Genomic DNA, 144,179 nt, shown 5'->3' with positions numbered 1-144,179 from the left:
TTCAGAGCTTGCTGCGGCCTTAGAAAGCTGACGTTGCAGCAGCCGTTTATTCTTTTGGTATAAAAAAAAAGTGAGTTAGAAGCTGATAAAGAGAGAGGCATTTGATTGCCCTCAATCAGGCTCTGGCTTAGGTTGTCATTAAATCAGAGGTTTGTTTGAAATCCGTTTTCGGTTGTAACCCATTTTTAGCCCCGCTCGTGTGAGTCCACATTTCATATTAATTTCCTGTTTTATTTGTTCTTCAGGGACGGCCTGAGATGGGCTCATTGTTATTCACTGTTTCTGCGGCGTCTCACCTTGGAGTGTGCTTAGGAAGCTGGTAGAGAAAGAGTATTCGGTCTGCGGGTTAGTCATGTGGAAGTGTGCAAATCGTGTGGCATTTACAGGCCGCTTTCCTCGCTCCTCTCTCTCTCTCTAGATAGTAGCTGCGGTTTGAAATGGCATCGTTTGAACACTTCTCTAGTGCTCTATAGGCAAGGAACAGAACCCCAAAAATCATTAAAACTTTCCCAATTTCTATCGAAATTCTCTTTGAGCCCCCCTCCCTCAAAAGGTGACTATCTCAGGCTGAAAGCATACATGCTCCACTGCGGTATGAGCTTTGGCAGATCTTACATGAATGCATGTGTCTGCGCCCATGCGTGTGTATTATTTTCGTATTAAATTATTCTTCGGTGCCTGTTAAATCCCTCTCAGGGAGTCCTAGTCGTGTCACGCATTATTGTAAGTAAATAAATGTGTATGTTAAGATCATTTCTTACCCATATGTCACCTCTAACCTTTGTGTAAAATGTCTTTCACATTAGCATAAATATTAAGAAGATGCCATTTCTGCTATATATAGGGCTGCCTTCAGCTAATCAGTTTTTCATGCATTTAAATAGGAATATTAGAATGATGGTAATTACTTTAGTTTTCCATGAATGATCCATCAAGACACTGCTATTCACTGGATGGTGTGATTCAGGGTAAGTGGGATGGAATTCGATTGTTAGCTGGGTTTGAAATACCTTCCGTGTGTTGTTGATGACTTTTACAAGAGTTCATTCTTAAATCTATTATCTTTTTTCTGAGAGTAAATGCAGGAGGAAGACTAGAGGAATCTGAAGTGCCTGGAGGATGGGGAATTGTAATTAATTGTAAAATCAGGCATGTTTATTTAATGCATGAGAGACAAAAATTTTCAGAATAATGACATGGCGCTCTCTCTCTCTCTCTCTCTCTCTCTCTCTCTCTCTCTCTCTCTCTCTGAACCTGAAATTTTTCATCTACTTTTTTTTTAGGTGGGAAAACGTTCTTTCAAAATATGACTTTTCCTTTCTTCCCTTGCCAAACGTATCTATGGTTATATACACTGCTTTCATACACAAAACGGACCTTCGAAAGAGCTGCATTTTGAGCAATTTGATTATTTGGTGTAATCTATACATCCCCTGAAATACCCCCTGCTCCATTAGAGTCAGATGTCAGTCCTAAACTGACACAGTCAGCCACCACAGAGCAGCACAGCCTGGCGGCTGACAGGTCTCTTTCAGCCCTGCGTCCCCCTTTGTCTGTGCCACCAAGCTTGTTTGGACTAAGATATCAAAATAATTGCAGGCTTTGCTTCTTTGTTTTATAAAAATTAGTAGAAAATTGGAGGAAATGATTGGTTTGGTGCAGCAAAAATATAGTGTTTTAAATCTGCAATCTGGATGGGGGGGGGAATACTGACACCCACTTAAAGTGGCCAATCTTTTGATCCAACAAGATAATTGTCAGCCTTAAGCAAGATAAATGTGTACCCAATAAGAAACAACAAAATTTGAACCATGCTATTTTTATGTTACTAAAGGTTTAACACAAAATTACGTCGGTATGTGTTAGCACATATATGTACATATGTTTATTCTCATGTTTTACTATATATGACATGGTTAACTAAAAGCAATAATCAGCATTTAAAAGAGGTTGTGCTAAATGATGAAATAGCCTGAAAAAGTTTCCACCTAAAACGTGACATTTGATGAAAGATGTGAGAATCTTCTTATATGTAAGAAAATGAAAAGCTGCTTATCCCGCTGTCTCTGTAATATTAGTCTCTTACATTTCAGACAGTCCTGGATTCACATTTTAGCTCTGCCATGCAAAACTGGGGTTCCTTGGTGCAACCTCATTCTGCAAGAACAGCTGTTCTGCATGGCTCTAGCACGTGCTTGAGGGAATTGCTTTGTGAATCAAGGTAGCCTTAACCACCGTTGTAGCTGGCTGCGAAGTATCCTCCAGAAGGCTCGTGGGTTTGGTTGCCAGTGATGGGCTTTGGGAAGTGATCAGTTTCTGAGAACCCTGATGGAATCCACCAATGGATCGATCCATCAATTGGTACACTGATGGATTCCTAAATGAGTGGATGATGAGAAGTCGGTGGAAACTCTGAAGGCATGGCCTAACTGGATGCAGTGGGTCCCTGGGGGCATGCCATTGATGGGTTTCTCTTGTCCCCAGACTCTTTTCTTGTCCCCCTTTCTGCTTCCTCTGCTTTCATGGGATGAGGAACTTCTGCTCCAATACTGCTTCCACTGAGATGTTTCCAGCTCACCACAGGTCTACAGCAAAGGAGTCAGCTGATAGTGAACTGAAACTTCTGACATTCTGAGCCAAAATAATCACCTTGTTCCATGAGGTCTTTCATCGGGTGTTTTATCACAGTAACAACAACCTGACGGAAAGATACGTTAGTCTTCTCTCTGCCCGACACGGGATAGGAGCCTGAGAATGCTGTCAGTCTTCTTTTCCTCGATGTCTTTCCCCATGTGTTTCATTTCTTATCTTGGTTGTTTCTAGTCCTTCCTTTTCTACAAATGTTTGTTTTCATTTTTGCAAGTCACGTGGCGTGATTCAACCCATAGACCCACAGTCACACTTTCACATCTCCACAACAGCTTCGCTTTGACACTGCATTTCCATCAATCCCGTGTTTGCCCATCTAGAAAGGTATCGCTGGCTGTCAGTTCTCACTGGGAGCTTTGCCTGGAATATCCGTTTGTGCCTGTAGCCAAGGAATCTAGAATGTTAACTCGGGGAGTTACAAATCCAGTGTCACCAGACAGCTCCAGAGATTGTGTTTTATGTGTCGCCATGTCTCATGCCATCAGCATATTATAACAACACTTTGAAAAAAGTTTAAGTAGATATTGGCTTTTGTTGCCAATACCAGGATTTATTGGCCCAAGAGTCATCGATTGTGGTCAAATCTTGGCCATTATGATGCCTTCAGGACAAATAAATCTTTATCAGCTGAACATGAATCAATATAATTATGCTTCGCTTATGCACATCTTTTTCCTAACTGTATTGGGTTTTCAAGCAAATCATGAAATATGAGAGAAAGTGCTTGAGGAGGCAGTTGTGAGAAATTATGCCGGGAACAGCCCTGTGCTTTGCAGTGGTGTCCATACTAGCTGAAACCAAGCCTGTCCAGCTCAATGTATAACGTGCATGTGTGTGTGTGTGTGCGCACAGTGTGCATGTGTGCATGTTCCTGTATGCCTGTGTGCTGAGTGTGTGCCTATGTGTGAGTGTGTGTGCATACAATTTGCATGTGTATATGCCTGTTTACTGAGTGTATACATGTGTATGTATATGTGCACATAATGTGCATGTGTTTGTGCATGTGTGTGTATGCCTGTGTGCGCATGTATGTCCTTGTGTGTGTGTGTCCTTGTGTGTGTCCTTTGTGTGTGTGTGTGTGTGTGTGTGTGTGTGTGGTATATTCATGTGTGTGCAAATGTACGTGGAGGATGTTGGTGTCCTGCCCGATCACATTCTGTTTTCTTGAGATAAAATCTCTCAATGAACTTGGAGCTCGCCATTTTTCATCTAGGCGAGATGGCCAGGAAGTCCCAAACAGCAATCCTTTAGTCTTTCCCTCATCCTGTAGCACTGGGAACAAAGCTCAAACAGCATGGGTTTTCCATGGGTTTGGAGCTCAGAGGTCAGGAGAGACAAGCAAGAAGGGCTCTGAGTCATGTCCCCACCTCCTCTTTCCTAGTCTTACTAACAGAACAGAGGGACATCTGCAAAATACAGAAGTTCATTTTTGAAGAAATTCAAACACATCCTAGAGGAGAAAGAGAGGACGAGAAGAAACCATGGCAGTCACATCCTGTGCTAGGACAGGCAGCAGAGAGAGGTCTAAAATGGGAACTCAGAGAAGCTGTGTCCAGTTCAAGAATTCTAGGTTTATCTTTGGCTTGCCTGATGGCTCTGCCATGCAGCCTTTGAAGAATGACCTGCCCCTTGGTTATATGAAAACAAGATCTCTTTTGTCATTTCCTGCTGACTATGGTGGAGTATTAACATTGGTGCTAAAAATCACTGTACCAATTTTGATGAAAGAGAAACTAGCAGTTCTTCATTCATCTCATGTCTTTAGCCCAGCTTCTGACCTCTTACAGCATACACATGCCCCTCCATGCCAGAGCTGTTGCCTGTGAAGTACCAGCTCAATTTTGGTCTGCTGTTTCAAATGCCAAAAACTGTTGACTGCCACACTAGTTCACTGTCCCGCCCAGCTTTGTGTGTCCAGATTCATTGCATCTGCACAACCAATCAGCTTCCTCTTTTCTCCCCCACATCATTTCTCTGTCCATTCTTAAAGAATGGGGCAGAGGTAATCTTGTTACCTCCAAATCTTTTACATAGTTCCTTAGTACTCCATAAGCCTCCATGTAGCTGTTTCCCCTTCTTACATGCATGTTTCATGTTTGACTTTATAAAATGCAATGCTTAACACTTGTTAACACTGATCTTCCTGCCAAGACACGAACACTGTATTAATTGTAAGAGAGTGTGAACAATATCGGTCATGCTATCCTGAATTCCTAGATAGAACAAATCCCTCATTGTTTTCCTGCTGATCCCACAGTCAAATTCAAACTGATCTTTTTGTCAGTGTGCTCTGGTCTCTGATTGACCCACAGATAACTTTAAAACATAAGTTTACTGTGCTGGTATTAGGAAGGGAGACAGGAGAAGACGCATATTTCAGAAGTTGATTCTTTTTATCATGTCTTGCATACAACCTAGGCAAACTTATTAAAGCAATTTGAAGTCAGCCGTGGGTCACACGGTAACTTCATTCAGTGTGACGTCTACTCCCAGGAGTTTAGTTTTAAAAATAACCAAAGGGGCAAAAGAATGATATGCAGCCTTTAAGATTTTAGCCAAAACAAGATGCACCCTGTGGAGCTGGAGAGATGGCTCAGTGGCTGGGGGCACTGACTGCCCTTCCAGAGGAACTATGTTCAAATCCTAGCACCCACACAATATCTAACAACAGTCTGTGACTCCAAGATCTGACATTCTCATATAGACATTCATGCAGCCAAAACATCAATGCACATAAAATACAGGTAAAGAAACAAACCAGAAGCATCCTCTCGTGTTTAGAGACGGAGGCGTAGCACATGGGGCATGGACTGTCGTCCTTACAGAACACAGCTGTTACCTGCAGGTTCCCGTTGGACACTGCAGTGGTCATCTAAAGAGGCAGAAGCTATTTAGAGGCCACAGCCAGCCATAACTGCACAGCTTCACGAACCATTGCCTCTGGTGGAGAACCCTTGGAATCCAAAGGTTTTAAGACCAGTGTTCTGCTGTTAGATTATTAGATCACACCACTAGGACCGAATCCTCACTGGAGTCTCGAAGCCTTTGCACTTAGTCCATCCCTCACTCTCCCGTATCTCGAGCTTGCTTTGCAGCCCCCAGAACACTCTGCACTCAGACGAGCTCCTTCTTTCACTCATTCCTCATTGCTACCCATCAGCCCAGCTTTACCGAGAACCCAGAGTCCCGTCCCCCGTCCCCCCTCCGTAACGCCTAGAAACAGGTTTCACACTTCTTGGCAGAGTGATAGGGGATGATTTAGAGTGGTATTATACCTCCATCTCTACACATCACAGGATGCTTCTTGTTTGCTTGTTTGTTTTATGTGCATTGGTGTTTTGGCTGCATGTATTGGCCAGGCCCATGCCCACCACTGAAGTTTCTAGCTCTCTCATCCCTGAAGTGCATGCTCTACTTCTGTGTGTAAAGGTTTTCTCTATAAATCCTCCAGATACTTTGGAACTATATGAAGTACATGGAGACCTCGGAGGACTTTACTGACATGGGCTGCTGGGGTCTGATCATCCCTCATACGTGTATCCTGGATTCCCACGTCAGTCTGGTCTTCTGGTTGAGACTCTTTGCAAAGCATCCGATGCATACTGGGCATTTGGCCACCTTTCCGTGTTGGCGATAGGAAGTATTTTCATGTGCCATTACTCTACCATGCGGATCCTTTTCTGTAGACATTTGTTCATCTTTATCTGTTGATCCGTTTTAGCTAACTCCCACTTTTAAGGGCTCAAAAGTAAATGGGTTGACGAGGCAACTCAGTGAGCTTAGGCATCTGCCTAGGCCTTAATTCAATCCCTAGGACCCACATTTTGAAAGCCTAAAGTCCCCCAGGTTGTTCTCTGCCCTCCAACAAAGAGGCTGCAATGTGTACAACACCCCTGCCCTCCACATAAAAAGTAAATGAATTTTGAAGTACATACTTACCTATGTTATTGTGAGGAAAAAAAATCCCCAAAGCAGGGGTTAGATTTGTGATGAAAATCAAAATCTCCTTCCTGATGTTCTCTGTGGTCTTTTGTGGACATTCCAGGTGGATGGATCTTACCATGGCCCCTACGTGAGCCTTGCTCTGTCTCCTCTCCAAGCCGTGCTTTCCTGTGATGTGCAGATCCTTCTCTACATAGCATCTGTGTGGCAGTCAGAGAACAGCAAGGGGGAGTTTAGGCTCTTCCTTCCAATATGTGGTTCCTGGGAATTGAACTTAGGCCTGAATCGCCTCATCAGTACAACATTTAGTTTCGAGTCCTAAAAAGTAGGAGTTTGCCAAAATTGACCAACAGATAAACACATGAACAAATGTCCACAGAAAAGCTGGGTGAGAGGGAAAGAGAGACAGAGAAAGAGACAGAGAGACGTCAACCAGGGAGGGAGCTTCGGGGGCTCCAACTAAGCTAATTCTGTCCTAGGGGACTTTGACTCCAGTGCCACAGACATAGACAATAAAATTGTCATCATATATCCTAGAAACTGCAAATGCCACATCTGTGGTCAGAAAAACACCATGAAAACATTTCTTCATGCCGCCACCTTATGTCACCCCATTTGAATGCTTTCATCCTTCTCAAATAGGAAAATAAAGGTGTTTGTTATCGGCCACAACACAACAGGTCCTGGGGAGATGGACTGAAAAGGGATGAGTTTTCCTTGCCTGTTCCCTGTTGATTTCTTTCCTAATTCAACTGTAACCCACGTTTCCTAAGTAATCAGGCTCATACTAAGGAGTTTCTGCAGACAGTCCAGGGTGCAGCCCTCCAGCTAGTTCAAGAGTTGAACTTCCTTCATGCTTACCTGAGTGCGAGCCACTGAGTACATGTTTCCCAGAGAAATTCAGAGGTGGTTGAATAGAAGAGATTACTTAAGGAGATTTTTGAGGCAGAAGATAGAAAAATGTCTTTGTTTTGAAAGCCAGCGAGAATTATCAGCCTACTTTAGCAGAGGGCAGGCACTGTGGCTCTGAGAGAATGTGCACATCACAGGGAAACGTGGCTTGAATGGGAGACAGAGCAAGCCCCGAGTGACGGGCCATGATAAGATCATGTCGCCACTGCTTTATAAACAAAAAGCTCTTCCACCAAAAAAAAAAAAAAAAAACAGTGTCAGCAAAAGGTTCACTTATTCTTGCTTTACTGAGCATGAAATGGGATTGAAAGATGGTATTAAATGGATTATTAAACTGAAGAAATGATGTCTTGTGATCTCTCCCACCAAAGCTCCCACTTGAGACTGGCATTGTCTTTGTAAAAAGGCTTTCCAGAGTCCCAGGTCACTTATGTGGAACCTGAGCCTTTTGGAGGTTGAACTGAGCCTTTCCCTCCTCATTCTCGTGTCAGAATGGGGATCCCTTGGGGGAGATTAGTTTGCTCCTCGGTCATTTTCTTCATGTGTTAACACGTAGGAGAGGAAAGTTCATGACAGTTTATAAACTTCAAACACAGATTTGCTTTTCTTTGCTGGTACTAAGAAAGAAAACGGAGTTTATTTAAAAGTATATCAACTTGAGCAGGTGAGCTGACACAGCAGGTAAAGACGTTGCTGCCAAGACTGATGGCGTGAGTTTGATCCTCAAGTTTCAGAAGGAGAGAACAGACTCCCACACTTTGTCCTCCTACTTACACACACACACACACACACATACACACACACACTAAAGATAAATAAAGTAACGTGTATAACCTATTTTCGAAATTCATAGCATTTTCTTCACTAATCGTTTTTAATGCCTACAGTTCTCTGGTTAGAATCTAAGGGGTACCTTTAAAACTTGAGTTGACTTGCATTCCTAAAAACGAGCTATATAGAGAAGTTTTGCTTGCTAAAAATACAGAGGATTAAGGTCTGAGGAGATAGTTCAGCGATTAAGGACACTTGGAACTCTTCCAGTAGACCAAGGTTCTATTCCCAGCACCCACATAAGGTGGCTCACAACCATCTGTAACTCCTGTTCCAGGGAATCCTATGCCCTCTTTCGGCTTCCATGGGCACACACATGGGGCACAAACATACACACAGGCAAAATACATATACAAATAAAACAAATCTTTCTTATCTCCAATTCTTATAAAATTAGAATTCATATTTGCATATATCCAAAATCTAACTCCACAAAATAAGTTCGAGAGCAAACACATAGTCTGCTATTTCTGAAAGTTGTGATTATTTTAATATGATGACCCACCCAAATAAGCATCAATTCCAAAAATGATTTTATGGGTCTTAAAACAACTGATAGAAAGAAATGTAAGAAGAAAGAACATCTATCTAGTTTTTGTTTTGGCAATATTGCGATGACTAACTATACAATTTAAACAAATATTCTCTCAACAAAGGACAAAACTAATAGGCCTTTTTTAAAGACCTTAAATGCTTAGATAAGATGCAAAGAGTGTTAAATACTTACAAAGTCTGAAAACTACAAAAGTAGGGGCCAGAAAATGTAAACTGATTACTGAGACCGATATTTAACCTGAGGGAATTTGCTCAAGTTAGCCTTGAACTTTATGGTCTTAAAGTAAAACTTGAGTTAATAGATGATGGAAGCCTCTATCTGGGTGGTATGTCCCGTAGGAATTCCTTCTTGGGTGAAATGTAAAGACAAAGTAGAAATAACCCAGCTGTTCAATGGACATCTGTATCCTAGGAAAAGCAGAGAAAATTGACTGACGGCAGGAAAATTGTCACGGGGAGGATAATATTTCCTCTCAAAGTCAGTACCAATATCAGCCACAGATGGGTCTACAAACTCAGTCTGCACCTCCAGTAACCCCTGTCTGCGGGCTGAGAAAGTCTTTTATGAGTCGTCTTGAATTAAAGACCCCAGAAATAACCTCAAAGCAGCAATTGCAAGGCTCTGTAGAAACTCACTTTCATTATAGGTATCAAAGAAATGTGATGGATAAAGGGTTCTGGAACAACGACTTTATGAGGAGGATACTGTGGGGTGTGCTTGTAATGTATAGAAAAGTCTAACATGGACTTGAAAATGTGCTCCATCGTGTAAGCATTTGTTTGCTAATAACCATGGATACTTACAAAAAATTAATAAGTCAAACTAAAACCAACTAATTAAATGGAGCTAAAAACTGAAAATAGATTAAAAGGAAAAGAATCGTATGATAGTTCATCACATGAAGATGTTGCTCCGAGGCCTGAGGGCCTTAGTTTGATACTAGAGACTTGTGTTGTAGAAATACAGAAGCAGAACCGACTTCCAGTTTATCCTCTAACCGAAACACTCAGAGTTACACACATAGACACACTCACACATACGCACACATTCATACACATACATTCACAGACACACACTCTTTCCTTCTCTCTCTCTCTCTCTCTCTCTCTCTCTCTCTCTCTCACTAACAGACACACTAACATACACTAACAGACATACAAAATAAATATAACAAAATATGTATAACCTATTCTTAAAATTCCAAGCATTTTTCTTTCATTGATTATTTTAATGTCTACAGTTCCCAAGTTAAAACCTAAACACGGTTTAAACCTTGAGTTGGCTTATGCTACTAAAAGAGGCTATATAATGATATCTTGTTCATTAAAAATCCAGCAGAGATTGGAGAGATAGCTCTGGGACCAAGGTTTGATTCCTAGCACCACATGGCGGCTCACAACCACCTGTGTCAGCTTGGGAAGGCACAACTGTGAAGAATATCAGGAAGAGTTGAGAGGCCTGTGGAGTGGTGTAAGGAGAATTACCATGGATAATAATCAGAGTGCGGACCAAGAGAGGACGTACAGCCTGGAGAACAAAGCAAGGCTCAGAGCAGGGAAGCTCACAGATAACATTTGCAGAGAATAAATCTACACTAGGAAAGATGGTGGAGACACTGGAACAACAGTGAAAATGGCAAAGGCTAAAAGACTGCATGGCAGTTGTAGTAAAAGAACGAGAGTTCGACAGTGATTCAGAAGGACAAAGTGCAGGAGGGAAGGCCCAATGAGAGGCCTGTCAGTGAGCTCGCAGAGTCATGTGCACCTGCAACCCCAGAACTTCTTGGGCAGAGACTGGAGATCAGGGGTATTCTTGGCCACATAGTGAGTTTGATTCCAGCCTGATCTACATGCGATCCTTTCTGAATAATATTTTAAAAATAAAATCTGTGAATGGGTTAAATGCCCAGTTAGAGGGTTTAGCCAATCATAAGTTACAGCAGATCCATGGATAGGGAAAAAAAAATGAAGGAGAAATGTTCTAACCAAAGGAGGCTGTGTGGGCGTATTCATATAAGATTGATTCAGCCTTCAAGGCCAAGTGTACTTTTAGTTATTTGAAAGTTCACTACAGAATAGAAGATTCAGTTGGCAGGCCTCGATTCACACGTCATAGATCAAACAGAAAGAAATGTGACTGTACACATGGACGTGATATTTTATCCGATTAACAAAGTAGAGTGTTTTTCTCTAAAATTTATGAATATGTATTTCTTTTCCACCCTCACAGCCATTGTGAAGCTTTGGCCACAGACTGAATTATAATGTAGAACTGGAAAGGAAAGGCCATGGGATGTAGGCCATGAAGGCAACATTCTCTGACCATATCACTGAGCCGAAAAAGCAAAAGAGAACACAAACACATGTGCACATACACTCACCCCCCTCCCCCTCCCTCTCCCTCTCTCCCTCCCTCCCTCCTCCTCCCCTTCTCTCTCTCTCTTTCTCTCTCTCTCTCTCTCTCTCTCTCTCTCGCGCGCGCGCTCTCTCTCTCTCCCACACACATGTACACACAAACACACACTCTTACACACACACACACCACATTCCCATGCACACAGTCTCATATGCACACAAACACACACACACACACGCTCCCCTGTGTTTCAAAAGTCATTAACTTCAAAAAATAAACAATAAAAAAAGTCACTAACCTCATTATGTCTCATAGAGGTAAGAACAAATATTAAAATATATAAATCTATAGATGGGTATGGCAACCCTCAGAATGAATTAAAAAAAAAACCACTCTTGCTCTTTGTCAGAACTTGTGAGATACACCAGCTTAGCTTAGCTCTGAGAGGGAAACAACTGAAATTCTAAAACTAGGAAAGAAAGTCTGGGGTGAAAGAATATCCCACTTAGCATATCAGAAAATGAATAACAGAATCTTCCTGGCCGGGATAAGATAGAGGAAATAAATACATGAGATAATATATGACGTAATGAAGATAGTTAAGAGAATCAAACGTTAAACCTTTGAAAATTAATAACAAACCTGCAGCATTATTGATTTTGTAAATGACAGAGAAAGAGCATGTGTAAGGTGGAAATGTAAACGAGATGGTATAAAATTATAACTTGATAAAATTAAAAATCCCCCCCCCCAAAAAAAATAAACCAGAAAAGGAAAGAAAAACAAACAGCACCCAACCACCCCTCCCGTAATAACCCACTACATCTGACCCAGAGAGGTGAGAAATGCGAGCGTTTCTGTGACTGGGAAGGAAAGTCAGCAATCACGCTTTCCAAGAAAGAAAACCCAGTCCAACTAGTTTCAAGAGGGGGCTCTCCCAGACATCCTAGCCATGCCAGCCACTCAGAAATCATCACAAACGGTTGTAGAATGGGGAAGCCAAGGGGGCTGGAGAAGCGATCACACAGGAAAGCACGCGGCCCTCACGTCAGTTTGCACTTCTGGGTTTTAAGAACCTTCGTACAGTGAAGTGTAGAGCAGGATCGAAATCAGCTGAGAAACCCTGGGGCTGAAATGGGACAGCTCTCATAAAGGGAGAGTAAGAAAACAATTTGTGGGACATTCCTCTCTCCCCCCCCCTCTCTCTCTCTTCTTTAATTCATTAGGAATCACGTCTTAGATGTCTAACTAACTGCACAGCCAACCATAGCATCTTTCAAATTCATTCATTACGGTGAGAGTTCTAAAGCTTGGCTTCCCGAATTTTGATTAATTACTTAGTGAAGTACAATAGCAGAACAAACTGGGAGAGAGAGAGAGAGAGAGAGAGACAGACAGACAGACAGACAGACAGACAGACAGACAGACAGACAGACAAACTTCTGAAAGGGAAATTCTAAATTAAAAGGAAGAGTTACTTTCTCCATTTAAAATAACTTCCATCCGTTATGTGTGAGAGAAATTTATTGTATTGTAAATGTGTACTGTATTTATATAGCAAACATGTGACATGATGCTTAGCCGCCTAGAAGTATTGAAGCTGAGTGAAGTCACCAGAGGGTTGGATGAAGATGGGGCAGGAAAGAAGGACAGGAGCATGAATTTGAAGTGAGCCCAATAAATATAGGCTGTGTCTTCCACCTGCTCTTGACTACGTGACGACCTGGAGGTAATGGGACTTGTGGTTCATCTGGCCAATAAATTAAGCAACGGAGGGTGAGTGCTAATAGTTCCATGCATGTGAACTGTTGTGATGGTTGTACATTTTAGTTTAGCTTAACAGGGAAGGAAGGGGGTGGGCAGGAGGACAAGTGAGATCAAGACAAAGGAAAGTGGAGGGGGAAGAGTAATGGATTATAGGGGCTGATGGAGAGGATGGTCTAGATAGGACCCCTAGAGGGACGAACCAGAAACACATGAAGTGGTGGTGACAGAGGCTGACACTGAAGGGCATGTGCCACTGACGGTAATGCTAAGTCTAAGGATGATGGCCATGAGGAGGAATGGCTGATGACACAGGAGGAAGAGGAGAGAGAAAGTCATAAAACGGAACAACCAGGAGCGTTCTACCTAGATGTAAAAAACCAAATGATCATGATGGAAACGATTTTGTAAGTTATTCAACCTAAACTTTTTAAGTTCTAATAAAAAGCCTTGGTATATAGTGGTACTAAGATTGTTAAGAATTTGAAGTTATGAAGTGCAAAGACATTTTTCTATCTTTATCAATTTTTGAGTTTCATACAACATATTTTGATGATATTTACCCCACACACTCACTCCTCCCCATCTTAACACCTCCCAGATCTACTCTCATATCCCACCCCCCCCCAACTTCATGTCCTTTTTTTCTTTGTAATTAAATAATCCATCATCTCAAACCTGTGCTGAATATGCAGCCATCAGCTGGAGCATGAACTACCTGCCAGGAGCCAAATCCTTAATGAAAACCAACTGTCCCTGCCCAAGAAGCCATTAACTATCTAGAGCAGTGGTTCTCAACTGTCCTAATGCTGCACCCCTTTAATACAATTCCTCATGTTGTGGTAACCTCAACCATAAAATTATTTCGTTGCTACTTCATGAATATAATTTCCAATGTCCCAAAGTGAGACCGATGAGACTCAACCCCTAAAGGGATCGTGAACCACAGGTTGAGAGCCACTTGCTGGAGCTCCTCAGTTGGGAATGTAGACTCATGAACCACTTATAACTCCATGCTAGAACGTTGACTGTTGATGAGCAGGCAACCACGGCTGCCTGCCACAAGCTCATGAATAAGAGGAAGCTTCCGGATATAATAGCGGAGGTGAAGAGTAGAATGGGGTTAACTGATGACATTTGTAATTGGATAGAAATGCGTGCGATATCTGTCCTCTTAAGAGTAACATGCCTTGAATCGCTTCTGGTATTCAAATCCAAACCAAGTGAGAGGAAGATTACAGGAGGACACCCATGAAAACAGTTTGTAGGGAGAGCAAAGTTTCAAACAGGACAAGATGTAAAGGGAGAATTCGGAACAGACACAGAAGCTGTGGCTGACTTCTAAAAGGCACAGTGGAGGGCTTCCCACAGACTTCTGGGAATCCGTGTGCAGGAACTTAAGGAAGGTCAGGGCTTCCCTTTGTGTCTGATATATCAGAAGAAGAAGCCATGGTGACATCAGCCCTGGAGCCCCCAAATAGAAAGGTCATCAAACAGATCATTGCCCTGTCTGGGTAGAAGTGAGCGAGTTTCTAGAGTTGCCTTTCGAGCCCTGCTAATGGAGGCTCTGGCGTTCTGGAGATTTCTGGCTCAGTGTTAGCTGCAGCTGAACTGCTGTTGAATTGTGTGGCCCATCCCCTTCCAGGAATACTGTAAGGTCACGTACCACTGTGCCGCTTAAAAATTAACATTTCCTTTGTGGTTTCCCAGTAAGACACGATACAGGCAGAATTGCGTCTACCTCTTTCTTCTCAAGTCTACACTATTAATGCCTAAATCCCTAATGGTCCAATTCAGAGAGAGTTTGCTCTCAAAGCCAGTCTAGTTCAAGCAAGACATACCCTACGCCACTATTACTGCTGTCCTTAGCAGAGTGAGACATCAGGACATAAGTATATTAAACAGAGGCAACGCCAGGAAGACGGGAAGAGAGATGCAGACAAACCTAGAGAGAGGTGTGAAATGAGCCCTTCTACTGCAGCCCTTAAGCCTCTGCCGCATTATCTGATACCAGACTCCTGCTCTCCAGAGTATAAGGTGGTAAACGACTTACTGGTGCCAGGTGACCTGCATGTGTGCCTTTTACAGACACTAAGTCCTCTATCTAAGATTCCCAAGAGTCAAACTGAACTTGGTCTATTATCTGTATTATTATTATATTACTTATTATATATTACATTATTTGCTATTGTTATATATAATATATTATTGTATTATCTGCTATTATACATCATATAATGTCATATATTATATATTAACATATTATATATTATCATACATTACATATCACTTGTATATCACATATCAACATATGATATATGTTATATATTATATACTATATATTATCATATACTGTATAGTATATACTGTATACTATTATATAGTATGAATTGAGTATATAATATATAATATACATTATGCTATAGAGTATAAACCATATATTATATACTATATATTATGTGTTATGTGTTGTGTGTTACATGTGATGAGTTATATGTTATAGATTGTATTTTATATATTATACATTTGCTATCTTTTGTATTATTTGCTATTGTGTGGCTATATTTTTCAGTGTTGCAGGTTAGTTGAAGAAAAATGAAAGGGAGATGGTGAAAATATCCAAGAAGCTAGTTTACAGTATTTAGTGATCCTAGGACTCTGGAAACTTCAGGAATCAGACTTGCCTGTGCTGGGACCTATGAGCTCAAACTCAACTAAGCAGCCTCAGCTGTATGCCAGCATCCCTGTGTCCCCATTTCTCTGTTCCTTGTTCTACCACTTAGCTCGGTTTACAGCACATAGGTCTGTCCTTGGAATCAAATTCCCAGGACTTATATTGAACTCATAAATGACTTTTGCCTGTATCTTTGTATCAGAGAAATTGGAAGAATTTCAGAAAACTTTCTTCTAGGAAGAGGGCATTAGGACCTGGGTCAATGCAAGTATGCCTTTGATATATCACTAATTGTGTTCTGATACTTTATGAGAAGGAGGGAGAATAATTGGGGGAGCTTTGGGGACCTGCATGAATAGAACTGATGATAGGGACAACCCTTGTTATAAGCAGCCTTTGAAGCGGAATATATTTGAATGGATTAGAGATATTTATCAGCAGGAAGGGTGGTAATCCCTGGAGTGATTTGCTTGGCTATTCAGCCACTGAATGTGACGAGACCCCCTCTAATTCAGCTTCCTAGGCTACTTTCAAAATTCATAGCACAAATGCCCATGAGCAGTGAGATTATCATTAAAACCCAAGTTCAGAACAAAAGGAAAGAGAGAAACTTTAAAAACAGGAGAAACAACAATGTCAGCAGAAATGCAGAAGTTCTAAATTATATCTGAGAAGCTATTATGAAAGATTTGGAATTAGTTGGGGTGTACATTGAGAGACAGTCCCCCACCCCCGTCTCTCTCTCTCTCTCTCTCTCTCTCTCTCTCTCTCTCTCTCTCTCTCTCTCTCTCACACACACACACACACACACACACACACACACACCATCATATCCTTAGAGTCTACATCTGTTGATTCAATGAACCACAGAACAGAACTACTCTTTTAAGACGACGCTGTCGCTCATGTGCCCTGTGTAGCTTAACCTGCAGAGGTTGCATCTGCACAGAACATTTGCAGGTATTTTTTTCTTGTCGTTATTTCTTAATCATTGCAGCATCACAACTGTTTATACAGCATTTATATTATACTCAGTATAATAGGTATATAGAGAGGTTTTAAAATATAAGAGTATTTACAGAGGCTAGATGCCATATTATAATATTACTAGATAAGGGATTTAAGCCTATGCAGGCTTTAGTAACCCTAGGTCTATTGAATAAATTGATTCTAGTTCTTGAGTATAGACCACACACACACACACACACACACACACACACACACACACTTGTGTGTGTGCATACACATATGCATATATATACACACACATATATACACACACACTCACACATGCATACACACACATACACACACTCACACACACACATACACACACATACACACACACCCTTGTGTGTGCATACATATATGCATATATACATACATATATATATGTATATATATATATTTGGGTAGACTAGCTGTTTAAGCTCTCTGCTGTAAATTTAATCATCTCAGGCTATGAGACTAATGTTATTATTATCTTTCATGATTCTGGGGTTCATTGGAGTCAGATAGGTAGTTAGTTCTTTACCTGAACTTTGCCATCATGGAGTGGCTGGGTATAGAATCCCTTTGAAAGATTTCTTGCATGTGTATCTGTAGGTAAAACTGGATGGATGCTTATTATCTGAGGCTCTCAGCAGAGCACCCGATTGTGGCTTTATTCCCTCATAGTCTAGGATCTGGGTTTGGAGAACAGGCATCCTAAAAGACCAGAATGAAACTCTGTCTTCTTGTGGAAACGTTAAGTTCCATCATCCTCTGTGGTCACATGACTGGCCAAATTCAAAGGTATCCAGCAACAGTTTTCCAGATGGAAGGCCTTGTTGGCCATTTGGAAAGGTCTGATCAGTCCTTCCTCTGGCCAAACGAACTCAAGTTCTTCTCGTACACAAGCCATACTCATTCACAAACGCAGCAACTAAAGGAACACAGCAGTCACTGTCTCAAAAGTACTTTTAAATCTAACTGAACTCAGATTGCTCTGTCACCCTGCCCCATTCTTCACTGTGACTCTTGGGTCTGCTCTCTGGTCTGCTCTGCTAAGTTGTTCTTCAACCAAGTAACTGGCTTCCCATCCTGCATCCTGTCTTATGAAAGTCTATTCTTTTGGGGAAAAATGGTAGTATTTCTCCCAAGTAATCTTTTTCCAACTGTGTGTGTGTGTGTGTGTGCATGTGCGTGAGTGTGTTGTGTGTGTGAGTGAGTGTGTGTGTGTGCATGTGCGTGAGTGTGTGTGTGTGCGTGTATGTGAGTGTGTGCGTGTGTGTATATGTGTGTGTGCGTGTGTATGTAAGTGTGTGTGAGTGTGTGTGTGTGAGTGCATGTGTGTGCATGTGTGTACGTGTGTGTGAGTGAGTGTGTCTGTGTGTGTGTGTGTGTGTGTGTGTGTGTACATATACTATGCTTATATGTGTATATTCAGTTATCCACTTTAGTTTAGGAGGCCACACCTTTCAAATATCTTGGAAATAATCTTTTTTTAATCTTGGGAACTGGCAAGATATTGTTACTGTTTTGAATGGACTTGACTTTTATCTGTTTGAAAGTCACCACTTTTGATTTTCTTTTCTTTTCGTTTTCTTTCTTCTTTTGGTTTTGGGCTTTTTTCCCCCCCTTTGATTGGCTTTGGTTTTGTTTGCTGGTTTGTTTGTTTGTTTTATGGCCACGCTGTCAGCTTAATTCTTGGGCTATTTTTGTTGTTATTGTTGCTGCTGCTGCTGCTATTGTTGTTCTTGTTGTCATTGTTGTTGTTTTTGTTGTTGTTGAAACTTTTACTACTTCTTGCCATAGATTTGGTATTTTGAAAGTCATTCCTTAGATCTAGAATCACTTTCTGTGTAGAGAAAGCAACAAGAAAAAGGATAATTTGCAATACAAAAAATCCTGGGGCCTTTAAACAATACAGTTTTTTCTTCAGCCTGTTACTTTCTTTCCCATGACATCCTAGACCGTAAGAAGCTAAGTGATAGTTTCAGCCATTCCCCTGGGCTCTTTCTTACTTGGAAGTCTCACACATAATGCTGGCCATCTGCCCAATCCTCAGGAAACCTCTTGCCAGGAACATTCATGAGCCCCGGGCTCCTTATAGCCTAGCAGCCAGATTCAAAGACCAAGGACCACAAGAGTGTTCAGAGAGAAGAACCATCGCCTCTTATAGCCCGTCCTTGGAAGTGATATTGCCACATGTCTTGCTGTGTGGTTACCAGTCTGCCCAGTGTCAAGGGACAGGAACAGACTCCCACCTCTCACGCAGAGGTAACAGATTAACCTTGTAAGAAAATCATGTCTGATGGGAATCCTTATTGCACTCATGGAAAATCTAATCTGTCCATCATGGCAACCGGAAAACCTGACTCTAACAATTCTAGGGTAGAACTCACATTGAAATTCGTCTTTTACTCATACTCAGTCTAGTATCCCAAAGCCTAGATTATGTTGCTTATGTTCAAATATCAGCTGACATGGAGAAAGAGGAACAGATAAAACTGCATGAATTTATTTGCTATTCTGTTCTCAGATCATGTCATAATAACTAAATCCAGGAATACTGTGACAAGGAGGGAAGCAGAGAAGCTTCCTTAACACAGTCCCACCCTCTGTCACTTCCCCACAACACCCCTAAAGAATCCAAGCCATCCTGAAGAAAGCTCCTGACCTGACCCAAGTTCTCAAACTGAAAACGTTGATCCAAAACAACGCTGCCCAAATGTGTGCCTTCCATGGTTCCTACTTGAAAGCACGGGAATGTGTGTAAAGCCCACTCTAGAAGAACCAGATGTAAGATACAAAGACTATAGACCTCAATAGGCACCAGGCTGGGAGCTGGAAACTTCTTACCACACCACAGAGGCCAGGGAGCGGGCTGTGAAATAGTGTCTCTCACTCCCAAGCAAGCTAAAGTGAGCATTTCATAGACATTTCATTCAGATGACTCCTGCCTAGGGTACATGTACAAATGAGAACTCCTTAGAATCTGCACTTAAGGCCTGAACTTGGGGAGACAGTCTCAATGCACATGAGAGAGAACTCTGGCCTTCCCAGATTAACTCTCCCAGATCCGGATACTGTAGCCATCACTCATTTTTAAAGCATAGCCTATGGCTCTTGGTGGCCACTATTATTTTACTCCCATCAATACATTTTAAAGGAGACATTAGCAGGGAAACAAACTCCTGAGTTAAACCATCTCCAGCCAATGGTACCAGTGCTATCTCGTCTATACTTGGTACTTGATATCTGTAGCCTGCTCCTCACTACCATCAAACTGCAGGAGCTGAGAATGGTTGGTAGCCTAGACCATAGAAAATGTATCCTCTAAAGGGTTGACGTAGCTATAAGAAGGGGGAGGATGAAAACCACTCCAAAGACTGGTACTTATGAGTGTTGCACACAGGGCCTGATGACCTTGGTTCTTGCAAGAGCTTTGCCATGGAGTGTATATAATGCAAATTCTGGCAAGTCACTGACTCCACCCCAGCTTAGTCCTTTATAATCAGCAAACACTAATTACTCGATATGCTCTTATTAAAATGCACGAGCTGCTTCATGCACAGTGCTTGGCACAGCTCTTGGTATACAGTAAGAACTCAGCAACTGACAGTTTCATCCAGGAATGTTAGAGGAAGTGTTAAGGAATCCCATATAATAAAAGTCATAGCACAACATTCCCACTCATAAAAGGCAGGATTGGTTACTCCAACTAAGCAGATGTCTATAATTCTCTGCTCACTTCCTCTTCTCCCTACTACCCCTGTGTGCATCCTAGAAGTCTTAGGAAACTTTGTAGACTTCTCTGGTGTATCCATCCATCTTCAGTCAACATTTCAGAACTAGTCCACCCATCACCATCCAAAGCCAGTCAAAGGTCATTTCAGATCTGTCTTTGCCTGGCTCCTTGAGGTATAGTCCTACCTGTATCCCCTTCACCCTTTATGTATACCACTCTACAATAGCTTTTTATAATATTCTTGTTTGTATCTCTGGTACTGTGAGGAGGAGCCAGCACTTGACAGGTGCTGATATACATCTGATGTTAATGAGGAAAAGATCATAAGACCAATTAAAAGTAATAAATGTTCAGTTTGCCTATCTACAAGTAAAGCAGTGACATTGAGCAAGACTTCAGTTTAGTTCTTCTTTTTTCAGACTTCCTGTTTGACTTTGGATGTAAGGTTTTTTGTTTTTGTTCGTCTAAGTTAGTGTGCTGTGTCTACATGTATACATGTGTATATACATACATATATATGTATGTGTGTGAGAGAGAAGTTGTGCACGTATTGGTGTGCATGTGGAGGTGAGAGGTTGACATCAGATACCGTTCTCAATCATTCTCACCTTCTATGTGAGGCAGGATCACTTGAACCCAAAGCTAGCTGATTCCACTAATACAGCTAGCCATCTTGCTTTGGCGGTCTCCTATCTCTGTGCAGCCATACCATGCATTGCGTGCATTTCTGTCAGAACTGGGGATGCAAGTTAAAGTCCTCACATCACACTTAAACCAGCAAGTCCTTTGCCCGCTGAGGCTCTCCTAGACGGAAGCCTATGACTTCTAATGTGCCTTGTTCAGCTTGTGGTTTTCTTATCTGAAAACGTAGCTAATGATAGACTGAAACATTAATTGTAGCACATGCCACCGTCCTTGTAACTCAGAAAGGAAGGGGCAGCAGGTCCCCCCAACACACATTATCATCTTTACTTTCCAATGGTTTCAGTTGCCCACAGTTAACCGCAGTCTGAAAATAGGAAATGGAAAGTTGGAGCAGTGAAGAATCCATGTTTTAAAAAAACTCTTCATAGTATATTGTTATGATTGCCCTTCTTTTGTGAGCTATTGTCATTAATCTCTCAGAGTAGCTAATTTATAACTCACTTTTTCAAAGAGATGTGTACACTGGGGAGAGAAGCAAAGTCTATATAAGGTTCAGTACTACATAAAAGTCCAAACATTCCCTGGAGCCGTGGACTGTATCCTGTATCCCCTGAAAATAAAGAAACTGTCATTCAGAGTGTGTGTGTGTGTGTGTGTGTGTGTGTGTGTGTGTGTGTGTGTGTGTGTGTGTGTGTGAATATTTGTCACATATTGAAACTCTAACCACACACATGGTACTGTTAGGGATGAAAAAAAGTCATGCTTCTACAAAAGATATGAGATCCTCTACTCTCTCCTCATTTCTTCACATATGAAGACAAAACCACCTCTGTAGAAATCAGGAAGCAGGCTGATGGTCAGTGGTTAATATTGATTGGCAACTTGACAATATCTAAAATCACCTAGGAGACAAGACTCTGGGCATGCCTATAATGGATTTTCTATATCCAGTCAATTGAGGTGAGAAGACCTTATCTAAATGTTGGTAATACCATTCCTCAGGCTAAGGTCTCAGACTAAATACAAAGGAGACTGTGAAATGAGCACCAGCATCTATCTCCCCATTTTCCTAACTATGAACACAACATGACAGTCACCTCAAACCCCTACTGCCATGGCTTCCCAACCATGATGGACAGTACCTTCAAACCATATTCCACATAAAAACCCTCCCTTCCTTCAGTTGTCTTTGTCAGTTGCTTTGTCACAGCAAAGAAAAAAAAAAAAACTAATACACTGACCTAGGAACCTTAATCTTGAACTTCCCAGCTTTCTCTTTTTTTTTTTTTTTTTTTGGTTCTTTTTTTTTTTTCCCCTGGAGCTGGGGACCGAACCCAGGGCCTTGCGCTTCCTAGGCAAGGGCTCTACCACTGAGCTAAATCCCCAACCCCTGCTTCCCAGCTTTCAAAGCGGAGAAACAGATGTGCTGTGGAAGCCACACCCAGCCTACAGTACCTCGCTATATTATCCCCCATAACAAGGAAGATGGTTAATTTATAGAATCCAAATTTGTGCTAAAGGAATCTGCAGCTAAATAGGTTAAGAAGAAAGATGGTCATCGGCAAAGATGTGTTTCCTTAAGAAAGCACTGTAGCTCACGTCTCTGGAATACAAGTCAGGGCTTTGTTTTCCGACCATGATACATGAGCATTAAAAAAGCCAAAACAACAAAAACAAGCCTAGGGTTTTGTTGTACCAACGTGTCCCTGAAATCCAAAGCCCCAGATTTATCAAAACGTTTATTCCCCTGCCACCGTGGCCGCCTCATGTCACCTTGGACTGCAAAGAAAGGAGGAGAAATGATTGAGTGGTCGGTTTGGTTTGGTTTTCTATTCCCGTGTTGTACCTGAGTTCTGTCTTAGTCGGCCTCCTAAATAGAATAATCGATGTCATTATCTCTTCCTCCTCATCTAAATCACATCAGGGCCCTCTAGTAGATCAATAGTTACAACAAAGGAGGCCACAGATTTCATTCCAGGGGGACTCATTACTCCACCACCCAGAATCAGGGTGTGGGGTCCGGGGCATTCTCTTCCACCAGAGTTAACCACAGCTATCAGTTATTAATCCCACATGTGTCCCACCCACAAGGCCGTGCCTATGTGCTCGGAGAACATGGCCATAAACCATCGGGCCCACTTTCTTTTCTTCCTTTGCTCCTTATACCCCCTCTTTCTCCTCTTATTTAAGAATTTGTCTTGTCTAGCAATCTAAACAATTTGAGGCTTCATTGAGATTCTTAGCAAGTACAGGTTGCCTGTAATCAGACTCACATCTGCTGCAGTATTACAAAGACTAATTAAAATAAATTCAGATCTTAAATTAGTCCTTTCAGTAACATTTATTGCCTGGGCCACTGGGCAATAAAGTATGTAATTCGGTTAAGCTGAAAAGGAAAGTGATATTTGGATTGTATTTCTCAGCCAGCCCTGGGAAAGACTATAAGGTGGGGAAGGATTATGTCCCACAGTGCCCATTTTTACAGCAGTAGCTATCTCCCAGACGATCGTAACCTTGGGTCCCTTCTCTTAGATACCCTGCCTATCTACACTGCAGGCCAAATGCTGTGGATGGATCAGAGGGAAACCTTTCTTTCAGTTAAGTTTGCAATGTCCAGAGGTCACTTCTGTCCTCCAAAAGTCTACAATGCCCATTGTCCGGGCCAGCACATCCCCATTGCTGGGATCCATTGCAACTGCTGAACCTTTGAAATTATTGTTATTCAATAAACACTGGCATTATGGGAAAACACATAGGAGTTCATCTACATTGCTGTCATAGTATGTTTAGGACAGTTTGCTCAGATGGCTCTCTCTGAGACAGGAGGCATGGAACTGATGTGGACATGTCCCCTAAGTCTTCACATCCCCAGTATGAATTGTTTTCAATGACTCCCAATGCAGTCAGCATTTCATAAATTAACTCTTCATCTGGGAGTTGACATATCTCTACCGTGCTCTCTGTATCTCATTGTGTTAAAATGAACTTCCCACAGTTTTCAAAGGCAGACACGTCCATGTGTTGTTCAAAGAACAGCTTCACTTTCAAATTCAAGGGATGGGGATTGCAAGTCTGTTGCTAGTATCAGTCCTAGGATTCTGACTTGAGTATATTTATATTTGTAGTTCTTTGGACTGGTTTTAAGGAGAAAATGCAACAGGGACAAGAAGTTCCATGAGGCTTTTATACCTTTATATGAGTCTCAAAAGTTTCTTTTCAACACTGGTAGGTCAACTCTCTGTCATGCTCTGAAATACCCTCTGTCCTTGCTCTGGTATAGCTGGATTCCTCCCATCTTTTGGAAGATGCATTGTTGCTCATGACTGCCCTGGGGACCTGAGCTTCCCAGGACTCTCCTTCTCCAAGCACCTTAGGAAAATATGAAGCAGTGTGGTTTGAGTCAAGGATGGCCTGCAGATACATAGAAGGCTGAGTGATGTGTGGATTTGCTTTCACAAGGCTGCCTTCAAGGTCTCCAGAGATGTGGAGATGTGTGAGAAACACATCTTAGACAGAAGCTGACTGATGACCAAACTTCAAGCATTCTTAGCTATATAGAATTAATGTCGTTTAGAGAACAGCTTATGTTATGGATTTCCTTCAACAAATTGAATGAATAGCCTAGTAAGGGCACCAGTGGAAGGGGAAGCCCTTGGTCCTGCCAAGACTGAACCCCCAGTGAAGGTCATTGTTGGGGGGAGGGCGGTAATGGGGGGAGGTTGGGGAGGGGAACACCCATATAGAAGAGGAGGGGGAGGGGTTAGGGGGATGTTGGCCCGGAAACCGGGAAGTAGAATAACAATTGAAATGTAAATAAGAAATACTCAAGTTAATTAAGATAAAAAATTAAAAAATAAAATAAATAAATAAATAAGTAAATAAATAAATAGGAAAATAGTCATGTCTGCGGCAAGGGGTCCACATGTATTTAACTCATAGGCTATAATATTGCTACTAAAACCAGTTGGCATTGTATTTATTGTCTGCTTACCCTTAGCCTTAGTTATCCAATAACAATCAATGCTCATTACACACAAGAGTGTGGATTTTCCCACTGCATTGGTAGTTCTGATATAGTTTGTTTAAACATTGAAGCTACAACTGGGCAGTGGTGACACACATCTTTAATCCCAGCACTTGAGAGGCAGAGGCAGGTGGACCTCTGTGTGTTCAAGGCCAGCCTGGTTTACAAAGCAAGTCCCAGGGCAGCCAGTGCTGTTACATAGAGAAACTGTCTTGAAAAACAAAAATATGATAATAGTAATAGTAGTAGTAGTAGTAGTAATAATAATAATAATAATAATAATAATAATAATAATAATAATAATATAGAAGCTACAACCCAAGCTCCCTTCCTTTATCTGAAAACCCAGGACACAATGACAGTGAACTTTCCCTGTGGCTTATCAGCTATGCCCTGGCATACCTCCATTAGCCTGTCTGTGGACAATGTGCTTTGCCTCTCTCTACAGTGACCTAGTTCTGGGGGTCACGGGATGAACATGCTATCCTACTTCCTTGCTGGTTTTGCACAGATGCTGTCGTTGGATAGTCTTCTACTCATTTCTCTCAGGGTTTGTCTACTTAACCACCACAGAATTAAAAGACGCTGCCTGCCTTCCTTTGGTGAGATGGTAAATTAATGCTCATCTTACTCCTGGGTTTGCACTTTATTTCAAGAATGATTTGTATTCATTTCGAATTGTTCCTATAGTTTTCTCCTTAGGGTTAATTCTTAAATTAAGAAATAATATATACACACATACACACTCACACATGCATGCACACACATTTCTCTCATGCTTTAGGATAATAAGCAATGGGGATCACATAGGCACCCCCTTGTGACCATTGTAGAAGTCCTTAATTAGAATTAGCTTTAAAAATTAAAAGCTGTCACCGTTATTTATCTAGGAAAAATCTCCAAGAAACTGGGGGCTGAGAAAATATTTCATTTCAGAAAAACTAGAACCCGGCTCAGCAGCAAAATGCAGTCCAAATGCCAGCATGCATGTTGGCTCCTTACCCCCTCAAAAGGCTGTCTCAGGTGGAAGAGACTCTCCCAGTCCTCTCCCTTCTCTGAGTTCTCCTCCCCTTCCTTTCTGCTCTGTTTTCCTATGTCCCTTCTCAATACCTCCAGCCCTCCTTTCTTTCCTCTCTCCTTTCCTCCTCCCTCCCTCCATTTCTCTACCCCTCTCTCACACTTCTTCCTCTCTGCTCTCTTCATGTTTCATTTATCTTCCTTTCCTCCCCTTATTCTTTCGTTCCTCTCCTCTCCACTCCCCCCTCCCTTCCCTTCCTCTTCTCTTCCATCCCTTCCCCTCCTCTCCTCTTCTCTCGTCTCCTCCACTCTTTGTTCAGAATTCCCATGTATGCTGTTGACTGGACCATGGCTGTGTGTATTACCCCCAGACTGATTCCTAGTTGGAGACCATTTAATAAATGGGGAAAGAGCAGCCTGCAGCCTTTTGACCTTTGCTCCCAGATGGTTTTTCATGACTTCCCATTGCCCTCCAGTGATGGAAGCCTCTCAACTTCTGGAATTCACTGACTCTGGGTCCATTTGGATCTTCAGAGTTTGCTGGGCCCTTTGGGAGTTCTCCTCGTGCTGATAACCATCTGTCACAGGCCCTGTTTTATTGCAGCAGCACTTGCTGCTGGAGACCCAGCCAGAGCCCTGAGCAAACTGTGTGGATCTTTAAATCAAAGAGCGATTGTTAAGCAGTGTGCCCCCAACATCTCCACCATATAAAACTGTATTAGGTGTAATGCTTCAACCTTTGCCATGTTGCCCAGGTAATGATATCAGGATCTGGTTCTCATCCATCAGGAGCCCATAAACACGTTGTGAGGACACCGGGAGGCAGGAGGGGGGAGGCAGTGGTAGATCACAGACCTACAGTGTTTTCTACAGGTTCCTGTGCCTCTGTCACTTCCTGAACAAGGCAACTGACAAATTGTACTGCATCGTGGATAATCCACGATGTTTACTAGAATATGCTTGACATTTGTTAGAACACAGGTCTGCACCTCTCAGCCAGATCCTACGGCCTAAATAAGACCTTGCCTCACCCTCTCCCTCCTCCTTCTCTGACTGACCCAGGTCCTTCCTTCTTTCTTTCCTTCCATTTTTCCTTCTTTCTTTACTTCAGTCCATCTCCTCTCTTTTTCTCTTCTTCATAATAGCCACTGTTCTTCTTCTGAGGGGGGAAAATATGTACCTTTTTAATGTTGTAGGTTATGGCAGTTATGACAAGGGAACCATGATGGCAGAAGTGTGAGATAGTTGGTCACATGATGTCCACAGTCAAGAAGCAAATACAGAGAACTTCTGATGTTCAGTCTGCTTTCTCCTTTAGTTCACTTGGGACCCTCCTGCCCATGGAGTGGTCCTGCCCACTCTTAGGCAGCCCCCATGTCCCCTAATCTAGAGACTTTCTCAAAGACGTACCTAGAGGTTGGGGTTTTTTGTTTATTAGTTTGGTTGGTTTGGTTTGGTGGGGCTTTTTGGGGGGAAGATGGAGGTTTTTGGGGTTTTTTTAGTTGTTATTTTTGTTGAAGTTTGTTTTCCTCCATGGTGATTTTAAATCCCAACAAGTTGACAAAAAAAAAAGAAAGAAAGAAACAATAATCATCACAGAGACTAAAACTGTTGACGGTCTGGGAAAAAGTCTTCCTAATGGAGTCACCCAGGCTTTTTAAAATTGCTAATGTCATCGGTCACCTCAGAAAAACTAGCCTGGGAAAGAATATGGTTGTTGATCAGGCATGCTTTGACAAGTGATGGACACAATCATTAACCTGGTCCCCACTTGCTTGGCTCCTGCGTGTGGAGACGCTGGGTGCTTCACAGCACATCAGAAAGATGGTTAGAAGGTACTTAGCTATTGTAAAGGATGTCTTTGTTACCATGCTTTTCAGTTTCAGAGGGGTTTTAACTTGGAAGTCCCGATGTTCATGTCATCTCAGAACACACAAGCAAAACTCCTGTGCTAGAGACTTCCGATCACCTTTCTTAGATGTCATTCAAATCTCCAAAGTCAGTAGTATGCATATAGATGGCCTTCTGACTTGAGGAAGCCGTACCATTACTACCTGTTCCCTCCCCTAGTAGCAGATTCATGAGATGGGGCTCGAATTAAATGTAGAAACCTTTTCTCCTAGAAACGAATAGAATGGCATAATAAAACATTGGGTTCAGTGGCTTTTAACCCATGGGTAACATGGGCTTAGAAAAAACTCACATAGCATCTGTAAGCATAGAGTCTCCATTGGTAGTTATGATGTGTCCTGATAGATTAGGATATTCCCATAAAATACCTATTTCCACAGCACTGCAACAATGTGGCTTGGTGTAGCTGTTTAGACAGGAAACTTTAGCAAAGGCAAAGGAATGAATGCAAAAAGATACACCAGGGTCTATGTAAGTAGAAATGCTAGTAAGGTAGTGAGAAGAAATCTATAGCTTCTCGTTATAAAGTCAAGGAAAAATATACTCTGTACCTTTAAAGAACATGTTGCTTCTAGGCTAGGTTCTATTGCAATAGCAGCTGCTCAGTCCTCAAACCTTGTATGTGGCCTAATTCCACAGAATATGGTCACATTACCTTCACCCATGCTCATCTGATTCTCACAATGCCCCTATCCAATTAGGAATAGAATTCTATACAGCTGAGGTTCTGAGAGTCAAATGACCAAGGTTAAATAGCTCAACATGTCAAGTGAACTTGAAACCAGGTCTTCTTAGCCTAGATCCTGAGACCTTTGCAACACACTGTGCTTCATTTGGGTACTTGCAGGAATCCTTTTCTTACAAGGTAACAGTAATTCTGGGTGAGGTGGCCTTAGGGAAGGGCATCTGGAAACACCTGGTGAAGGTCCTCAGTGTCTCACAATAGTCTGTCCCAGGATGTGGAGGTTGACGTGGTGAGATCAACACAGGGGACAGTGTTACAATTTGAGGCTCTGGTTTTGTTTAGACAGGACACAAAAGAAGAGGATATGGGTTCTATTTGTTCACTGAGACATGTGCTTCAGGCTGCTTCTTTTACCCTCTTCTGTGTTCTACCTCAAGATCAAGTCAGCCCTCTCCCTCTGACCTGCGTTGGTCTTTTGGAAATATGAAGCACCAGCAGGTAGTGTGCAGGGGAAGGTGAGTGAGACATGAGGTTGCTATGAGCTAGATGCAGCCCTCTCTCTTCTTCTCTAAAGCAGGACCCCAGTTCTTTATCCTTGCCTGGTCCTTCCACTGTTTCTTATATTTTCTAGTCTGTGTGATGAACTTACATTACTCACTTTGAACATGCTTTCTGTTTCTTGATAGACCCCTTTCCGAACAGATATTACCCCACAGTACTGAACAGGAAGTCATGTCTGAATCTAGGCACTTGATCAGTAAATGGAAATTATAGTGAAGATCTAGAAGCAGGAAATTGATCCAAACAAGGCTTAGTTGACCCATAGAGGGAAATGGAGTAGGTAGGAGCAAATATCAACTGAGGAAGTGGGCCAGGATGCTACTGGGAAGCTCCTATGCTCTTCCAGGGACATGATTTTGTACAGATGCTGTGAGTTGGGAATGAAGGAGACAACAAGATCTAAAAAGGTTCAGGGCTGCTGGAGAGCCATAGACCGCAAGGATATTGGGACAACTGATGTTCCACTGGCTGATACCGACTGACTTGCTGTTTTTTGGACCCATCTTCATTTCCTCCTGGATACTTGGTTCCTGTTCTTCATGTTACTGATTCAAATAGGATGTGAACCAAAGGTGCATGGTTACCTTTAAAAACCTCCAACACCACCCTCTACTTTTTACCTATTATAATTAAGATTTACGCACATCACCATGGTATCTATTAATCGCTCGTTCAATCTCTCATGTCCAATCTCTGAAACAAGATCTGAGGATACTCCTCAAAGAGTTAAACAGATCCCCCCCCTTATTGAGCTGATGACTATCATAACCCTCTTGAGAGAGTAGACAGTGCTACTATAGCTTTTCAGGTATAGCTGCTGTGTTGTCTGCTACGCAGAGCACTGTGCATTAGGATCCATTTTCTGTCTTTTTCTCTTCCACAAAGATCATTTGTACTGAGTGCCCACTTTGCACCCGGCGCTCTGAAACCTTGGGCTGTGATAAGTATAAAAATGGGAGCTTGCATATCACTAATAATGCCATCACTAATGTAACCTCCCTCAACAGTTAGGCAGCTGGGGTCTCCTTAATATACAGGGAGTGGCTGCCGATAATAGACGCATTATCAAGCCTAGAGGTATCTTAGCAGCACCTGCTGAGGCAAGGGAGAAACAGTCAACTCCCAAGGAACTCACCCGCGAATCTTTGCATCCAAATGAATATAGATACTTGAATAGGTACAGTTCACATGCGCACACGTGCACACATGCACACATGCATTTACACATGCACACATGCAGGACCATGCACACTGTTTCTCCCCCCTGTGTTTTTATCCTAAGAAAATCCATAAAAGCAGACAGAGGCAGGCTATGGATTTGTGCATCAGGAGATGTTTCCCAGGGTGCATCCCTCTGTTACATTTTTATTAGTGTCCCGTCTCTCAACACCAGCCATTCTTATGATCTGCAATCCCCTTTAAATACATTTTCTGATGCAGTGCGCTAATTTCTTTTGAAAGGATAAAAAAAAAAAAAAGAACCAAAAGATTATACCTCATGTGTATTCACAGGCACTGATTACAAAACAGCTTTTTAAATTAAGTGCTTGTCTGAGTCAAGGTTACACAGAGGTGAACATTTTGTAAGCTCTCTTGAGACCATAAATGGGTTTAAGTAATTGTGCACACATGGGAGCAAAATAACCCCGGGATTGGAATCCTGATTTGGAAGAACAGTGTGAAGTGCAGATTCCTCCTCTCCCCTTTCTGAAAGCGTTGACAGAGGTCGGGTGGCAAGGGTATGGTCACAGAGGTGTAGTGGTGAGGGTGCCCTGGCAGAGGTGGGCCCTCCTACTTCCCGATTCCCTTGGACTAGAATTTTCATTACAGATACTTTGCCCATCAAATGCATTGTTGGATCAGACCATCACATGTTCCTTCACAGATGTTATTTCAGATTAAGCCTCTGGCAGCAGGGAGTGGACGTGGCTCGAATTTTCCTCCTTTCTCGGTAGCATCCCTACTCGCAGCTGTCATTTGCAGTCACATTGCTTGCATAACAATTGAACTGAACCAATATCTCAGGTAATAATGTCAAGCTATATTGTACTGCAACCCACTCGCTTGCAAAAAGCAGAGCAGGAAAGGGAATGATGAGGGTCAAGCCAGGACTGAGAGGAACCCCCAAGATGTCATCGGTTACAAGAATCTTAAAAGCTTCTAATGACCTGTTATTCCCAAGTGGCGCATGCCACCATGTCTCTAGAACTTATTTATTTATTTATTATTTTACTAATCAGACTTTTCATCTAGTATTACCTTTCAATTACATTCTAAGAACCACAGGCTTGACTTTACTTTCTTATTGAATGAAATCCCTGGTTAGTGATTTATCACACAAACATCTTTTCCTTCCAGTCCTATATCCAGTATTATGATATATCAGGTATATTTATGGTTTTTCCCCCAAGTAAAGATACTCTGCTGTGTAAGAGCCTCTGGCAGGCTGTGACTTAGAGGCCAAGTATCCTGCTTGCTTTTGGAAATGTATCTTATGTACTTAAACTGGAGATGCTACCTCTGAATGTTTTCATGATACAGGATGTACTCTGAGCAAAACTGATAATACTCTGAGCAGTATTAAGCCTTAAAAAAATAACAGCAATAATAATTACCAGCCAATCACAGTGTTGTTGGGCTAATATAGCATACAAATGATCCAGCCTCTATCCTACATAGAAAGGGGTAGTGAGGAGCTTGTCCATTTGCTCCTGGCTATACTTAACAGATATGCAATAAACACTTGGATGGATGGATAGGTGGATGGATGGATGGATGGATGAATGGATGGATGGATGGATGGATGGATAGATGGATGGATGGCATATATGATTTGTGATTGGAACCCAAGGCTTTTACTGTGAGCCCAGGCTTTGGAGAGGCTGTTTTGCATCAGTGAGCTTTGCAAACACTTTCTGGAAGTCAGTGTCCTGCTGTTCATGTGAAGAAACCAAAGGGCAGAAGGCTAATGACCTCTCAGGAGGAGGATGGAGCTTTCTGGTAAGTGAAAGCACTTTATTCAGGGCTTGGAAAATGAGTTCAAAATTGAAATTGCTTTCCCCAAAATGGTTGTGGTCTTTCAATTTAAAGTGATTGGAGAATAAATAAAAACACAGAGAAGTCCATGAATCTGATTCCCCACATTGAAAAGGATCCTTGTGAACTGGCAGTTCTCAGACACAGAGACAACAATGGCAGTCACTCCCCGAGGTATCTCTGGGTGACAGCTTTTGAGAGAACGTGTCTCCTCCACATCCATTGAAACACTCAGTGAGCCCAGTCCAAGGCAGGCTGTGAATAAAGCTGAAAGCCGAAATACTGTGTTATGCTATAGGCTTTGTCACTATTTGGGCAGAACGGGATGAATACCTTCTCCTGTTAGGTATCATTTTAATATTCCCAATGTACATGGTGGCTTTTTTTTTAAAGAACAGAAATAAATCTAGCTATCTCCTAACAGAAACAATTTCCCTCCATATTTCTTGCAGCTCTTGTCCTGTGAGGCGACAGATGAGGATGGGTTAGCAATGCTGATTTCGGAGCTGAGATACCATCTGATCCACTGGGAGAGAGCTGGTGGATCAAATCAGAATGAGCCCCTGCCTCCTGGGCAGCTACCTCTCAGCGTGGGCTTTGCTCTGTAGATCAGAAAAACAGCTGGTAGCTCGCAATATGTTATACAAACGGCCTTTGCAGCGTATTGTTGTTTCTAGCTATGATGCAGTACCAGTCGCATCAAATACTGGTCTTTATTTGTGTGCCTTTTCCGGTGGAACAAAATCCCATTAAGCAACTGGTTTAGGGGAGAAAAACGAGAGTGCTATTTCTGCCTTAATGTACATTTTAAATGTGAAAATACTAGCCACAGGAGTCATTGATTGGGAAAACGGGCCCCAAATTACCCGCAACACATAAACCTCTACAGAAACAAACCATCCTTGTGGCTTGGTCAGAGTCGTTCAGGTCAGGAACTTTCAACCAGTTATTTCCCCAAGTTAAAGTGTGGCTTTCTTTCCAGGCATATCGCTTGTATTTGAGAAATGTTCTGATGTTCTTTTCTGAGTTAAGTTTTTTTTCCCTTAAAATGTGTATACTAATTTCTATAAACACCGAAACACTGATGCTTGGGGAAGAAACTGGACACTTTTAGCCCAGAGTCAACTTTCCCTTCTCTGAGTTGTGTTTGGCTCTTATGTCTTAGTTTCCCAGGAGTTGTTTTTTTCATTCAGTTTTATTTCTTGCTTGGCTATTTTCCATTTCCTGCCCCTGTAGTCCGTGTTTCTGGTAATAATTAGTGTCTGTGGGGCCAAAAACACTGTTTGTCAAGAAAATAAGGCAAAAAAGAAAGTAATCAAGTTGTGTGGGTGTTTTTGCGTTGCCTGAAGGAGAAGGAGTCTAAGGTGGTCCGAGTGTTACATGTGTGGGTATCTGCTTGTGTCAGGAAGTGTTCTAACCCAGCATGTGTTAGGTAAACTTTACTCCCATCATTCTCTGCCAGGAATAATGGCCTTTGGTGCATCACTTCTGTGGTTCTTCAAATTTCCCAATCGCTTCCATTGCCCTCTGTTAAATTCCTTAATGGAATGATTAAAGGATGTCAACCAACCATGACTCAATGAAAAACAAAATGACTTGAAAGACACACTACTGTATCCTTCCAGTGTGACTGTGGACACTGTGGTCCTGCCAAGGAGTCTTGGTACTTCAACTATAAACATAATTATGGTAGTTGGTGTTCGGTGTGAAGTTCGTTGGATTGGCCGTGATTTATACTCTGTCAACCTAAGCAAAGGATATTACCAAGTTGATTCACCTTGCAAGGCTATTGTTGTGTGTATTTGGAAACTGTAGCTATATCCTAACATCTACTACATTCAGTGACTGACTAGTTAAGGAAACAGTTTCTAAAGGAGGGATGATATTTAGAGAAGAAAAAGGAATGCAAACCACACGATCATTTCCCAAAGTGCATCGAGGGATGCCAAGTCTTAGGTAAATTAATGGGATTTGAAAGGGAAAGTAGACAGCAGAAGGAAAAATGGGGGGAAATTTTGAGGAAAAAAATCAGGAGAAATTTTAACAGTGTTAAAATGTGGCGTTTTGAGTAAGAACGTCCCCCAATAGGCTCACAGATTTGAATGCTTGGCCTTAGGGAGTGGCACTACTTAAGAAAGATTGGAAGGTATGGCTAGGTCAAGGTAACTGTGGCCTTGTTAGAGGGAGTGTATCACTGGGGGAGTAGGTTTTAGGGTTTCAAATACTCAAGCCAGGTGCAGTTTCTCTCATTCCAATGCCTTCTTATCTGAATATGGAACTCTTGGCTACCTCTCCAACACCATGTCTTGCTTTGTACCACCTGTGTGATGATAATAGAATAAGCCAATGAACTGTAAGCCAGCCCCCAATTAGATTGTTCTTTTATAAGGGTTTCCATGGTCATGGCATCTCTTTACAGTAATAGAACAGTGACCAAGACTCAGAAGTTTGAGAAAGACTGAGATAAACCATGTCAGAATAGAATCTTATTTTAGGACCCATTTAAACTTTTATCATGCTATGAATACCATCAGTCTTGAAGAATGGCATCTAGCAACCAGACATTCCCCAACATATTCAACACGAAATTTCCAACATCTGACCCCTCATTTTCTCCCCCAGAAGAAAAAATTTAAACAACCTTTAATTGTTCGCTTGCCAAACATGAGCATGAAGTCAAACACTGGTATAGGTCATTGTGTTAAATATGGTGCTTTTGTAGTTCCATTAATTTTTTTTCAGTCTGTTGTTTACTGAAGGGCTGATAAGTACTGGATACTAAATTAAGTCTATTTACATAAATTAAAATTGTCAATGGCTCTAGAAAGTAGGTTATCCCCCACTTCCATCCCTTAATAGGTAAAGAATTAGAGCTTAGAAAAACTTAGTAACTCTCTCGAGCTTGTGGAAGTAGGAAACAGAGAAAGGCAGAGGCCAGGCTAAAGCCAGAACTGGCTCCGTTAACTATGGTGCTACAATGCCTGCATTATATAACATAGAATTTTGTCAATATAATTCTTGGAAGGATGCATGGCTTGAAAAGCTTCAAAGATCCTAGCATGAGCTCAAAATATCTAGAAACCAAGAGAAGTGTTATCACTTTCCACAGCACAGTACTGATTGGTGACCAGGTAGGAGACAAAGACATAGATAGCCTCACTGGCTGCCCTTCAACATTAAGATATCATACCACTGTTGGTAGCTTCCAAACTAATCCATTTTTGGAAAATAAAGGATATTGCTTTGTAAAAGCTGAGAGCTGTTTTATTACCAGAATGTGGGGATTTTCTATTAAGTGTATATATTGCTTTGTGAAGAAACACTGGGAATCTCTCATATCAAAAACTTGTACTGTAAATACTGAAGATGTATAATTTTTTATATTATCTGAACATTGATATGAATGATAAAACAGACTAACAAAAACATCAAATGATGCCATTTGGATAATTAATGGTTCGACCTATTTACAACACGAGCTTTTACTTTTGAAGATCGAAGCTTAATCTCATCAGGCAAAGGGTTAATGGTCTTCCCTGTAATGTAGCCTGAGATGAAGTCATGCGGTCGCCACACACTGCCTAAATTCCTGTTTCTACATGCACTGTAGTACATCAAGACGATCTGTCTCTGTAGCTGTCTGCTTAAATGAAAAGAATTCAGAAATCGGTGTACGTAAAGCAGGTTCTCCAATATTAAACCCAGTATGCACTTGGACATGAAATCTCTCTTTTTATTGGTGTCTGGAAATATAAAAGATAAATTTTAATGGGATGAGACCCATAGAAACTGCAAGAAAATGAAAGAACGCCCGAGGCCAGCAGACAGAGTCAAGGCAGCAATAACTAACAATAACGTGGAGATGTGGGAGGTGGGAACACCAGAGAGAAGATGGCTGGAGGAAGAGGTGCTGGACGGTGCTAAAGAGTATTCAGTATTTCGCCACCCATGATACACTTTGCTCTTACAAACTGCCTCCTCATCCTAGAGCAACCAGGATTTATAAATCTTGATAAAAAAGCGGTTCAGCCTTTTTTTTTTTTAAATGTTTGGAAAAGGAGCATCTGCAGGTTTCTAACTCCATCCCTGCCTTTGGCTGGCTCCCATCACATATGGCAATTACTGTGGGTTGCGAGATGCAGGGGATTGACTGTGAAATAAAATAAGGAAGCTCTTCCAGTGAGATCTCTTGAACTATAGAGAAGCTTTGCAATTTCACACCGGGAGCCACAGCCTGGCCTTGTTTTCCGGTTGCAAATCTGAAATAGCAGTCGTCTGTCTGTCTGACTGACATCTTTTTATGCTGCCTTTCGATCACTCTCAGAAAAAAAAATTAGATTGATTCCTGTCTGGTGGCTTTCTTGTGTTCGGTCGCTTTAAAGATATTAAAACAGAATGGCAAATTTTGTTTTTTCTGATTTTGAAAGTTTTAAAAGTTGGAATTCTCCTGCATTCTATTTGAGTCCCCAGAACAATAATGTGACTTGAGGGTAACCATCTAATAAAATGCCCTAGAGGACAAGTAGTCTGTCTGCCTTCACATGAACTCTAAAAGGTGATCAAATAAGTTTACACAGTTGTTAAGCAAACATGAGCCCATGGCATAAGGGAAAGTTGAAAAGCAAGATTCCTAAGATGTCATTCTGGACCAAGCAAGGTTCTGCAAGAAATGACAGAGCCCAGGACCCAAGTTGAGAATAAAGGTGATGACAGGCTCTCTATATGGAGACAGCTATAGAGGAACTGTCTGCTGCCTCTAGAGAGATCAACAGAAATCCCTGATGACGAGTGAGGGAAAACAGCTGAAGAGCAAAGACAGGGTAGTGGGTAATTTCTGTTGGGGCATGTGGACATCAGAGTCCGGGTGTGAGTCACTAGTAGCCACCCAAAGTCAGGGTTCACAGCCTCCAGTCCTGAAAATTAAACGTTTCCCTCTTCATTTCACTTCAATTTGCTGGTTGGTACTGGACAAATCTGAGTGGTGTCACCAAACGTTCAGTAACTGACACAGCCCTCCTTCAGGAGAGAGGGACAAATTGATGTAACGACAGCACACACCTTGAATAGGCAATAGTGTTAGTGACAGCACAGCCTGGAGTGCAAACAGCACACCTCAGAGCCCAGCTTGCTCACCCACTCTGAGTATCATATAGGGTTTTCATCTGGAAAAATAGGAACCTTGTAGCCACATGCAAAGACCATGCTGTAAGAAGCCCCAGCATTCTTAGGAAGTGGAGTGTTCTGCTTGGTTTGAATTTTATTTGACCTATTTGGGAGTTTTTGACTTTGTTCTTTTTACACATTATATGGGGCTGCTGTTTGTTTTCCTATGAAAAAGATTCCCAGCTGGAAAGATGGTTCAGTGGGTGGAGCACTTGCTAGTAAATCACGAAGGCCAGAGTTCGATCCCCACATAAAACCCAAGCTCCTTGGTTTGCACCTGGAACCCCAGTGCTTAGAGGTGATGACGGGCAGATCCTCACAGCTTGTAAAGCTGATGGCCTACTTGGCTCAGGAAGAGATCCTTGCCTAAAAAATAAGGTGGAACCTAATTGAAAATGACATTCCATACCGACCTCGTCCACGCATGCACACACGGGCGTATGAACCCAGGAACGCACACATGGACATGTGCACACAGAGTTCTATTTTGTGATTTTAGAAATGCAGAGTCCTAGACCTGACATAGTTGAAGATGCTTGTAATTCAGGCACTCAAAAGCCCGAGGCAGGAGGATTACAGCTTTGCAACCAACTTAGGATATAAAGAGTTTTGAGGCCAGCCTACTGTGTCTTAAAACCAAAATGAGAAAAAGAAACAGGAAGTGATGAATCTTTAAAGCTACCTTCACTTTTTAGGGTCCTTGCACTCTGGTTCCTTTCACAAAAATTTCCACTTGCAGCACATTTCTATTCAAATTTTCATGGCTTAACAGTAGTGTCCCTTATGAAAGCAGGTTAACTAACTGTAAGATCCCGTGCTTGGCTCTTTAACTTTGGAATTCGATTCATGATGCCTTAGAAATTTTTGAAGCCAATTGACAATATGGATTTGGACACCACCTAACTCTTCTGACTAAAATTAGTTATACCTCCTGGTACCTGTTCCATTCTTTGGCAGTGAGCTGGTCCCATGAAAGTCTACCGATCTATCTATCACTTTGCATTGAATGAAAGCTTCTTCTTGATAAAAATTAGGTCATTGATCTCTGGCCCCTCAGTGCTAACCACAGTCTAGTGTATAATTAATATGCAGTGTGCCTTCAATGAGTCGAGGGCAGAGAGGATACGTCATATTAATAAGCTAGACTAATGTTTTCTTTTTTAATTTTTTATCGATTATTTTATTTATTTATATTTCAAATGTTATCCCCTTCCTGGTTTTTCTCTTTGCAAACCCCATATTCTACCCTGCTTCTATGAAGGTGCTCCCCCACCCATCCACTCCCACCTCACTACCCTAGCTTTCTCCTATACTGGGGCATCAAGCCTTCAGAGAATCAATGGCCTCCTCTCCCATTGATGTCAGATAAGGCCATTCTCTGCTACATATGCAGTTGAGCCATGGGTCCCTCCATGTGTACTCTTTGGTTGGTGATTTAGTCCCTGGGAGCTCTGGGGGGTCTGGTTGGTTGATACATTTTAATACTTGATAAGTGTATGTTCTACTGAAAGGGTGGAGAGAGAAAGACATAGGTAAGAGAAAGAAGAAAAGGAAGAAAGTTCTAGAATGCCCAGTAATTATGTGGCTGGAAGAATGTAATAGTGACAGGAAAGGCAACTATCCTGAGGCAGTCTCTGGGGCTGTGCCTCTCCAGGCTGCACCTATGGCAGTCATGCAGAACAGTGGGCTATCTCCCTCCAGTTCCCTCATGGGTCACGAAGATAACAGAGTTTTGGAAAGAGCAGGTGAAGCTTCTCTAGTGTGATGAGGAAGGAACCCAGTGTTTAGCACTGTTCCCATCTGGTGGTGGTCATGCCTTCATTGCAGCCTTGGATCCTGAAGTATAAGCAGGAGTCGCTCACCACTCTAAGATTCCTTGGGAGTAACACTGTAGTGACTGCACATGCCTGGGAGACGGGAACACACTGCATGACAAGGGAAATCTGCTGCTGCTCCATTTCCTACTAGTATTGTTCAGAGACAGCTGTCATAACCTCACCTGCCTACGGTCTATAAGTTAATGTTTTTAGTATATTTGACAGATGTACAACCATCACCATAATCTAATTTTAGAACAACTTCAAAACACCCAGGGGAAGACTATGCCTATTCCCTGCCTAACGCTACAGCTGCTAGGTAATCAGTAACTGGCTTTTCTCTCAGGATTTGCTTGTTGTGGACGTGTCCTGTGAGTGAGATCATAATCCATGTAATTTTTATAATGGGCTTCTTTCATTCAAAATGTCTTCCAAGTGCATCCACATTGTAGCATAGGTCTTCCTTCTTTTCCATTATCAAATAATATTCCATTGCAGGGCCAAGCCATATGTTCTTTATCCACCCATAAGTTGATACATACTTGTATTATTTCTGCTTTTAGCTACCATAGTCCTTCCATTAAAATAAATAGACCATGTTTACATAAGTGACAGAAGCCATCTAGGAAAGACTATGGCAAGCAAGTAAGTTTCCTGGAGATATCCCACTGTTTTGTGTGGCTGCCATAGTTGCAGCTTGGAGAACCACAGCCCCAGAGACTGTGCCCCAGAATTGCTTCTTGATGTTAATATGCCTTTCCTACCACTACTACAGGTGGGGTTCTGCTCCATCCACCAAATGTATAGATGTCTGTCTACTTTCATATGTAGGTATGTGTATATGTATAGAAGAATGCATGCACACTTTTGAAATGGATGAAACAGGTAGTTGGACCCAACAAGTGTGTGTGTGTGTGTGTTTGTGTGTGTCTAACTTTCTATCTTTCTTTCTTTGTTCCTTTCTAACCCTTTGTTAGTGAAATTGTCAAAAGTCATCAGCTTCTGGGCCCCAGAGCAGTTAGAGTTAAAGGCCAGAGATCATCAATCTTTGGTTTTCCATTGATGTGTCCCACCTCAGTACCTGACCTTTCTGGGGCAGCCCCTGACACATAAGCTTATTTTTGAATTTGCACCTGTATTTCACCATCTTACCTGATATCAGTATAGTTTTAGATGAAAGAAAGAAATAAAAGTTATCAGTATTGAAAAAGATATAAAATGTATCCATTTGTGGAAGGCATGAATCTATTAAATACAAAGCCCTAAGTATTCCACTCAAACAAAACTGTAAGAAATAATAAGTGAGTTCAATAAAGTTGGTGATCCAAATTTACCTTACAAAAATCTGTTGTTTATTCATACTAACAGCAACCTACCCAGAAGGAATTAATAAAGTGATATTAGTAATTATAGATTCAAAAGGGACTGGAGAGATGGCTCAGTAGTTAAGAGCACTGACTGCTCTTCCAGAGGTCCTAAGGTCAATTCCCAGCAACCACATGGTGGCTCACAACTTTCTATAATGGGATCTGATTCCCTCTTCTGCTGTGTCTGAAGACAATGACACTATTCTCACATATATAAAATAAATAAACCCTTAAAAAATAATAGAATCAAAAGAATAAAATGCTAACAAATAAACTTGACGAAAGAAATTAATGATATGCTGTATCATTAACTATATACTCAAAGCTTCAAAATACTAATGAAAGAAATTAAATACACAATAGAAAAATACCCTGTACTGGTGGTCTTAGAGAACTGACATTGATAGGATGTTTGGATTCACCCAAAATTATGCACATATTCATTGTATCCTTTATCTAAACAACAATGGCATATTTCAGAGAAACAAACAAACAAAATAACCATAAAACTCAGATGGAGCCATAGAAGATCTAAATTTCTCACAGCAATCTTAGCAAAGAATAACAATATTAGAAGCATCATACTTCTTTATTTCAAATTGCATTGCAGAGGTAAGACATCAAAATATTTTGGCAATGGCATGAAAATAGACAGAGAGACCAATGGGAAATAATAGTGAGACCAGAAGTAAGTCTTACATGTACGGCTGATCAATTTTCCAGTCATCAAGACTACACAACACAATATGGTCAACTCTTTAATGAATAGTGTTGACAAGATCTCCATATGGGAAGGGATGAAATTACATCTTCATCTTAAGCCATAAACAAAAATTAACTTGAAATTAAAGACTTAAACACAAGGCTGAGTGGGAATAGTATTGCACTTTGAAAATGAGGTTACTATTACCACTCACAATGTGACATTGGACTGGGTGGCTCTTATGACAGAAGACAGGAACCAAACTTTAAGATAGACTCTGGAGGATCAGATTTACAGAGAATAGGATTTGGTTACCAGAGATGGGATATAAGAGAGATGAGATGTCTGTCAATGACAATGAACATTTAACTATAGAATGAATATGTTCTGAAGATCTAATGTGCAGCCTGGTAACTTTAGATACAAGAAAATAGTACATACTCAGGGTTGTGAAGAGACTAGAGAAGTTGTATTCTCACCAAAAAAGGGAGGATAATGATATAAGATGATGGATACATTCCCTATCTTTGTTTTAACTATCATTTCACTATGATCACTTATATCAACTCATCCTATTGTATACCTTAGACATACATAAACTTTATTAATCATGGTTCAGTAAGGCTGGGGAGTAAAACTGTTTTCATGAGGGTTTATAAGGTCAAGCAGCACACAAACATATCTCAGTGTTAATTCACTCTTTAAAGTGTTCTCTATGGGGGAACAAGGAGGGTGAATCTATGAAGAAAAATTAAGAAGATGAATGAGGATGAATATAATCAAAATATAGTAAATGCCTCCATGAAACTATCTGCAAATTAACAAACATGTTGTATTTATTTTTTTTTAAATGTCATCCATTAGCTACCCATTTAATGCTGAAAAATGGTTGAATGAAAAATATTTTACAGTGAAAGGTATCACTTCTGTTTGCTTCATTGGAAGGACCTCTAGAACGTCACGGTATTTTTCTTATCTCTAGTCGCCTAGACAGAAACTTGAGTCCTAAAATACTCTACACTGAACTTCCAAGGGGACAAATCACTCTATGTTCCTATGAATCTTGAAACTTATGATGGGAAATCCCACTCAGAGGTTAGATGTAAAAAATTTGATTAGATATATTTAGGGAAACCATTAGATCGTTGGTCTTAGGAATCACCTAGGAAACCAGCTTTACTCTTTGTATCCATCTTGTTTAACCTCTCAGTCTGGCACCAAATCCAGTAACTTCCTAGGACAGTCTAAATGCAGAGCTCCATCTAATGACACTTTTGTCTTGCCTGTTCTACATTTGTGTGTGCTTTGTCAATGTTCACGGTACCATTACATATTTCAAAGGGGCTTCCCAACTTGAAGATTTTGTCATTATAAGGCGTCACTGTCCATCTCTGTCCTCGTGTGTTTTGTTTCTTCAATTCATCTTTGGGCTCAGAAAAGGCCAATCAAATTGCAGGGATAAGACACATAATAACACATTTAGTGAAGATTCTTTTAACCTTTATATTGAAGGCTATAATCTTTTAATGGAAATAATGAAGTTTCTCCAGTGTAGAGTGAATGTAAACTGAACTACTTGATATTTTGAGTTATCGGTTCTCCCAAAATGGGTGAATATATTCAAAACCCTAATAGGCTGTTGGTAAGTGATAAGCCGGTGCAGGGCTATGGGGCTTAAGTGTATGCTAGTGAAATATGTTGCTTAAACAACTCTGATTCTGCATCTCAACTATTGATGCACTCTCTGCTGTCTGTGTGACCTCTGGCCAATGCCCAGTTCACTGCTTTACTGGTCACTGATATTGGCTCTTTGTGCAATTTTATCTGTTGTGGGTTTATAAATATGCTGATTTTCTGCAAACAAGCATGTTGTGGTTGCTCAAATGTGCTTCCAAGCCATAATCTACTAACCAAAAGGCAACATCAAAACTTGGCTATCAGACCTACCTCTTGCAGCTAAGGACTCCCCCTCTCTCAGTGACAGAGGCTCTGGGTTCTGCATTTTGGGCCCAGGCAGGTAAATTTAACACAGTGGATTTCTCTGAGCTACCCACAATCCGTGATAAAGATAAGGAAAGCATGTTTGGTTATGTGCATGGAGTCTCTGTTCCTGTGGTTACAGACTGTGATATGGTAGGTGTTGCTATGTATGAGCTGGTGAGAGTGGGGCACAGTGAGCTGGTTGGAGACTATTCGATTGGAAAGTGACATGGCCAACATTCAGGTGTATGAAGAAACTTCCGGTGTCTCTGTTGGAGACCCTGTACTCCGCACGGGTGAACCTCTCTCAGTAGAGCTCAGTCCTGGCATTATGTGAGCCATTTTCAGAGACCTCTGTTGGATATCAGCAGTCAGACCCAAAGTATCTACATTCCCAGAGGAGTAAATGTGTCTGCTCTTAGCAGAGACATCAAATGGGAGTTTACACCCAGCAAAAACCTATGGGTTGGTAGTCATATCACTGGTGGAGATATTTATGGGGCTATCAATGAGAATTCAATCATCAAACACAAAATCATGTTACCCCTATGTAACAGAAGAAGTTGGACTTACATCGCACCATCTGGGAATTATGATGCCTCTCATGTCATCCTGGAGCTTGAATTTGAAGGTGTGAAGAAGTTCAGCATGGTTCAAGAGTGGCCTGTCACTGAAAAGGTACCAGTCAATCATCCCTTGCTTACTGGCCAGAGAGCCAGCGGTGCCCTTTTCCCCTGTGCTCAGGGAGGAACTATTGCTATTCCGGGTGCTTTTGGCTGTGGACAGACTGTGATTTCCCATTCTCTATCCAAATAGTCCAACAGTGATGTAGTCATTCATGTTGGATGTGGTGAAAGAGGAAATGAGATGTCAGAAGTTCTCCGGGACTTCCCTGAGCTCACTACGGAAGTTGATGGTAGAGTCAATCACGAAGAGGACAGCACTGGTAGCCAATACCTCCAATATGCCTGTGGCTGCAAGAGAAGCCTCCATTTACACTGGAATTATACTATCAGAATATTTCCGTAGCATGGGCTACTATGTCAGTATGGTGGCTGACTGAGGCCCTCAGAGAAATCTCTGGTCACTTAGCCTAAATGCCTGCAGTTAGTGGATACCCAGCATACCTTGATGCCCAGCTGGCTTCTTTCTATGAGCAAGGAGGCAGAGTGAGATGTCTCAGAAACCCTGAGAGAGAAGGGAGTTTCGGCATTGTAGGAGCAGGTTGTCTACCTTGTGGTGATTTTTCTGATCCAGTCACATCTGCTATTCCGGGTATTGTTCTGGGGCTTGGATAAAAAGTTAGCTCAAGGCAAGTACTTCCCATCTGTCAATTGGCTCATCAGCTACAGCAAGTCCATGCGTGCCTTGGACGAGTACTATGACAAACACTTCACAGAGTGTGTTCCTCTGAGGACCAAAGCTAAGGAGATTCGGCAGGAAGAAGAGGATCTGGCAGAAATTGTGCAGCTCGTGGGAAATGTGTCTTTAGCAGAGACAGATAAAATCACTCTGGAGGTAGCAAAACTTATTAAAGTTGACTTCCTACAACGAAGTGGGTACACTCCTTATGCCAGGTTCTGTCCATTCTGTAAGACAGTGGGGAGGCTGTCGAACATGATTTCTTTCTGTGATGTGGCCCGCTGTGCTGTGCAGACCACCACCCAGAGTGACAATAAGATCACATGGTCCATTATCCGTGAGCACATGAGAGACATTCTCTATAAACTTCCCTCCATGAAATTCAAGGATCCAGTGGAAGACGGCAAGGCAAAGATCAAGGCCGACTACGCACGACTTCTTGAAGACATTCAGAATGCATTCCGTAGCCTTGAAGATTAGAACTGTGACTTCTTTCCTCTTCCTCGGCCAGCTCATACATGAATATTTTCCTGAATTTCTCATCTCCAACCCTTTGCTTCCATATTGTGCAGCTTTGAGACTAGGGCCTACGTGCGTTCTCGTTCATTTTGCTGTTTCTATGGTAGGTCTTATAAAACACACATCCCTTTGTTCAACTGTCTGAAGGAGCTCCCTGACCTTTATCTAAAGTAGTGAATATAGTGCGTATGATACACAATGCTAACAGATACATTATAACATGATACATACTGCAAACTTGTATGTAAGGTGTAAACTCATCTCCAGTAAACTATAAACAAGAAAAAAAAACTTGGCCATCTTTGAAATATTCTGTTTTTATTTCTGTAGCATTCAGCAAAAGTAGCCTACTTTCTACAATTTCTAATGATATCAAATGTAATACAACCTACCCTATGTAGTCCTTGGCACAAAATGATCATACGATGAGCTTGAGTTACCTAAAGGGGGAGAATGAGAAGCATAGACATGAATGGAAGTCGGACAGACACATTGCCTTTGTGGCTCATACATCATTGGCCATGATTTTACCAAATAAGGTTAGTTCCTGGGCTGCCGAGGTAGAAAATGTCATCTATGTATATATATATATATAATGATGGGGGGCTGGGGATTTAGCTCAGTGGTAGAGCGCTTACCTAGGAAGCGCAAGGCCCTGGGTTCGGTCCCCAGCTCCGAAAAAAAGAACCCAAAAAAAAAAAATGATGGGCTTAGAGAAATGTAAGCTTAGCCTATGGCATATGACTGAGATTCTAACAGGTGAGAGTTTCTATAGTCAGCAACAACAAGACATTGATTGTTGAGTTAACTGGTCAGACTGGTAACAACACATGTGGAAAACTGTTGTCTCCCTGCCTGGTGGTACCTGATTGTGTGGAAGGTAGACTGGCTCCCATTTGAGATGAAAAACTAGACTAGATAGAAGATGGGTAGGACAAGGCAAAGAGAAATGTGCAAAGATAAACATGGATTGGGAGACAAACTAGAAAATGCCCCTAGTTGTTCCTCCCAACCCTAACTTAATCCCCTGGGTAAACTGAATTTAAAGCTGGCAAACTTCACTTCAAGGTACAACATGTGCCAGGCATAGGGTCGAAGATGCCACCAGGGTAAGGTAAGATCAAGACAGAATAGCTGAGCTGCAGGCTGCAGGGTTCTGCCCTGTATTTGCATGGACCTTTGCTGATATTCCCCTGTATCTGTCAAATCTCACATATGCTTTTCCCAGTGGCCAAACCTAACTTAGAATCATACAAGGAAAAGAACAATAAAGACTACATTTCAGCCTGGCAGGACTGTCATGATCAGAATCATCGCAGACGCAAAGAGAATCCTTTTCAATATTTTTTAATAAGACCATTTCTCAACCCCTGTGTACAATTTTATGTCTCATTTTTATCATTGATCACTAGATCTTGTGACAAACATGTAAGCGTAAATGCCCTGCAAAAGTTTGAGATATTAAAAACTGTCACATATTGATAAATAAATGCATAAAAGAGAAATTCAAAATATAGATGTCTTTCGTCTTTCAATCTATGAGTGTGACGTATGTTCTCATTTATTTAGATCTTTAATTTCTTTCAACAGCATCTTGTAGCTTGGAGGATTTGCTGTGCCCTTTCTTTATTAAGTTCATTCCAGGTAATTCTTTCTATGCTATTGGAGATAAAAATAGCCTTCTTAATTCCACATCCCTATTGTTTATACTACACATAGAAGTATAATTCATTTTCATATATTGAGCTTACACCTTACAATGTTACTGAACTCATGTATGAGTTCTAATAGTTTTTCAAGTGAATTCTTGGGGATGTTTTTCCCACAAGATGTCAATTTCTGCTAAAGAATTTATTGAAATATACAAGAAGCTAAAAAGCAGAAGAACTTTTAAAATAATAAATTAAATCTTTGGCTCTCTACAAGAAACAAACGCTGTGCTATTCTCTTCTACAACAAACCACAGAGAAAAATGAAAAGAAAACAGCAATTGAGAGCTCATGTTGGAGACAAATCCAGGAACAAATTTTCACAAGCTAAAGTAGTGTAGTTCTTGGTGAGCCACTAATGCTGGGCCCTGATATGCTATTGACAATAAAAACATTGCCAATCACAGAACTGTGCTTTGCTCTTAGGAGAGCAAATTTTTCTGTTCCTGTTGCTCCATAGCTATAACATGGGAAAGGTTTCATCACCTCAAAGATCTGCGTTCAAACACAAACCACCATGGTAGAGAGAGGAAGAAGTGAAGAAGAAAAGGAAAGAAATGGAGAGACCTCATGTAAAATCACCCAGAGGAAGATGACTAAAGAAAAACAGAGAAGTGACTGCAAGAGATTCATCTAGAAAGTCTCCGTCCCTCCAGAAGCCAGTGTTGGTTCCACTCAGAACAACTCTGTTAATACAGAGGGGAGGCTAACCTGGTGGCTTGGGTGAGCTGAGTGAACGGCATGTTCAATTTCAGGTACCTCTAGAAGATACAAGTAAAAGTACTGAACAACAGGCGAATTGTAATGTTTAAGGATTTAAGAGCCAACTATGGACTACGAGAGAAGGGAAGTTTGTGGAGAGGATGGCGATGATGATGTGCATTATAAATTCATTATCATTGAATTTATTGGGGCTTAGGGGAATATACAAGTCACGGTGCATAAGGAGATCAAAGAGCATCTTTATAGGAGTCACTTTTCTCCTGCCACCCCTATGGATCCCAGGGATTGAGCCTGGGTCCTCTGACTCAGCAGAGAGCAACCTTACCTACTAAGCCAAGTTGCTAACCAAGAAGTTATAAACATCTTTTGTTTTGGATGGTTTTCTTATAGTTTCAGGATTAAATGTGGGGCCTCAAACATGCCAGCAAAAGGCTCTATCACTGACTTACAACCCCCGCATGAGAGGGAAAGTTTTAAGCCTAGATTCTTGATTCAATGGGACAGTTGATTCTGAAAGGAAGATGATGAGATTTATTTCAGATTGCAATGTTTCCATACCACTATTGATCCTGGTTAGTACTTTGTAATTTTTTCTAAGTTCTTATCAATTTTGTGTCATTGATCTATAAATTTTCTTTGAGACAAGATCTCACTGTATAACCCAGGCTAGTCTCTTCCATACTCTTTCTGCCTTGGTCTCCTAGTGCTGGGATAGATCTCCTAGTGCTGGCCCATCTTCATTACATTACTGGATTTAAAATCACCATGTAAACACACTACTGGCCAAGTCTATGAGGTTTCAGAAATATTTGACTAAAATAGGAAGACCTATCCTGAGAGTGAATAATCTCTTCCCTTGGGCTAGGGTCCCAGACTGAATAAAAAGGATAAAATAGTCATAGCACCAGCATTACCCCCTCTCTGCATCATTACTGTGGATGTAGTGTGACCATTACTTTTCTGTCACCATGCCTTTCCCCCTCCCTGGAGAGACTGTATCCCCTGGAACCATGAGCCAAAACAAATCCTTCCTTTCTTCCTTAAGTTACTTCCTATTAGATATATCAGCCACAGCAATGTCAACTCTGATTGACAACTCTCCTTTGGGGAAATGAATGGACAATAGTTCTTTGAACTACTCATAGTTTTCCTGTACATTAATAATAACTGCAGTATCGGAAACTACCTGAACATCCAACTGTAAAGAAATGGTTAAGCAAACACTGGTCTATTCCCTTAACACACATTCTCCATTGATATTACAAGCATGGTGACTGGATAGCAACATGGAAACATCTTTTGTTTATAGCTAAGTAGGAAAATAAATATAATCCAAGGTAATATAATCGTCACCTTAAACGGTGACTTCAAAACACACAAAAATAATGTGGAAATTTGAAAAGGGCAAAAGATCTGGTAACAGTTACCCTTTCCATGTGTTTAATCTATCATGTTTGTACTGAAATATGTATGTGTGTGTGTGTGTGTGTGTGTGTGTGTGTGTGTGTGTGTCAGAGAGAGAGAGAGAGAGAGAGAGAGAGAGAGAGAGAGATATTTTGAATGCAGTTTTTCTCTTTTTGTTTCTGTTTTGTTTGAGACAGGGTTTCTGTGTAGCCTAGGCTATCCTAGAATTCCCTTTATAAACCAGACTGGCCTTGGGCGGAGGTCCACCTGCCTCTGCTTCCTGAGTGTTGGGACTAAAGGCATGGGCCACCACAGCTAGCTGTATTTTTCAATTAAAGAACAAAAAAGTATTCAAAATTTCATCAATTTTGATGAAAATTTGAATTTCAAATTTGAATTTCAAAATTACTCAAGGCTAGTAATTTGTTCGTATTTTGGGTTATCCATTATAGGTTTGTGAGCATGTTAGCCAGCGCTTTGAGCAGTTGAGTAAGTGGAATGAGGTGATGCATGGACTTCATCAGTATAGAGCTGTGGGGTGTTCCTACAATGGACACAGGAGTGTGGTAAGCTGAATTGGTGGGAGACTGACTAGGAAAAATGTTGAAGAGTGTGTGTTTGCTGTTGGCAATGAAATAGGCAAGGAGTGGGGACTGGAAAAAAAGACCCGCCCATTTGTTAAGCATTTCTCACCTAGGGACCTTGAATAAGGACATATTGGGTTTTGTGATTCAAACGAAGGACAAATTATTCTTTAATTCTTTCCTGTGGCCCATGTTGTGGTGAAGCTGAGAAAATGCAACAATGGTGTTTGAAAGCAGGAGAGATGGCACCATTGGTAAAGCATTTCCTGTGAGCATTGGAGAGATGGCACCATTGGTAAAGCATTTCCTGTGGGCATCGGATAGGCAGTGTGTACTGATAATCCCAGAGGTGAGGTGGTAGAGACACGTGGATCCTTGGAGCTTACTGGTCAACCAGCACAGCTTTCAGCATGAGCTCCAGGTCAAAAAAAAAAAAAAAAAAACCAACCACCAAAAACACTGTTTCAACGTTTTCAACCTTTTGGCACCTGAGAAAGAACTAGAGCTAAAGTTGTCTTCTGACCTACACACACATGTGCACATACAATGTATGGGTACACACATGCACCTGCACTTGAATATATGCATGCACACACACATACCCAAAGAGTTTTAAGGCATTTAAATCACAATAAATTATTGTGGAAGTCTTCTGTTGACCTTGGAAGTGGAAACACTGCCATCCTGCATCCGAGAAGGTTTTGGGTGGCTCTTCGAGCAGCATTTTATCCCCCGAAAATGGCTCACTTCATAAGGTTTATAACCTTCCATAAAACTGCAGAACATTTTATTCTTTTTTCATTAAGCCACCTTTGCAATCATTTTGGTCCCTTTATGGTCTCTTATTTAATCTGTTTTTTCATAGACTAGAGGCAGAAAAAAAAAATCCATCAGTGGTCAAGATAGTAATTAGTGTAAGTTACAGCGTAATTGCTTAAAGCCCCTTCTCCTGACTCGTTATTGCCTCAATCTGCCTCCATCGGTGACTTTTTTAAAACTTCTTCAACAATGACAAAAAAGGAAACGACCAACCTGCACATTTTCCCAATTGCAACAGCCACAGAAGTCTGTATTCTTTCTGACCAAAGCCTTGTGCCCATGGTGTGAAAACTCACTCACCAAACTCTAGGGAAAGCAGGAATTAATAAAACATCAAAAGAGTTTTATTTCCTATATTGGAAATTCCCATTTGCATAAGATCTACCCCCAAATCTCTTGGATAGGAATTTACTCACAAGAAAAGGATCTTCTGGAAGAAAACCCCATGCAAATTCAAGCTCCAAACCACACACAGGTTTTGGGTTTTGGTTTTTTTTTTGGGGGGGGGATGGGGTTGGGGTTTTTTTGTTTTGGTTTTTGGTTTTTGGTTTGTTTTTGTTTTTGCTTTTTTTTTTTTAAAGAAGAAAACACCAGCCCTACTTATTCCTGGAGGATTTTTTAAAATCTTTTAATTAATGACAGCCCTTGGGGCATTGAGCAATTGTTAATTAAAACAAGAAGGAAAGTAGAGGAAGCAGGCACAAACGCTCAGATGAACACATTTCCTTTTCTCTGCAGGAGAATAGCATTACCAAGCCGGCATTAATAAATATGAATACCTCTTTTTGAAGGAAAGTATATGAAAATGTTAAAAGAGATTCTAACTTGGCTTGGCACACACTGGCAGGTGCATAAATTAGTCGGGGCTCCTCTAGAATTATAAACCCCAGGGTGTCACCTTTTGTCTAATTGAGTGGTGGTAAGGCTCTCTCCACCATGTGGGACTGAGCGCTTCTGTCTCTGCACACAGGCTGACTCTGTCAGGGGTTGGTGGCTGATCAAAGGTCTTCTAGGGATAGATTTTACTTTCATTCTAGTACTGGGCTAGCCCTCCTTTAAACCAGCAGTCGCCATCATTATGAGATGTTTCTGAAATGCTTCCAGTTAGAAGCTACGCCTGCTATTCTTCAGCCCTTCCCTTTTCAATCAGTTACTTAAAACAACTAATTTACTGGGTATTGGTTCATCCCCTGTGCTTACCTAATCCAAGCAAGTTAGGAGGGGTGGGATCATCCTGCTCTTTCCTCCCGTTTTCCCCTGCACCCCTTATGAAGAAAGCTTTTATCATTTTCCTCTACTCCAAAATCTACCGAACAACAAGAACTAAAGCAAAAGGGGAAAAATAAAAAAGAACTAATAAAATCTATCTAGCATTTTATTTGGAAAGTAACCAAAGCCAGAGTCCTATTGGGTGTGTGTGTGTGTGTGTGTGTGTGTGTGTGTGTGTGTGTGTGTGGTTTGTTTATGAGTGTATGTTTTATATCTGTGTGTCTGTGTGTCTTATTGTGTCTGTGTATATGTGTTGTATCTGTGTGTCTGTGCTATGTCTGTATGTCTGTTTATGTGTATGTATTGTGTGTTTGTATATGTGTGTGCATGTGTTGTGTCTGTGTGTGTCTGAGTGTCTGTGTATGTGTTGTGTATGCATGTGTCTGTGTATCTCTGTGTTGTCTGTGTATGTTTGTGTGTCTGTGTGTGTTTCTCTGTGTGTATGTTTGTGTGTTTCTGAGTAGGGGTGTATGTCTATGTGTCTATGTGTTGTGTCTGTGTGTGCATGTTTCTGTTCCTCTGTATGTGTGTGTCTCGTGTGTGTGTGTGTGTGTGTGTGTGTGTGTGTGTGTGTGTGTGTGTTAGCAACAAATAAAGTCATTTCTAGGGTAGCTTTTCCCAGTTTTTCTATATCCTTCATTTTATATAATTTTATTAGCTTTTTAATCAAAAATCTTTTTTAAAACTAGAACTGCAGCTTAGGGTTGGGCCTTCCCCTTCTCCCCTGTGTACTCAAAGCCTTTGATGTTCTGTGTAAGAGGACAGGACATGGGGTCAGCTCAGGAGGATCAGTGTCATTTACCGAATTTCTCAGACGCCAACTAAGATCAGTAGCTAGGAGACAACTTTGGATTCCATTTGGCTGTTTGGAGTCAGAATTTATTCTTTGCCACAGATAAGATCTGGCTCCCCTATTGCTCTGTCTCTAAAATAGCAAGCATTTGGGTTAGGTAATCAGGAAGCTACAGTCTGTGAGGAAAAAACAGCCCTCCTCTCTTTAGTCAATACCTAGGCATGCGCAGCTGCAGAGTAGAAAAATAATAATAGTGATAATGTATTTTTCTCTCTCCCTTGCTATAATGATGTCTGCTGGAAACTCCTCCATCCTCCATCTCTCTCAAAAGCAGCTCCCTTTGCCCGTGGCGATTCAGAAGGGAAAGGAGGCCTATTGCAGAGCACAGAGGGGGAGTGAGGGGAAGTCTTCCTGACCTCAAGGTTCCCCCTCTTTTGTTCTCTTTTCCTCAAGCCTAACTGGGGCAGTCATTTACCTATTACTTAAAGTGGAAAAATTAAAGAAAACCTTTGCTGTGTTTTTCAATGTAGACCTACCTAAAGACTGCTGTGAGAGCCATTCATTAATAAATGCTTCTAAGGAGCTGATTGGACACATCTCCTGGGCCCGGCTCCTCCCCACCCCTTTCCTCTCTGATTGCAAGAGCAATCCTTCTATGCTTTTTGGGTCCACCATTCATTAAACCTGGTGCCCATGCCTCTAATTGGACCCGTGCAAGCTGTAATCCACAAAATTTCTGTATTTAGGGTTAATTCTAAAGTCTGAACATCTGAACACTTACCATATTCACTGACTCCTGACTGTTTACAGGTTAAAAACTGAAGCTCCTCCCTAGCCCTTTGTGATCTGGCCACCAAGCGCTCTTTCGTTCTCGGCCGAAGCTTTTCTGGATTCTACCTACAATCATGTGCAACCGCTTTTCGCTTCCTCAATATCTGCTCTCCAGATTCTTCTCTGTACTTCAGCCATGTTTCCACATCCTCGTCCTCCCAGCTTACGATGACCCTTCTACTCTCGGGAAAACCCTACTCATCTCTCAAAACCTGCTTTACTCTGTCCACCGCGGTTGAAATGTGAAAACTCTGATGTCCAGGGGTTGCCCTGGGACAGTACTGAGAGACAGGGCCAGAGACTGGGGATGTAGCATAGTTGGAAGAGTGCTTGCCTATCGTGTACCAAGTCCTGAGTTCCTGGGTTTGGCCTACAGCACTGTATAACCTAGACCGGTGGCAGGATCAAAACTTCACAGTCATCCTTGGTTACAAAGCGAGTTTGAAGCTCGCACTATGTGAAAACCTTCTCAAAAGAGAGAGAGAGAGAGAGAGAGAGAGAGAGAGAGAGAGAGAGAGAGAGAGAGAGAGAGAGAGAGAGAGAGAGGATAGAATAATAAAATTTAGTCCTTCTAAAGGACTTTTACAGGGGACATCAGCCTCTCCTGTCCTGCCTTCTAACATACTGGTGCCTGAACTGTGTGGAATGGATGGCGGCCCTTCAATCCACCTCCTCTGAGGTCTTCTGTTAGAGCAGCCCACAGCAAGTGCAACTCATCCCTTCTCTCTACCTGTGTCTCCACCAGACTGCTGTGCACTCCTTTCTACGCCCACAGACGTGCGTAGAGCCTCACACAAAACTGCAGTTGTGCACAGTTGTGGCTCGTCTCTCTGTGGCAGGCAAGCTAGCGCGCCAACGGCCAGACAGGAAACCGAGTGTTGGTCCTGAGATGCACAGCAGAAAACAGCTTTAGTCCCAGAAGTAAGAGTTCCTGAAGGAAGAAAGGAAAAAGTTGGACCCAAGTAAATAAACAAATACGAGTTTTTCACTTAAGGAAGGAATTTTACAAAGTTAGTCATCGTGCCCCCATGAGATCAAAGACAGGTTTAAGCTACGGCAAGACATATTCCAGTTGTCTGAAGAAAATCTATCTCCAGAGGCTGACGTAGAATATTAAGGGAGTCGTGTGGGCAGTGTTGAAAATGGGACAGGTACACGCATATCTGTCTGTGAGCTTGGGGAAGGCTTCACACTCTCAAGCATTTGCACATGTTGTGAGCATGCTGACTAATTGTTACATGTGTCCCCATTTCTGAGAATCTTTGGGATGGTCTCCTAGAAATGAATGAGCCGATAAGAAGCGATGAACGTGTTGATATTCCTGAATGAGTTGCTGAACTGATTCTCTAAAAACCACGCCAACATTTCCCCTCTTAGTAGATTAAAAGCGGTGCTAACTACTACTATGTTTTTCAGTGTCTGGCTTTATTAAGGTGTTTTCCTGCTCCTCAGCCATTCATAATTCTTAAGTATGAAATGACTGGTCGTCTTGGTTTTGTTTTTAACTGATCATCTTCTGTAATCCTAGCATTACTCTCCTGAGAAGACCATTAAACCTTTGCTTCTTCTCTGGTACATTCCTTTTGACCATTACTGGATTGTTAATGTTCTTAATATATGGAGATGTCTTGGCATTATGAATTCACACCCCACAACACTTCCATGTGTACATATAAGGTGGTGTGTCCACCTGTAATTTCACTGTCCCACCCTATAGCCTCTTGCCTGTTGGATAGGAAGATAGGGAGAGTCTTAGGCCTTGTTTTTGTTTTTTTTTTTTTTTTGTTTTTATTAATTTAGTCAATTGGCTTAGACGGTTCTTTTAAATAATGCTTGGCATTTTGATATAAGACTTTTGTCTCTCTTGTTCCCAAAGCTGACTTTGACATCATTCCAGTTGGAGCTGTATAGGTCAAACAGCAAAGAGCTCCAGAAACGTGGTGGGCATATGGAAAGAGTGATATAGATCCCTATAACCACTGGGCTCTGTAGCAAACTCCCCATCTACTCTCCTCCACTCCAAACCCAAGTTATCTTTGAAGTGTGGTTTGGCCACTCTCTGTCTTACTCTCCTGGGAATGAGGTTTCCATCTTCTGTCAGCCTCTTCTGAGACATAACCACACACACACACACACACACACACACACACACACACACACACACACACACACACACCAGCAGGCTCTTCATTCAGTTTCAAAACATAACGTACAAGTCCCAGACATACAACATAGGGACCTATGCCTGGCCAATGGTACCACTAGTTTTAACTTGATGGGGCCACCCTTGGAGCAATGAAATATTAGCCTGAGCAGCCTCGTCCTTCCAAGTTTGGGGAACTAGAACTTGCCAGGGCTCTTTCTTCCTGCTATCTCAGGGGCAATTCACCAAAAGACACTTCTGTTTCTCACATCTGCCTGAGTCTTCCAGACACACCTCCAACTTTGTACTTGGAGCTCACAGGCAAATCATCTTACCTGAAGATCATCACTTTAACAAATCCAGATCCATGGATAGCGATGCTTTTCCTCCATAGTCTGGGAAGCCATAAGCCTCATGGTTTCTACTCATCTGATGTCTTCAATTATGTGCGTATGACTTGGGCATTAAACGAGTGTCTCTCTCCTGACATTTGTTGGCTTGTATGGTTTTGTTTGTTTGGTTGTTTTTGTTTGTTTGTTTGTTTTGATTTGTTTTTCTGAACCAGGGTCTCATATGTAGCCCAGGCTGACCTGAAGACTTATAGTAATCCTCCTGCCTTAGGCTCTACGTGCTGGGATTACAGATATGTACCACTTTGGTGATGGTTTCAGGTTTGCTGCAGTGATTGGTTAGGTGACTATAGCCTGAGGATCAGGCTTGTGGCTTAGCCCTCGGAAGACCAGGGTAGAAATGGGACATGAACTGTGGAAACTCAGATTTGTCTGTCTGATCTTGGCAAAATACTGTCTAGATACATGCATTTTCAATTTATATATGTCTACTTACATTATGTAAGGGTTATGTATAAGCTTGACTGTGCCATAGTGGGGCTGGGATTTTTGTTCCTTCTCTAATGAAGGGACAAATGGGTGAGATTAAGACATTAGTACACTGAATAAAGGAGATTGCTTTTCTAATGTGAATAGGCTGTATCCAATCAGTTGAAGGATGACACGAAACAAAATGTCAGCTCTCCCCAGAAAAATCCTTCTTGCTAAACTACACTTGGATCCAAAGGGCGGGTCTCCAGTTGCAAGCTCAGCCTGTAGATATCAGGGCTTGCTTGTCTCTGTGGTCGTGTGCACCAATTCCATACACATGTATCTTCTATCAGTTAAGTATACAGTTATGGCCATGTGTATGTGTATGAGTGCTTGTACATGTGCTAGGCCTATGTTGAGCAGTATGCATATCATTGTATGGACTATCCTTAGGATGTTTATAGTCTTGGTATCAGTGCTATTTCTCTAGCAAATTCTGACAAGATGCATGCGTTTATTCTTGGAAAGTTCTCTTTCTGTCAAATGTCAGTCAAATATTCATCTGTAGCTTCTTTTAGTATTTAAAGTCTCTAGTTCATATGGGATGCATCTGAACAACTGGTGTGAATTAGAAGTTTGAGTCACTTTATTTTTTTTAAACAAACAATCTTCTCGCCACTTTTAATGTATCCTCTTCCTTGGCTTGCACCCACTCCAATTCTCCATACTCTTTTTTTTCCCTTCTTCTTCCTTTCTGCTCCTAAATGTGGACATCCCATATGTCCCCTGTTCTCACTTTTCTTCTTGATCTCCTTCCTACAGCGTCATGTGCACACTTTCCATGGCAGCTGTCTCAAGTAGTAAGGACTAAATATACTGAAAGGGCTGGAGAGCTACTGGCTAGACTTTTTCCTCCAGGCTCTAGCCCCAACCTTATGACCTAACACACCTAAGACAAATCATTTCTATTTCCCCTTATGATGGTAAACCTTAGTCTGCCTCTGCCTCTGTTGCCTAGTGATATCCTCCTGAAGCAAGCTTAGAAAGAATTGGGGTATAAGCAGGACTTACAAGATTCTGGAAAGTTCTAAAACTGACAGATGGCCTCTCCTTACATAAGCAGTAACTTGCTACTGAAGGGAGACTATCCTGCCAGACACACTGTGCATAAGTTATGTAGAGATCCAAACATGCAGCTTATCTGAGTCCTTATCCGAGCAAGGGCTGTGGGGGAGCTCCAATGACATCTTTGTGTTACCTATGCTCTTATAAATAATCCATCGGCTATGCTCCTATAAGCAAGTCTACTGAATATATTGGCTAGACTTGAATAGAGCCAAGTCTTGGGACTATAGGCAGTGATCTATCTTGGATAAACACGACTTCACTTACAGTAAACAGTTACACAACATCTCTGTCTTACCCACCCCACTGGACACAGAAATGATGTCTTCAGCCTGTAACTTCTCACTTTCCTGCTGAATGGAGCTTGACATCAGCTTTGGTTTTTAAACAAGTAACATCTGCATTCATTCCTTTGAGCTCTTATATGCTCTTGTCCCTTGAAATCCAACATGATCTGTAAAACCCTTTGAAAAAAACTCCTCTCTAGACACTTGACTTTCTGATGCTCCTCAAATCAAAGCAGTCTCTTGTCTCTCTGTCCAAATTCTCAGAGTGCTTCATAGCTTCCCAATAGGACTTAGGTCACCTGACCTTGTGTGTTAGAAATTTATAAATAACTTCTCACACTACATTTTATGCATCTCATTAGAAAAACTTCCATGCTACTCAGAATGATAAAAGATGGGCTGATGGTTTCTAAAAAAAAAAGCTGATATTCAGAAGTAAGATATCTGATTGATTGAATGAAAATTGCTGAATGAACTTCATAGGCTCATTTGAGTGTTTGGCTCCCAGTTAGTGGGCTGTTTAGGAAATATTAGGAGGCATGGCTTTGTTGAAGGAGATGTGTTTCTGGGATTGAGCTTTAAGGTTTCAAAAGCCCAAGCAACCAGGTCTCTCTCCTCTCTCTCTCTCTCTCTCTCTCTCTCTCTCTCTCTCTCTCTCTCTCTCTCTGTTTCCCTTTCCTCCCTCTCTGAGTTCTGCCTTCTGATGAGGATCTATCTAGCTCTTAGCTACTTTTCTACACAATGCCTGCTCACCCACCTGCCTGCCTGCTGCCATGTTCCCTGCCATGATGGTCTTAGACTCATCTTCTGAAACTATAAGCAAGCTCCCAAGTAAATGCTTTCTTTTATAAGTTGCCTTGGTCATGGCAATAGAACAGTAACTAAAACTAGATAGATAGATAGATAGATAGATAGATAGATAGATAGATAGATAGACTAGTTATATAGATTCATAGATACATAAATTCATAGATAGATACAGATATACAGGCAATTAAGTAAACTATCCTTCAAAATCAAAACTACTACTTATGAACTAGGTGAATGAATTCATCATGGGCCTTTCAGTGATGCTATAACTCATCTCCACTGCTCCTTCCTACCCTGTATCTTCTTTCTATGAATCCAGTGAATGGCAAAATCCATACTGAGTCCCTTTTTCTAATCTGCATTAACAAGTATCTGAGACATTAATAATTTTCAACACATTTATTTTAAATGGGTGGGTGACTGGATGGACAGATGGAAATAATGGTGGATATATTGATATAAGACACATTGTTGAAGTATTCTCCCCTCTCAGAAGATTCTTCTTTACTGACTTTGTACAGTCACCTCCAGCCTGTTCTATAACCATGCATGTGAGACTAGAGATCTGGTCAACCTCCTAGGTACAGTCATGTGCATTTGTAATCAAGAGTCAGTACTACTTACCCTAGGCTACAAAGCATCACTTATAAGAAGTGATTACGTCTATTAAACAATAAGGATTCTAGGTATTTATTGGCTGTATGGATAGCAAAACATATACAATAGATCAAGTAAGGAATGACCCTACTATGTGATAGATAGGGAGTTATACTGTCCAGTGAGTCAGTCATTGCTTATTATAACCATTAAGGACATTAACATTTCCAATCAACTTCAATATTAATTATGTGTAACCCAGGAATGCAAAAATGACACAGGGAACACTAATGTACATATGAACACCCAATCTTTAGTTAAGGAGCCGAATTCCTGCACAAAGATTGCACTCTGCCACAGCTATAAATGGACTGCCAATCAGAAAGGCCCCAGGACAAGGGTAAGTGGGATAAATTCCTATTTACCGAATTAATATTACTGGATCCCAGGGTACGCTTCTCTTAGGAAGCTCTTCTGGCACTCTGCTTTGGGATTTTTATCTGGCTCTGTTCTGAGACTGGGGATTTGGGGCCTATATTAATTTTAGATGCAATCTGTGGAGATTAGTCAGTTCTAGGGACTCTAATGTAGTAGTTGAAACCATTTTCAGGAGCAGAAGTGAGCTCTTATCTGATGCATGCTCTTCAGTATGAATTCCACCTTCACATTCTATGCTAAGGACGAGCATGATTAATTCATTACCCAAGATCACAGCAGTATGCAGAAAGCTACCTGGAGGCACTTCTTTTGGTGTGAAATATTAAAGATTCAACATTTATATCAGCACGCCTAATTCATATTCCTGAGCCTGTAGGCTGAGAGAGGAACTTAGAAATATGCAATCTCTCTCCTTTTTTCTAACCACAAGTTTGTTAAAATGTTTAAGAGGATTACTGCTGATTATCGCTTTAACTACCTCTCTGAGAAGAACAAGGAAGAGTCCGTCCAGGAAAAGCCAAGGCACAAGATATAAAAGCCAGTGTGCCTCATTTCTTAGAAAAAGAATGGTTAAGAGTGGGTTTTGACAATAGTCTACATCAGGTTACCAGAGTGATAGTGATTAAGGGCTTTCCTGGAAAAGAGAATGGCTAATCCTATATGATTCTAATAACTAAAATATAAATCTCAAAATGAGTAGATATAAGAATACTCTCTCTTGTCAGTCATTTGCTAATCAAGGTTGTAAAGTTTGATCATGTGGCCAGTATATCTTTATCTTTTACATGTATATTTATCATTTACGTGTGTGTGTGTGTGTGTGTGTGTGTGTGTGTAGTATACATGCATGTTTTATGCATGGGCACAGATATTTGGCTAGATTGATACTGGGAGCCTTTCTCAACCATTCTCCACCTGAGGTATTCATTGAAGCAGGGTCTCTCAATTCATTCCAGAGCTCAGCAACAGGGCTAGTCTGGCCAGCCAGCTTTCTCCAAGATCTCCTGTCTCTCCTTCTAAGCACTAAAGTGACAGGTACCCTGCCATGCCCACCTGACATTTACAGTGCCTTTGGGTTTCACTGCTGTGAAAAGACATCATGACCATGACAACTCTGATAAAGAACAACATTTCAAAGGGGTTAATCCATTATCATCATAGCGGGAAACATGGCAGTGTCTGGGCAGACATGGTGCTGAGGAAGGAATTGAGAGTTCTCTTCTTGATCCAAAGGTAGCCAGAAGGGACTGTATTCCACAAGCAGCCAGAAGGGCCTCTTATGCTCTGGGTGGAGCTTGAGTCTAAAAGACATCAAAGCCCAATCACACAGTGACACACTTCCTCCAACAAAGCCATGCCTATTCCAAGAAAACCATATCTACTAATAACGCCACTTCCCATGGGCTAAGCATATTGAAACTACCACACACAGATTCTTGGAACCTAGACTCTAGGCCTCATGGTTACACAGCATAAGGGAGGATTTATCTGTGCATATGTTCTCTGATGAGGCTAGCCATGAACTCATCAACCCAGCCCTAGAATGTATTTTGGAATCTAGCTTTATGTAAGAATGCAATTGACTTCCTCCTCTCTATATTCTCTCTCTCTCTCTCTCTCTCTCTCTCTCTCTCTCTCTCTCTCTCTGTGTGTGTGTGTGTGTGTGTGTGTGTGTGTGTGTGTGTGTGTGTGTGTTTCTCTTCCCCCTTCCCTCTGCCTTCCTTCTCATGGAGACTTCCCTGGTATCCTTCCTTGGGACCAGTGAACTTACCCAAGAGTGTCTTCCCAATAAACCTACCTTTATATACTTTAAAGAAAAAAGAATGCAATTGAAATTTAGCACCACTCCAAGTAAAATAATGATGATATAATATGAAAACTTAATTTAGCTATGAAAAGTTTCCAAATTCTTTCCTTTATACCAATGTGCACTAAAGAGAGCCTGGGTTACTGAGCTGACTTTTTGAAAGGCCAGTGTGATCAAAATGGTTGTTTGCTTTCTGTCGCTGTGATAAAGCAACTTGGTGAAGAGAGTTACTATCTGTTGATGAGGGATGTCAGTACAGGAACTCCAGCAGGTAAGAAGCTGAAGCAGAAAGGCTAGAGGAATCCCTACTGGCTAGTTCACTTGACTTGCTCAATTAGCTTTCCTACAGGCCAATCTAATTGAGGATGCACCCCAGTTGAGACTTTTTCAGAAAGTTCTTGGCTGTGTCAGATTGACAACTAAAGTTAGCGACAGGCATATTCTTCTTGTCACCTGTCTGTGAGCATAAAGGAATATAACTGAGTATGTAATTTTGTTCTCTCCTTCTTAAAAACTATGAAATATACATAGGGAGGAATTTATAAAATATATTTACCAGTATTGAGAGTAGCTTTAACAAACATTTGTTTCTATATCCATTCAAGAAAGAGAACCATACCAGTCTCTACCAGTAAACACATGCTCCAAGAGTGTCCCTCTAAAAGTTCATGTCCTGCAATTTTCACCCTCAGTGTGATGATATTGAGAGGGGTGGAACTGCAAAGAGCTGGGATCTACCTGAAGGTAGTTTGGTTGCAGAGTTAGGGCCCTTAGAAGGGGTTGATGCTCTCTCTTAGAGTAGATGAGTTGCTTAACTTAGCATTGGGGCACATATCTGTCATCCCAGCACTTGACAGATAGAAATTAGAGACTCAAAAGTTCAAGGCTATCCTAGGCTACATGAGACCTAGTTTCAAACATAACTATTAATGGTTTATAAATGTCTTAACGTGGGTATAAATCAAGTTGAATAATCTCACTTCAGTCTTTCTTACTTCTTGTCTTGATGTCCACAGAGCAAGAGAAAATGAATGATCAATTCCAACAGAGACCAAATTCACCTGTCCTCTGCCATTTGATCCTGTCTTGACTCCCAGTAGATCAGACAGTGCCAAGCCATATGTGTGATTGATCCTGCTTTTCTTAGCCCAACAATTCAAATATTTGTCTCTTTTAGACGCATACTCAGAGGCACACCCACTATTGAGTATAATCCCCAGTCATCTTATATATCAGCCATCATAAATACCATGTGAATGCTAGACAGCACCTATCCGGTAATGTGGGAAGAGTTATTAAAAATAACTACACACACAAAATGTTTATGTGAGGAAATTCAATGAAAATACTTTTCCCTAAAGGGAAATTTTCTTCTCTAAATAAGAGAGATGGGGCATAAAATATTCTTCTAACTTTTCTTAATAAAAGTGGCTTTTTAAAAATAAATTCTCAGAAAGGTTGATGTTTTATAAATACAAGTGAACCCAAGGATTTCAGCATATAACATCAGTCAAAAGCTTATAGATCTCACATGTACTTAATCTAGACACGAACTCTATAAATCAGCGTGGGGGGGTGTTATTTAGTTGTTTTCTAATAGAAAGCTCTACAGTGTGTTTGGGTCACTGCTAGCCCCCATCAAAAACCTCCACTTCTATGAGCTGCAAGCTACTTGGAACATGATTGGGTAAAAAGTATCTCAGCCCAGTGGTTCTCAACCTTCCTAATGCCGTGACCCTTTTATACAGTTCCTCATGTTATGCTGAACCATAAAATTATTTTCATTGCTACTTCATAGCTATAATTTTGCTACTGTTATGAATTGTAGTATAAATATCCGTGTTTTCTGATGGTCTTAGGCAACCCTGTGAAAGGGTCTTTGATTCCCTCACAAAGGGGTCACAATACATAGATTGAGAACTATTGTCCTGGCCTGTAAACCTGAGGTCAAAGAGATGACTCCTGTCACCTTACACAAGTCAGCTAAAATTCCAGAACCTCAGCTTTCTCCTGGATAAAAGAGAATGTTCAGATGGAATTGTTTTAAATTACCTAAATCAATGTCTTATCCTTCTTTGAAAGCTGAAGTATCTTAGGTAAGTTGACTTTGCTATGAAAATGAGAGATCCCAACCTACAGGAAATTATGCAGCAGACCAATGCTACATTAATGTCCTTTGCTTTCTTTTTTAAAAATTACATTGATTATTTAATCAAATGTTAGTCTTATTGGTCATTCCTAGAAAGTGGGTGATGAGTTGGTACCAAATCCAGCCTTGTTCAGCAGGCCTTGGTATGTGTTTACCAACTGCTCTTCACTGTATATAAATAATTAGTTAAGCTTTATCAGATCCTCAGGGTAATTTGTCAAAATAATGTGTGTTTTCTATTTCAGTGTTAACTTCCCTTACATATTATTCATAGATTATTAACTTTGTATAAACAGCTCAGGGAAAACAGTTCAGTGAGATTTGTTTGTTTTTTAACATTTTAATGGGGCAAGAAAAAGTGATCTTAAATTACTGAGCAATTATACAGTACACAAAGTTAAGAACATAATTTTTTTAAATTTCTTTTGCTCCCTAGCCATTAGGTAAGTGGTTTTGGCAGATTCAGATTTGTCACGTTTATACTGTGATGTAACTCCCTCATCACATGTCCAAATTAACAGCTCCAACTTACTATGGACTAGAACCCACCCACCCCCCACCAAAGTATGAGCCAAAATAAACATTTTTCTTTCTTTCTTTCTTTCTTTCTTTCTTTCTTTCTTTCTTTCTCTCTTTCTTTCTCTCTGTTGTTGTTGTTGTTGTTGTTGTTGTTGTTGTTGTTGTTGTTGTTGTTAAAACACTTTATTCAGAGGCTGGGGAAGTCCACACTGTCTTCTGTCCTCTGCAGGGCAGACCTTAGAGATCTCTCTGTCGCTAAGAGCTCTTTTCCCTTTCTTAAAAGAAGTATTTAAAAAATGACAAGAGAAAGTATTGTTTAATCAATTACAAATTATGAATTTTAGGAAAAATATTGTAAGCCCAAGACAAGAATATAGAAATGTATAACATTTATTTAAAGAGTCTCCTCCAATTAGAAGAGGAAGAAGAGGAGGAACAGGAGGAACAGGAGGAACAGGAGGAGGAGTAGGAGAAGGAAGAGGAAGAGGAAGGGGAGGAAGGAGGAGGAGGAGGAGGAAGAGGAGGAGGAGAAACCAAAAAACCAAAACCCCATGCCATGTCTACTCTAAATCATTACAGTAATGGTTTCTAGGTCTCTAGCCCTTCAGATATGTTAGGACCAACTTAATTGGGAGAACCTTGGAAGATGTGATTTTAATCTAACTGAAATATTCAATTACCCTTTTTCCTCCTTGAGAATTTCGGTGTAGGCATCACATGCTTTGGGGACAGGAAAATGGCAGCTCAAATAGTGATGAAGATCTGCTTTTATGCTACGATTTTGTGCTACACTTGTAGCTTTGTGGGGGACAGGGGAGATCAAGATGTGTTTTCTCAGTTGAATGTGGGCAAGCGAGCCCCGGACATGGTTGAAACCTCAGCAAACACCGAGTAAAAAATAAGGGAGAGATATGACATGGTATGAAAAGGAATGGTGTGGCATAATGTAACATGACATGGCATTATTATATGATATGATATGATATTTCAGGCATGTGTATTTATTTGGATAGAGATCTCTAGAATTTACAAAAATATAATCCAGAGAGTATATGAAATTTGTGATCAAAGACGAGCTGTGAAATTACATTGTATTTGTAATGATTTGGATAGGCACATTCAGTACTTCAACAGTGGAATTGCCCATAGGTTTAAACAGAAGAAACCAATGCCAAGAAGTGTCCACACTCCAGTGACAGTACAAACCACACAAAATAGTCGGTGGCATTTTGGCTTTCCTCACAGCCCTCAGATGCTCTACGGATTTCCTCTTTTGTGGTGACTTAAAGAGGAAAGCAAGTATCTGGCTTCAGATCTAGAAGTTTAAGCTGTGTGTTCCCCAGACATATTTTCCTATGGAAAGGGATGCCATCTATTTTATAAATTGAGGTTTCGTGTCACATAAATAATTCATAAGGCTGCCTAAGATGCGCCCATGTGAGATGGGGTTTACAGGTAAGGCCAGCGATAACGCTGTGCGCCCTGCGAGCACACCACCCCTGCTACGCAAACAGATTGATCACTGGATTATTCTGCTCCACCATTTCTTCAGAGGACTATAACGGGCACTTCTTTTTTTTTTTTTTAATTATTTGGACAAGTGGGTTCTGCAAAAAGGTATAATACAAAAGGAAAAAAGCAACAAGTCAAAGAGCCTTTAGGAAAATGATCAGTAATTTCTTGGGGGTAGTTCTTACAGGTAAAACCAGGTTACCACTTTTAGGAGCAGAGGACACCTCTCTCTTCTTCAACTAACACATAGGTTTGAGTGATAGCAGTAAGTTCCGTCCTTGGCCACCAGTTTGTGAAGATGCTGCAGACCTTTGTAGAGTAGTAATCTTGAGATCAGTATAATGGGTAATTCTAGCATGAACCGCCAAAGAAAAATGTCCCTCTTACTATCTGGGAACAAGTTTGTTATAACTACAATTGAAGAAAAAGGGATACTCTCTGAGAAATCTTTTCCGCACGTGGCTTGCAAGAATTTGATCGCCAATCTTCACCCTGAAAAATTTAAGCAACCAGAAATGTGGTATAGAATGAGTGATTGTATCACATTCTCTTCAAAGGTAGGGAAGAGCAAGCCACTTTAACCCAGATACCTTGATTATAAAGGAACTCATTTGCCATGACTCAGAATGAAGGGCACTTTATCTTTTCCATTATGTCCAAACAAGAGAACATAACTTTCCTGGAAATTTGACCTAATTTTTTAAAAAAATTATATGCTGTTAACCTAGTTCTTGAGAATTTTGTGAGTACATTTTGATTTCTACCTCTCTCTCCTCCCCTCCACCCACCCATGCCCCCCACCCATATTTGTCTCTCAATTTCATGCCTCCTTTCTGGCCTGTGTGCACGCACATGTACATGTGCATGTGCATGTGTGTATATGTGTTTGTACATATCCTACTGAGTCCAATCAATGTGCCCTGCATGCCAATGAGCATGAAGCTCCGCACTAGGACATGGGCAGTGTCCCAGGAACCGGTCCCTAAAGAAAACTGATCCTTGTTCCTTCCTTAGCTACTAACTACCTGTAGCTCCTCAAATAGGATGAATCAATTTTTTTTAATATGTCGAATAATGCAAGTTTTAAAAAAATGTTCCTCAATAGCAAACACACACACACACACACACACACACACACACACACACACACACAAGAATGAAGGTAGGCAGACCACTAAACATATATAAACTTTGACCAAAGTAAGTTTTGAAAAAAAAACAGGAAAGCATATATCTTGAAAATAACCACTGTTCAGGCTCTAGTCTGTTTATTTTTATAGTTTTTGGTTGTGTATAATTTTATAGTTTTTTATTGAATATTAAGTATTTCTGTGTTCGTCTACATATTTTTCACTTCATACTAAAACCTAAGGCTTCATGTGTTGCAAGAGTATTTTAGCTACTTAGCAGTAACACGGAGTGTATTAATATATTAGTTCAAGCGTGTCTCTGTTGTCGGATACATACCATCACACCTCTCAAAGTATTGCTTAGGTGAGAGGCTATTAGAACTGGAAACTAGAGCCGTTTACTGAGTAATACAGGGAAGAGATGGATACCTGTAGCTAGGAGACTATGTCAAGTTCTGGCCTCCATCAGGTGGTTCAACACAAGCTCCGCCCCGATGCACCTGTTCCTCACGTGACTCTGCATTTTCTTCTGCCAGTCTCTTTGTGTTGAAGGAAGAAAGAGCTTCCTTTGCTATCCTCAAATGTCCCCTTACCTCTCCTCCGCCCCGCCCCCCGCCCCCCCAGCCCCTTGAGCTATTATAGCGCCCTTATCATCTTAGAGCTTTCCTTACGGGACCTCTCTAAGATAAAAGTGTCCTAAATGTATATGGTCTGAAAGATAGATCTTTAAGTGGAAAAATGAAGAGTTAACAATTGGCAGTTCTGTGTGTGTCACAGGCACACGGCTTTTGTGGAGCGACTAATCCTCAGGCGGGGCTTTCTCTCCTAGAGCTGTATTGCTAGTCTGGCCCCACCGGCTTATGTGGGAAGATCTGAGAAGCCTTTTACTAATTGGTTTAAGGCAATCAAGAGTAATGATTTCTGTGATTCAAAAGCTATTAGTGCAACCTTTCTCAGTTACCTGACAAACAAAACAAGTTCTGCCTATAAGCAAGTTTAAGGAAGACCGAGTACTGGAACCATCTCAAAGAACTCTGTCTCAAGCTTAAGAAGCCTCATCTTCTAGTGAGATGGCTTAGCGTGTAAAGTGCTTGCATGAGATCCTGAGTTCAGATTCTCTAGCACCCGTGCAAAAAGTAAGATGGTGCAGTGCATGTCCGTAATCCCAGTGCTGGGAAGGGAGATCCCCAGGTTACTTGGCCATCCAGTCAAGCTAAGTCAACAAACTCCAGATAGACAACAAGCAAATACTCACAAACATGTGCACTCACACACGCGTGCGTGCACACACAATTAACTAACGTTTCGTTACTTGGCTTAACCCAAACCCACTACTTTCTGAATTTATTTCACCCTAGAATCCTATTTTCAAATTAAAACTATCCGTTGATAGCAGTACGTCGTGTGTGTGAAGCCTACACAGTATGAAAACTCCCCACGGTGATGCTACATTTTGAGTTGACACATTTAAAAAATGGCACCTTCCTCTTCGTCCCTTCGTTTGTATCCCATAATATACAACTGCCATTCGCCAGGCCCTGGGTTTCATTTGGCCTTCCATAACCTCAACCTTGATGCCCTCTGCTGTCAGAGATGAACCGATAGGAAGAAAAATGGTGTGACAGCCTCCACGGCACCTTGGGTCAGGTGATTTATCATCCGAAAAGAGAGGTGAGAGTCCTATATGAACAAATCGGTGTGCTGGGGAAGGAATTCAGTAAAGTGTGTCCCTACTCACCTCTGAGGACCCTTGTCTGGCAATGCCCAGAGCTCGTCTATGCTTGGGACACTTAGATTGTTAAGTGTGGGCGGGGTGTCGAATAGAACGACACCCCGCCCACTCTAGGCGGGGAAAGCCCCTGTTGGCTACTCCGCCTAGCGTCCTTTTCAACACAGGATCCTAAACAGCATGTAGTGAGAGCAGACAGAAGATGATCAATGCTGTAGGAAATGAGAGTGGAAAACGGACCACCAATGCCTTGAAATGTTCCCCAGAGCTCTGACCCCACAAGGGTTTTAACTAAATGGCTACTTAGTTTATTGGATTTACTCACATAGCACATATTTAAATGAAATGGATGGGGGAAAGAACCTCCAAGCCACATGACAGAAAATAAAAAAATGACAAAAAGCTCTTGAAGGTCAGGGAACGCAGCACAATCACTTTAGACCAGTGAGAAAATGAAATTCTTCTCGAGACCTTGTAGACCTGATGGTGCTATCAATTTTCAAATGGACCTGGGGCTGCAAGAAGCGTGTATTTCATGGTAAATGACTGGGTACTGAATTATAATAGCTTTGAGTCCCGCCCGAGGACTTAACGAATGGGTCACATGGAAAGTTAGCGTCATCAAATCCGGAGGGATCATTCATTTATTACGATCACCACAGATTATTTTTAAAGTTTCCAAAATTTTTGACATGAGAATTTGTTTTTCGGTGATTATCTTAAGTGTAGGAACAATCCACCCTGGACTGACCTAGAAGAAAAGGATAACTGATTACAGAATTAGCTCCCTAATTCTTTCAATATGTCAGCCGAGCTCACCAAGCCTACATAAAGTGATGAGCTTGCTTCAAGCGGATTGGATGGACAGAATGTTATCTCCCAGTACAATTTAAAAACAAATGGAATACTTTTCCTGCTCAACTTCTACAGGCTGCCGCGTGATAAAGGCGTGTTCTTACACTACGACGTTGTTCTGAGTTCCAATATAATTTGGTAAGCTCTCATTTTTTGGTGTTTGTCAAAAACATGTTGAGTTTCCAAGTGAAGAAACCAATCATTCCTCCTGTGCGTGCAGACAGACAGACAAACATCTCTTCTCTGCAGCGGTATTATACCCGTGCATTAGTACACAGAGGATACCCACTTCTAGAGCTGCATTGACTGCATTTCACACACTGAGTGACGAAAGCAACAGAACCCTATTTTCCCACCACTCTGGACCATGGAAGACCAATATCAAGATGCACTCAGGGTTGAGTTTTTCTTCTTCCTTGGCTTGTAGGTGGCCATGTTCTTGCTGTGACTCCATGGTCTTTCCTCTAGATGTGCAGCCTGCTGTGTCTTTTTCTGTCTAAATTTCCCTTTCTTGTGAAGGGAACCACTGGGGTTGGATAACTGTCCAACTGACTGAATGTCTTCACTACCTCCCTAGGACACTCCCCCCCTGCCCCCAAATATAGTCACCATCTGAGACACTGGGAGAGGGGACTTCAACATAGGAATTTTGAAGATAGGGAGAATACAAACTAGCCTATAGCACATATGCTCCTTAGAATGCAGAGTGGCATATGTGGTCACCATTGTGTGTATTTTCCTCTCTGTGTGCGCTCAGATGACACACTGATAGAAGACACAATTCACCCATTTGGTCTCTAGAATCCCATGGCTACTGCTAACCCACAAGAAAAATGTTCTGACGTAAGCAGGAGGTTAAAGGATAACTTCAGAAAGCCTTCACCATTCAAATATAGTTGGGTAGCAAGTGGGAAGAAACATGAACGTGATTTCAAAGAAAATGTTAGAGAAGAGGCAGGAGAAAAAAATCTAATTATTATGCTAATTTAGCTTTTGGGCTGAATTTAACATTTCCTTTAACAAGGAATTTTGCATGTTTACTGTATAACAGAAGAGCTACAGTATTTCTTTTTTATTTATCTATGGTAGTTCAAGACATTTCTCTTATTTAAAATATTTTTTTGAGAAATTCGTACTTGAGTACTGTGGTTACATCATTTCCCTCCTTTTCCCTTCCTTCCCTTGTTAAATACACAGCCCCAACTCTCTGTTGAATTATTTCTAAGTAATGGGGATTGAGCCTAGATCCTCAGTCCTGGATAGATCCTTTCTAAGACACAAATTCCTGGGGAGGTAGCTCAAAGGGCAAAAACACTTGCTGTTCAAGGAGATGACAGAAGTTCAGATCTTAGAACCCATGTAAAAGCCTGATTCAGCAGTCCAAGTATCTGTGGTCCCAGCACACACCTACAGGGAGATCATAGGCAGAGGCAGGAGAATTTCCAGAAGTGCTCTGGCCACTTAGTCCTATGCGGTCACAAAGATGTCTTGTTCTGAACAAGGTCCTGATTTTCATATGTGTGGTTACATACACCCATGGGCAAGCACACGAGTACAAAGAAAGACAGAGAGAGAGAAAGAGGTGGACAGAGAGACAGAGAGAGAAACAGAAAAACTAACATAGCACAGAAATATCTGTATACCAAAAACAGTTACATTATTCATCTTAGTGGTTCTATAAACAATCAATCTTAGGTTTATTAAATCATGATTCATTGTAAGACTCGAAGGTCGGCAGATCTTGGGGAACTGTAAACCTCATTGTTTCATTAAGAAAAAGCTCAGAGGCCTGGGGAAGTCATTGAGCAGCCAGAGCACCGAGCGTCTCCACAGCCCTCCAGATTACAGACTGAAGAATATGTAAGACAGCTGTGGAACCGGTTTCTGCTGCTTCACACTACTGAGACCTGGCTTGGTCATGGGTTCCCACTGTCAGAAAACTAAGACTCGAACAGGTTAAGAGACTCAGTCAGGGCCATCTTTAGATTTATCACCTGAGTACTCTCTGGTTAACGTGACCAATGCAAACAGGGTTTTGATGTACCCTTGAGTGACAGGTGAAGTTTCAGATTACAAATTAATGATGATTCATGAAACTGACATCAAACCAAAGTAGGTTTAGGCTTCCTGAGTTGCCCCAGATGATACCATTTTTTTTTTCCCTTCACTTACGGCATTGAGTGCTTTTGCTTGTTCTAGGTTACACTCAGATGAGACTTTGTTCCTCTCCATGGGCAGTCTTTTGAGTAGTTTCAGATTAAACCCAGAGTTAGTAACAGTTCCTGGACAGCTCGCTAAAGCACATCTGTTTCATAAACCCTTAGAGATGCTGTATGCATGCCGGACACATGCTGTGCAGGGGGCACACAATGGCATCTGGTCAAAGAGTCAACTACGCTTGAGTAAATATACTTCCAGAAAAAAAATGATCCCTCTTGTGACCTTGCAAAGTAACTGTAGATTTTAGAATAACATTTGTTTTAATTAATGTTTCCAGGGAGCTGGGAAAGATGAACTGGAGTTTTGGTTCTGCAGCTGTACTCTGCCTCTCGTTTGAATACCATTTTTGCCTGGGCTTTTGGGTGGGAACTGGGACATGGTCCCCTCGGGCTCACTTTCAATCAGTGAATTCAACCTGTTTCCCTTTTTACCTGTCCCCACGGAGCTGGAAATCCCCTCCTGCTATAAAGGCAGGAGAAAAATTTTAAGGTAGTTACTCTTTTAGCAAATATTTTTGAGATCAGCTCTTTGCCAGGCACCAGCCCTGTGACTGAAAGGTCTGTCGTGTTTGTCAGTAAGAATCAGAAGTGGAAACAGCCCAAGATTGAAAATGGTGTTCACTTTATGCAAAGGAGTTCTGAGTAAATGATGCAAGACAGGGAAAATGTCAACCGTTGCTGAAGCTCAGGGATGACTAAATGGAAATTCGCTGCTTAATGAATTGTTCATTGCATAATGATTCTTCCAATTTTGCGCATATTAGAAAATTCCCTAAAGAAAACAAGAAATATGCAGATGGTTGGCAAAGTCTGGGTAGGCAAGACCTCTATGTCCAAGCCATAGTTTCTGACACCCAAAGTGAGGAAAGAAAGACAAAAGTGAGGCCCAAGAAAATAATCAGATCAAGGCAGCCTGGAATTTCTGCTATTTAGGAGACAGAGGCCGAAGTATCATAAGTTGGAAGCTAGGCTGAGCTACAGTGTTGACGTCCAGTCTACCCTGAGCTATAGAGTGACTTCAAGTCTACCCTGAATTACAGAGTGAATTCCAGGCCAGCCTGGACTACAGAATGAATTTGAGACCAGAAGAAGCAATTTGACGAGGCCTTGTCTCAAAATTTAAAAAAAAAAATTAAAAAGAGGGCTGGGTCTGTACCCAGTTGTATTGCACTGGCCTACAATGCCAGAAATCCTAGTTTTAACTACTGTTACCAAACATGTGCTAAAGAAGAATCACATTAGATCGAGAGAGAACAGAAGAAAAGGCCTAAAGTCCCAAGAAAATAGGGTCCTCTAGCTTCCATGTGTCTGAGTGGAAACGGTACTGTAAAGTATAATCAGGCAAGGTGGTGTGTGTGTGTGTGTGTGTGTGTGTGTGTGTGTGTGTGTGTATGTGTGTATGTGTGGTGTGCGTGTGTGTGTATGTGTGGTGTGCGTGTGTGTGTATGTGTCTGTATGTATGTGTGTATGTGTGTATGTGTGTGTATGTGTGTATGTATGTGTGTATGTGTGTATGTATGTGTGTATGTGTGTATGTGTGGTGTGCGTGTGTGTGTATGTGTGTGTGTGTATGTGTGTAGGTGTGGTGTGTGTGCGTGTGTGTGTGTGTGTGTGTGTGAGCACGTGTGCATGCCCCCAACCCCACTCGGGTACACCTTGTCCAGAGCTAAGTACTTATTCATGATTATGGTAACTGCTTCTTAATTTATAGGTAATTCTCTTCAAAGTATGCAATCCTCCTTTTCCTCGGGCTTTTCTAATCTCCTGAAGATCAGAGGCTCCATTCTGCTCAACATTTGGGCCCCAATAATTAAATCAATAAGGAGAGCACACCAGATACTTAAAAGTAATTGTTTAATAAGTGTTTCCAATGTCCTATTTTAAAACTCCAAGTTCACCTGTCTTTCCCAAACAGTCTGAGCTGAGTCAATGATCCCATTCAAAATCTCTGTGTGATCCTAAGGTATACACACACACACACACACACACACACACACACACACAAACACAAACACACACACATGTACACACATACACACGTACACACGTACACACTCACACACAGTGGAATTCCCTCACCCACAAGGAATATGGTCTAGAAACACCAATGGATGCCCAAAACTTCAGAAATTAGCCAACCTTACTGTTACTGTTTTTCTTTGTGTATAGAGACCTATAATAAAGCATACTTTATAAATTAAATACAATAAGTGATAACAGTAATAAAAGATAGAAAAATTATATTATAATGCATCATATGAATTTTGTCTCTGTCTATCTCTCTGTCTCTCTGTCTCTCTGACTGTGTGTGTGTGTGTGTGTGTGTGTGTGTGTGTGTGTGTGTGCCCATGCACCTGAAGCACTTGTGTATCTTCCCTCTGACACATCCCAATCAGCGGCATCACTACTTGTATTTTGTCCCTTTATTCATTGCTAAGAAAAATACCTGGCAAGAAGCACCTTAAGGAAGGATGGCTTTCCTGTAATTCACAGTCATTCTCTGTCATAGCGGAGAAGATTCCATGGTTACAGTGGCCCTAGTTGTGGTAGCATTAACCTCAGTGCACAGTCAGGAAACAGAGAGAGATTAACAGTGGCTCTCTAATGGCTTTTCTTTCTCTTTTCCTTCCTTTCTCCTTTTTATTCTGTTTCGAACCACACCCCTTGGAATGGAAAGCCCACATTCAGGTTGACTTTTCCTTCCTACATTAACCTCTCTGGAAACATCCTCACAGGCTTACCGATAGGTTTAGCTCCTTAAGTGATTCTGAATCTAGTCAAGGTGAGAACGAAGTTTACCCCTCCTACCATTCATGCACTACAGAGTCATCATTCAATAAAATGAGAGTCACTTGAACAAAAAGCACTGTTTAATACCGTGTCAGTCTGTCAGATAACCAGGACAGAGACACTGCACGGAGACACTGGGCACGGAGACTCTGGGCAAGGAGATGGTCCACCACCTAGGAAAAACAGTGAGATTTCATCCTGCTACACAAAATAGAGTGAAATTTAAAATGTGTTCCTTCTTTACTTCTGGAATTTTCTACTGGGGATATGTCTGACCTTGACTGAGTCTGCAGAAAGTAAAGCCTCAAATGAAGGAGTGTCTGCTGCACATCTCAGTGGTTCTCACTGGCTGACGCATTCTCTGATCTAGCCTGCAACCTGTATCCCTTGACATTTTATCTTCTTTCCTTATACTGGAGCCCAAGCTGAGTTACAGTGGCCACACTTGGTTTTGGGCGGCAAGCCAGATCCCCTCCGTGCAAATCACTTTATACTATGCTTGTGAGTCTGTCCAATCACCTGCTTCATTATTTGATGTGTGCATTTTTTACTGGCCAGGGAGGCTTGTAGAACGTTCTAACCTGGAACTTGAGTTAAACGAAAATTTTTTTTTTATTATTTTCTAAGAGACTCGTAGAAGCCAGTCTGTAGGATTTATGGGATACTCCCTTTGCAGAACTGTATTCAACGTCCAGAGTACATACAAAGAAACAAGAGAAACAGCCCCTGTCTAGGCTCCACCTGCCATCCAGTCTGGAATGTTAAGCCTGCCCTCTCCTTGAATGCTATTTTTCTCCTGTTAATTTAAACTGTGGTTAAAATCGGTTGATAACTGGTTGATAGCGTCCTTTATAGAACTTTCATTGTAGCTCCAGGCCTGGAAATAGCATTTAATTAGAGACTTAGAGTCACGCATTTCATAGTGATAAATGCCCTGTGAATATTTAGACTATTAACAAAGGTAAAATACTTTCCATCTCCCTTAATGTATTTAATGTTCTGCTTTCTTGTAACCTAATTCACAATCAGGTCTCAAACTGGTCTTCCATTGCCAACGAGGCTTTGTTCTGACAATGGTCTTAACATGCTCACCCCCCATCCCAATAATGTCAAAGTTCACTGACCGCTCTTCCACAGAAGCCATTAATAATAGAAGTCTACAAAGACATTTGATTAAGGATTTCATCAATATAAAGCATGCTACACAGATGTATGTATGTATGTATGTATGTATGTATGTATGTATGCATGCATGCAAATCGGTACATACACATGCATATGGAAATACTCATGTCTTATATGTCTTATTTGAAAAAGGAATATTTTTAATATAGTGTTGCCATTAATTCTTTGAGAATTTCATATAAAGTCTATTGGTCATCCTTCTCCTGCTAACTCCTCCCAGACATACCCAACCACCCCTCAACTCACTTATATGCACACACACACACATACATACACACACACACACACACACACAACTAGACACTTAAATAATATCTAGCCATTATATGACTAGTTTAAAAATACTTCTATAGCCCAAATTTATGGCATTTTAGTGACTGTTTTTAACATGTTAACCACCCATTTAATTAGGAGCATTAATCACTCATTCTAACCATTTAGTATTTCAGTAAACACTGCTCTGGCCACAGCAGCCACTCCTCTAGTTTCCAATAGAGTAAAAAATGACAGCACATTTAATTAGCAAGGGCTATGTGCCTCTGGCTTTGGATGTGATAGAAGTGGTAGTTCTTGCAGGTCTCCAGGTCTCCAGGTCTCCTGAGTTTATACACACACTAGTGTACATTCACACACACACACACACACACACACACACTTGCACACCGTGTGTGCAATATCCAGGATCCCCACATACTGCCCACATGTGCTCACACAAAAAGGCTTTGTGGATAGCAGCTTGCCCTCTGCTTTCTCACTCTCTGTCAGCTGCTGAGCCTCCTTGTGCCCTGAAGGTGTGTCAGAGCCAATCCCAGATCTGAGCAGCCACCTCAGTCTAAACCCAGTGAGAAACAATACCTCCCTGATTATGTATGACAGTCCCTTCTTGCCAGCATACAGTTTGTCCCCAACTTAATCAGGATACCTGGCATTCTTCCCACTGATCCACAGGCTATCAGCCCCGCCCCCAAAGCACCCTTTACCTCTGCGCATGCCCATCTAAAACACAGGACCACACTGTGTGACCATAAAGAGCTCCCAGAACCTCACCCAGCCTTCTGTAAAACAGCCATTTCATTTCTACTTGCTATTTCCTTTTAGCTCCGTTACTCTGGGACTCGAGCATATGTCCTGGAGGAGTAAAGCTTGTGGTTTCCTGACATATGCTTTGAGCTGCACAGCTCTACTATTCTGTCTTAGAAATGTAAATGTAGAACTTGTCCGTCTTAGAAGCCTATCCCTTGCTCCCTTCTTTCCTATTTTGCAGGATGGTGGCATACCGAGCTGGCTCATCTAAGAAAGACACACTGCCACTGAGCTGGGCCGGCAGTCACCTTTGCTTTCATTGTTACACAAATCTATATGTTGTACATGAGTGTTATATTCTACATCAGTAGTTCTCAACCCTCCTAATGCTGCAATCCGTTAGTACAGTCCTTCATGTTGTGGCGACTCCCAACCATAAAATTACTTTTATTGCTACTTCATAACTGTAATTTTGCTACTGTTATAAATTATACTATAAATAAATTATAATATAAATATATCTGTTTTCTGATGGTCTTAGGCAACCCTGGGAAAGGGTCATTAACACACAAAGGGGCCGTGACCCACAGATTGAGAACCACTATTTTGACCCTCAGGGTGATTGCCACATGGACAAAGAGCATGGCCTCTCTGGCTAGTCAGAGAAGACTTGGGTCTGTGTAGCCCAGCACTGCCTGAAAACAGGATGATAATTCCCTGTTTCTTATAGGAGGAGTGGCCATTTAGTCCATTTGTGTTGTTATAACAAGATGTTCCGGAAGGGATATGGTAGTCCGCTTCGTCTGCTTCAACTATACCCATGGTCAGACATGGTATGACTCATACCTTGAATCCCAGAACTTAACGGAGGCAGAGGCAGGAGGATCTCTGTGAGTTTAAGGACAACCTGGCTTGCAGAGTGAGTTCCAGGCCAACTGGGGATACATAGTGAGACCTTACCTAAAAAAAATAAGATATTCACAATAATAACTCCATAATTAGAGAAATAATAACTCCTGTGTTTGAGTCAGGGTTTTAGAGATGATAGCTCACAATCAGGGGAACCTGTTTCTTTTGGGCCAGTGATTAAGATCAGGTGCTGACGCTGATGGGCATGCAGTGAAGCTAACATCTTATCTTACATCTAAGAAGCAGGATGAGAAGAGGCCCGGGTCCCACAACCTCCTTCAGGGGCAAACCCCCAATGATTTGAAGACTTCCCACTAGGCCCAACCTCCTAAAGTTTCTACCACCTCCCAATATCACCACGCTGGGGATCTAGCCTTTAACCTATGAGCCTTTGGGAAAGTCTCAAAGTGTGATTTATAAAGAACAGGTTTATTCGCGCAGTTCTGCCTGTGCAAAGTCTGAGATCTGGTGAGGAGATGGCCTCTGCTTCTTGCTGGAGCCATATTACAGCATCTTCTGGAGAGAAGGGACCCTGTGTTGTCTCATGGATGGTAGAGCAGGGTCCGAGTAACACATCTTTTCTAAGGGCCTTCATCCCATACATGCAGCAAGAATATTCGCCCTCTGCTTATCTCTTTCTGAAAAGGCCCCGTTCCTTACTAGTCATCCATTAGCCGTTAAGTTTCAATCTCTAAATTTTGGAAGGACTATAAACCACAGGAAACAGAACTTTTTAATTTCATGTATGTACAATCCAAGTAACATTAACCATTGTCCCATTTCAACCTTTCTCAAATCTCCCAGAAGGACATTTAAGGACAGAATTCAGTAGTCCAAACTTCATTCAGATGAATGAATGTTCTGACCATGTTAAGAATAAAAACGTTTACTTTATAAAATAAATATTTGTTTATTCAGTCATGTGGCCAACATATAAATGATGAATGTAACATTTGAGAAACTTAATATCCTGTCCCATGTCTTTTTGAAAACCTGGCTATCTTTACCGTGAAACGCAGCTCGCTCTCTCTGTGTTTCTGAGGAAGATGCTAAGTCTGGACATACTCAGGTCCCTTACATTTCAGAAGTGGGAAGACTTTAGAGAGAGAAAAAATCTGGCACTCGGACTTGTGGTTTTCATAATGCCTCAACTTTATTATGGAATGTATAGACCAAAGAAAATTTCATTCAATGGTAGCCTCTGGATTTATGGCTAAGGTGAGCTTCTAAGATAAACTTCATTGGCTTTTTGTGTACCTTTCACTGGTATTAAGGGAAAGAAATTTTAAATTAATAATGTTTATCAATTCTTTGAGAGTTTCATACAATGTGGTTCAATTAGATTCACCCCCTTCCCTGGCTCTTCCAAGATTCACAGCCCTTCCCCATTCACCATTTGGTCTTCCACTGTGGCTTGGTAGACTTCCCAGAGGCCACACCTTAGAGAAAACTGACTCTTCTCCCCACAGCTAACAATTGCAATAGTTCCACAACTGGAGGGGGGCTTCCCTCCCAACTTTAAATATTATATTTATTTATGCACTGATGTGTGTGTGTGTGTGTGTGTGTGTGTGTGTGTGTGTGTGTAGATACCCATGCGGTCAGAAGTGGGCATCAGAGCCCCTGGACCTGACAGGTATTGTGAGACTCCCACTACAGAGGTTGAGAACTGAACTCTGGTGCTCTATAAGAGTAATGGGCAGTCTTAACCCCTGAGCCACCTCTCCAGTCCCAAGGCAAAGGAATTCCTAAATATTTTGTACAGCCCACAATTTTATGTGAAACATGAACAGCAGTGTGAAAATCGTCGTAGCTGTGGTGATTGACAGATCATATTAGGTGTGACTTGTAGGTTTGTTAAGTCCAAGTGACAGGCACCTGCTGTTGACGGAAGCCACTCTACCTCTGAAGACACTGTCCTTCTGGATCTCCTCCTTCTCTAATGTTAGTCATTGCCCAGAGAGCTTTCGCAGTCTCTGGAAAGGGTACTTTGCTGGCCATCATGGGCACACCTGATTTATAGTCTGAGGACAACTGGTGCCCAAAGAAAAACCCCGTATCTAGTCCCCTAGGGATAACGTTGCAGACAACAGGCACACTGGCCATTAGGTGGCTTACAGGTGACAGTTATTTATTTCCCACGGGTATGGAAGCTGGGAAATCAGTATCAGAGCAGACAGGTTCAGTGTCTTGGAAAGACTCTCTGTTTCATAAACAGAGGTCTTCTCCCTTTAACCTCACACTGTGGAAGGGACAAAGAAGCACTTTGGGGCCTCTTATGACAGTAATCCCTTTGTAAAGGATGCATCCTTGTGTCCTCTCATAGGTTCCACATCCAAGTACCATCACCTGAAGGGCTGGGTCTCAACTTGTAAGTTTTAGAAGGAACAACATTTAATATACATGTACATGTGTGGTTGTGCGTGTATGTATGTACACATACACAGAGAGAGAGAGAGAGAGAGAGAGAGAGAGAGAGAGAGTGCTATGGACATAGATGCACTAGATTATATTATACAGATCACTTCACTTCATCACCATAAAACATTGCACTGTTTTCCAGGTTATACATGGGTGATCTGTGCTTCTAAAGAACGTCAGTGTAAGCAGGTTGCTGGCTCTGCAGTTTCTCAGGAAATAGCAATGTCTATAGCTGCCCTCCCTGGTTATCTTTGTCCAGAGAAATGGGAAATCCTCCTGACCCTCCTTGGAAGATTGGTTTTGCATCACTGACTATTTATAAAAGTAATGAGGCACTTAGTACCTGCTCCCCCAGTACCAAGACTTTAAGCTGCTCCCTGGGTAAATATGAGTCATTATTCTCCTGGTGTGATTAGAAGGACTCTAATTCACTTCCTATTCAGCTAGGCTTATTTGTTACCTTTTAGTAATTATATCCTAATGCTCTTTGAAAGAGACTCATTTCCTTTTCGAAGATGTGCGTCGAATTTTCATAATGGGCTTCACTTTAATTTAAAAAAAAATGATTTGCCCCACAGAATGATGGGCTTGGGTTACCCATGTCCAGCAGCAAAGCCAACCCACTCTCCAGGATCACGCTACTAAATGTGGAGGCGGGTCTCTTTTTGATTTGTAAAAGCAGAGGTTAAACAAAAACCTTGTTTCCAGGCATGCAAATTGCTATTCCTCCCATGGTTCATAATTCTTCGAGGAAAGTCTACAGAAAGCTTGTCCTCCTGCTCCAATGTCAAGGGTTTGAGGGCTTCTCTTCCTCTCCCATGTGCTTCAGAGAGGTCTCACTAACAAGGCTGCAGGCCCCCAGGAGGAAGAACAGAAAGAAAAAAATGGGTTCTGCAAGATGCAGCACTCCTGCAGGGAATTCAGATTTAAAGCACAGCTCCTATTTTCCTAAGAGTTGTTCTAACAAAATAGCGGCAAACGGTTTGTGCGAGCTACCTCCAAGAATATTATCACTGCCCCTGAACAAGAGGCCTCCTCTCCAACCCAGACAGCAGCTCCAGAGCCAAACTGCTCCTGTAAGCGTCTGTCTGCGATAAGGATGCCTGGGAACCAGTTCTTGGCCGCTAGTCCAAGTGGCTGCCCAGGCCCAGGGCATGGGCAAGAAGGTTTCTAAGAAAGACAGAGGAAAGGGGAGAGAGAAACTGAGTACACACCGTTTCTCTCCTTGTCTAGACTCTGGGTTTACTAAATTAAATGTTCCTCTCTGGTCCATAATCATCATATTATTTACATGTGAGGGAAAATACACAACTCAGTTGACCTTCATGAGCAGGACAAGGACACAGAGGAAGCCTGTGCTGAATTTAATTTAATGTTCTATAACAAACAAGGGGGAAAGATATAGAGATACTGATTTTGAGGGAAATGTTAATTACCCAAAGCTTAATTACAGATAACATCATGAGAAGAATACATAAATGGCTTGAAATGCAGCCAAGGCATTTTCCTAAGAACATTAAAAAATGATTGTTGTTTACAATTCACAAATCGCACAGACATAATGCTGAGGTGGGAGAAAAAAAAAAGCCGGGCCCGGCTAGAAGGAAGAATAAGATTTGAGACTTTAAAGCCAGCTTGGGAATTCAGAAGTCAGCCTGTGTCTCTGGAGTAAACGAGACTCGCACACCTTTAAAACTAAAATTAACAGATCACTGGCAAGCGTGTCGAGATAACATTCCAGGAGATGACAGGACCCAAATAAAAATAAATAATGTATAAGTTCTTAGAGTGAGAATTACAAGAACAAGAGATCTCACAGACACGTACCTCCTTGTAAGTACAATAGACGTGAAGGGAAGACAGGCGCCCCAGTTGACATCGGCTCCATTACTGAATGTACCTTTTCAGTCAATGCTGTCTTCCCTTGGTGGATGAATGGCTCACACTTATCTAGTCTACTCTTTTGATACGCTCTTTTGTCTTTTAATGACCCATTACCTCAGGAGGTGAGCTTTGAAAGAATAGGCTGTAGCATTTGGGGAAGAAGTTTGCTCCCCCTACGCCAACAGCACCCCAACCCCCAAGACTGACTTGAGGGTGTTTGCTCTGAAGGACAAAGGAAGTGCTTTGTAGTCCTTTATTTCCCGAAGCCCAGCTGACACTTGTGCTTGGGAAAGATAGAAGTTCCCTGGGTCCCAGACCTGGCCTCCCTCAACTGATTGTTGGAAACTGGGCTCTCATGGTATTGCAAGTAGGATCTCACCAGACAGGTGCAGGGGGCAAGGACACAGGGGGTTAAGAAAATGCTGTGACCTTGTAAGTTTTCAGTGCTTGCTGCCCTTTCAGAAGAATGGGAACACACGTGAGTTTTTGGTATGGCGGGGGAAACCATGCAGCTATGCTTGCATAACTTGCAGAAGACAACAGTACCCTCAAAGGAGAAGGGCGGAGACTCCTGGGCAGGCTGATGCACCTGCTCACCTAGTCGACAAGTGAAGAGGCCCTACTGATGATTTGTTGAGTTTGATCTGCATAAACTCGAAAGGAAGGGAGAGAGGGAAGAAGGGAAGGGAAGGGAAGGGAAGGGGGTGGAAGAGGTTGGAGGACTCTAGCTGATACAGGTTATTATCGTTTGTTCTGTAGCTTCATAGAACTTTTCTCCCCTCTTTCTTTTAAATGAAGTAAATGCATGATACACATTTAACCATGTTAAGGCAAAAATTAAGGGGACTGGAGAGATGGCTCAGCACTTAAGAGCATGCCTACTCTTCCAGGGGATCTGGGTTCAATTCCCAGCACCCACACAGTGGCTCACAATCTGCTGTAACTCCAGTTCCAGGGGATCCAATACTTTTTTCTGGCCTCCGTGGGCATTGCAAGCCCACGACGCCCAGATATACAGGCAAGCAAAGTTCTCAAACATTTAAAAAATAATTAAAATAAGTAAAGTTAATTCAATGACATGTGTTATGTAACCGCCATCTATATGTAGTTCTAAAACATTTTTGTGTTTCCAAAGCAAAACCCGGTTCACATTAGGTGTTGCTAAACACACACACACACACACACACACACACACACACACACACACACACACACACACATACACCATTACCTCATCTTCCAGCCCCCAGAAATTACCAGGCTACTTCTTGATTCTATGAGTTTGCCTATTCTGAATATTGCACATAAACTGCACAATGCAATATATAAAATCGCATGTCCTCCTTTTCAGCATAGTTTGAAACTATATCCACCTTGTATTGCATATCAGTACTTATACGAGGAAATGATATTCCATATTTAGGGTAGGTCTCTCTGGATGAGCCACCCGTTTCCTGATGGGCAGTCTGCTCCCACCATTTGCCTTTTGTAAAAAGCAACAAAAGGCCTTTAGGGGATGTTTTCTAAGAAGTCATTGGAGAAAAATGAAACTATAGAGTCAATTGACGGCAGAAATAAAAAGACATCGAAACGTGGTACATAAACAAAGCCTTCGATTCAGAAAACCCTCAGCTTTTTGGAGCCTGGGTGGAGAGATGTCTCGGCACTGAAGGAAGAGCCTTGTCCTGCTCTTGGAGAAGACACAAGTTCTATTGCAAGGACCCACACCATCCAGCTCATGCCACCTCTAACTCCATTCCAGATGGTTTGACACCCTCTTCTGGCCTCCAGAGGCACTGGCTGTACACATGTGCACACGACTACAACCTTCCCCCTACACACACACACACACACACACACACACACACACACACACACACTTCAAAATAAGATAAATGCTTCTAAGTCTTTAATTTGAAAGTTTAAAAATAGCCTCTATTGTGCTAGGCAGACTACTAGGGTTGGGTGTCAGGGGTGGGAATAGCAAACTAGGTGTCAATTACCATCGGAAGGAGGCCACATTCGGAGGGTTTGGGGACTCCTCGTGATCCCCTCACATCTGTTAGTTTTCACAGGACAGTTTCACCTTTGTTGCTGTCACCCAAGTGATACAGGACCGCAAATCCCACCAACACCACAGCCACCATCAGTGCCCTACAAACTCACTTTGAAGACCCAGGGGTCCCTGACGCATGCTCATCAGAACGCCCCCAGCCTCTTATTCTCACCGGCCTCTTCCCAGGAGCCAGCAGGACCCAGAGAGATCTCAGACAAGCCTTCCGAGAGGAGACATTCTGGTACCCTGGGAATCCCCTGCAAGCTGTGAACAGCCATCCATCTCTCTTATTTAGAAACTGCTTTCTATTTTCGGGAAACTTAAGCTGCACACGTATGTGTGGGGTGTTGTGTAATGTTAGGATGCATACATTGTGGATGACTGAATCAGGGCGATAAGATCGCCATCCTGGAGTGTACTTTTCTCTTTGCAGAAAAATCATCCAAGTTTCCCATCTTTTCTGACCTCACCTGGGCAGCCTGCCTTGACTTTGGGTTCTCCCAGACACCCACCGAATAACATAAGTTAGTCCCCCAGACATTCCCCAACTTCACCTAGAGTATCTCCTACAGCTTCAGAATTCTTCTATCCAGTAAAGCATGGGTAAAATAACCTAATTTCAAATACATTCAGATTCCTATGATGGTTACGTACTGGAGTAAGGCTTAATGATAGCGGGCCAGCATCTCCTGTATCTTAACATATCAAAACGTTAAATTTTAATGAGAATTTCTAATCCAAATTCTTAATTGGAAATTAAGAATTTATTTGAAGTTATTAAAAATAAATCTGAAATGGATTAGAGATTTAAATCTTAAAGGCTTTGGAGCAAGGCATTTCACAACAGGATGGCAGAAGGGGTGAGCAGGCTCTCAGTGCCCTGGGTGCTTTCATCCTTGAGTTTCGTTTCCTCCTACGGGATCTTCAAACTAGGGAGTCACAGAGAACCTTTCCTTGGAGCTTGGCTGCAGGCATGGAGTTGTGAGGACAGTGAGAATAAAAGTACAGAGTGGCCACATGGCTTGGGCAGGGTCCTGTAAGCCCAGGTACCAGGATCCTGTCTCTTTCGGGGCTCTGTTCTCATTTTTCATCCCCTCCGGAAGTGCCTCCCGCATGACTTATTCTCTCCGTCTTCCCTGATTGGCTGATCAGCTACTGAGCTCCTTTGCCCCGCCCCCAGACCCTTGCACCCCTCCCCCCTCAGTTGTAAATCCTTGAGTAGCTGGGTTTGTTCTGCTGCAAGGTTTTCTGGCTTATAGCAAAGAAGGCTGGGGCACTGCTCATTGGGAAGAAGCTACAAGAGCTAGTGTGTCGGCTAACTAGGTGCCTTTTATCGGGGAGATGATTTGCAAACATTGAAAAGTAGAAGCATGAACTGAAAACTCAAACTGCTTTTGTCAAGAAAACTGCCCTTTACTGCTGAGGTAGAACCATTGGAGGAATGAGTTAGGTGCCTTCCTACTTTCCGATTCAGACATGTAAAAGAGTCAGTGGCTGACCCCTCGGATCCGGCCATCGGGAGATCACACAATGGAGACACATGGTATTACTCGTCTTCGGAAAATTACAGCCTTGTCTCCTCTAGAAAAAATGGAATGGCCCACGTGGATAGATTTAGAGAGTTGCGCACTGAAGGCTGCTCCTGTCTACAGCCAGGAACCTCGCTGAGATAAACTCTCAGTGACAGCGTAACACCGCTTTCAATAAACCCAATGAAGAAATAAAAGAAGAGAAGACGAAACGAGCAGCAAGCCGAGGTGGTTTATCCTGATCTGCCTATGGCAAAGAGCGCCCAACCATTCCTTGTACCTGACAGGGAGGAGGGAGGCTCCAGGAATGAGAACTCGGTTGAAGGATTTGGCTCTGGGGATGCTGGATAATGAGGGCTAGAGCTGTAGCTGTTCTGACCCCAAAGGCCATAGGTTAAACCGGTGGAGGTGAAGCACATTGCTGCTGGTGGGCTCTTCAGGAGTTGGAGCCTAAGAGATGAAGTCTAGTCACTAGAGAAATGCCCTTGAAGGGGACATTGAGACCTTAGTCTGTTCCTCTTACGTTTCCTAGCTGCTCTGCACCTCCCCCACAAGATTACCCCATAAACATGGGGGCAGTCAACCACAGACTAAGGGAACTGCCGATTTAAAAAAAAAAAAAAAAAAACGACGTGTATACCCTATGTTTACAGAAGAAAAATAATAAAAGATTGAAATATGTCCCCGATTTCAACCCAGGCAAAGAGGAGGAAGAAAGACGCTGTGACAGCCTGCCCACAGTCCCCTTCAATGGAGAACTTGCTAGTTCAGCTGTAGTAGGGCTGCTCGCTCCCCGCCTTCAGTTATCAGGTCCTGTGTGTCACTGCCTCGCTGAGGAGACACTAGTACAGGGGAGGGCGCCACCTCCAGGCAGCCCTCAATATTCTCCAGGCAGAATATTCAAGTTCCAAGCCACTGACTCAACCGATGACATCCCACCATGAAAAGTCCCTAGAGTATGGCTGGGGGTCCTACGGAAGCTCAGTCATACCCTGTAGATCCTGCTTCCCTGGGCTCTTCCGGGAGTGTGGATCACAGGGACACCCTCAGAAACATTGTCATGCTGAGTTTCATCTTCAAGGGCACGTCCTTGGAAGCCTGACCCTTGACCCCAGAGGAATGGGTACACTGTAGGCCAGAGAGTTGGAATTGTATGACTTTGGGGTTGGAGAACATGCTAGTAAGTCCCTTCCTAAAGAGGGGCAGCTAATAATGGTAGAGACTTTTCCAGGACAGCCACTGTGTGTGTGGGGGTCATGATCTGTTTGACCATAAAGGTACCGTTTTCTTGTTTTAATGAAAAGAAAAAAAAAATAAAAAAAAACTAAGTTTTCAAGTCAGGTTGGGAATGTTGAAGCCCGCATGCTTTTTGAAGTTTTATGTATTCCTAAGTCAACCGTTTCCTTGAAAGCCGCATGCCACGTAGACTTACTGGTGTCTATGCAGTGAGCCAAGATGCTTAGGAAAACTCAGAACCTTCTTCAAAATGTTAGATAAAATTAGCACCTTGTTGTTAAAAATCAGTAACACAGGCAAAAAGTCTACCGGCCTAGCAACCAAAGAGAAGTTAAGTAGGTCTGTGATTCTGGTTTAGGAACAAACTGTTTTTACCTGTACTCGGTTAGAAAGGGCTGAGTCGTCATATCGTCACTGTGTCCGTGGTGATTGCCACCAAGGACAAATAATGAGTGATCTCTAGATCTTTTTCTGTACGTTGGCTAAACATTCAAACCCAGCGTGTGTGGTTCTCTTATCAGTGATAAAGCAGAACCCCTGAGGTTAATGTCTAGACAGACACATGGATATAGGATGTGGGTGACTGATAGGGAGTTTCTTGGGCAATATTTCAAACTCGCATGTGTATATTTTAACACAGTTTCTGCGGCCATTGTTTGGAGACTCTAGCTTTAGAAGTTTCTAGCTTCCTAAAAATTTCTCAAGATTTTTATGTCTTCTTATTTTTTTTTCCTGATCCAAAATAAACTCTTCAGCTCTCATGAGAATTGTTTTTCCAGATGGGGGAAGCGTATTTCTGCTTCACTCTCAGAGAATCGGGCTTTCTGTCAAACCGGACGGAAGCAGCTGAAGCTTCTAAGTCTGTCAAAAGCTGCAGCCAGGGCTGTGTGAACACAGACATCAATTCTTTCTCCGATAGTTTGTAGGTTAGCAGTGTTCTGCTCTCAGGAAGCAACTGTGGGGTTTCAGTCCCTCCTTACCTGTAGCCCATGACTGTCAGGTCTCCTGAGCCTCCTTTGTCTCAGTCAGTGGGTCTCTAATGGAAAGGGGATGGATCTATGTGTTAAAGGGTGTTTGTTAGAATGGCTAGCATGATAAGGTACCAGAGAGGCTGAGAGCCTTGTAATCGTTCTACCCCTCAAGCAATTCCAGCCAGGCACTAAAGTTCTGCATAGTCCTGGAGAGCTGGTTGTTCACAGTCAATATTGGAAGCCGAAGAAGCTATTTCTAATATCAGCGAAGGGATGCGGCAGCAGCAGAAGAGAGGAACTTGCCAGCAAGAGTGGAAGCAAGCAGGCAAAAAGCAAAGCATCCTTCCTCTACATCCTTATATCTGCACTGCAACCACAAGGCACCATCTAGGTTCAGAGTAGGTCTTCCTGTTTCAAATGACATGGTCAAGAAAGTCCCTCACAGGCATGCCCGATGACTTGCATTTTAGTTGATTCCAGATCTAGTCCAGTTGACAAGCAAAATCAACCATCACATTTTTTTTTTATTTTGATTCTCTATCATGAAAAGATCTGGGCTGGGGTTGCAGCATAGGGGTAGAACACTTACCCAGCATGCACTAAGTGCTGGTTTCAGTCTTCAGACTGCAGAAAGTAAAATAAAGTGGAAAGTCCTAGAAATTTTGAGCAGACAGAGTACCAAGTGTAGATACTCACATTCTGTGGGTTCTCAGCAAAACACAGAAAAATAAGGAGTCTGTTTTCATACATTTTAATGATTTTAATGTTTTTCTTCTTAAGTGTTACACTTTATAACACGGCATAATGTGGTAGGAAGGAACATCTTGGCGGGCCCCTGCCAAAATGTCCCCTTGAGGAACCACATCATGCGGACAGGCCTAGTATAAAGAAGATTTTTTTGGGGGGTGGGGGGAGAAGGGGGTATGGAAAAGTGGAAGAGTCAGAGAAGGAGGGCAGAGAAAGACAGAAAGAGAGAGGAGAGAGAGGAAGATAGGCCAGTTGGGAACACATGGAAAGAGAGAAAAGGTAGGGAGAGAAAGAATAGGAGATGGAGAGAGACAGAGAGGAGAGAGAGAGAGAGACAGAGAGACAGAGAGAGACAGAGAGAGAGAGAAACAGAGACAGAGACAAAGAGAGAGAGATGGGGGAGGGAAGGAGGAAGAGAAGAAGGGGGAGAAAAGGAAAGGGAGAGGAAGAGGGAGAAGGAGAGGGAGAGGAAGAGAGAATTTAGGTGTGAGCAATCCTCATATACCTGGTTCACACCTAGTGGCAGATGATGATGTAAGCTGTTGCTAGGTTGCTGTTGCTAGGCTCCTGGGAGGAGCCTACTGGAATTGTCTGTAAGCCAATAATAAAATCATAACTTATCATGTTTGCTTCAGAACCTTCAGAATGTTTTTCTACTTTGATAAAAACTGACGGCGAGACAGACTCTTCTGTCCAAATGCTTTAAATTCTAAGATGAAGCTTCCAGACTCTGAGCTAATAGGTGAAATGCAAACACCATCTCATTCTCTTCATTTGATGGAGAGCACCATGGCTCTTAACCTGCCCGTGGCTTCAGGGCAGCAGCCCCTTACTAAAGACACCAAACTGTCCACTTTACAGGCCGCTGTACTTAGTTTAAAACACACCGTTTTTGTGTTCCTGCGTTCGTTAGCTTAGCATTACAAAAGTTCACGGTGATTTCGCTGCCTTCACTTTGAGTCATTCAGTTTCCCCCTTGCCAGCGTGGTGCTCTGCATTTAGTTCTCACATTTGACGAGGCAGTGTGTGTAGAGTCCTTTAAAGACTGTATGGTAAACCTGATTCAAACAAGTATTTACCTCCCTCATCCTACCTCACTACTGCTTTCAACTCTCTAGGTCATTTGTTCCCGTGTCACACACTTGACTGGATACAACTCCATTTGTTAATTACAGACATTTAGGAACATTCTACTTACCAGGTCTTAGCTTCTATGTGCGCACGCGCGTGCACGCGCACACACACACACACACACACACACACATATACATACACATATACACACATAAACACACATATATACACACACATACACATCCACGTATACACACATACACACACATATATACACACACATACACATACACGTATACACACATGCACACACATATACACACATATACACACATATACGTATACACACATACACACATACATACACATATATACACACATACACACACCACATACATACACACATACACACATACACATACATACACACACTTACACATACACACACATACACACACATATACACACATACACACACATACACACATACATACACATATATACACACATACACACACTACATACACACACATACATACACACACTTACACACACACACACATACAAATACACATACACATACACACACACACACACACAGAGGCTTTTCCTTCCTTTTGATAATGTGTAGTAACAGTTTTTTAATTCATAGCAATGTTATATTGTTACATGTTTATAATTAAGTAAATGCTGTTTACAAGTAAGTGTGTGGAGGACTAATAACCCCATGTCTTTTCTCGGCTGGTCCTTTTTCTCCTGGTTAAATGACTGCTGTGTCTCTCTGTATGTTTCCTTAATTTCCTTTATACTCATCACGAATTCATCCTAAATTTCTCAAAAGAACAATAAAAAACCTTCCTGATACTGTCAACTCATCCATAAGTAATTTCTCCTCAGTCTTTATAAACATTTCCCTTGAATTCTGTGCTCTCGTGCTCAAGTCTACAGGGTTTGGTCTGGAAACTTCCATCACTATCATTCTGGAATCTCTCCCCTTCTCATCACCTCTGTGTCAGATTTGCTTCCCGGGGCTCTTACCTTTCTCTTACTTGAATTATCCCCTTGTTTTGGTAGAACACATGCGCTGGTGCAGTGGTTCTCAACCTGTGGGTGGTGACCCCATTCGGGGGAAAGGGGCATCAAATGACCTTATCCAAAGGGTGGAATATCCAATATCTTGATATCAGATATTTACATTACAATTCATAACAGTATCAAAATTACAGCTATGAAATAGCAATGAAATAATTTTATGGTTGGCGATCAGCACAACATGAGGAACTGTATTAAAGGATCGTAGCATTAGGAAGGTTGAGAGCCACTGCCCTAGTAGCTTTCTGAGAAGAATGAGAAGAGGCCAAATTTTTTATAACCTTTTTTCTGAGTGTGACTTTTTGGTGATGAATATTTTATCCTCAATCAGTTTTCTCCAAGAATCATCGAGAGTCTAGGTTTCTATCTTTCACGGGATATCTGGTACCCAGTTGTGGTGGGGCTCCCTCTGCTCCCAAAAGTTTTAGAACATACTCTGTGAGTTCTAAGAGTGCCATGTTGTGGAGTTCTTCTGTTAATTCGCACTCCTTGTAAATTCTTAGATTTCTTTCTTATACATAATTAAGTCATCACTTACTAGGTAAATTCCCTCTATTTAGTTTTTTGAAAGTTATGTTAGATGTAAGAACAGATTTGATGTTTAGCCCTGTAATGTTCTTATTTCTTCTGTATTTTTCCACCTCCTAATGGTTGGTTGGTGATTGGTTGGTGTTTGGTTGGTGGTTGGTTGGTTGGTTAGTTGGTTGGTTGGTTGGTTGGTTGTTGGTTGGTGGTTGGTTGGTTGGTTGGTTGGTTGGTGGTTGGTGGTTGGTGGTTGGTTAGTGGTTGGTTGGTTGGTTAGTTGGTTGGTTGTTGGTTGGCTGATTGTTGGTTGTTGGTTGGTTGGTTGATTGTTGGTTGGTTGGTTAGTTGGTTGTTGGTTGGTTGATTGTTGGTTGGTGGTTTGTTGGTTAGTTGGTTGGTTGGTTGGTTGGTGGTTGGTTGGTGGTTGGTTGGTTAGTTGGTGGTTGGTTGGTTGGTTGGTGGTTGGTTGGTTGGTGGTTGGTTGGTTGGTGGTTGGTTGGTTGGTTGGTGGTTGGTTGATTGTTGGTTGGTGGTTTGTTGGTTAGTTGGTTGGTTGGTTGGTGGTTGGTTGATTGTTGGTTGGTGGTTGGTTGGTTAGTTGGTGGTTGGTTGGTTGGTTGGTGGTTGGTTGGTTGGTTGGTGGTTGGTTGGTTGGTTGGTGGTTGGTTGGTTGGTTGGTGGTTGGTTGGTGGTTGGTTGGTTGGTTGGTGGTTGGTTGGTTGGTTGGTGGTTGGTTGGTTGGTTGGTGGTTGGTTGGTTGGTTGGTTGGTGGTTGGTGGTTGGTTGGTGGTTGGTTGGTTGGTGGTTGGTTGGTGGTTGGTTGGTGGTTGGTTGGTGGTTGGTTGGTGGTTGGTTGGTTGGTGGTTGGTTGGTGGTTGGTTGATTGTTGGTTGGTGGTTGGTTGGTTAGTTGGTGGTTGGTTGGTTGGTGGTTGGTTGGTTGGTGGTTGGTGGTTGGTTGGTGGTTGGTTGGTTGGTGGTTGGTTGGTGGTTGGTTGGTTGGTTGGTTGGTGGTTGGTTGGTGGTTGGTTGGTTGGTTGGTGGTTGGTTGGTTGGTTGGTTGGTTGGTGGTTGGTTGGGGTTTGGTGGTTGGTTGGGTTTTGTTTTTTAAGACAGGCTTTCTCTGGGTAGCTCTGGGTGTCCTGGAACTCTCTTTGTAGACCAGTCTGGCATCTAACTCACAGAGATCTGTTCACCTCTGGTTCCCAAATGCTGGTTTAAAGGGCATATCCCACTACACCTATCTGTTTTTAAATTTTATCATTATTAATACTGTCTCTGTCTTTCGTTCTCCATTCTTAAAGGCTTGTACTAGCTATTTCTTGTCCATGTGACAGAATGTCCTACAGAAGCAAGGGAGGAAGGATTGGTTTCTGTTCATGGTTTTGGAGGACTCTAGTGATGGTCTCTTGGCCATGTGTTTGGGCAGAATACCATAGCAGCAGTGGTTGTGGAAGACACATATCTCATTTAATGGCTGACATGACACCAAAAGGAAGGAAATAACTGGACCAGGTGTAACCTTCAAAAGCATCCCCCTGGAGACTAACTTCCTCCTGTTGGCCTCCCGATCACCTCCTAAAATGTGGAGAATCACCCAAAGCATGGTATCCCAGGACCAAGCCCTGGGCACACGAGCTTCTGGGTACATTTCATAGCCAAACCAAACAGCCCTCTTTCATATTATCAAAGGGTTTAATTTGCCCACCCCCCAAGTCCAGCCATCCTATGGATGCTTTTGTAAGTTGTAAGGACATCCATACTGAGCCTTTAAAAACTCTGAAAAAACTGCAGGCGTTTAGGAGCTGGAGAGATGGCTCCTCAGGTGGGCGCACTAGCTGCTCTTGCAGAGGCCTCCAGTTCTGGTTCCAGCACCAGCATAGAGGCTTTAGGTCCATAATTCCAGTTCCGTGTTATCTGGCACCTTCTTCTGGCCTCCCAATGGGCACCAGGTATGTATGTTATAGACTTAACCTGCTGGCCAAACATTGAGATACTAAAATAAAAATAAGTAGATTTTCTATTAAAAAAGAACCAATCTTGACCTTCTGTCTTGTTTGTCGTTTCCTCACAAGGCCCATAACCCTTGCCATGTCCCTTACACCTAAGATGAATGTGTTAAAATTCTGGCCAGAAGGTCTTGTTGTACAAATGACAGATGCTTTCGTGGGGCCAGAGGACCTGAGCATTAGAACCCCTTTAATCAGACTCTGTGCTTCAGAGAGAGAGAGAGAGAGAGAGAGAGAGAGAGAGAGAGAGAGAGAGAGAGAATACCTGATGTCTGTTGCCTGGAAGCCATAACCCTGACAGCAGCATTCTGAGAAGCAAGCAGGACACCAAGCAAAGGCCCTCCTCCCTCCAGCTGCCATGATGCCAGACTCCAGGGAGAGCCACTCTTCCTGACTCTGCTAAGACTGTCTGTCCTTTACTGCCATTGTTCGCCTTGTAGAGAGCTTTGGACAGCAAGCAGGACTTAATTAAAACTCTATCCCTGTCTTGAATGGATATATTTTTCCACAGCAGAATGCATTCCAATTGCCTTCTGTGTTACAGTCGTGTTATGAAAGAGGTGAGGGCAGACTCCATGCAAAAACAAGAGGTCAGGGAATGAAAAAAAATACAATTTGACTCTTGCTTCTGCTTTCTTTTGTGGCATATTAAGTGTGTCCTTCATTCTGACTTAACTTCTGATTGTGTTTATTACCTAATTTTACATACATTTTAAGCCCTCTCTTGAAGTTGCTTTGTGCCACCTACTCTTTGGAATAGCTCATATTAACCTATTAACATAGTTGTGTTACTTATAGTTACTTAGAGAAAGTAAGTCTTATGAACAGGGGCTATTTCTTACCCATCTTCATGTCTTCTACATCCCTTAAAGCTACAGAATAGCTGTACCAACACCAGAACTAATAACTGTCCAGTGATGAGGGGAGGGGGGAAGGGAAACAAGGAGAGGGGGAGGGGAAAAGGAGAAAGAAAGGAAGAAATGGAAAGAGAGGAGAGAAATGGAGACAGAAAGAGGAGAGAGAAAAGAAGAGGAGAGGGGAGAGAGAGGGGGGAGGGAGGAAAAAGGAGAGGGACAGAGGAAGGGAGAGAGAGAGAGAACAAAAGACCATTCTTTCTTCCATAGTCCCTTGTGACCCCATAATTAGAGGAATCCCTGAAGGCATGTTGCATGCCATAGCATCTTTCAACAAAAGCAGTTGTGTGCTTCTAAATGAAAGCCATCTAATGCCGAGGAAGCTGCACAGGGATGCGTGTGAGTAGTGATTAGGAGAGAGGTCACAATTTCTCTCTCTACCTCTGGTTTATCTCTGAGAAGTGCTCACCTGGTCACTAAATCCACTTGCAGCCTACCATTCATAGCTAGGTGCCCCCTTAGACTGTGCAGAAGTGGGGAAGGCTTGCTTCTAGATGTCCTAAGAGTAAATAGTCATTTGGCCAAACAAAAAGTTTGGTAAATGATGGACAAATATAATAGAAATGGTACTCCTGGTAGAATTTCCAATATGGGTTAAACAGATTTGAGAGAGTATCCTTGGAAACTAATTATAATTTCTCAGGTGAGGCATTTTCAATTGCAAATGACTAAGTTCTATGTAAACTTTTGTAACTTGTTCAGTCATACGCCAAAGACTGGTCGAGTTGTGTTTGCGGTCCATCTGGGGCCGAGAGAACAGAAGAAAAATCAAATCATCAACTGGATAATTCCACCACTGGGAACAACAAACCCAAAGCAACAAAATCGTCTATAATACGGGATATCACGTCAGAATGCAGATAAGCATGTTTCACACAGTTTGTGGCATTTATAGGCTGGCTTGGAGTCTACAAGAAAAGCTGTTTAGACACAGAACTGGGAAGAAGGTAGGGTCAGAAGTACCAGGAAAGGTGAATCCAGGTCATGGTAAGTGGAGAGGAGCAAAACATAGAAGAGTATAAAATTCTCAAAGTTTAAATTTAAATTATTTAAAATATAATCTCAAGCCTGCGGGGAATTGGAAGGCGTAATTAGTAAAAAGTTCTCACGTGTTAAAAAAAAAAAGTCTTGATATTGTATGCATGAGTCGACTAGACTACATTTTCTTATTCCCAGGGAATGAGATACTATGACTTATGAACTCAGACAAAAAGGAGAATGACGCCGTGCTGCATGCCACTTCCTTTACGGCGGGTTTGCGATCACTCCAGGCCTTTAAAAACCCTACAGAGCCTCACTAATGGACTGAGAGTGGATTGGTGGTGCGCTTTCCTAGATCATGGGTTCATGCGTCCTTGGAATTTTCTATTCTTCTTCTTCTTCTTTTGAATATACTATAATACTCAACTCAGTCCTTCAAAGTGAAACGAAGACAGAAATTGGACTTTCAGAATTGTGAAACAAACACTGAACACAAGGGGGCGCAACGGAGCCATCGTTATTGGCTTCCAAAATTAGCGCCTGGGAACACAGGAAAACAAAACAAGCATTTTCCTCAAAAAATAATCCAGATAAAGACGAAATTCCCTAAAACTAAAATCATGTGATCAAAGGCTCTGTGCCCAATTATATATCTTTGAGTGGCTGAGTACTTTTGATTTCACATCTGTAAACACACACACACACAAACACACATACACACACATACACAATGACTTTGCTAATGTCTTTCATAACACCTTTTAGGTTACTGTGAACTTATTAGTGATTTTCAGTTAAGACAACACAGGTAATTACTATGTAGCAGAATAAACACATAGACACCGTTAACACATGGTTGCCAAATGAAAATTATATGTATGTGTGTTGTGTGCTATGATTTTTCTATAGGTGTACATCATGAAATGGTTAAATCAAGCTAAACAGGACATACTGACCAGTGAACCAGATGCTTTATTTGGGGTTGCAAGAATTACTAACATTCTTTCACAATTCATTGCCGCAGAGGTACAAAAGTAATTAAACGACCCTTCAAATTAGGTATCTGTAACTGTCAATACTTATTTTACTGAGGATATCGTTTGCCTGCTAAATAATTCTATTATATGAATTATTTCCCCCTGTTTTCTTTATTTTGATGAGGGGGGAACTGAAGTGGTTGCTTGGCTTTTGGTTTTTCAGAATTTAATACATGAATATTGTGTTTACATCACTCGCCCTTCCTCCCCGCTCCGTTTGTTCCCATGATCCTCTTCATACTCATGACTTACTCCTCTTTGTTACTGTTACATATATGCACACATTTTACACACACACACACACACACACACACACACACACACACACACACACGGTCTACTAAATCCTTTCAGTGTTACTTATATGTATTTATGTTTAGGACTTGCCACTTGGGATTAGGTAACCTATCAGAAAGCGCGTCTCTCGCGAAGCCCGTTTCTACCTCTCTTCAGCCACTGATTGCTGTAGCTCTTCATCTAAGGGTAGGTCTCTGTGAGACGAGTTCTTTCATTTTATAGAGCATATGTACTTTCATGGAAGGAGTTCTTTCATTTTATAGAGCATATGTACTTTCAAGGAAGGGACCGTCACAGTCTTTCACTTTATAAAGCAAAACTGAAGCATAGGTTACTAGCTTTTCATCATATTTGTACTTAAGTAAACTTGATTTATGTTTCTTAATAAGAGAAAGGTAAAAATCACGATGCCTAATTGTTAAGCAAACACTTCCTTTAAAAATGCAAAAAGTCTTTGATGCTGCCGCTAGCTGCTCCCCCTTCCCCCGCCCCCCCCCCATCCCGAACCCTGTTGAAGCTCAAACCTCTCAAAGTGCTTTACAGATACGTTTTCCTCTTGGTGCTCTTAAGAATTTATTACCTACCATAGCGGTTGTGGGCTGTCAGTAAATGAAAACAATAAAATTAAGGGATATGTTTAAAATCCTATTTCCTAAGAGTCTAATGTTTTCAGGGATTGAACACAAATTCTCAACTGGGGATGTTCCCCTGTTCAGAGGAGGTGTGAAGATCCTAGCTCGACCCTCACCCTACCTCATCCTTCATCTCAGCCTCCCAGAAAATCTGTTTATTTCTAAAGCCGCCTTGCCCCCGAGGTAAGGGTAGATTGAAGATATTACCTGCCCGGTGTATTTTGTGCAGTAGCACAGCTCCTCTGTTAGCCTTATCTCCTGACTTTGACTCGCAGGCTGGGGACCTGCGGGATGGGCTAGCTCTGTGCCTGTGCTAAGGATCTTTGCCCGCATCCTGCTGAGAAAACGGATGTGGATCTAGTGGGGCCCTGGGCTTGGGATCCTGAAAGTCTGCAGGTGTTTTTCATCTGCTACCACCGCCTCCCTTTCTTAGCAACAAGAAGTCTCAGGCCTTTCATACAAGCACCAGAAGACCCAGGTCACCTAAACATACAGAGCTGCATGACAGACGAGATCTTCAGACTCCCATATCCCCGATTTAGGAGGAAGAGACCATAGGACACAGGGACACAGGGTCATGCGAGGGGAGCAGGCTATTTCCATCAATCACGGACGACCCACTCTGCTGGGCTATAGCCCACTGTCCTCCACAGAAATGAGCTCTGAAGAAGGTGTTTGCCCTGAAGCGTGTCCCTTAAACGTGGTAATTATTTTTCTTCAAAGGGAAAAGGCAGTAAGTAGCGTGCGCTGGCTCACCAGCTTTTGCTCCTTGATGACAACAGTGGGTTCAGCCTGATTTCCTATTCTCCGCAATCACTGAGGAGAGAAGAAGCAGCCATTAGCAGGGGGTCCCGGTTGACCTCCAGCTAAATTGATGTTCCTTTCCCTTCTTGCCTTTCTTTCAGACTAAGGCGGGGAGGAGAGAGTAACTCTAGCTAAAACGGAAAGGGGAAGGGGAACCAAGCAGGTGTGGGCTGTCTGACAAAGGATGCAAGAATCTTGAGGGGATGACGTCACCAATCTGACCGCTCTTCTAGCTGTCCTGGCTTTTGGGTCTACGGATAGAAAAATGAATTATTACAGCTGTTCATCCCAGGGAATGTAGTCAATAAGCAATGAGCTATAAGTCCGTTTGTTCTACGGTTCTTTGAATTTTTTGAGACTGTATTATTTAATACTTTTTAAAAATCTCAAAAAATATTCCAGACAGAACGCTGGGGGATTTAGCTCTGGTACACTGGCACAGTCCCTGTTGGTAGTTTTTCTCGGGGAAATCTCGCATCCTATACCACCCCCACCCCCCAGAATGTATTCAGAAAGAGCCGAAGCTCGGTTTGATGTCACCTCGAAAGGACCTCCTCTCAGGCCGTAAGTACGGTTTGAAACTTAGATGAGAGTGCGTTACTTTCCAGCGATCGGTATAGAAAATAAAGCAACAGACAATGAGGGCCGTTGGAGGAGATTGGATGGGCTCTTCTTATAACTTTTGGAGCATTTTATGTCACCGGAGGAAACCGTAGAGGTGTTTTTCAGTGGTGCTGGGTAAGATGAATTTCTCTTAATCGTCTACCTCATTGCCGTTACACATGAGTTCAGCGTGAGGAGGCAACAGAAGGCTAATAGCACGTGCTGCTAATGGCAGCTGAGTAGCTTAGGTTAACATAAACACCGTGGGGTTGGAGGTTCGGGGCTGGCTACAATTACTCTCAAGTAGAATCCAAATAAACGCAAAAAATCATCAACGCCAATATAGCTCCCTCCATTCATACCACAGAAAGACGAGTCGAGAATTGTCTTTGTTAAATACAGTGCTTTTCATTGCAACTGGGAATAATGCCTCATGCAGTGAAAATTGTGATGTCCCTTGACTAGGTGTCCCTAGTGATGAATGTTGCCTATACTAAACACCCTGTAAGTTTTCTAAATTTACTACTGAAAGCTGGTATAGCTAAAAAGGGCACTCAAGATTCCATGCATGTTCAAAAATGCACTATGTAAAGACATTGTTTCCTTCTCACTCAATTTTTCGACACATTATATCCTCATGTCTGAGCCAGTGGCGTCCCTCTTGCATAATTCCAGCACTCCATACAATGAAGCAGGGAGATCACAAGTTCAAGGCCAGCCCAGAATATATAAATAAGAAGTTTGAGCTACATAGTAAGATCCTTTCTTAAAGAAAACAAATAAGACATATATGTATAAGTGTGCGTATGTTCCCAAGATCTTGATTTCTGCCAGGTCTGAAGGTCTTCAGCTGCCTACTAATGTTTGAAAATAGTGTCCTGAGGCTGCAGACTAGCTCAGTCTAGCATGCACAAAACCCTAGGTTTGATTCCAGCACTATATAAAAATCAGATTGTACAAACCTAAAGTGCCAGCACCTGGGAGGAAGAGGCAAAAGGATCAGAAAATCAATGTCATCCTCACTAAATTCCCGGCTAGCCCGAGATACCAGAGACCTTGAAGGGGAGGGAAGAGTAATAGAACGAGTGATAAACGGAAGCGAGAGAGAGCCTGTGTCCTAAATAGCAGATTAGAATTCTCATCGTGACTTTTTTTTTTTTATCTTCCCCAAGTTTATCATTTGTCAACTGCTTTCTTTCTGCTATCATTTCCAGAACAGACTTTCTGACTTTTAACATGTCATTTGTCAAGCCCTTCCCCCCCACCACCTTTGGGACGTCGTGCCTTTCTCTCTTGGGTGATAGATTGTTTTTGATCTTGCGATCATAAAAGTAGTGTCCCATGGTTTCTTAGAGTTTCATGCTAATAAAGATTGCTTATGCATTTAAATATTGAATCCACTTGGAATTGAACATTGTATGGTAAGAGGCATTCAGTTTCATCTGTCCCACCTTAATGACAAACAACCCCTGTACCGTTTATTATAAAGCGAATCCTCTCCCTGTGGACTAAAAAGGAAGAAATCCCATTACTCAGGATTGTGGTTGCCTCTTGCTAGGACCCTGTTCCATTACTCTAACCGGTCTCTTTCTGTGCCAACAGTGTGTCGATTTACAAGACAGATATATGGGAGGCTTTTCTAATTTACTCAGGAATCTGCAGAGAGGGGGTCCAAGGAGGATAGCCACTAATGTTAAAGAAATGGTAGACAGAACTCCACTCTCTCATTCATTCATTCATTCATTCATTCAATATGATACTTACCACATTTCCAAGAAATCTTGAGAATAGCTGAATAATTCACAATCACTACCCCCAAAGAAAAACCCCTAGAAAAGGAGGCAAGGAAAGAACTCCATTTCATTCCATTCTGAGCCAAAGCAAAGGCTGCACACCATGCTGTGTACACCTAGGGGAAGGAAACAATCATGCCAGGAACACTTAGACAAATCTTTGCTGTGTTAGCCAATAAATGGTAGTTTCAGGATCGCCTAAAGACACAAACTGGTGGGGGGTTTTTTTCCAGGAGAGAGAAATGGAACTACAGCCAAGAAAACCTCATACAGGTTTTAAAGCAGTCAGCTTACTTCTTAAGGAAACATCAAACATAGGAGACCAGGCTAGAAAGGAGGGAGGCAAAGGCCACAAGGGGAAAGGCTCTGTCTACCCACCTGAACTTGCGCTCTATGCTGTACACAGAGAAAGACTCAGGATTGCAAGCCAAAAGATAATGCCACTTTGGTGATGTGTTTGGCCATGCTAAAGCCAAGATCAGTGGACTGTCATGTCAAGGCCACCTCTGGCAAGGCTGGGGAGGCTGCTAAGGTCTGCCATTGGCAGAAGTGAGCGAAGTGAGCCAGATCAGAGACAGTCACCGTCTGAAAACATTCAAAGAGAACAGGGCACAATGGCAATGGCTGCCACTGGTCATGGGAAGGGTGGAGTAAATGTCAGCAAAGTTTCAGCCTTAAGCGGGATATCACTTACATTTGGAAGCAGCTGACAGTGCTGGAGTAGTACTTATGGGATGACTGCCTGAAACAAAGGACAGTCCAAGACTTTCAGTTGGATTAGGTGAAGCTGAAGGAGCAAAGGATAACTGGGGCTGAGAGATAATGAGGTGGAAGAATGGTCAGATAACAATCAGTAGTCGGACTCCTCAGATAGCCTAAATCCTTCGTCTCTTGTCTACAGTGGTTACGCTGGCCTTTTTCCAGGTCCCTCCAGGCACTCTTTCCAGCCCTAAGGCATAGGTAGGATTCTGTAGTTCCTCTGTTTTTCATGGGAGGAGGATGTACTCCCTGAATGACTCTCTAGGAACCCAGTAAGTCTCCCCCAACAGGAGCATTAAACAACTCAGCTAGAAGTCTCCATCACAGTTACAGAAAATGATGGCTCATTTAAGATGTATACCTCACTGCAGTTTGGTCTTCATGGGAGTTCCACAACAACCAGAAAGGGGGTGATGTCCCTGAATCTGTCACCTGCCTGGGAATCCTGTTCCCCTAACTGAGCTGCCTCGGTGGGAGATGATGCGACTAGTCCTGCAGTGACGTGATGTGACAGGGGAGAGTGATATGAGGGGGTTCCCTTCTCAGTGGAGAAGGGGATGAGGGTGTGGGGGAGAATCTGTGTGAAGGGAGTACTGAGAGGAGAGTACGGTTGATATTGGGATGTAAAGTGAATAAATAAATTTTAAATATATATATATATATATATATATATATATATATATATATATACCTAGCACTTCTCCTTCTAGAACATTCTATTAGCAGCTAGAAAGGGACTAAGAGCCTAGAGTTCGTCATAGGGAGAACAGCACTGGGGCAAGAAGAAGGACTCAGAGAGTCAAAAGTCAAAGCATCATGCTGGTGAGGGGACTTTGTGGATGAAGTATTTGCCAGGCAAGCATGAAGACTTAAGTTTGGAACCTAGCGCCCACATAAAAGCCAGCCAGATTTGGAGATCACCTATAATCCCAGTACTCTAGAGACAAAGGCAGAATCCTGAAGCAAGTTGGCAAACGAGACCAAACAGGATCACCAAGTTCCAGGCTCATTGAGAGACCTTGCCCCAAGGACTGAAGGAGCTGAAGGGGTTTGCAACCCCATGGGAAGAACAATATCAACAAGCCAGAACCCCAAATTCCCAGGGACTAAACATCCAAAGAGTACATATGGGAGGACCCATGGCTCCAGCTGGATATATAGCAGAGGATGGCCTTATCATCACTGGGAGGGGAGCCCCTTGGTCCAGTGGAGCCTTGATGACCCAGGATAGGGGAATGCTAGGGTGCTGAGGCAAGAGGGGGTGGGCAGGTGGGGGAGCACCTTCATAAGAGGCAGGGGAGGGAGGATAGGGAGATTGTGGAGGGGAAACTGGGAAGGGGGATAACATTTGAAATGTCAATAAATAAAATAACCAATAAAAATGAAGAGAGAGACAGAGACAGAAACAGAGAGAGACAGAGAGACAGAGAGAGACAGAAAGAGAGACAGAGAGAGACCTTGCTTCAATAAATAAAAGGAGAGAGTGCTTAGGAAGGCAACTGAAGTCAACCACCTCAGGACTCTACATGCATGGACACCTGTACACAAACATGTCCACATATGCACACACACCATACACACGAAAACAACCAAAGACAAACGGAGAGACCATTAACAAAGAGTGGTGTCATAGGCCGAAGTTAGAATAAGATGTGAAAATTACATTTCCAGCATAAAGCAGAATTGAGACATTGATCCCTATCTACTCGAGTACACAACGCCTGAATCTGTTTTCTTTAGATCATGAACTACATGTGGTATGCTCTCAATGGCTGCCATCATCTAGTTAAAAAAAAAAAAAAAACTTGTTAAAGGCAATGGGAAACTTAAGGGATTAATTACTAATGAATAACTGAGTTTGAGACCTTATGCCTATAATCACAGCACTTAGAGGTGTCTAAGGCAGGAAAAATACCATGAGTTTAAAGCCAGCCTGGGCTAAAGAATGAGTTTCAGGCTAGCTTGGGCTGCAGAGTGATGACCTGTCTGAGAGAGAGAGAGAGAGAGAGAGAGAGAGAGAGAGAGAGAGAGAGAGAGAGAGAGAAACTCGATATTGCTTTTGCTTAGGTACTCCATGCCTTTCAGGATTCCTCATGTTAAGCTAGAAGCTCATAATCAATACCATGAAGATAAAGCATAGCGTAACTACCGTAATGCACGGTGGTTATTGCCAATTTAGGCCACCAAACACCAAGGGTCTGTTGACTTATGATAGAGGAAGTTAAACATATCTGAACTGTTTGGTATAAAGAGGCCATTAGCTGAGCGTTAGAATCCCCTTTGCTCTGCTACTGTATATCAATGCCTCTGAGACTGAACTTAAATTACAGAGACATAAAACCAATATACATGAAGATGTCGTTTTTCACTGAATACATTCATATCTGCCCCACTGTACTTCATGCTTATCCTAAATAAGAATCACAAAGCCCTGAAATTGTTATAGAAATAGGTCTGGAAAGCTGCTTGCTCAAACTCTTGAATGACACCCTCTTCTGAAGCAGCCTTTCCCCGCCAATTAACCTAAGAAGTACTAGAACCCCTCACATTAAAAAACACGGGAGCAGACTGCGACATAGTTCTTCAGAGAGCAGCAGGTTTCTTACTAAATGGCTCAAGAGGTCCCGGTACTCAGCCCCAGACTGTGCTTCTCTGAAACAACTCTCCCTGCCTTTCGTGGCAGGATACATGTCCACACATGTGTCTAACACAGCCTGACCACTGGCTTCATCACACAGAACCTAGGTTGCTGAAGTGACTGAGTTGCTGCCTCCCTGATCTAGAATATAAATGATGGAGAGCGTGTACTCACTCGGTGCTGGTCTCTCCCCATCACCCGCTCATTGGCTATCCACCAAGCCTAATAGAGTTTGAGTCCCAACTCTCCCAAAACATCTGGGTTGAATTCTCACCCCCTCCAAGCCAGTACTTTCTAATATAACTTTATTAAGAAATGGGGTTATCGTGGTTATGGTTAACGAGAATGAGCTCATATTCATCGGATATATCTGGGAGAAATGAGGCCCCATAGTAGCAGAGCTGAATGTAATCTCAACACGTTGGTACAGAGGGACCATCACACACACACACACACACACACACACACACACACACACACACACACAATTTTTCAAAGAAGATACTGTTGAAGTTCCCATCACAATGGAGGGTGGATCTGATGCCTCCCTAAAAGGGGTTACTTTGGACACAATCATTCCCACAGGGGAATTTCCCTTTGAAAACAAAGGCAGAGTCTGTGTAGTCAGCAAGGAGAGGCCTGGAATTCTAGCTACTCAGGAGGCTGAGGCAGAATTGAGGTGAGAGCCAGGATAAACCCACTGAGAATGACTCAAAAGAGATAGGAAAAAAAATGGAGCTCACTGGCAAAACATTGCTAGCATGTTCAATTCCCAAGAGCCGGTAAAAATAAATAAAACTCTAGGAAAGATGGCCAGCAAACCGCCAAAACAACGGTGTTGAACGACTCTCCTTCACACCCCTCTGAAGGAATCACCTTTTCCTCCTCTCCATCTTGGAATCGCAGCCTGCAGGACTATGAAACATAGACTATTAGTTATCTGAAGCATCGTTTTATGGTGCTTTGTTACAGTAGCCCAAGCAACTGCGTCCTTAGCCTATATCCTAGGGACTATGGAGAGCGATGATATTACTGCCCCCATTCGGTTCTTAAGAGCAGAATTGACAACTGTCTAAAAGTTAATCATTTCTCAGCTATTCGTTTTATAGCCTTCTGGTTCCTAACATTGTAATTGCCATCTGTGGAGTGAGGAAAGGTCTGATGGAAATGTGTTCTTTACGTGAGTGATGTTCCTTGCACTGATGGATGGCTGATGGATATATCTGTGAGAATGAGGCCCTGTTGTAAGGAGAACGGGCGCCGAGCTGTATATAATCTCAACATATTAGTACCAAGGGCCCAATACATAAAGACTCTGCTTTGACATTAATCTGATGCTTGTGTTAAAAAGACACTAATGACAAATGCTCAAAAATGATCACGGGCGAGTTTTCTGTTCATATAAAGCAGGTGCTCATATGTTTTGCCTCTGTATAGAAAACAGTCAGAACGAGGTATGAAATGGCAGGACATCAGTAAGGGTGGAAAGTAATATGACAGCAGAGAGATACTCTATTCTAGAGGCTCATGAGAGAGGAGGAGAAAGAAAGAACAGGCTGTGAGATCAAATAGTGCTACATCCTGTCCCCTACCTGCTAACAGCTAACTACATAGTCTTCTAGAAGTTGTTTAACCCTTATAGATTCTATCTGACTGCCTGGGAGGTAGGGAAACAATGTCTGTCTTCATTGTATACTTGAATTTAGGATTAACAGATGATGTTGGAGGCTGGAAGGATGGCTGAGTGGTTCAAAGCAGTTGGTGCTCTTGCAAGGGAACCAGATTTCAGTTCCCAGCTCACGTGTCAGTCAGCTCACAACAGTCTGTGTCTGTAGCTCCGGGAGAGCCTAACTCCTCTTCCTTTGCATTCACCTAAACACACACACATACACACACACACACACACACACACACACACACACACTCACACACACACACATTCTTTAACGTCACAATGCCTGGTAGCACGCTCAATAAAACTGTTCAATAAACGGTAGCTACAAATTTCGTATTAGACCTTGTTATTGCTAGAGGTAACCATTTTCCACTCCAACACTGGGGAATCTGGATGAAAAATCTGTTTAGCGGAGCCTAAATTAGTGACCGTAAAAAATGCCAAGAAAAAAATTGTTAATATAGCTGCCGAAATTTCTTCTCTACATGTGCACTCACTGTGAACTGAAGCTCTGGGATTCGCCGACTTATCTTGCTCTGGAGTTGGGATGAGTCCTAGACGGTCAACCCAAATGCAACTTCAGTCTAAAATGCTTACTGTTCTGAAGGACAAATTTAAAAAAAAAAAAGTCAGGCTCTGCCCACAGAGAAGTGGCCAGAAAGTGAAGTTTTATATAAAATAAATAAGCAAACACAAGAGTTCACAGCAGGCGCCCCTTAACTTCCAGGCAGGCTTCCTTTGTGGAGCTGGGATACTGGCCATGCTTTTGAGCTTGATCCAACCAGCAGTCTTTGTGTGCATTCTGTGAGAGAGGCATCCCATCCTATGCGGAACCATAGACACAAAGCACAGAAGAGGCTCCAGTGTCATCCTGGGCGTTCCTTTCTGGAAGGAAAATAACCATATTCCAATGTGACTCTGAGCTGGCTGCATGGAAAGTGTACAAGGTAGCTTGGGGTATAAAAGAACCCTTTATGGAAAAGGACTTAGCCAGCCACCTCTTTCAATGTTACAGCAACTTGAAGGCTACACCATGCAAGCACCCTCTTGCTACCAGACAGCTTCGAACCTCAGTTACCTTTAGCCTGAACTCCTTGGGTCCAACATGGAGCATGTGTTTCCCTAAAGGTTAATTTGTTCTGGTTCTGATGTAGTGAATTACTCCAGGTAATATCCATCCGTCCCCTCCTGCCACACCTTTCTCCTTCCACGTTCCCTGTTGAAATTGCTCATTAATCAGCCTTGAACTCGCCAATGGGAAACCTCATCCCTGGGGCTCTAAACTTGACAGGATTAGAACAAATTAGACTGAGACGTGGGGGTAACAGGCTCGGGTTAGTGCGACAAGCCTGGAATACACGATGTGGTGGACGGGATCACTCTTGATTGGCAGCGCTGAGGCGCAGCTGTGAATGGGAAACATCCATTTGTCTTTCGGAAACAAAAGTGAACCTGAGTAGAAATAAAACACAGCGAGGATGGCTCCTATATTTGGAATGCTAAACCCAGAGATCTAGGGCATCTTGAGAGCTGCACGGGCTCTCACTCCTGTACTACTGAAGCCACTCAGCTCAGTGGTGAGCAAACTGGACACTCACTGATTTAGGGAATCCATCCGAGCTTGTGGTGTTAGGTATTTGAAGATCAGCTCATCCAAGGGCTAAAGTTGCCTTGGAAATAGATTATTCATCCATTCATTGAGTGGCAGAGGCCACCTTTACCACTGGAAGAAAGTACAGACTTAATGGGACAGTCAGGGCTCGGTTTAGCCTTTCCATTCCTGTCCTCCAATAGGCCACTTGCTCAGAAGCACACATCCATAGGTTTCGTTCTTCTGCCAAAGAGGTACTCTCTACTCTGCCCTTAGCTCTGAAAATATGAACTGTGACTCAGCCCCACCAACCAGCATACCTCAAAGAGAGACATTTCAAACTCCCAGGAAACCAGTCCATAGTCATTCCTTTTGTGTAATGGCTAGAGGTAGCTGGGTTGGAATGGGCAAAGAGTTTCAAAGGACAAGGGAGGGAAAAGATACGGTTCACCGAGAAGCAACGCTGGGAGCCTTTATACCCACAGGATTCGATATAGAACTGCCAATCTATATTTATCTTGAGTAGAAAAGTTCCACCTTATGTGAGAGTTTTGGACAGAAGACATACTTCAATTCCTACCAAGCTTGAAGTTGAATTTCCTTCATATTAAAAAGGAATGAAGTGTGAGGGGAAAGTTCTGATACTAAGGTCTTATTCCCTAATTGGTTCTTGATTTGTCAATAAAATTAAAAAAAAAAAATTCTCAAAAAAGCAGTTGCTGGGTGGAAGGTACAGGTGGGATTTCCGGGTCCCAAGAGGAAAAGGAGCTGCAGGGAAGGAGAGAAGGTGTTTTTTTCTCCTACCATGCTTTGGAGGAAGAAGGGTGCTGCAAACTTGTAAGGCCTGGGGGAGCAATAGGGCCTGCAGCCTCCACAATGGGCAGGGGACAAAGATGATTGGCAGGGACTAGGTGTAACAAGCCACTAAGATTAGGGCAGGAGGAGAAACGGAGATAATGAATTGGAAGGGGCACACATTTCCAGCCAGGAGATATTTGTGCCCAACAATTGTGTCTAGCAGGCAAGTTCCAAAGAAATAAAGCTGTCAGAGTGTCTTTGGTCCGCAGGAGTGGGCTGGTTGTACTCGGCCACTTCCTGGAGCTTAAAGGTGGGTAGAAAAGGAAGCTGGGTTACGGCTGGTGGCATCTGATCCTGGAGCTACACTGGGTGGAACCTTAGGGAGCCAGGAGGGGGCTGGTAGCGCAGCAGCTCCCTGGCAAAGGCGGTAGCATGATTTTAAAACTACACGCAACAATGGGGTTAGGGGAAACGTGGCCCCCGGAAGCCAGCAGCAGCCAGGGGAAGGACAAGGTCAGGTCCCTGGGTCTTAGGAACACCCGTGCTAGCTCTTTAACTTTGATCCATCCCCCTGTATCAGAACTTCCACTTGCCAAACCTTCCAAGTGCTCAGACATGGAGTGATCATTCTGAAATCAGTTCACTGGAAGCACAAAGACAATCCTGACTCCTGTAGTCTTTATTACCAACACAAACCATTGACACCTTTCTCTCCAGACCAGTGGTTCTCATCCTGGGGCTCACAATCCCTCTGGGGTAGAAGGACCCTCTCACAGGGATTTCCTGAACCCCTCAGGACATAATGATTCATAACAACAGCAAAGTTAGAGTTAGGAAGTAGCAACAGAAATAGATCTTGGTTGGGCTCAGCACAGCATGAGGAAGTACGTTAATGGGCATCAGCCTTAGGAAGGGTGAGAGCCGCTGTTCTAGACCTTTCCTCATCTTTTGCTGTATTGTAACATCATTTGTTTCCAGGACGTCTCCTAGGAGACAGGCACGTTTAGAAGCTAGAGGTCATAGGGAAACAGTCCATGCATCACAGCCCTGGTTTATTATAACCTACCATCCCATGGGCGATTTCATTCCCTCCTGGAAACAAGTCAATTTGATTATTTAAAGATCTGGATGGGGATTTTAGATCTACTGGGGTGCGTTCATACTTCAAACACTTGTTGGAAAGCAGCCCTGCTCTAACGTGGCTGCTGTGTCTTTGTTGTTGCCTCCAAACTCTTCACTGGTGACCATGCTCCTTGTCTGTATCTGTCCACCTACTGTAGAGACACTAAGCCATAGTCATAGGACGTTTTGAGGTAACGAATCTTAGATGTCGATTGGTGTGTCATACTTGTACATCCTGTTGATGTGTACAGTGTGTGAAAAGTGTGATGTTTTCATTGGTATACATATTGGACAGTGATCAATTCAGAGTAGCGAACCCATCCATCACCTTAAACTTCCAATGCGTCTTTACTGTGAATGTACTCAAATCGTCTCTTCTAGATATTTTGAGATTATTTTCATTATCAGTAATGATAGTCACCCCGCTGTGTATAGAAGAGCAGAACTTATTCCTCGTGTCTAACTCCAATATCGACCTGTTGATATGTTGACCAGCTCCTCTTGGGCCCTCCCTGTACTTTCCTCAGACTCCCATAAGCAACAGTCTATGTTCAACTTCTCTATGCTTGACTACTTTAGACTCCACACATGCGTGAGATCATCTTGCTGTGCCTGACTTATTTTACAACATCATGTCTTCTAACTCCATCTACAGTGTCATAAATAACAGGATTTCAGAGATGAACAGTGTTCCATTGGGTATCATATTTGGAAGAGAAACCTCACTGTAGCTATTCAACTCTTTTATACCAGTAGAAAGAAATCTTGTCAGCCACCAGGATGACAAATCCATTAGGAACCCTCTTAGACACGCATAGTAGATTTTGAGTCTTTGAGAGTCAACCATTTGACTTCCATGGAAGCCGCACTGTGGCATGAAGAATATTCCAGCCTTCAGCTTGCTGGGTGCAGCTGACTCATTTGTATGACCCTGCGCCTACGTGGTCCTAAGGATGATGGTCCTGTTATTAATCCTTGGTAGGCCCTCTATACTAATCCTAACACTGAACTTAATATTCACCTTGAAACTGTTACTTCTCTGAGGCTATCTCAGCCCACAACGGTTGTTCCTCAAGTGTAGACCCTGGACTGGCAGTGCAATGTCACCTAGGGAATTGTTATAAATAGTCCCAAGTCTCAATCCCGACCTACAGCATCAGAAAACAAGGGCAGAGCACAGACATCTGCGGTCTCCACTGGGTGATTCCGATATGAGCTTAAAGGTGGGAGCTGCAGGGCTAGAGATGAGGGAGGTGGGAATTGACCATGTGGTTCTCATGTGCAATGGTGGATGAATGGTAGCCATTGTTTTCACGACCTAGAATTATTTTAGGGCTGTAGATGTAATTTAGTGGCACAGTGCTTGTCTGGGCTATGCAAGACCTTGAGTTTCAACCCCAGCACCATGTGCGATGACAGAGATTACGAGTTAAATCCCAGCCTAGGCTATTTAGCAGAACACTGTCTCTGAAAATAAAAGTGATTATTCTTTGTAAGTTAGAACCAGTAGACAAAAATACAAGGATCCAGATTTATACCAAATGATAAAGAACGATCTGGTGACAACAGACACATTAAGATAGGCAAGTGGAGGTGTCCCTCTCAGTGTTCATAGTCAGACAAGGGCTATAACAATCTTGTCCAGGACATGGGAGAAACAAGAGTTATGCTAAACAATCCGTAACTTTATGCCTTGGAGTTAATAGACACTTAAAGCACAGGAAAAAAAGAAGAGGGTAAGAAAAGAAGAAAAGCTGGGAAACGAAAATTATTCACACCGTGACTCTTATTTAGACTGACTATGTGACATCGAATGCGCCATCCTACTATGTGTTGTGTTAGTATGATGTTATTTTGTTATACTGAGTATGAATCTGTGAACACATGGAAACTATGATGGAGATACAACGGCTGATTCTCTGACTTGCAAAACCTATGCCAATATGCCCCATGAGCATCTGGCAAAATAGGTGCTGGGGTAAAATCATGAAGACATGGTTTCTGTGTGGTGATACTCAGGCAGGATAGAGACAAAGCAAAGAAGGCAACCTCCTAAGGCATATGGTGGCCTCAGTGGGTTGAGAACTAAAGGAAAACTGGACTCAGGACATTTGATCCAAAGGCAGAATATCAAAGCAAGCCAAGTTTTTTCTTTTCTGGCTTTCTAAAATTATTATTTAGCCCTTGATTCTGCCCTCTCAGAGTCCCTTCTGTGCCTTCTTCCTCACGTACATTTGTACTGTCTTTTCTGATGCCACCACATTTGACACAGCACTGCTTTTAACTGACACTTGCCTTTCATGAGTAGTTAAATAAGAAGAAACAGATTTCGAAATAAAGGAGAAAGAGAAGTTAGACAATACCTTTATATTGTTGCTACTAAAGAAATACTTCAAATTATTATTATTATTATTATTATTATTATTATTATTATATTAAGGGGGTCAACAAGAGGTTTCAATGAGTAAAGTTGTTTACCCACAAACCTTACAGCATGAGTTTGATCCCCAGAACTAATGTAAACTGGAAGGAGAGAACCAACTCCTCAAGGCTGTCTCCTCTGCCTTCTACATGTACATTACAAACACATGCACACATGCACACACTGATTTATGAATGCTCACACATTGATTTATGCACGCAACATACATGCATGCATGCACGCAAACACTAAATACTATTTTTTTAATGAAGGGAATGTGTGGTGATCATCCCAAGTTTTAATGACACCTTTTATATTTGTCTTCAAGCTGATGTTGGTCTCAGACGCTCAGAGAAGGTTCAGAAATTTCTGAAAGGTTTGGAGATCAAGTGCAGATCCTTCCAGTTCCGAATGTAGCCCTGTGGAGCTGAAAATGGCCAGACTGCCAGCAATGTACTATACATTATGGTTACATACAAAAGAATTTAACCCAGTTAGGAGGGCTTCAGCTTTATTTGGTCGGGAGTGGAGACTCCTGCCTTTACAATATATACACTTGTTTATTATTTGTTAAATGGCTGTTCATGAAGAAAGGTCAAAGGTGTACAAAGCTGACAGTTGAACATTCAGCACACTGAACGGAAGTACGCACCTCACAGTCCGTGCTCAGCACCGAACGGCATCAAACGGACTTCAATCTGATCACTTGGCAGAGTGTCAGGGTCCCTTCCCCCCCATCACTTACCCTTTGGGCATCAGTTGTCACTGTGCAATGTTATGAGCCAGGAGATTAGCCTGAGACTGTCCAAGCTTGCTCTGTGACAGTTCTGGAAATTGCATTTTTTTTGGAGTCATTTTCTGATTACTATTTGATAACTTCACGTTTGTCCCTTGCACTCAGCCGTCTCCTCACCTCGGCATTGCTTCTGCTGTGAGGATAGGTCAGAGCACTTTGAGGCAGCAGACTGATCCTTGACAATGATTTCTGTCATGGGTTTCTTCCATGTTTTCATCTGCATGCCTGTAACTGGGGGGCACACAAGATGGCTTGAGCCTCCTGCTTGACCACTAGATGACAGTAACTTACTGCCCAGCCCAGGAGAGGGGTCCACCGTGCCAGCTTTCCGTACAAGGAATATCTTCTATCGCTTCCATTTTAACCTTGTGTTTGTTGAAGAGTCCCTTTCCTTCTCTGACAATGACTAGGTTCAGGTAGGACAGAGGAATGGACATAAACCCATAAAAGTCATTTGGATATCTGCGGATAATTTATGGAAACCTCGGAACACTGTTATTATGCTTCGAACATGTTTAATGCTACAAGTAATGCCGACTAATACATAATACAGTAGACCGAATAATGTAGCGTTGCAGTGGAGTCTAGACTGCAAATACAGTCTTCCATGGCTGGCATGACTCTCCCTACTGAGGGCCAATTGTCTTTCTAGGCAACCAGCTGGGCGAAATGAACTTCTTTTCCATCATCCCTCTCCCCTCCTTGCCAAGGGCTCTCCATTCATTTCTCAGTCCAAGGCCAGGTGCCACCTGCCTGGCTTCTGTCTGCATCCATTGCCCTTTCTCTCCCCCTAGTGGGACTCCTGGCCATCCCTGTGGGGTTTGGAAATGGGAAGAAACCACCTATTCCAACTCTTTTATGTTATTGTTCTTATTGAGGAGAGCGACCCAAAGAGATGAAGTCAATGATCCTAGTGTTAGGACTTCATGTTGGTCATGACCATTCCAGGCTGTTCTTTCTAGTCCACTGCCTGGAGACTACTTAGTGCAAAACTCTTCAGGGGTCCTTCATCGCTTTCCAAATAAAACCAAACTTCTAAGCCTAGCATTCAGCAGGCAGGTTCACTCTCTTCCACAGACTACTTTTACAATCAAGCACACTGATTGTATATCCTGGCTGCTCTTCTCCCCCCGTCCCCCGCACCGAGATGTATTCCCACACCTACACAAACGGGGCAGACAGAACTGGAGCCCACTTGTTCTCCAGGGCGAATGTTACAAGTCCGGCTTTCCAAAACACCCTGTGTGCTTCCCCTCCGCTAAAAATAACCTACACATCAGTGGCTCAGCTCCTTGTCCATCACTCGGTTATGTCCCCCATCGGCTGGGTAATGACTGGGTGAGTTTACATTGATATTCTCTGATGACCTAAACCTTCATAGAGAGAAGGTTCTAGCATATCTCATATGCTATATTCAAAACTTTTATATATGGCATTCACCCACCTAAAGATTTGACATGAACCTCTGCAAATGCAAGTTCCTAGCCAATAAAGTCAGAACTTTGTCATTTCTTAAAACCAAACACTAACCTTTTTTCTTCATTTTTTTTTTCTATTCATAGTTGAGGCAGAACCCGGTTATACCGTTCTGCGATGGTGCTCAACTTAATTGTTGTGATCAACAATGTAACTGTCTCCTCGAAAGCATTTAAAACTAATTATATGCTACTGGGTTTATTTGACATGAACATATAAAACATCAGAAAAATATTTTTTTTTTACTTCTAGAGCAAAAATTTTTACCCCCTCACATTCACACACCCACATTCACACACCCACATTCACACACCCACATTCACACACAAAAGACCCAAATCATCTCAGAAACACTTACTGCCATCTTGTGGACAGAGAATGTGCAACAAAAAAAAACCCTAACTCGGGCTAAGTAGCTGTTTCCATGCACAGTCTATGCTTAATTCTGAATGGTTAAGCCAAAGGAAGAATTTTGTTTTTTAATTAAAACATTTTCTCAGAAATTGTTTTTTTTAAGATGCATGTGTTAATTACTCTCTACCATTAGAGCAGCCTAAACCGGCTGTCGGAAATGTGCGTGCAAATAATCCTAACAGTCTGGTCCTTAATATCTGGGAGTGGTTGAACAAAGATGAACTTTTATTAGTATGGCTTCTTGAATCAAGAATGCACAGAATTTAATTAATATATTAGCGATTAGCAGCTCTCACCCATTACTCAACCAATAGAGGGTGATTCCAAAGTATCCTGGCTGTGTTGCTAGCAAACAAGTAGAGGTCTAGACCAGAGAAACAGACATCCCTTCGTGTTACTGTGGAACCAGTATTCCATAGAAGGCGCCACTACAAGGCCACAATATGGCATTCCACCTTCTGGAAATCAAATTAGCTCCTAAGAAATCATTCCCTAAAAATGATAGGAAAAACACACTAAATATTAAACAGAAGTCATTTCCTTTTGTTCCTGGGAGATACCTCTCCCTACAACTCTTTTATCCTTTAGGCTTCTCCTGGTAAATCATCAACCTCCTAATTCAGAGAATGTGGGTGCTTAAACCATTTCCCTTCTGGATTAAATACAGTCCTTAATCAAATGCCGAGCTGGACCATATCTAAGAACATCTTCCTGTTATTATTTTGTCTCTGGGGAGCTTTATCGCCTACTGTTTGTCTGTAATGAAACTTGTATACGGCACTGAACTTGTCTAAAAGAAATGATTTCTTATAAGGCACAAAATTACACCTGAAGGAGAACACTGGGTGCTTAGAGCAAAGCCTGCTTATGAGGGTAGTTATAGCACCCACCTGCACCCACCCCTAGCCCCTCACCTCCCCACTCTTGATCCCAGACCCCATACTCTGACTCTAGGGTGTGAGGATCACTGTGCTCTAGATTTTCCTCTCATCCTTGACTGCCTTTGTCAATTCCTCTAGAAAAGTTGTTTGGAAATTAGCTGTCCGATATGGCCGTGCTGCCTGGAAGGAGTTGACTATTAGCTCAGTTATTCACCAGGCCAATTTGTCGGGACCACTCGGTATTGGGGTCTATTGCATTAGCTCAGGCTGAAGACAATGAGATAATGACTGGTTAGACACATGGTGAGGGCAGTGCCAGAGAGCTGGGCCAGAATTACACAGAAGCATGCTGCTGCCAGACGTGAAGTACGGCAGGAGGTACGGTAAGCCTGAAAAAGCAGCAGAAGCCCTATGATGATAGCTACATGGCTCCCTTTTGGGAGCCTGACATTTTTTTTTTAATCAATGACAAGAGAATAGAACTCCATGGTGAGCTTAAAGCAGGCAAGCGCCATGGTCCATTTTACTTTAAAGCAAGAAAGAAGATAAATGTAAAAGGGTCAATCTGGAGGTCATGAAGGCTAACTATGAAAACCTCTCCCATGAGCCTTAGCTACAGGGTCAAACGTTGAGTCAGACCATCTAATTTTTGTATTCTGAACAGGCTTACTGGGAGGTAGACAATGCAAGTCGCTAAGACGATAGTTCTCAACCTTCCTAACACTATGATCCCCAACCATCAAATTATTTTCATTGCTACTTTGTAACTGAGACATAAATAACTGTGTTTTCTAATGGTCTTAGGTGACCCATAAAAGAGATTGAAAGGGTTGTTTGATACCCAAAGGGATGATGACTCACAGGTTGGAAACCTCTGCTGTAGCACAATGGTGATCGTGGCACCCTCTGTTATGACTTGGATGTCTGTCCAATGGAGTCCTTTACTGAGGAAATCACCATCCGTTCCTCACCCATGGCAGGGCTTAAGTCAAAGCCCATCTAACAGGCATGTTAACAAGGAAGGAGCATATAGTTGGCCAAAGTTTCACATGACATGGAGCCTTCCAAAATGAACACCAAATAAATAGCAAAATCTGTGGGCGCTCATGGAGAGGCTCATGGATTGGAGGACAGAAGGGAATGCTCTCATGCTGATAAACTGAGCAACATACATTTGCTCAAATTCTTGGCAGCTCTGAGTGATATTCCTTCCCTTGAGGGTAGAAAGGACTGCGTTGTTAGAGGCTCCTTAGGGTAGAAGGGAGGAAAATGTCAGAGAGGGTTCTTCTGGATTTGATGGGAGAAGGATGGGGGAAGGGAAGAGTGACCCTCTTGGTTCTCTTTACTTCCCAAATGACGGACAGGGAGTGTGTCCTGAACATGACAGTCCCATTGTAACGTGGGAGGAAATTGAACTGCTGGGTAGTTAGTGTTAAGGTCAGGGCAATGGAACCCACATCCAGAAGTCAGTGGTAAGACCATTTCCAAACGATCACTAAAGCAAACTGAAAAATAGTTGGGGAATTCTGTGCATATACCATGGATGAGTTAAGTCAGAGAAATCCTTGAGAATTAAAGCAATCGCAAGCCAAAGATCAAATGGCTTTAAAAAGCAAATAGACCTTGGCTACACATTACAGTCACCCCGGGATCTTCAAAACCTACCAGAAGTCCATCCGTCTGCATCTCGGGCCCACCAAACTTTCCGAGTAGCTCCCGTGTGCAGCTAAGGGCATGGCGGCAAAACGCCCAGCGATCAAGGAGCTGGAATGGAAAAGTAATGTGAGGGAGCTGAGTATTTAGTAGGTGTTTGGGTTTCCCATTTGTGTTCTGAGAAACAGTCTCTCGGCTGACTCTCGACCCTCCTGCCTCAGCACCACTCGGGCTCGTCGAGTGCTGGAATGGGAAGACTATCGTTAAGATAACAATTATTCGAGAAATAGGCAGTAAAGGAGAAAGTACTGGTGGAGACTGACAAAGGGAAACAGGAAAGAAATATCGTTGGGAAAACCTCCGGAGGAGGTGGGAGCAACAGAAAAGCCTTTAAACTAGGCTTCGTGTGAAAGGAAAGATAACTGAAGATGAGATTAGCCAGGAAAATGGGTGTGCGTGTAATTAAGTCAGCTGGTGGGAGGGTGAGAAGACTCCCCATTACCATCATTAAAGCATCTGCGAGCAGATCCCTTGGTCTTGGCTCCCACTGCATGGAAACAGACTTGTTAGGATACCAGGATCCTCGGGGGATTAGATAGAAGTAAGTCTTTCCAGCTGCCATTACCGTGGTCTGCCCTCAGCTTAGCGAGGTTCTTGCAGAAGGAGCTAGCCTTCTCCCCCTACATCTAACCATTCCTGGCTATCTCATCACCTTTCTGGGTACAAATGTGCACTCACATGTCACCGTATCAGGTATTCTGCAAGCTGGACCTGGGATCCCACAGGGATCATGCCCAACATGGGGAAGACACATTAAACAGTTGTCAATGGTGCAGAGGGCAATATATACATACTGTGGTGTGCTGTGTCTCTGTGGCTGTGTGTGTATGTGAAAATATGTGCATATCTGTTTCTCTGTGTACATGTGTATACGTGCCTCCATGTTTATGTGTAAATGGTGTCTGTGTCTGTGTGTGCATGTGTGCATCTGTCTGTGTGTGTATGAATAAGTGTGTATCTGTCTTGTGTGTGACTGCGTGTGTGGGGTTATGTGTATGTATGGTGCCTCTGTGTGTGTACACTGGTTTATGGTGTCTGCGTGTGTATGGTGTCTTTGTGTGTCTCTGTATATGCCTCAGTGTTTATGTATGTCTATGGTGGCTGTGTGTGTGTGTGTGTGTGTGTGTATTTCTGTGTGTGTACACATGTGTGTCTGTGTGGGAGTGCACATGTATGTGAATGATGTGTGTGTATTTCTGTGTTTGTATACATATGTGTCTGTGTGGGAGTGCACATGTATATGACTGATGTGTGTGTGTGTGTGTGTGTGTGTGTGTCTGTGTTCCTTACTGTATAGTTACAGAGCTCAATACTATATTCATCTCTACCTTTTTAAGTTGTGGCACTTTTTCCCAGACAGACCACTCACAACTCGTTTTGGTGTATTGGTGTACCTCAAAACCAGTAGCTCTGTTGTCAGTTTTTAGACGACTCCAGTTTTCCTGCAGCTCCCAGTTTCCCTTTGTAAAACAAACCTGAAACTCTACCGGTTCACTCTGCCATAATTACAGGACATTGGCTGTGCTGCTGCCTCGGTCACTTTCCTCTCTCTGAGTAAAGCTAAGCATGCAGTACCAGTTCTACAGGCACACCTAGTCTATGTGGTGAATGGTCAGCCAGGCTCCGTCATGGCCTGGGCCTTTGTGTGCTGAGATAAACATGATGTACAACTCCACACATGATCTCTTAACAAGATTAACAGAATCATCAAAAACACCCCAATGCTTTCCAGAGGTATCCGAAACTAGAGACACTTCCTTAGTTCTCGTTCAGCATTCTCTTTGAAAGCTGCAGATTGACACAGGTAAGAACAGATGGGGGTTAGGGGTCTGATTCACCTTCTCCCAAGCTGTATCATCCCTACTTCATCTGACTTCATCTGAAAAGGGCAATAATATTGGCTATCCCCTTACACCCACAGAGACACACATGTGTTCCCGTGAGTCCACTTGAGTACAACCAAGTACACAGACAGACACACAAGAGCATGTGAGTACATACAAGTACACACAAAGGCGCACATGTACCCCATGCATGTGCACACAAACACACTTGCACACAGGCACACATACACACACAGGCACATAAGTGCAATGCATACACACACGCACACACATACACACACAGGCACACACAGGCACACCGGTATGCTGTGGTGGGCTGGAGAAGGCAGGTAAAGCAACCGAAAGAGAGCAGGCTCACAGTGAGGGCTGGGGGAAATGTGTTGCTTCTATAATATTAGAAAAGAAACTGTGCTGAGAGTGGACAAGATGGAGATGTGGGATGGAGACCCTGCCAAGGAGCAGAGCCGTGATCTTTGTCTTTAGATCCTCCTAGCACTAGAGGCAGAGCACAGGAAAGTCCTGTCTGTCCCCATCTCAGGCAGCTTTCCTGTCCCGGAGTTAATGGGGATTTTGTGAGTTCCTTCATCTCCTATGTGATGGCACAGGATACAGGAGATATACAGATACAGGAGATGAGTCCTGTCGCTGACCAGGTTCTCCCTTTCATTGTATGGAAAGCTAGCTACAAGCAGAACTCTGGGACTGCAGGGCATGCTGTTGTTCTGTAGTGCTGGACACGGAACCCAGGACCTGATCATGCCTGGACACGGAACCCAGGACCTGATCATGCAGTAGGCAAGAACTCTACCTCCGAGTCACCATCCCTACTGCTGTAATGCTGCACACTAAGCTCGCTACCGTCTGATTTTTGGTTTTGCAATTTTCCCTCTTTCTTTTATTTTTGTTTTTATTTTCAAATAAAATGTAGAAGATCGATGTGACTGTCCAAGGTGCTTTATGTCACTTTTCGATAAAGCATATCCTCGATCAAAAATAATTAATGAGGAGACAATATATGTGTGTATAATATATGTGTATATATTAAATTGTATCTATATGTATGTGTATATACTATATTAAGAACAGAATGAAGATAGATAGATAGATAGATAGATAGATAGATAGATAGACAGACAGACAGACAGATATCTCACAGAATGCAGCAAGTTTAATTCTTACTCCAAATCAGGCAAAGTCTCTAAGAGATTGCCCCACAATAATCACAGAGGTCACCTTTAGGCGTGAATGGACAATGTGCTTTAAATGGCCCATTCATTCTCTCCTTGGCACAGATGCCATTGTGGTTAATTATTCTGATGCTAATATATGTGCATAGCCTCTTTAATGTGGAGTCCAGCCAAAGAATTGGATGGAGACCAATAATCAACAGATGGTAGTCACTCGGGGTCATGACTATCCTGGGCCAGGTTTTCACTGGTGATCCTCAATTATATGGAGACTTATAGCCCCAATCTGGCCTTTCAGGAACTCCTCCAATGCCTGCCCACCTCTACAGAATCACCCCACTGCCAGCATCAATGAACTCTTCCTCTCAAAGGGGAGTAGGGGCTTCCTCAGTATAGTTATGCAATGGTCCACAGTAGAAACTATAGAAATAATCTGCTATTCATGAACTCAAAGTGAAACACCCTGAAGTTTTTATTTCTTAGTGTTAAGTGACATTTATAAAGGCATCTTTTAAAGAAGTATCTGTCTCCTAGGGCACCATTTGAGAATAACATGAAGAGAATGTCAGCATTCAATGCAAAAATAGATTTGACTCATGACAGTGATATTTGAATGATTCTATTTAATATCACACCTTGATATTGAACAGATATTCTTCTCATGTCACTGTGCGTGTCTGTGATGACTGCTCTGAAGGAGTTTCCGGTCCGTGTCGGTAAAACACTTTGTAGTTATAATCAAGAATTCATAGAGCAAAACTACTTCCTTTCACTGTTGGCTGCCATAATCATTCCGTAATAGGAACCAGCTGGGGTTCACACAGTCAATCTTCTGATCAGTTCCCAAGTTAATTAAGAACTTTCTGCAGGGGACCTTTTGAGCACTCATAGGGTCTCTTAGCTTGAAGGAAGCGAAAACAGAGACTTGACTGTCCAATATAATGAAACGCTCGAAATCTGGGAGCTACTTGAAAATGCTTTAAACTTGTGGCCCCAACATGTCGCTAAGACCCCAGCTTGGTCAGTCAGCCTCAGTCTCTGTCTCCCCGTACTGTCTCAGTAACAACAGGTTTGGTTTAGGTAGAAGCCCTGGCAGTTACATTCTTATTTCCCCACAGCTAGAAGGGAAAGTAGATCTTGATTTTCCACTTGCTTCATTCAAAGTCCCAGCCTGAGTTCGCAATGGCTCCTTTCGAGTTCCTTGATCATCTCTACATTAGTTTGCTAGACTGTATACAGCCAAGGACCACATGCTGAGTGCCTTGAACACAGAGATTCCCGGTCTCATGCTGCTAGAGGTCAGAGGTTCAAGATCAAGATATCAAAACTCTTGCTACCTTCTGAGGACTATGAGGGAGGTCCCACACACCTTTTTCCTAGTCCCATGTTGCCTTAGGTTGGAGGTGACAGTCTGCCTAAGTTGACATATGATCTTTCCCCTTTGGGTGCCTGAGTATTGTCTTCTTATAAGCATTCTGGTTGCTTTGGAAAAATTCTAATTGGCTTTTAAAAACGTGCTGACTTCTGTAAAGCTCCTATGTCTATGCTGTGGGTATGACTCAGAGGTAGTGCCCAGCTCTGTAAGGAAACATAATCTGTTCCCAATAAAACACATCCTACAGTCCCAGAGATACCACCCCCACACAGCTCAACCCATAACAACTCCTAAAGCAAGCAGGACCTCTGAGAAAGACACAAAATGTGGGTCGGCCAGTTTGGAATGACTTGTGCGGTCCCTGCTACTGAGTGAGTGTAAGGGGTCAAACTGAGAAGGGGCCGGCTATCCAAGAAAAGGTCAAGCTGCTCTACGAAATGAAAGGGGATGTATTGTGGGCAGGTAAAATCAATATCCATTATATTAAGTATCTATTCAATGAAAATAAAGCCTATGCCTACTTCTCATGCATATGACTACCTGTGAATCACCAAATAAAGTGCTAATTAGTGTAAATTAGTCCATCATTCAAATGGATCATAGCATTCAAATTTCCCTCCAATTCTCTTTTCTAAAGTCCATCTATCTATCTATCCATCTATCTATCATCTGTGTGTGTGTGTGTGTGTGTGTGTGTGTGTGTGTGTGTGTGTGTGTACACCTTTGGTTTTGAGCTTTACCTTTGACTTTGCTTGAAACAGAACCTATTTTTGCCACTGGGTATGCCAATGTACCCAACCCATGGTTTCTCAGGGAGACCTCCCCTCTCATCATAGGAATACCAGTAGAGCAAACACATGCTACTTGGCCTGGCTTTACATGGCTTCTAGGGATTGTAACTCAAGTCTTCAAACTCCTGCAGCAAGTGCTTCGCCCTCTGAACCCACTCTCTACTTCTCTACTGGTAAAGGGAAACTGTGCATTTTTCTCCCGGTTTTAATAAGCTAAGAGCTCAACTCGGCTGTTTTGATGCCAGTGACAGGGAAAGTAAATCTAACAAAAAAGGGTGTTGAGAGCCAACTCCCATCAGTGACCAAACAACAAAGACTGACAATTGAAGAGCTGAGGGATAGTCACAGCGCCATTCATGGCTGGAGCCTGGCCAAGGATGAACTCAGGAAGATACAGAAGCAGAACCTACAGCAGGGGTCCTCCACCGCCTTCTCGAATCGTGGAAAATATCATGCCTGCATCAAAGCACTCCTCTCACCAGGCTCAGAATCTCGTAAGTGTATCATCGGTCCTGTGATTGGCACACCCCACTATTAAGCTATGCCCAGCCTTCCACAGCATCGCTCAGCCTGTCCAAATTCCTCCTAAGCCAGACTCTTATTAGCCTTTAGAACCCAGTCAGAACTGGCTCGAGAAATCCCAGCCATCTGCCCCCCTGCCCTTCTGGGCCTTCTGAGATACAGGCCCTCAGAGGGCCCCACCTGAGTTTTCTGACACCATTTTTGTCCCCAAGAGTTCATTCTATGTGCATTCAAAGATGCATAAGGGGCACACTCTCAGTGATAATATGTTAGTAATAGTTCATGCTTTCCTCGGTTTTGTGCATTTCTTATCTGAATTCAAACTAATCCTCTTTATATCAATGACACAACTTCGGATTACTGGTTTCTAGATGCTCACGGATACTTTTTTTTTTTTTAATGATAGTTCAGGATCCGGGCTGGTGTTCTGCAGCTCCCTCATCATTAGTTCATTTCCTCAGTAGCATCTCGGTGAGGGTCTTCAGAGCCTGGATCCCCAGGTCTCAAACCCCTTCTATTATAAAAATGCCCAACTAACCCTCCATAGGGTGCCACCACGGCATTTAATAAATATCTGGCTGATTGCTTATCGGAGTGCACACTGATGTTGGCAGGTCCCTCACATCTGTATCACAATGGAGCTCTTGTTGTAAACATCTTCCCATGGCTTTCTGTTCCTAGACTAAAGAATACACTGAATCTCTGCTACAGCAAACTTTGGGAGAGTGAGGAAACGGGATGTGTCTTTAGAAACAAAAGCCGGAAAAAAAGGGAATTGTAAGAAAAAGAACAAAGTTCCACCAGAGGTCCTGGCGCGAATGCATTAGTGCTTCTGTCAGTGTGTCCTTTGACTGTAAACTGCTCTAACCACTAGGATCAATGAAGGGCAAGACCTAGAGATAGTAATTATGCTAATTGGTAGTGAGTAGGAAACAGGCTGGCTGCAGGATAAGCAGACAGTGTCTCTGGAGAAACAAACGTGTTTGTTAAGGAGGACAGGGTCTAGTCCCTTCCACGAGGCTTTCCCTATGATCTGTTCTCTAAGACATTGCAAAGGGGGTGGGTGATCAGCACTTGGGTCCACTCCTAAGCAGATGCTAGGAGGTGCCTGCCACAATACCTGCCTTTCCACGTGTACAGCTTGGCTCAGTCTCCAAGAGTGGCCAAGCACGTACGTGCATGCATATGCACTGCACAGACACACAAGAAATCCATTTCCACTGTTAAAAAAAAAAATGGGAAGACCAAAAGAAAAAAGAAAGCGAGATAGGAAGGAAAGAAAAGAAGGGAAGAAAGGGAGGAGGAAAGGAAGAAGAAAGGAAGGGAGAAAGAAAGAAAAGGGAAGAAAGATAGGAAGAAAAGAAAGGAAGGAAGAAGAAAAAAGGAAAGGAGAGAGAGAGAGAGAGACAGAGAGAGACAGAGAGAGAGAGAGAGAGAGAGAGAGATGACTCGATGACAAAATATGCTTATGATGCAAACATAAAACCCTGAGTTTGGAAAGCAACACTCAGGTAAAAAGCCAGGTGTGTCCACACGTAACCCTGGTGCTGACAGGAAAGGATGGCGCCCATGCTGAGAGGACAGTATTATAGGATATATTATTCTCGGGGGTGGGGGGGGTGTTATCCCTGGAGACCATATAATTCCCACATAAAAGACACGAAAATCTTTAGATTTATAATAAGCCTTAAAGCATTAGACCTGAGCAGATACCAACCCTCTATGCTATTTTGTCTAGGCATCTTTATTAACCAATGTTTTTATAACTTGGGGAAGGAGGCTAAGGTTTACACAACAAAAGCTGGCCTAAGTAAGGATCTGAAGCAACCAGATCTTGGGGTACGAATTTAGCATTTGAATACAGGCAACAACAGACCAACCCCCTACAGGAAAAGGATGGAGATAGGGGTTTGCTGGCCATCAGCCTAGCTCCAGGTTTAATGAGAGATCATGTCTCAGAAGAATAAAGTGGGGAATGGCAGAGTAGAGTCCCATAAACCATGCACACACATATAAGACAGACACGAAAGTGAACAACTGGAAACACAATAGTAGAGGGCTGCCTAGAGGAAAAGAGACCAAGGCCAGGTGAAAAGAGTTGAAAAAGCCTCCTGTCATCCTATGTTCTGGGGTCCTATGTTTGGGGGGCCCTAAATTTGGGGTAGAGCTTTAACTAGAGACAATGAAGGCCCTGAGGCAAGAGAAGGCACAGTGGAAATTCTGAAAACTCCCGGACAGTGTAACTTAACAGTTGTGCAGAAGTGTGTTATTAGATGTGGAAATTTAAGAGCTCTTGGGTGCTATGGCTGCAGCCATAAATGGACAGAGGGATGGGCTGATAGTTGGTGTCTCCCTTGAATTTCATATTTGAAACCCCAACCCCCAAGTCGTGGTATTAGGAGTCTTTGAAAGGTAAATAGGTCTTCTCAGTAGAGCCCTCATAATGCCTTACAGAAGGGACCCCAGAGCATCTCCTACTTTCTTCCCAACACATAAGAATTTACAAAAAACAAATTCTGAAAACTGAAATATCCTTTACCAGAACATAATCACCAGCCTTAAGAATCTTCTAGAAAGCTACCCAGTCTATATATAATTTTTTTCTTTTTTTCGGAGCTGGGGACCAAACCCAGGGCCTTGCGCTTGCTAGGCAAGCACTCTACCACTGAGCTAAATCCCCAAACCCCTATATATATATATTTTTTTTTAATAGCAGCCCCAACTGATTGGGATAAATGCCATATTAGTATGTAGTGTGTAGATCTTAGTGTGTAGACATACATCAAAGACATACATGTATACACACATATATGCATATGCATATTTATACATATATATACATATATATGTGCTAGTTAATTTATATTTATTGTTTTTCCAGACTACTCTGAGATTCTGAATTTCTCAATAAACATTAACCACTGTAATTATACAATTTTCTTTGATCAGTGGAAATCTATTTAAGACTCATGTATTAATAAACCCTTGATAAAACTTGGATAAATCCATGAGCATTTAGAAAGAAAATTGAAATGTCCCAGCTGTGTAAATATCATTCCACTTATCTTGATCCCTTCCTCTAATCAAAAGATACAGTTGTCAAAGAACACTTTTCCCTTGAAACAAAATCTTAGACTGGTCAGAAGGGTTTCCTCATCATTCTCAGGCCATGAAGGAGTTGCAGGAAGCCACTCATTCTGTGCACATGTGGGAATCATGTCCCCCTTCTGAAGAGAGATGCTCCAGTACATGAAGATTACATTCACCAGAGAAGCACCAGACTTCCCATCCATGTCTTTTAAAATAACATCCAAACACTATAGTGACGTCAACAGTCTACTTAAGAGCTGGGAGTTCAACAGGTATTCCTGAAGTTGTATGGTATAGAAAGAGGCTTGAACCCAAAGCCGTGTTAATACATGTAAGGTTTCCTGGCTGTAGCTTCTACTCCCCAGTATGATAGGTGAAAGGGGACACAGGGCAGTGCGGTTCAGATTAGCTTTGGGAGCTTTAGCGTTCTGCCCAATAGATGTTAAAAGAACCTAGGAAGCCCCGTTTGTGTGGGACAGCATGACTTAAATAATATATTTGTGTCCTTCCTCATTTAGGAAAGTAAGGGAAAGAGAGTTCCCTCCACAGAACTCTCATTAACATGTATGTGGTTTTCAGATTCAGGGAACCAACACCTTCCCAACAGATATGCTATTACTTTAATAGATGATATTGTTTTCCTTCCGATCTTTGTCTTCTCATGTCCTAGCTTCTTCTAGTTAAAGGAAGAATAGCATTGTGGGAATTTAAAGTTTAAGAAACAGAAGTATTCTTTTGGGACAGTAGAGCCAGGAAGTACCTTGCCCCAAACAGGAAAACCACACTATACCCAGAAGATTCAGCAGAAAGCCATCAGGGGTCCTCTGGATGCAAAATCTAAAAGCCAGGGATAAAGGGCAGACTAAGAACCATGGGTAAAGAGTGAAGATTTCGTAGTGGCGGTTAATAACACAGACATAAGTAGGTACCTGGTCTACAGAGTGAACCAGGGCAATGGGAAGTACAATGCCCAGCATGATTGGAGTCTGTGAAGATGGGGACCATGGGTCCCTTGGGCAGAACTCAGTATGGTCTGGAGAAGGAGGAGAGAGAGTGAACAGAGGGGCTCAGTCACTTGGGTTGAATTGTAGGGATGAGGATGACACATAGCTTGCCCCACACATCTAAAATTAAGCCCGTGGGAACCGAAGGGAAGGGGGCTTCTCTTTCTAGCTCTGAGAGACCTGAATGGAGTCCCTGACAGACGTGCAGAGCGTTGTCAAAAGATACTTATTTCATTACAATTTTCCTACACTTGCTGGAGTAGAGAGGATACCGAGGGTGGAGATATGATCTGCCCAAGGTCACCTGACTAGTTCGGTTGGTACCCAGCCACAACCAGGTCTTCTGTCCTACCTATCAGGCACACCCAAAACTGCCCCACCCTCTCCTCATTTTATTTCATACAGGGCCTACCAAAGTCTCCTGATGATTCTGTTTACACTACAAAACAAGAGAACACTGCACTTTAAAGCCATTTTTTAAGACGTGCCCTCCTACTTACAGTGAGAAATAATGATGTTGATTGCTAGGCCAAAATTGAGTCTGTCTATCACTGAAATAATTCAAAAAGCTATTTTCGTGGGAAACATCTTACGTGATAAGAGCAGTCATTTCAGTTGCCTTTAAAGGACACATCCCTCTGTAAATTCATAGCACCTTGTTGGATTCTGGCGACCACATGTGACACCTTTCACAAAGAGTATATAAATGACTGTGATCTAGAATGAAGGTAGGAGAGATAAATAAGGCTGACAGTCTGCCGAAGAGGTCTTCATTATGAAGTTATTTTGAGAGGTTTTATAAGTCGAGAAAATGAATCCGCAGCTAATGCCCCTTTGGTGTACTTATCCTGTCTTAATCTACTCACGTCGACAAGGAGAGAACGGGAAGGCAGGGTTTCACCTCCCCTTCATCAATTACAACCATGTCCTTTTCTCCCCTCTCAGTGAAATTGCATTTCTTATAAATGGCCCTGTACTGGTGCCTTTTGAAGCAAACATCCAAATTCCTGAGACAGATATGTCTGCCCCTGGCAGTGAAGGACAGCTATCTTCCTGAGGCTGTTAAAAATCAAGCTGATGGGGCTGGGGATTTAGCTCAGTGGTAGAGCGCTTACCTAGGAAGCGCAAGGCCCTGGGTTCAGTCCCCAGCTCCGAAAAAAAGAACCAAAAAAAAAAAAAAAAAAAAAAATCAAGCTGACTCCACAAGAGGTCTCAGCCAAGTAAGGGCAAAGATAGCAAAATGCTAGGCTATTGTGGCCATCAGTCCATAATCTACACTGGGGAACTGGAAAGGCTGCTTTTCTCAGAATACGTGGATACCCAAAGACACAGTTCAAGACCATGCCTCTCTGCCAATGTCAGAACACCATCTTTACAAGCCCATGTATTAGATGGGAAGTGTCAGGGGGGCTGCTGCGATTCAATGGTGAAAAAGCTAGAATGGGCTCTACAGCAGGATAAAGTGTCAACTAGAAGCCAGAGGTTGTCATAGAGCCTTCTTTTGGCCCATCAACTAGGAAATCACAAGATTTACAGGTCTGGAAGGATAACCGGAGTTTCACGCTCTGTTGTTTTCAAAAGAGTTGACCGGTATAAGAGAAATCTTATTTGATAGTGACCATAATGCCGTTAAACGTAATCGTTCTCATGAATATACATATTAAATTTGCATAGATACTTAGAGCATGGAAGAAGAAAACATCACCTGAAGATAATCTCTATTTCTCTTAACGATTCTTAGCCATTGTTTTATATGCTTCCCTTAGTAAATATTGTATATAGAGTTAAAATTGCTTGATAAGCTTTGGATTTGTTTTGTCATTCTGGTGGTTGTTGCTGTTGGAACGTGGTGGTGGTGGTGGTGGTGGTGGTGGTGGTGGTGGTGGTGGTGGTGGTGGTGGTGGTGGTGGTGGAATTTCAAAACTAATTCAATGGGTTGGGGATTTAGCTCAGTGGTAGAGTGCTTGCCTAGGAAGTGCAAGGCCCTGGGTTCGGTCCCCAGCTCCAAAAAAAAAAAAAGCTAATTCAATGATTCCAGAAAATGAGGGCACAGTCCACACATGACTTTTAACACCTTTATTGAGTGTTTGGTTGAAGGACCAACCTTTGAAATCCCTAGACACTAAACACATTATCAATTCTTTGATGAGGTTTTGCCAAGCAGATTATAAATTAGTCAGCCATTCTGATTACTTAAAGCCCTGGTTTCCTAGGAGACCAGTGGAGGTAGTTTAGGCTCTGATCAGAAGAATGACTTACTGTTATTGTTATTGTTATTGTTGTGGTGGCATTGTTGTTGTTGTTGTCTTTAATGTATACAAAATATAATTGAACTTCTATAAGGTTCCTGGGAGGCTGCTGCCACTGCCGCAACACTGGAGAACTGGAAAGGCTGCTTATCTCAGAATAAGTGGATGGCCAAAGACACAGCTCAACTCGGAGCTGCATTGCCAATGCCAGAACATGATCTTTACAAGCCAGTGCACTAGACAGGAAGAGAGAGAATAAACTTCTGTGTTAATTACTACAACTTGAAAAGATCATTCTCTGGGACAATTTATACAATCCGAGCCAGGCCAGCTATTAGCAAACTGAGAAGGTAGTACCAGCTCTCTCCCTGGCCTGATGGCTCAGCTGTTGCTAAAACACTCCCAGATCCCCACCTCCACCCCCAGATTTATAATGGATACAGAGGAAGCAACTGAATATAATCGAAACTCTGAAATCCTAGGAACTCCAGCCTGGTACTCTAGGATCTTGTCATTACACCATATGGCAAATATCAGAACTTTGAGTAAGCAAGTGTCTTCCTTTGGGTTCTACTGCTGTGGATAGACACCATGACTATGGCAACTCTTATAAAGGACAATATTTAATCGGGGCTGGCTTACAGGTTCAGAGGTTCAGTCCATCACCATCAAGGTGGGAGCATGGCAGTGTATAAACAGGCCTGATCCTGGAGGAGCCAAGAGTTCTACATCTTTATCCACAGGCAGCAGAAGGAGACTGTGTGCCACACTGGGCATAGCTTGAGCATATATGAGGCCTGAAAGCCTACCCCCACAGTAACACATGTCCTCAAACAAGGCCACACCTCCTCAATAAGGCCAAGCCACCTAACAGTGCCACTCTGTATCAGCCAAGCATTCAAACATGAGTCTGCAGGGGAGTACCTTCTTACTCTTATGTCCAAATGGACTGGACTCTTAAGTGGCTCTTTGATGCCTTTATGTGACAGAGATATGGACCTATTTGTAAGACAGATCATCTTAACACCTACAACCTAATGCTTCCAGGCACAATAACTGCTTTCTAAAGAGGGCCTACGTTTATATTGAAAGTTGAAGCTTGCTGATCCTCTAAGTTGCTACTGGACTTTTATTTCAATTGCCAAGCATACACAACACACACACACACACACACACACACACACACACATATACATATATGTATATATGTATATATATAAACAGCTGATCATTCGAATTTTGAATCAACATACTTATTAGATCCTTCAGGAAGTGAATACTAAGGTCATATCAAGCCATATGTATCATTTTGCAAGATAATTGAAATAGATTTCTGCTTTCACAGGTGAAACCCACTTGCATGTGAATGTGTCTATAGATTGTGCTTTCAGAGCACATAGGACTCCAGCAAGAGAAAAGAGACAGGAAGCAGAGTCAAGTTGACAGGAAAGACATATGTCGGAAGTTTGAGGGTGAAATTTCCATATAGGCTTCAGTAAAGAAGAAAATGATGTTTTCTATCTTTAAACAAGGGTAGGATATTTTCTGACCCAAATATGTGGAAACTCTATTAGTCTAAGAAAATATACTAGGAATTGAGCTGATATCCATGTCTATTTTGTGAACATGGAATATCTTTTGGGGAAGTTATGTAAAAGTTGGGCTATCTTTGTTGGGAATATCGCACACCCCCAATCAAACATGGGCATTGCTCTATTGGTCCATCAAAGACAGATTTCAATATGTGTCAAAGACAGAGGATTTTTGTCAATATAAATATAACCAAATTATTCTCTTTCTAATTCTATATAATTGCTCCCAGCAAGTCAAAGCCACCACAGCCAAGAAATGTAGACCCTGTTCCTCCAGAACAACATTTTAATACCATCAGATAAAAGGAGTTTTCAAAGGGTAGCTCATTTTAATGATGGCTTCAACTGTTGTTGCTTTACGGGAGGGGCTGAGAACAAGATAGCAGAACGAGAAAAACAGAATGAGTGCAGATCTGCTGTGGCCCTAAGGCATCGCAGCAATGGGTGTGGCTGAGAAGACTGGCCCTGGAAGCTGGCCCAGGAGGCCTTGTCTGTCTGACAGGGCAGGTCTGAGCTGTAGAATTCCTGAGATTTACTGTGTTCTTGCTGTTGTGTCTGTCATAAAAATCTCCAAAGTCATGATACTCTAATTCTCTTAGCTATAAATAGCCGAGTCACTTTCCTTCTACCCACCTATCCTTCTTCAATTTTCAATAAAATTATCACTAAAATTTGATCTGTAAAATGTAATTCAAAGTGAAATAGTTAATATATATTTGGGCTGGGGAGATATCTGGCTGTGGGGGTAAAGTTCATGGGGAACTAAGTTTGACTCCCCACCCAAAACTACATGAAACCAGGCCCAGTAACTTGTATCTGTAATCAAAGTGATCTCTCAGTAATATGGGAGACAAACAAGAGAATCTATGGACCAGATAACCTAGCATTTGCCATGGTGAGCAACAAAAACAGAGATTCTCTTAAGAAATATAGAACTCAAAGGGGACCTACACCTATGTATTCCTCTGATTCATGCATTTACTGTATATGGGCACAGACCACTTATGCAAACTGGTGCACACACATCATACATATATAATATACAACACATTTAGTACACAAATATGATACTATATAATTATATATAATATAGTAATAAATCACACTTCATTTATATATAATAATGTCATATAACATAGTAATATTATATATTTATATAACATGTTATAATAAATATACTATAATATGATATATATTAAATTATATATTATATGATATTATATTAAATATTATATAAATATAACTTGTGGTTTATTAGATTATATAAATTATATTTGTATAATTATAATCATGTGATATGAAATATTATATATAATAATTTTATGATAAAACAAATATAATACACGCATACGATACCCCCAAAATTCTGAAGACACCACACCTTTTGGTCACAGGACATGGAGATATCAATTTAGTAACTAGCCAGGGAGTTTCCTCCTAGATTTCATAGAACTAGAGGTGGAATGTAGGACACTGGTGGGGGAGGGGAGGAGTATCAACAGTCTTGCCCTACTGTGAACCCTGTGATCTACAATAAGTTCTTTCCATGGGTGCAGCAGTGACACAAATGTGTGTGGTAACTAAATGCTTTCTGATTGGATTTCAAGCCACTCCACAGGACAAAGCACATGCCAGGTACAGCAAATCTGGCTAAGAGACCATCCCTGTGGAGCTCATGGGCCTCAGTGGTGAACCTACTACTACTATTATTATCCTGGGTGACATAGTATCAAAATAGTATCTAAATTCATAGTTCTGTATCCATGCAAGCCCTTAGACCCGGTCAGGTGCTGTGAATGGTGGCTAATGCAGAAACTCACAGCTGATCAAAGTTCAGAGAATCAGTGTCAGCTGAGTGCTCAGTCACAAACAGCACATCCGTCACCTACCCCTAAACCAAAGCTCAGGGAGAGTTCCAGAAGAGGGACCAGAAAGACTTTAAGAGCCAGGGAAACAGTATCTCCTGGATATGTTTGACTATGATCACAACAGCTATGGTTACAAGATCTGAACAAGATCAAGCCAGTCAACATTGTAGCACGGAGCAAAGAGAGGCTTATTAGCTCCCACCCCTAACTAAGGAGCTACTGAGAGTTGATAACTTCTGGGAGCCTCAGTTTTCTTTACGGGTGTGGCCCCTGGTAAATGGACCATGCTCCAGTGATGGCCCAATACCTGGATTATGCAGACTGCACAAATTACACTAGGTGAGTTATTATATAAGATAAGGGCACACAAAAGTTAAGAGGGGATCCAGAGATGGGTAAAGAGTGACTATTATCAAATACAGTCTGTGAAACTCATAAAGAATTAATTTTAAAAATACATTGAAAAAATCATCCAATGAAGCTTGGCCTAGGATTAGGATAGAATTTCCATCAATTTCTGAAATGGCCCTAAACATACTTCTGTGAATTTTATATTATGTATTTATATGAAGCTGAAATTTTTAAAATTTACAATTCTATAATCAAAATATCAATCAGCTCTGAAAAATGTTGAAGATGATTTGCATTCTTCAGTTTAAAATATTTGGCCAAATTCAATTAATGTAAGTTTAATTCCTTTATTTTTTGGAAATCTGTTTCAAAATAATAATAAAAAATAATAATAATAGACAGTATCAGTATCTGCCCTTCAGTCTTACTCAACCAAGTACCTTGGCACAGCTTCTGGACTTAGGTAAATAAATCCAATAGACGCTAGCCCTAGAGACTGGCTGCTACTGGGTCTTCTAACATCTTCCACAAAGCAGAATCTAATGCCCTCTTAGGTGTTTGCTGTTTTGACTCTAACCTGTATTAGAACTTGGCTATTAGTAGCTGAGTGTGAGCAGAGAATATTGGATGCTGAGATGACACGGACTTAGAAGCAAATCGGCAGGGGTTTCAATCATGGCTTAACGTCTTGACGGCCACTATGATAGTGAATGAGAAGACTGGTGAGAAGGGTCTGCAGATAATGACTCTTGGCACCAAGCCTGAAGGAGAGAACCAACTCTTGGAGGTTGTCCTCTGATCTACACACAGAGAATCACACACACACACACACACACACACACAGAGAGAGAGAGAGAGAGAGAGAAACACATGTGCACATGCACCCACACTTATACACCGAATATAGTAGACACAAGCTTTTTATTTGACCATTTGGCAGTTGTCTCAGTTAGGGTTTCATCGCTGTGAATAGACACCATGACCAAGGCAACTCTTATAAGGACAACATTGAATTGGGGCTGGCTTACAAGTTCAGAGGTTCAGTCCATTTTCATCAAGACAGGAGCGTGGCAGCATCCAGGCAGGCATGGTGCAGGAGGAGCTGAGAGTTCTACCTCTTGTTCCAAAGGCAAGCAGAAGACTGACTTCCAGGCAGGTAGGGCTAGGGTCTTAAACCCCAAGCTCTCAATGATGCACTTCATCCAATAAGGCCATACTTCCTCCAACAAGGCCACTCCTCCTAATAGTGCCACTCCCTGGGCCAAGCATATTCAAACTATCACAGCAGGTAAATGAAATATGTGTGTAAAACTCCAATACCTAGGAAAAGTGAAGTCTTCCTCCCACCAACTCCGTCTCCGCTGATGTTGCTTTTACAGCTGCACCAGGCTGGGTGAATATGAGAGATCTGGGGAATCTTTTTGGCTTTGGGTTTCCCTCTCCCATGAAAATCAGGCTCTACCTTCCAGTTTTTGACAGTGAGATGCTAATGCCAATGAAAGTGCAAGCATGAGGTGGGTGTTTAATGCATTGCAGTTCCGAACTTTCCCACCTTCTCTTTCTTCCTGAAAATAAAAACCCCAGGAACCTCCTTAATCATAACCACCTGTCCCCAGGCCAGCTGCTCTCTGAAGGGTGCATCTTAAATGCACTCAAATGGACCCTGTGGTCCAGATGTGTGTCCAGAAAAAGATCCACGCACCACTTCGATCTCAATAGGTCCAAATTCTAACCGATTCCCCATACAAACAGAAAGAAAGACTTTGCCTCCACCTGCCCTGCAAACCTCTTGCCCATGCTCGCTTTGGTGAGCCATAGTGATGGGTTTTCTCTCTCACTTCCTTTTTCTGGCCTTGCTCCCCAGCTCCAAAGGACAGAGACAGGACAGACGAAGTTCCCTCACTTGTTGACATTCTTCCCCATCCTTCAAGGACAGCCAGATACAGGATGAAGTGCAGCTACCCATACACGCAGCCCGACACATGCCAGCTCTTACACAAGCTATGGGACCACAGTTCAACACAAACATAGAGCTTAACTTACACTTTACCTTCCACTCTTGCCTAGAGTGTTCGATATACCTGCTCTTGCTCTGTGGTCTGGGAGACTCCAAAGGACAGGAGGTCTGCCTGCCCCTTCTCGGTGCATAAGAGCCTTTCAAGGCGCGTGTTCTGTGTGTCTCAACTGTTAATCCTGTAGATCACTTAGGCGAGGATGAGAAACGTCTTATTTTTTGTTATCAGACCTCAAACCATCATGACAGGGCTCGGTTTCAGTTTTAATTTTTCACTTACTTTGTTTGTCAGTGGTCCAGGGGACTCTGGTAATAGACAGGGGAAGCCTGTACAGTACGTATGTAACCAGAAATGACCTTGAACTTTTGATCCTCCTTCAGCTCCCTTCTAGTTGTCCCGGAATTACAGGCGTGCCCTGTGCCAGTTCATACCATCCCGGGATTGAACCCAGGGATTGTTTGTTCATGCCACATGCTCTGTGACTGGGCTCCATTCCCAGACCTTAAAATCAGTTGAATTTCTTGGAAACTATAAATCAACTTTGCATCCTTATTTCCTCGCGCATGGTTTGGAACCAAATAAACAAACGTCGCTGCTAATGAACAAAGGGTTCAAATCTGCTCTCTTGGAAGAAGTCCTGGTAGAGTCACATTTGGGTTCCAGTGACCTCGGGTAAACCATTCGGAGGCCAGGTAGGATTAGCTTGGAGCCTTCAATTTTACTAGAACGCAGTCTGTAAAACCTGGGCTTGTAAGGCTTACATTTGACGGGTAGTTTTGCAAAGGTTGTAAATGCTGATAAATGGCTGTGCCAGGGGATCGCTTTAAGTACCCAGGTAGTTCTCAGTCAAGTATATGCACGTCTATCTCGGGGTTTTCTACGCAGTTTAAAAGGATGGGTTTAGTCAGTTTTTCGAAAGCTTGCATTCATAAAAGTGCATGTGACCGGGCTCAATGAAATGCATACCAACACAAGCAGAGCAGTAAATTCCACCCGGTGGCAAAGACAAAACCTCCCTGAAAGGCCAGGAGGGTTGTCTGCTGTACTCTTGGGAGTTGCACAGTTAGAGTGACGCACCAGCAGCACGCCAGCCACAGTGGTGAACTGATTATGTGGTTGGACCCGCACAACAGGTTCTGGAGGCTCAGAGGTTAAAGAGTTGTTAGGCTGATGGTAGTCTCCTTCTGGCTTCCGGGGCAGAAGAATACAGGAGGACTTTTAGGCATCCTTCCAGAAAAAATCACCTTTCCCACATTGAAAACTTACTATAAGCCCTCCCCAGGTGTTTTTGTGTGTCCCCAGAACTTGTAACATACATGCACAGTGTCTTTATTTTATAAGTCTAAGCAGTCAATGTAGCAGTCATGTAGGGTGCCCGGGAAAGGAAGGAAAGGTGCCAGACATAAATATCTGTCCTTCAGTGTGAAATGTCTTCAGACTGAATGTTTTAGGGAGCCCTGCCCATACTAACATGGGGAACAGGTCTCAGGGTCGTCATGGTGGTAGCAGCTTCTGGTTCTGCCCGGTAGGCTTTGGTGGCACCTCCACCTGTGATCAGTTATGTTTTACTGTAAAGGACCAGGGCACAGGGAAGCCCGAGTGATCCGAAGCCAGCCCCAGGGAACATGACGTCAGATCACTCAAGGAGAAAGAGCAGGCCCTGCCTTTGGCCTCGGCCCTTCACTCTGAGTTTTCACTTCTTTATAAGCGCCAAGTATCCATGAGATGTTTACTGATCACGGATTGGTTGTGAGACAACAGGAAGAAATGATCACAGTTCCCCAGTCAGGCGTCTACTTCCTTACTCTTCTGCTGGCAGGAGTTCAAAGGATGGGGTGTTAGATTTTCTGACAAGAGATCAGAAAGAGGACGATGGGTATAGTAAGGGTGTTGGGAGAAGATGGAGAGTGAGGAAGTACATGCAAAGACTTGCCTTCCTACAAAAGCAAATTGGTAGGAAAATGCAACAGTGAAATTTGTTATTTTGTATCAAATCGAGTATAGAAATGCAACTGCGAAATTTGTTGCTTTGTATACAAATTAACAAATAATTAAAATCTAACATAGTAAATAATAACTCTGGGTTATTGATAGGAGAGTAGATTCTAATAACATAGAAGGTGGGTATCTGCCCAGCTCTTGTGCTGTTTAAGGCTTATTGTAAATATATTTTTAAAAAATAATTAAATAATTAAATTATTTTTTAAGACGCATTTCTTTTTTAATTACATGTTTAGTGTGTGTGTGTGTGTGTGTGTGTGTGTGTGTGTGTGTGTGTGTGTGTGTGTTGAGGGTTGGGGTTGGGGTGGGGTGGGTGTGCTTATGCAAGTGCCACAACAGAAGTGTGGAGGTCAAAGACAACTTGTGGAAGTCAGTTCTTCTCTTGTTCCATTTACTCCTGGGGATCAAACTGAGTCATCAGGCTTGTCAGTGAGTCCCTGTTCCTTCTCAGCCATCTCACTGGAACGTGAAGACTTGTCTTCTTAGCAGTCCTTGGAGTGAAAATGAGAATGCTCATGTCTGATTTGAGCACCACAGATAGAACCCTCTAGAAAGTTTTGAGGAAGTTATATCGTCTCCCACCTGTAGTCAGGAGAAATGAGAACATCCTAAGTCCCCGTCTGCTCACCTAATTGTTTAAAGGTGTATTTTACCTGTTCTAATAACCAACTGGGTAACATCTCCCACAAGAATGTCAACGTTTCGCTCCTGTTTGCATTCCAGATGTACATTTTTTTGTGTACTGCGCACGCCTTAAAGTGAGCTGGGAGATGTATAATTACTAGAGATTGCCATGAACAAAATGCCAGAAGGCACCTACACCACCCACTGAAAGATTCTTGGCATGGGGACCGAGGCGGGGCACATTTGCACATGGCGCTGTGAGCTGTCATGCCGTGATTGGCAGTGATGAGAAAAGGCATACTTTTCTCTTTTGAGCTTATTATTATTTGCTTGACTGAGACGTATCTCCATTTTGAATCATAACTGTGGGGAAGCCCACGCCCATCTCACACCAACATATGTAAATTCCATTTCTCCCAAGACCGTCAACTATGAGAGAACGCAAACTGCCGGTATTATGAAAGTGGCTGGGCTGAAATGTTCGCTCTCCTTCGTTCAGTCGCTCGAGCCATCCGGGCGACACACCTGACAAAGTAGAAGGAGATATTTATCCCTCCAAGATGGAGCCATTGGCAAGGGAAGCTGAGTTTTGGAGCAAGCTAATGGTAGGTGGAAAGAAGTATTTAATATCAAGGGCATCCTGCTGGGCATCTTCCTTGTGGCTTTTTATAAAATGAAGAGGAAAGGGGAATTTATAATCAGAAGGTTGTGGTCTTGAGCATTAGTTTTAAGTGAAGCATGCCTGGTAGATACCAAGTGCTGTTAGTGATAAATGGCTTTGAATGAAATGCTTGGTGTGGGGTTTTTCCCCCTCTCTAGTGTTATTGATGAACTATACTCAGCTGGCATGCAGGATAGTGTGACCTGGGCAGCTAGGGGGCTTGCTGATGGACGGACAGACTGAAAAAGAGCTTGAGTTTTGTGTTTCGATGAAGTGTTCTCAGAACTCTGTCAGGTCGTGGTTTTCAGGGGAAAGGGGACCTTGTAACTGCCCCCTCATAAAAAGACTTTTATCTTTACACGTGTGTGGAGGTGTGCCCATACAGTGGTATCTGTGTGTGAGATGGTGCGGTCAGAGGGGTACAGTAAAGGGGCACGCTACTATCTGAGACTAACGTTCATGATTTGGCGTTGGGCAGATTCAGACCTACCCCTCACTGTTGCTGTTACTAAGAGCTGTGTGTTCCGTTCAGGTGAACTGGCAGTGTTCACAGGGTCACCCCGCTTGACAGCTGAACAAACTTAAGTCCCCCTACCCAAGCGTGTAGTGAGCTGCACACTTTCACATCACGCCCTGCATAGACTGAAGAGTCTTCTTTCAGTCATTTAATCCCACTGCCTCATAGCATAGATTTCCATTTTCTCCTCGCCTTCCCCGTATGAATTCAAACTTCACAGGAGAAAGAAAAGAACATTGAAAGATGGGCAACCACTACCTAAAGACTATACATGGACTGACCCTGGGCTCCGACCTCATAGGTAGCAATGAATAGCCTAGTAAGAGCACCAGTGGAAGGGGAAGCCCTGGGTCCTGCTAAGACTGAACCCCCAGTGAACTAGACTGGTGGGGGGAGGGCGGCAATGGGGGGAGGATGGGGAGGGGAACACCCATATAGAAGGGGAGGGGGAGGGGTTAGGGGGATGTTGGCCCAGAAACCGGGAAAGGGAATAACATTCGAAATGTATATAAGAAATACTCAAGTTAATAAAAAAAAGAAAGAAAGAAAGACAGATGGGCACCATCCTTAGATTGACATAACGCATTGTCTTCTGGTGGCAACAAGGTGGCCTGTCTAGCAAAATGACCTGCGCTACCTTCTTTTATGACAGGATGTTGATTCTAAGAACAATGTAGAACCCTGATTTCAGAATGTGGTCTCATCACGCTCACTAAATGCTGTCCACTATCTCTAGTATCTTATGTCCTAATGCTATATATATATAATATATATATATATCATATATATATATATAAATTTACTTTCTAAGGGTGTAAGTTAAAAGATACAATTTTTTTAAATCAGCATTCAAATTTTGTATAACATTTTATTTACTTGCATACATATAACATGTTCCCTACGGCATTTCCATATGAAATTTCCACTGGTTTACCCTGTCCTCTCCATCTCCCCTGTCCCTCCTCCAGCTTGTACCGGGCTGCCCCCAGCACTCTCCTTTCTGCTATGTGTGTGTTCTGTGGCCTCCCCACCCCTCTTCTTTAAAGTCTCTCCTTCCCCTCACAAGGACCCCTTCCTGGTTTCCTGAATTCTGTTTACCCTCATTTCCATATAAATACACATCTATGAAAACTTGGAAGCAACCATCTGCAAATGACAGAGAATAAGAGGCATTTGACTTTCTAAGCCTAGGTTCCCTTACCTAGTCTAATCTGGTTCCATCCACTTTCCTGGTAATTTCATAATCTCATTTTTTTTTTAATGTCTGAATAAGCAGAGACTGCCCTAGCAGCCAAACATAGAACAAACGTCTGCCCTTGTTTGGCCAACTCCTTCAGTTCCTTACCTACTGAGCACTCTGGGAACTCTGCGTTTATGTGCTTATAATCTATTCATTTATTTTTCATGTAGTAATTTGTATTAAGCTCACCTTTACAGACTATGAATGCTAGCAAGAGCTTCTCCTACATGTGGAGAGGAGTATGTGTCTTCCAGAGGGCTGGGAACTGAGGCAGGAGCAGGCTCTGTTTGGCTCTGGGTCTTCAGAGAGTTTATAGTCCTAGCCCATGCTCAAATTCAGAGAATACACAAAGGACCAAGAAGCCTGTATTGGTCCTTCTCACTCAGCACCAAATCTCTACCCCTCCAAAGAGCCCAGAACTCTACAAGCTATGAAGGAAGGAAATCTCTACCATGACATTCAGGCCAGCCTGTTGTTCTCTTGATATGAGAAGTGCCATACTGAAGAGTCTCTCTTCCAGATATCACATTGTAGTGGCAGAAGTGGATCCAGGGGCAGCAAAGAGTATCTCGAATGGACTAAACTCCATTATGAGCTAATGGCTGCTCGAGAGTCTGTGAATCCACAGAAAGGGATTTTGAAAAGCCTACTGTGTTTGCCTAGTGTCTTTCTGTTATAATTAATGCACTCCACCTCTCTTGTGGTCAGCAGGTTGTTATCATCACCATATCGATGGTTAGGCATAAATTTTAATAAAAGGCTTGGCACTCTCTTTTGGAAAGCAGGTTAGAGAGGAACAACAGAAGCTTCTGCCACTTGGACCTTGCCAGGTCATACAGAACGTTGGCCGCCAGACACTATTCTCCAATTTTCTCTGCCATCCATTCGGGTTTTGTCAGTTTCAGCCACACTTAATACTGGGGCCTTTTTTTTCCCCCTTAGCACACCAGGGATTTTGTGTGTCCTCACCTCTGGAGAATACTTCTGTAACTTAGAAAATCAATCCTGTGCTGGGCATGACTAGAAAACAATTGTGCTGAGGAAGATAATAGCTCCCAGGAATTCAAATCCAAGCGCTTGTCTACAAGCACAACACCAAGTCACCAAGGGCTGGTGGTAGACCAGATCTCTGCCCTGACTTTATGTTAGCAATGGCAATCCCTTTGCACATAAGGAGCGGTAGCCTGACTGTCATGAGCACGTAGCAGCAGTGGGTATGACATCTTTGCATGTGTATTCTGGAAAATAGTAACTAGCTACATGTGACCATCTTTACCTGGAATCCACAAACCATCTTTCTTTACCCACCCCTGAAATCCTTCCTTTTCTGTCTCTGGTTTGAATCTGCTTTTCCCATACAGAACACAGAAGAAGAGGGACTAGGGACTCCTGAAGGTCAAAATGTAGTTGAGAGATGAGATATACATGCATGAAACAATTAGAGATCAAACTCACATATAATTGAGTGGCGGATGGCACAGTATAGAAATTAAACGGGATAGTGAGCTGGTGTCAGCGGGGTCAGGGGCACTAACAAGAGTCACAGGAGGCTGCAAGGAAAAAGAAAGTTGTCAGAGAAAGAGGGATAGGTGTAGTAGGGAGGGGACAGGAGGTCAGGGATAGCATTTACATACATGTGTCTGATCGCAGGACACTGCTGTGTCATCAGGCAGGAAATGGGTGTGAGGGACTAGAGAAAGATAAAGTCGAGCTGATCTTAGACATGCCTGAAGGCCAAGGAGGAAATTTTGACATTGTAGGAAATGGGAGCCATTCAGGTGTCAGGCTCCTCTCATGGGAAGAAAGCAGTGTTTAAATGAAGTCAGTCTAGTAAGATAAATCACATTTTGAAGGCTTTAGATGCCAGTCTATAAGCTCTGAACGTATCCAGGCCTGGAGCTTGTTTCTAAGCAATATAAAACACAAGTTGACCAAAGGAATCCTGTAGGTTATAAATACATCAGTCAGCAAACTCTGGATATCTTGTCTATGTAACCATCTAACAGTATTTAAGCCTACCCTTCCTTAGATCAACTCCTAGAATCTAGCATACATATTTTCCCAACTTCCTCCTCTGCTTCTTGAGTTAACCGAGACCTTTCTAGAAAATTCCCCATGAGTCAACAACCCTAATACTGTAGCCAAAATGTATCCTGTAGATGACATTTCTGCCTTCTGAAAGTTTCTCCCTCAAAATTCTCTTCCTTTCTAGGGAATCTGAAGATGTCGTGGTTCCTTTTCTGATTCCCGCTTCTGAGTCTCTCTCTGGTGGGCATGGAACGTGTTTCTTCCACTTTCCATCCCATCTTGGCCTCTAACTAGTGTCTCTCTCTCTTCCAGTTTATCCACACTGACTTATCTGCCCTCTGATAGTTGGTACTAAACCGCAAACTTCAGTTCTAGAGAAGCAATTTTTCTCAAGCATCTACTTAGTTGTATTAACAGGGAATACCTTTTGGGTACAGGAAAAAGGGCTGCACACACACACAGTTTCCTTGTAGACTGGAAAGAGGAAGGAAGTTATCATTTGGGTCCACAAGTTAAGAAACTCCAGGGGTTGTATGCTTGCAAGACAGTGCTGAGGCAGGTTGGGAATTTTGAAGCATAAAAGGCAAAAACAACAAAGGACCACAGGAGTGTCTCATCTGACTTGCAGTGGTGTAATGATAATAGCAGTGGTTGGGTTTCTGGTTGGGTTTTGTTTTGTTTTTGTTTTTGTTTTTTGAGACAAATCTATGTAACCCTGTCTGTCCTGAAACTTACTATGTAGACCAAGCTGGCCTCTGCCTCCCGAGTGCTAAGATATCTGTTTTCATAATCACTGTATTGTAAGCACTTTTCAGCCACGAATTAAATCCAAAAGACTTCGAGTAACAATCCAGAGAAAGAATTTCCTTGCAAAACAATCGGAAGACAAGAGCCACCTATGGTGGCAAATGCCTGTGACTATCCCAGTTCTGAGAATGAGGAAGATCATAATACAAGGCTAGCCTCAGTTACATGGCGAGTTTGAGGCAAACCTGGGCTACAAGAGACACTATCTGAAAAAGGAAGGAAGGAAGGGGATAGAGAGAATTAGAAAACCCACCAATAATCAACCTGGGCTAAGGATAGCTAATCCCTATAGGTGAGGTAAGCATGTTCCTCCTTGCTGCCATGTTTGAGGATTTATAGGGACTGTGAACCAGCCAATCTATTCTGCAGATAAGAAAACTGCCAACAAGTCAAAAGTAGTTCTAGAATTGGAAATAAGCTTTGCTCTGGCTTTTGTTTGCTTGGTTGGTTTTGCAGTTATTGTTGTTGTTGTTGTTATTGTTACATGTGCATGTGTGATGTGTGTGTGTGTGTGTGTGTAAATGTCCCAGGGGTCCATGTATGGAGGGTAGAGGAGTTGATTATTGCTGTCTGGGTTCTATCTCTGCCCGTGGGTATCCAGGCACCATTGTGCACCAGGCCAAACTGGGAGGAACAAAGCTTCTCTGAATGAGTGAGATATGCAGGACCACAGACAGTGGTGAGAAACAGCCTTCTCCAAGATGGGTTTCAGTGAAATGGCTCCTCCTTTATTGGGAATACCAAGGGTTATATAAACCTTGGGGAATAGGTAGGGGTTTCCAGGGGGAAGGTACATTATTGGCCGGTGCAGAGGTGCTGGGACTGCTTCAATTGCATGAAGAGGAATTGCAGGAGCTTGCTGGGCGTGTCCTTACAGGGAGAGAGGGAGTTAAACCTGTAATTTGGTCACCAGGCTATGTGACTACCAGGTGACAGAGGTGGGAATTGTATATGCTATACATGATAGGACATGCAGGCCCAGAGCAAGGAGGGAACGGTCCTACTCCTGCTGGTCTTGGGACAAGATTTTCAGGGTTTGGACTCACCTCAACCCCACTCTTGTTCCAGACCAGCTCCCCCAGTTAAATCCAGAACCGCATCTCCCCCCCCCTTTTTGACCAAGGAAAGATGTCATCATAGACATTAGCCTCTGTGTTGGCTATGGTTTGAACCAGAACCTGATTGGCAGTGATTTTCACAATGCTACTTCTCTGCCATTTTAGAAATTGGATAAGACAGGGTGCCAGGAGGAATAAGGCTTCAGTAGCCAGTATGGGGCCAAGAAAGGGAAGAAGCCAAGCTACTAGAGCGTTTGAGTACTGTGGGGTAGGGGTGTTGGGTGCATAGCGTGCCTAGAGATCTCACTGGAGATCTTTGAGCATTTGCATGTTTTGCTCCACCAGCCCAGATTCATTGTCACAGAAACAGCCATTCCTCCCCCAACACAATGCAAGTCCCTCAGCAGCTAGGAAGTCCCGAGCTCTCTCTCTCCAGTTTTATAGAACAACCCCCACCAAGGAGCTCATCTGTCACTGGAGGGACTCATGACTGTCTCTCCAAGTCGCATGGCTTTGGCCTCACAGTGTGTGTCCTTCTACCGAGTGGGGCTCTGAAATTGAACTGAGGTTCTCCTCCTTGGCAGCCCTTATCCCCTGAGCTATCTCATCAGTCAAGGTTTGGTGGTGGCAGTGATGGTTGTTGTTGTTGTTTTGGTGGTTGTGGTAGTGATGATGATGATGATGGTGGTGGTGGTGGTGGTGTTGATGGTGGTGATGATGGTGGTGGTGGTGGTTGTGATGCTGATGGTGGTGGTAGCGATGGGTGATGATGGTGGTTTTGAGACAGCCTCATGTATCCCAGACTGGCCTAGAACTTGCTATGTAGCTCAAGATGACCTGAAATTGTGATCTGCCTACCTCCCCACCACCCCCCGCCCAAATGTTGAGATCACAAACATGTTCATTGAGGGCAGACGAGCAAACCCCAAGCTTCACCTGTGCTTGCTGAGAACCCTACAGTCTGAGCTACCACTCTAGCCCGAGCCTTGGTTTTTTAGAGTATTTTTGAGACAGCTTCTCACTCCGTAGTCCTGGCTGGCCTCAAAGTCACACCAATCCTCCTCCAAGTACCTCAGCCTCA

The 144,179-nt window shown here is 42.5% G+C and overlaps 1 pseudogene; it reads left to right on the top strand.

Annotated features, from left to right (window-relative positions):
- Positions 1 to 43,423: 43,423 nt before the first annotated feature.
- LOC134484940 (V-type proton ATPase catalytic subunit A-like) lies at positions 43,424 to 88,576 on the top strand (annotated as a pseudogene).
- Positions 88,577 to 144,179: the final 55,603 nt, after the last annotated feature.

This window comes from Rattus norvegicus, chromosome 1, assembly GCF_036323735.1.
Source record: "Rattus norvegicus strain BN/NHsdMcwi chromosome 1, GRCr8, whole genome shotgun sequence".
NCBI lineage: Eukaryota > Metazoa > Chordata > Mammalia > Rodentia > Muridae > Rattus > Rattus norvegicus.
This window is presented reverse-complemented; position numbering and strand designations above follow the sequence as displayed.